General features: G+C 32.6%; 2 protein-coding genes across 2 annotated transcripts; one reads left to right on the forward strand and one right to left on the reverse strand.

Annotated features, from left to right (window-relative positions):
- Positions 1-1,526: 1,526 nt before the first annotated feature.
- Positions 1,527-22,970, reverse strand: LOC143059566 (uncharacterized). The gene is made up of 12 exons (XM_076233084.1): positions 22,810-22,970; positions 20,936-21,352; positions 16,659-16,894; positions 14,900-15,622; positions 13,833-14,147; positions 11,088-11,156; positions 9,944-10,039; positions 7,927-8,058; positions 7,544-7,642; positions 6,582-6,881; positions 4,746-4,947; positions 1,527-3,347 (listed from the first exon to the last, which is right to left on the reverse strand). Exons 2-12 carry the CDS (start codon positions 21,001-21,003, stop codon positions 3,215-3,217), a joined length of 2,373 nt encoding a protein of 790 aa, XP_076089199.1. The 5' UTR covers positions 21,004-21,352; positions 22,810-22,970; the 3' UTR covers positions 1,527-3,214.
- A 10,073-nt stretch (positions 22,971-33,043) lies between these two features.
- LOC143058366 (uncharacterized) lies at positions 33,044-78,680 on the forward strand. The gene is made up of 7 exons (XM_076231867.1): positions 33,044-33,224; positions 47,124-47,545; positions 63,442-63,610; positions 64,756-64,937; positions 67,434-67,461; positions 70,078-70,137; positions 74,365-78,680. The coding sequence occupies exons 1-7, from the start codon at positions 33,125-33,127 to the stop codon at positions 78,033-78,035; spliced, it is 4,632 nt and encodes a 1,543-aa protein (XP_076087982.1). The 5' UTR covers positions 33,044-33,124; the 3' UTR covers positions 78,036-78,680.
- The last annotated feature ends 65,499 nt before the right edge of the window (positions 78,681-144,179 follow it).

Consider the following 144,179-nt stretch of genomic DNA (forward strand, 5'->3'; position numbering starts at 1 on the left):
AAATTAACAGAGTTTTGCATAATTACATGGTTTGCGATTTCCCCGAAGTTGATCGATCTTATATTTTTAGAACGGGGAATTTCAACATTCTAAATTAATTAACCAATCGTTTATGGTCTAGAATGAGTAAGAATGATTTGTGGGGGAATTCTTTTCGTAGATTTCTATATATGTCTACAATAAAGTCTGTACACTTATGTGTATTTTGTAAATCGACAGTTACAAATCCAAATCGATTACGACTACTCAACGGACTTAAACAGAAGTAAATCAACAGCCTTAAAGTAGAGAAGAAATTAAAGGATCAACTGAGAATGTCCTTGTGTTTTGATGGGATCACGTGGTTCAATTTTTGGTTGTGGGTCTCGTTTATGTTTGTTTTACGTGTAGTATTATCTTTCTTTGATTTATAGTTGCTGGTTGTGTCCTTTTTTCTTCTTCCCTTTGTAGCGGTTTGTGTCCTGATGTGGCTTAACGATATGAAATAGAAGTTCTTAGTCTACCTAAAATAAAACCTGTTTGCAAACATATCTACAGCAGATCAACCATCCTCTCTCTAGATGAAAAGCAAACAAAATATGGGCATTCCAAGGGGTTATTGTATAACATGATAGGGAATTTTAATTAAAGCACCACACCCTTAACGATTTTGCGTGAAAATTGAAATTATTTCTCATCTTGGTTTCTGTGATTAAATAGAGAACATTTAAAGAATCAAAGTTCAAAACCATGTATCATTATCAGAAAAAAAATATTGTACACATACAAAACCATAAACTACCAGCACTAGTATACCAATTTAAACTGAAACGGTCATTCTGATCTGAATAGCCCTTATTAAATGAACAATAGATTATTTAGTCAATTGAAGTATTTCAGTCAATTTCAGACCTATTCACTGGCTTTTGTATTAACTCTGACTATTAGTTACAAATCGATAACTGTGTCACAAACCAAAGCGGATGGAAATAGATCAACTATATGAGGGAAATCAACTGAACACTAAACCGCTACAAAAACAAACAACAGCATACAAAGCTAAGAAACATACTGTATTATCTAAAAAGCTATGAAACATCAAAAGATTGACTGCCAGCCGCCAAATATCTATACAGTATTGAATTATCAACAAAAATATCTTGAAAAAAAACCTCAAAAAAAGACAACGTTCATAGGATCAGACTCTGCAGATGTTGTTGCGGTCGAGGTCAAAATGACAGTTTAAAGATAAAATGTGTTTACTAGTGCCCTTTGGTATAATATACACAGTTATATATATATACATACAGTGTAACCAGTCTAATCCGAGACCTGAGTATTTCAAACATCCTGCTCTAACCGACACATTTTCATAGTCCGAAAATATGTCTTTCATTGCAGACAAAACCTGAGTATACAACACCCTGCTCAATCCGACATTTTCATTTTTTTAGTGGTCCCCCTGTGTGTCAGATAAGACAGGTTGCACTGTACATAAAAGGGAGACAGCTCTGGAAAATTATGAAGTACAAATAATAAAGTAATAATCTTGTTCTTATAATATATTTTTAATTTTTCATCCATAAATCTAACTGAATTTGCAAAGATACAATTAGCACTGGTCAAAGCCGGTGTTTTAGACGTCAAACATGTGATAGATAACATAAATAATTATAGACTATCGTTGATCATCTCAAAGAAATTGATTTTCTCACTTGAGCTGGGCGACAAAAGCAAGAAAGGTAATCGAGTTGAGATTACCAATGATAATCTGTTTATCGCTATTTCACTTATCACGATATTGTCAATTTCATGTCAATTTCGTTAGAAATGCCACGTGCCTCTTGGTTCCTTGTGATCATTTTCCATCTTAAGCGAATAGCATGATATGAAAAATTATCACAAAAAAAGATCAAAGGAAAAATTAATAAAATAGCAATAATGAATATTATTTGCAAAATCAAATGCACGCTATCAAAAGGATGCTTTAAAAAGATAAATAAATATATGTAGTACAATGAGATAACGCAAACTTTTACATGATAAAAAGATGAACATAAATGTTTATAAAGCTTTAATAGACATGATTAATGAAATAATATTTTGATTATTCAATTTTTAAAAAGAAGAAAATTGATGAACAGAGTATTCATTCTTCATGTTCTTATGCAAAGAATTAAGAATAGGTAGAAACATGGTATAATGCAAGGCTGTTTCTGTTTTGAGTCAGTATCAAATGAAATTCATAATTTTCAGGCAATGAACAATTATTCTCTTACAACTATTCCAAATGAAATAGTTTGCTTAAATACCATCAATTATGAATTTAAAGTAAATAATGAAAATCTGTATTCTGTATTGACCATTAAAATAAAACTCTTTAGAAATGCATTGCCAATGTCATAAACATATAATAAGTATAAAAATAAGAAATTACTTCCTCATTAAATAATAAACTAGCTGCAATTGTTCAGTTTTTTAAAAGCTGAATTATCACAATCTACGTAGTTCATCATATAATTATTTATAAAAAAATATATTATTCAATAAGCTATGATAATTGAACAAGAATGTCTTGCTAGAGGAAAAGATGAACATTTTTTTGGGACATTGGGATTAGGCATTTATTTTTGTGGGAATTTAAGATATAAACTTGAAGGGACTCTGGAAATTATAAGTTTATCAGGATCCAGGAAAGAATAAATTATTCTTTCAATAACTCTAGATTACGTTTTTTTCTTTTCGGTAATGGAGAATAACCATGCCCCATCCCCTATCTCACTCTTGGTAATTCTTTCTCGTATAACATATCTCCCTAGGATTAGTTCCAAAGATTTAAAACTATGATAGAATCTTGATCAGACATTGATCAACCCCAACATTATCTCCGTCAATTTCTTTGAATCTACATCTAAATCAATTTTATAAAGTAATATATCTCAATATTTGCATTTTGAATATTCATTCGCCAGCTAGACAACTGAATTTACATATCTTTCAATCAAAAATCAATATAATGCAACAAATTATGAACAATATCTTCAACAAAATATTATTTAATGGAAAATGGTCCATTTCTTCAGTGTTAACAAAGGTGCCAGAATCTGTATTTGAAAACCCCATTTTCAATGTTTACAACAATTTGATTTATGGGAAGATGATTCTTTCATTAGAGCAAACATAGGTGCAAGAATCTGTTTGCATGCACTATTGTCAGTATTTGCAAAAATATAATTTATCGGAATATTATTCTTTTCCTCAGAGTAAACATAGGAGCAGGTATCTGTTTGTATGCTCCATTGTCAATGTTTGCTGTCGCTCTACCAACCTCCTCATTCACTTTAATTAGAATACTCAGCAAGTCGTGCCTACAAATAAGATAAGTTTTTAGGAATTTTGATAAGTTAAAGCTATATGAGAATTAAGGAATATGTGGGGAAAATTTCAATGAAATAATTCTAAAAAAATATCTGTAGAAGATACGACAACCTGTTGAATAAAATCTTTCATGTCTGCCTTAGAGCCTAAATTTCTCACCAGGGAAGACATATATGCTAATTTTATATCTATTTTCTTTATTGTCATTTTTGTAGTTTATGTTTATTGTCAATTTTGCACATTTTATTTATTATTATTTTTGTAGATTTTATTTATCGTCATTTTTTGTACATTTTATTTATTGTCATTTTTGAAGATTTTATCTATTGTCATTTTTTTAGACTTCATTTTCATTTTTGTAGATTATATTACTGTATAAACATTAATTTTCGTGGGGTTAAAATTTCGTGGTTTTGTGTCCAAAAGTAAGTTTGTGGGGATTAATTTTCGTGGATTTTAAGTTTAGAAAACAATTATATAAACATGATAAATGACACTTTATAATTGACAATACTTAATAAAACTGATCTGAACTTTCGCTGTTTGGAAAAATCAATAATTGCATTTCATAGTAACAGTGAGCACGATCAAGTGTTGTACCCTGGATAATTCTTATCTACGAAATAAACGAAATCAAATCCCCCACGAAAATTTCTGCTTTTACAATTGCAATTGTCATTTTTTGTAATTTTTGTATTCATCCTTTTCACTGGTTACAGTTACTACCTATCTATCATCAATTTCCAAAAGACAACAAAAATCCATAAATCTAAGTTAAATCAGGTTCAATCCACCATTTCCTACATTTGAAAATGCCTGTACCAAGTCAGGAATATGACAGTTATGTAGTCCATTCGCTTGATGTCATTTGATTTTGCCGTTTGATTAGGGACATTTCGATTGAATTTTCCTTGGAGTTCAGTATTTTTGTGATTTTACTTTTTACCTTCACCATGTTCATTGCAATCAGTTATGTTTACTAATTTGTAGATTTTGTTTATAGTCATTTTTCTTTGTAGATCTTGTATTGATCATTTTCAGTGGTTACCTATCTAGCATCAATTTCCCAAAAGCAACAAAGGTCCTTAAATTGAAGTTGAATCATATTTCTATTCTTACTGATAAGCATATTTATCCAGATTCTGTGATAACTTATTGATATACCAATGAAATTGTTTAGAGTGATAAAACCATAAATTTTCACCCCACTAATAGTAATGTTTCTACAGTATGTACTAGGAAATATTCCAATAATATAGTTCTAAAAAAATATCTAAAGACAAAAAGAAGACATGTTGAATAATATATATTTAAGTTGAATCAATACATCAATTGCCCAAGACAACAAAAGTTATTCATTTTAAGTTGAATCATATTCTTAAACTTACTGATAAGCATATTTATCCAGATTCTGTGATAACTTATTGATATACCAGCTCCCCTGTGATCTGCTTCTGTAGGAAACATAGCCGGGAACAGTAGCATATCCTAACAGGAAATCAGCTTCATCAGGGATTAACTCCCTTGGTCTGTCATCACTTAAATCCTGTTCTGGCATACTTCCTCCAGCATCAGTTTCAATAACATGCCCTAGAAAAAATATGAAAATATTTGTAATATAAAATTTAGTTTTCTAGTCCAGAATAGCCATGTTGACTGGACAGATAGAAAAGATAGGAAAAGACAAGGAAAATCTCATATCAATCTGCATGATCAAATTTAGGTATAGTTTTTTTACACATTATTTTTTCAAGCAAATACTTGAAATGAACTTGCAATGAGCTCATGATTCTTGGAATAAACAATCTAAAACTATGTTTTTTCATTATTCTGAAAGCTTCAAAAATGAACAAATAAATTTCACACCTGTGCACATGTTCAGTCATGTTTTTATGTCAATTAACGTAGACATGGTAGAAAATAGGCAAAGGTGCAAAACCAACTGGTGTTTTTATTTTTATGTCATATGATTCTAATCATAAGATTGAAACCAGTTAAATATGCATGAGAAACAATTTCAAATAGATTGTTCACAATCTGGTACTTTATTGTTTATCAGTAAAGCCAACAAGCAAATATTAGCTGTGGTGTAGCACCCATCAGAATTGAAACTGGTCGATATGAAAATATTGATATTGAAAATAGATTATGTTTTAACTGTACTGATGACGTTGAAGATGAAAAACATGTTATGTTAAACTGTCCTGTATATTCAGATATTTGTAATGTTATTTTTAACTATGCTAGTATTGTTGATGATAAAATTTTACATATATGATTTTAAATTTTAGTTTCTTGTGTATAATTCGGAGTTTAGTATGACGTCCATTATCACTGTACTATTATGCATATTTTAGGGGCCAGCTGAAGGACACCTACGGGTGCGGGAATTCTCGCTACATTGAAGACCCATTGGTTGCCTTCGGCTGTTGTTTGCTCTATGGTCGGGTGGTTGTCGCTTTGACATATTCACCATTTCCTTTCTCAATTTTACTGATAATGAGAAAAAAAAATCTTTTTACAAATGAAAATATGGTATTTTATACTGCCAAAATCTGCTATGAAATTTTAAAGAAGCAAAAATGTATTTTATAATCATGATAGTTTACTTAAGTTGTATTTGTATTATAATTTAAGAAAAATAGTTTTATAGTCTCTCATAACTTTTTATAGAGTGGCTCTTGTTGTTAATTTGTGTTTTAAAAAAGCTGTATATTTTATATGTAACAAGTGGTGAGACTTGAATAAAGTATTTGTCTTGACTTGTCTTGTCTTGTCAATGAGCCAATTAACCTTCATAGTGATAACAACTATTTTGCTAAAGAAATATTCAATTAGGGCTTGCCTTTATAGTAGTTACTCCTAAAAAAAATTGCCCTAACCCTTGAATTTTTTTTCTGAACTATATCAATGTCTACATTGAAAGTTGACTTGAGATGTGTACCAGTCAGTCAAAAATAAATGTCATATATTATAACTGGCAAAATGACTGTTTTGGAAGCAATTTGCATGGTGTACTTCATAATAAACATGATCAAATACATATGATGTCACAAAAGTCATATGTTTTAAAAGAAGAACCACTTTATTCCTTGTATAATAAATTCTTTTAAAAAATAAAAGAGCATGTAAGAATAGATATAACAGATCCACAGGTAACCTAGGTGATTAAAATTACAAATATTAAAATATACATGATATAGATGTACACTTTAATAAATTACCTTCTTGTTTTTCTCTTCCTTGACAAGCCTGAATGAAAAACAACTTTGGTTTTCCTGCCAATGATGGACATCTTCTACCAGAAAAACAGCTGGTTAACTGATTGATTCTTACTATACGTCCATCAGCTCCATAAACATGGCCGAGCACTCCATGTGTCAGTATTGACACTACAAGACAGTCATACTTTGAATGGTCTTCAAAGCCTGTTTCCACCATGATCTGAGTCATTCGTGTCGAGTCTACGTCATTGAACAAACGTACTTCAAAATCCAACTTCCTCCATATGTAATCAAGTTTTTCTAAAAAAAAGAAAATATTTATATAATTAATTATCACTTGATAAGACTTATTGACACAATGCGTGTCACATGTGGAGCAGGATCTGCTAACGCTTCAGTAGCACCTGTGATCAACTCAAATTTTATAGAGCTTGTGTTACTCAATCTTCAGTTATCTATGTTAAGTTTTGTGTGATATTGTTTGTTGTTTGGTAGTTTTTAGGTTTTCATAAACTACAAATACTGTCAATAAACTACTTCTGTGAAAAATTTATTGAAATGCATGCCTTTACTCATTACAGATAGATGAAGGGTGTAAAGGGGGTATCTGCACGGAAGAACGCACAATAAAGTTGCAGTTTCAAAAATTTCTTGCACGTTGACCTTTTTACCTATTTCATGAAACAGAGTGAATAATGAACCTTTTTCACAGCTGCACATAAAATATAAATGGCAAAACACGTTGCATGAAAATAAGCCTTTACCACCATCATAGATAGATAGATACTTTATCCCTAAAAACATGAAAAACAAAATACAAGTTTACAGAGTAACATACAATATAAATAAACATACAACAGTTGAGGTACAAATGCAGTACAAATTTGCCCTTTAGCATTCTGTTGACTCCAATAGAGTGTTCCATACGCAATGTACTTTATATATCACAAAATTATATTTACCTGCATCTTTTTCTGTACCAGTTCTTGCTGGCATCTCCTTACTAGATTGGTCATTTCTGATCTTATGGAAGTGCTGGTTGTTTATTATTATTGCTAAACCTAAAAATAGATATCTCTTGTGTAATATAAATTACAATACAGTGGATATATTTTTTAATTCATTTCAGTTATACTAATGTAAATGAAGAAATTATTGCACACATTTATTGCACACATTTATTGTACACATTTATTGCACACATTTATAATTGCAGTTTGTTGAAAATATATGATTTCAGGATGCACATTTTAATTCTTTCTTTACTAATAAGTAACATATGTTGCCTTAATAAAAACTTTTTTGGAATTTGAATCTTGTAAAATGAATCTGTAAATCTACCGACCTCTAGGTCTGGCATTCATCTTATAGAAAGGCATAGCAGAATCGTCAATGGTAACAGCTTCCATTTGCCTGACAATGACATCATCCTGTCGATTTGGTTGTCGTATGCTCTGGTTAATTAGAGGATTCAAACCTGAAAAAATAATTTAATAACATCATTCAACAAAGGAGAAGGTCTGGTAAGGACCGATTTTGGCCTCAAATTTGACGAAAGATTTTGACCACTTTTTTTAACACTAAGTGTCTGTTTTATTTGATTCAATTAGTCTATGTGAAAGATATTAACTGATTTTGTTATTAAATAAAGGCAACTGTTGTATACCGCTGTTCAAAACTCATAAATCTATGGACAAAAAACAAAATCGGGGTAACAAACTAAAACCGAGGGAAACGCATTAAATATAAGAGGAGAACAACGACACAACACCAAAACGCAACACACACAGAAACGGACCAAGTATAAAAACGCTCCCATTCAAGCTCTAATATGAAAAATCTACCAAATATGCTGGAAAATGTCACTTTTCAAATGGTTTTTGTCAAAAATGAATGTGGCCACATCCGTGTTCATTCTCAACCTTCAGATATGTTATGTTTTATCATCAAATACAACTAACATTTCAATATTAAGGATGAACACGAATGCGGCCACTTTTGTTTTACACAGAAACCGTCTAAATTTTTTACTAAAATGCTAGAATTGTGAATATTTCAGTAATTTAGCATGACTTAATGTCTCCAGTACCCCATATATGTGCATTGAATTGTAAAAAACACCCCATATTTATGTAGCAGAAGCATTCTACTTTCCAATTAATAACTAATAGTTTACATTTTAACAATTTTGTAAAACTGCTATATTTTGGGCCAAAAAGGGGTCTTACTGAACCTACTCCTTTCCCAAAAGTAGGAATAACATGAGTCAATGATTGATTGATTGTTTGTAGGTGCCCATGTTTTACTTTACTTACTTTCATAAGCAATTTATTTTTGTGACTTTCAAAACTTGAAAATAAACGGGAAAATAAATCATGGCATATGTGCATTTTTATGAAAAATATACATGTTATATGAAAACATTAAACTAGAAGCTTTCAAGAGCCTGTATCGCTCACCTGACTCTATTTGGGTTTTTGAAATCATATAAAAAAATCAAATTTGGCTACAAAGTAACAACACATGGCCAGCACCTCATAAAAGAAAGAACATTTATGCTATGTTTGGTTTCACTCAATTCAGTGGTTCTCTAAAAGAAGACTTTTGTATGCATTTCCCATACTAAGGGTCCTATGTTAAACTAAGTCCCCCGCTGGCAGCCATCTTGGATGATAGATCGGCTACAAAGTAACAACACTTGGTCAGCACCTCATCAGGAACATTCATGCAATGTTTGGTTTCATTCTATTCTGTGGTTCACTAAAAGAAGTCATTTGTATGCATTTCCTATAGGATTCTATGTTAAACTAAGTCCCCCGCTGGCAGCTATCTTGGATGATGGATCGGCTACAAAGTAACACTGGTCAGCACCTCATAAGGAACATTCATGTCATGTTTGGTGTCATTCCATTCAGTTGTTCTCTAAAAGAAGTCATTTGTATGCATTTCCCATAGGGTCCTATGTTAAACTAAGTCCCCCCCTAGCGGCCATCTTGGATGATGCATGGGCTACAAAGTAACAACACTGGTCAGCACCTCATAAGGAACATTCATGCTATGTTTGGTTTCATTCCATTCAGTTGTTCTCTAGAAGAAGTTCAAAATATAAAATGTTAAAGACGATGACGACGGACGACAAACACCAAGTGATGAGAAAAGCTAAAAAAGGAAAATCATGAAAATAAATTGCCACTTGAAGGCTAAAAAGGGCTAAACAAGAAAATAAATTTTCAACAAAAGTAAGCTGGTATAAGTTAATCTATAGTTATGTGTCTGAACAAAGTATGGAACCTTGTCAGACCTTGTATTCATAGACACCTATAATAAAGGACCCTTGATTAGTCTCTTAGCCCACTACTTACTTGGACCAACTTGTGCTCCTGAACTTGACTGATTGATAGGGGGTGTGGCTGCTCTGAAATCTGTGTCCTCATTTCCTTGAGACACTCTAGCTTCTCCTGTTATTATAGAAAATAACACATAAATACATTAAAGCTTCAGTAGTTTATGGATGTTCAAATTACATAAATCAAAGATACTAACCTAGGTTATGTAGGTGAGAAAAGCTGATGATAACTGAGAAATCCTATGAATACAAAAGGAGTGAGATTGAGGGTGTTGACAAGGGTAAGCCTCTCCTTCTTTTTAAGTATATATCTAAAGTGGGTTTTTTAATAGTAAATCACCCAAAGTCACAAAAATTCACTGCTTAGATTCACCACTTCTAATTTCAAATAATGTTATGTGTGCAACCTGTGCATTTCAATTTCTTTTTGATAAGGTGTTTTGTGGTCAGTGAAATTGGATTATTTCATCATTTACCATGTTTACTTCAACCATTGTCAACTAAGTCACTAAAATTTTGAAATTTCTTGTAGAATAAATAAATTTGTAGTATTTCCTATACCTACATTATCCACGAAAATGTGTATACCTAGCACAAACATTAATGAATCAACAGTACTAGTGTACCTAGTCAGGAAAAGGATAGCTTTTTTTGCTATTTTTAATAATTAAGCATGTGGTTTTCGGTATTGACTTTGCCCTGGCTTAGAAGGATGTACATGTACTTAGGTGATATTAAATAAATCAATAATTTAAAATTGATACTTTATGCTGGAATAGTATTAGTTAAGGATAAAAATAAGCTAAAAATATTGATAGGTCATGGAGCTCCCTTTCTAAATATTTGATTTATAAAATATTGCAGGGAAAAATGCTGTCTCAGACTTTTACCTTATATTTGCAATTGGTTCTATTTGGGTCTCAAATCAAAAGAAAGAAAATAAAAAATCTGTTTAAATTTTGTTAAATGACCTTTTATGAGCTTAATCTTCTATGAAAATATAAATGGGTGTTATGGGGCAAACATTTTTACTTTGTATCGAATGGAAAAACACTTAGGATTCCAAACTTTTGACACAAATTCCAAAACCTCACCTAAGTACATCCTCAAAGATCAGTATTTTTGTTATTTTACTTTATCATGTATACACCACAACATACCTGATGAGACATTAAAATTCTCCTCTTGATTCCCACTTCTGTCTGATCGTGCAGCAATATTCTCTGATCCTGTAATGAAATGCAAAAAATAATAATAATATTTGTTAGCAATTTCTTTAATCTTCCTTCATAAAACAAGAAGCTCTCAAGAGCCTGAATCACTCACCTTAATTTTTTTGGTTAAATCTCTCATCAATGATTATTTTGGCTTTTCAATTTATTTAAATGTTCTTTGAATCGCCCTATTTTCTTCAAAAGCTAAAAAAAAAAAATTATTTTCTCCTATGTTCTATTTTAGCCATAGGAGCTATGTTTCTTGACATACAAGGAAATAAAATATAAAATTTATACTAGATACTCTGAAACTCATTTAGCCTAAGTTTGGCTGAAATTGATACAGCAGTTTCAAAGGAGAAGATTTTTTAAAGTAAGTCAACATGATGAACAAATTGTGAAAAAAGTCTTTAAAGGGCAATAACTCCTTCAGGGGTCAATTGACAATTTTGGTCAAATTGACTTATTTGTAGATCTTCAACTTAGCTTAACATTTTTGCTATAAACAGTTTATCTGTATCTATAATAATATTCCAGATAATAACCAAAAACTGCAAAATTTCTTTAAAATCATCAATTCAGGGCCATTATACCTGAAAAACCAGTTAACCAATTCGGCTGAAAATTTCTGGACAGGTAGACCTTGACCTAATAAATACTTTAACTTCTTGTCTTATTTGCTCAAAATGCTGGAGTTTTTGAGATATAAGCCAAAAACTGCATTTTACCCTGTGTTCTATTTTTAGCCATAACGGCCATGTTTTTTGACGAAATAGAAAATAAAACACAAACTTTATTTTATACACCCTGCTGATCATTCAGTTGAAGTTTGGTTGAATTTGGTTGAGTAGTTTAAGAGGAGAAGATTTTTTAAAGTTAGCATATATGATGAATGAATTGTGAAAAATTGTCATTAAAGGACAATAACCCCATAAGGGGTCAATTGACAATTTTGGTCATATTAACTTATTTGTAGATCTTACTTTGCTGATCATTTTTGCTGTTTACAGTTTATCTTTATCTATAATAATATTCAAGATAATGACCAAAAACTGCAAAATTTCCTTAAAATTACCAATTAAGTGGCAGAAACCCAACAATGGGTTGTTTGATTCATCTGAAAATTTCAGGGCTGATAGATCTTACCCTATTGAACATTTTTACCCCATGTCAGATTTTCTCTAAATGCTTTCGTTTTTGAGATATAAGCCAAAAACTGCATTTGACCCCTATGTTCTATTTTTAGCAATGGCGACCATGTTTGTTGATAGATCAAAACTTCGGATACAATTTATAAAGTAGATACCCTAAGGAACATTCAAGTTAAAGTTTGGAAGTATTTGATCTAGTAGTTTCAGAGGAGAAGATTTTTTAAATAGTTTACAACGACAGACGACGACGACAGACGACAGACGACGACGGACGCCAAGTGATGGCATAAGCTCACTTGGCCCTTCGGGCCAGGTGAGCTAAAAAGTATAAAACTAAAAAGATATGATTAACACATGATTAAGATTGAGAAACTTTACTGTTACCATCAAAAAGCAATACAAAAAAATATTTAAATCTCTTACAGTTAGCTAGATAAATATTGAGACAAGCCTGCTAAATGTGCTCAAAGCAAAGAATTTATGAAATTGATAAGTTGAAAAATTCTGAACTTTGATAAAGGGGAGTAGCTTTAAATAATATTAATTAATTCAAATTTAGTGTCAAGACTTTTTTCCCTCTTTTTTGACGTCTTTTAGGCATATCATGGTATTCATAAGGGAGCTACCATTTAATGTTTATGGGAGGGGGGGGGGGGGAGGGGCTAGGATGAAATTTGAAAAAAAATAGGCAGGACAGGAGTTTTGAGTAAAAAAAAAGGCAGGATGGGACACTTGCAAAAAAAAAAGTCAGGACGACAATTTAGGTAAAAAAATAGACAGGATAAACTAAAAAAAAAAGAAGGCAGGATCGACCGAACAGAGTGAAAAATAAAAAGGCAGGACAGAGATTACAGCTAAAAAAAAAATGCAGGACAAAATTTTTCATCCTAGCCCCGCATAAAAATCAAGTGTTATAGCTCCCTAAATTATGTTTGTTTTTCTTGATTATTTAATAAATTTGTGATTAGGAGACAAAAGCAAAACCATGGGCAGCTGATTATGGATAAAATTTAAATCCAATTGTGTAGTGAAATTTTTAATTTTTGTGTACACTAGTCATGCTAGTAGAATTTGTGAATCTTACAATCTCAAAAAATCAAAAAACAAAGAAATATATGCATATATCCTTTAGGAGTATATACAATCTTAAAAAGATTCCCAAATTCAAATGAAAATCAGTTGCTTTGAATATAAAAATCTGTTGGTTTAAATATTCAGTTATGAAAAATACAATGTCTACATATAGATATAGGAAGATGTGGTATGAGTGCCAATGAGGCAACTGTCCATTAAAATAGAAATCTATAAAAGTAAACCATTATAGGTCAAGGTACGGCCTTCAACATGGAGCCTTGGCTCACACCAAAAAACAGCAAGCTATAAAGGGCCCAAAAATTAGTAATGTAAAATCATTCAAACGGGAAAATCAACGGTCTAATCTATATAAAATATATATATGCTAGTAGATGGTAGAAGACAGATGTGGATTGATATTCATTTTTATCTGACACAGACGATTTAAAGGGCAAAATTCTCATACCTTCCTCAAACTCAGATTCTGGTTCGTGACTGAGTCTAACATACTCTTCAATTGCATCTCTAAATCCTAATCTTTCAAAAGCTTTTAAGAGACCATCTGCACTTGGACTGGTACCAAATCGTTTTCTCTGTTCAATAAACCAGTGTCTAAGGAAGCCATGAACTCTCAGCACATTTGTTGGATTTGCCTGCATTATTTGTGCAATTCTGTCATAATCAATCATCAATGCTGTAGCAAGTTGCATCCAGTCCTCTCTTCTGGCTATGATTTCAGAAAGCCCAACCAGTTTGCTTTCCGTTATTGACAGTTGTATCTCTAACAAATATAAATTAAAAATCTAATTACAAGTAGTTTATTTGTGTAACTTTAATTAATTATGACTGCCTTAAGGCTTAGCTTATCTCTAGAATTAAATTCATACATTTTTCATTAACCTTGGTAAATCAATGCCCCCAAGGAACAATTTTTGAAGGCCTTGCACAAATACTTAAGATCTTTGTGCAATCAGTTTCTCTGTTGAATTAATGAGATGAAACATTGAACTCTAATAAAAAAAAAATGGGCAAACCTGGGAAAAATCATTAAAGGCATGAATTTACATCCCAAAACTTGAGGACTTTTGTAGGATTGTAAGAAAAAATTTACTTGATAACATACAAGTATATTTTCAGAAAATTAAGGGGAGATTATTCAAACATTATTTATTTATTTATGTGTATATATATTTATTTTTTTACTTCATCAAATAAATAAAAATAACTTGTACAAGTAGTAACCCTGACTGAAAGCTATACATTTAATATCCTTGACTGTACAGAAGGACAGACATACAGGGGTAAACCAATATGCCCCCAATTTTCTTAGGGGCCCAAAAAATCCTTAACCTTGAATTTAGAATGTCAGCAAAAATGACAGTATTTAAATCTCTATGCTCACTCAGTAGTGGGGAAATAATTATCTAACAGACATTAATTACCAAAATTACTCATTGTCAAGTTTGTAACAAGATGTTGCCTAACTTATATTTACACAAATTGCATTTATGCATTGATATTTATCTATTTTACCTCCAGAACTTATATCCTGTGAACTTCTGTCTGACAATGACACAGTTCCTGCTGTTAGCCCACTGTCTCCAGGGGATTGCTCCTCTGTAATGACATCATTATGATGTACCAGATGATTGACTGGAACCTCACTACTTGTTCCTGTTCTATGAAAAGGTAAACATGGTAAAGGTTCAGTTGGTGTCTGGTTCCCAAAACCTCTCACAGATGGGTGGATACCAGGTGATGGCTGTTCTTGCTGTGAACCCAATAATACTGGATTCTCATGGACACTTGGAACAACTTTCGATCTGTCATTTTCTTGGTCTTGCATTTTAATTTTTTTACGCATGTAATCATCCATATTAGGATCTGTTCTACTATGTTTGTTTTGACCTTGACCTTGAATGTCTACTGTTCCTGGCTGACTTGGATTAACACCTTGAATACCATTTACACTTCTATTAACACTGGCAGTGGAATTTTGGAATTCTTCTAAATGTATTGGTAACTGGTTGCCTGAAAATTGTACTGAACCCTCAGTAGCTTGTGTAGGTCTCAGTTGTTCCACTGTATTAGCAGGAGGTATTTGGGTAGGTCTCTGTCGTTCCGCTGTATTAGCAGGACAAATTTGACCTTCACCATGGTATTCTGGTTCCATTGCTATTTCAACTGTTCTGGGTACCTGTCCTTCATCTACTGGTCCATATCCTATCTCTGTATTCCATCCTGTTGGTTGAGCTCCTGGCAAAACAAATACAAGTTATAGGTATATGCTTAATAAAACATTCAGCATGTTAAGTTTGGGGTAAGGGAGCTACCATTTGATTTTTATGGGGGGGGGGGGGGGGGGGCTAGGATGAAATTTGAAAAAAATAGGCAGGACAGGAGTTTTAAGTAAAAGAAAAAGGCAGGATGAGACACTTGCTAAAAAAAAAAGTCAGGATGAAAATTTATTTAAAAAAAGTTAGGATAAACTAAAATAAAAAAGCAGGACCGGATAGAGTGAAAAATAAAAAAGCAGGACAGAGATTACAACGGAAAAAAAAATGCAGGACAAAATTTTTCATCCTAGCCCCCCATAAAAATCAAATGGTAGCTCCCTAAGATACTTTACATGTACTGCTAGTTTTGGATGTGTGATGCCATCTCCTAGGGAAACACATAAAACGGATCAAAACTGTCAATTCAAAATTTATAGCAAGTTAATGCAACTGGGTGAGCAGGCCAATAAAACTTCTCACATTCAAATATATAATTAACGTAATACAGTATTCAGAAATTAATTAAAACTGCAATTATCAAACTTACAAATTGGTCTATCCTTTAAAAATCGCAATAATAAATGCAGAAAATAATTTCTGAATTAACAGTATTCAAATTTTCTATATATATACAATAATCAGATAAATATATATATGTTGTTCGGTGTGATCCAATGCTCCATGTTGAAGGCTGACCTTGACCTATAATGGTTTACTTTTATAAATTGTTATTTGGATAGAGAGTTGTCTCATTGGCACTCATACCACATCTTCCTATATCTTATATATATTGTAAGATATCTTCTCACTGGTTAGGACTCTTCAATGTATAATAGCTTAGCTTTTATCAAAAACAATATGGTGGAAGTGACATGTTCAGCAGAATATGCAGATCAGATTGATCCCTCAAGAGTTTCAGACTTTCCCAAGTTTTTGGTTGGGTTAAAAATTAAAGCAAAACAAAACTGAGAGATAAATTTTCAGTCCCTCATATAGTTTTATAAGCTGTGGTGTACCTTGATAGGCTCTGACTTTGGTCACTAAATCTCCTCGATCCATCATCTTCAACAATTTGTACAGTACGTCTACATTAAGGGGAGATAAATCACCAGATCTCTCAAGCTGGATAAATACATCACAGATAGATTTAATTTTATCGTGTTTTGATCGAGGAATTACTGATGACAAGGTGAAAAGAGCTGTCTTCAAATCCACAGTCTCCATTTCTTCAGCGATTTCAAACAGCAATAATCTAAAACAGAATAAGCAAACATTAATATGTACAGTTAAGGATACAACTCTATCATGTCTATTGTGATGTATGAGATAATATCATACATGTACAGGTATGTGTTTTTACACATGTAACAAATACAGATACTTTCATGAGTTGTCTACTCTTTGGTTTTTTAAATCTGTGGTAACATATATGACATATACATTTGTAAAAAAATGTCCCATTGAAACATGTAACAGACATTTTTAGGTGTGTAGACATGTATAGAACACCTTTTTTACCCCTAAAAAGAAGTTGGCAGTGGCGTGCATATATAATCCATAGTTTGTTTTTTTAAATTATGTATATATATATATCACACTTTTGGGAATTATTTTTTGTTAACATGGTTAAATGACCCATTCATGCCATAACACCTTTCACATGTTACAAGTGGTTTTAGTACATGTAGTATAATCATGGTTATTGTTGGTTTTGTTACATATATGTAACTTACATGTTCCATGTAAAGAACATTGTTGGTCATGTTGGTACAGTAGTTGTTTATATGTCAAAATGTGTCATGATGTCTTAATGTTTTACTTTATTTAGATTTTGTTAAGTGGAAGGCTATGTTGCTTCTTTAATTTGACATAGATCTCTTTTCTCAAAAGATAACTCATCTTACCTCCTATGTATTTCTAGGAATATGATTGGTTAAAAGCGCCCCCATGGAGACAGTGTATATTTCATATAAGGTTAGTAGGGAGGCAGGGCTTTAATTTCATACACAGTTAGCAGTGGTGTTACTTCCCTATATATTCCATATTAGGTAAGAATGGAGGCAGGGCTTATATCATACACAGTTAGTTATGTTAGTAGTGGTGTTAAAAAATGTACGTCCCTTTATATTCCGTATTAGGTAAGAAGGGAGGCGTGTCTTATTTCATCCACGGTTAGTCATGTTAGTACGTAGTGGTGTTACGTCCCATTATAAAAACATTTAAACAGTACTGAGAAAAAATCTTCAAGGTTTCAACAGACAAAAAAAATTGATGATTAACATGATTAAGATGGAAACAAATTCATTAAACCTATTTAAACCTAACAAGTTGTTCATGTTGTTATTGTTAGCATCTTTTTTTGTAGGATCAATGGAAGTAGTTTCTCAGTTGCTAACAGTATTAAAGACTTGCTCATTTGGATAGGTCACTAGTCTATATTTCACACTATATTAGTCTGTAAAGATAAATTTGTTACATAGTGTGCTAGTGATGTTTAGATAGTCTGTAAAGATAAATTTGTTACATAGTGTGCTAGTGATGTTAAGATAGTCTGTAAAGATAAATTTGTTACATAGTGTGCTAGTGATGTTTAGATAGTCTGTAAAGATAAATTTGTTACATAGTGTGCTAGTGATGTTTAGATAGTCTGTAAAGATAAATTTGTTACATAGTGTGCTAGTGATGTTTAGATAGTCTGTAAAGATAAATTTGTTACATAGTGTGCTAGTGATGTTTAGATAGTCTGTAAAGATAAATTTGTTACATAGTGTGCTAGTGATGTTTAGATAGTCTGTAAAGATAAATTTGTTACATAGTGTGCTAGTGATGTTTAGATAGTCTGTAAAGATAAATTTGTTACATAGTGTGCTAGTGATGTTTAGATAGTCTGTAAAGATAAATTTGTTACATAGTGTGCTAGTGATGTTTAGATAGTCTGTAAAGATAAATTTGTTACATAGTGTGCTAGTGATGTTTAGATAGTCTGTAAAGATAAATTTGTTACATAGTGTGCTAGTGATGTTTAGATAGTCTGTAAAGATAAATTTGTTACATAGTGTGCTAGTGATGTTAAGATAGTCTGTAAAGATAAATTTGTTACATAGTGTGCTAGTGATGTTTAGATAGTCTGTAAAGATAAATTCGTTACATAGTGTGCTAGTGATGTTTAGATAGTCTGTAAAGATAAATTTGTTACATAGTGTGCTAATGATGTTAAGATAATCTGTAAAGATAACTTCGTTACATAGTGTGCTAGCTAGTGACGTAATACGGTTTATCGGTAATTTGTCCTTTTTTCCTTTGATGTGTACTCGCTGATAATGTCAGTATCAGTTGACTGTCCATGATATAAAAATTATTGGGTTAGTCCGCAAATGACATGCGCGAAGGCAACGCGTAGGGATCTACTTTCCCCTTTCATTCACAAAATTGCACGTATTTTTTTCCGCAGAAAGGCACGAGATTATTGGCGAATGAAACGCTTGACATTGTTTGAAACTTTCACAAAGTCAGTTTAGCCTTTTTGAACGATTGTTGTGAAAATGTGAACAGAAATGCATGAAATACACGATAGACTTATAGAAAAATGCGTTATATGAAGTACAACTAACATATCCTGAGTTTTTATTCATACAATATCAATACATAGCCTTGTGCTGTTCCAAGCAGTTTTCTTTTACTGTTTCTCGAGAAGTATTTGTTTTACCTGTTTAGTCACTATTAAGTGTTACAATTCATATTTAAACGCAACACATAAATAGTGACCAAAAAGGTACCGCTATCGCAGGAGAGAAGCTAGAAAATAAAAGATGAAATTTACGCATTTTCAACAATTTTGTAGGACCATCATATACAATTTTAAAAGACATGGTTTATGACATATTCATAGAACAAAGAACATAAAAGTGAACCGTGATATTCATGTGCGGATCTAGGATAAATTTTTAAAAGGGGGTAACGGCGGGGGCACCAAACTATAAAAGTCTGCTTTGACCAGAATTGTAGTTTTTATAAGGGGCGACTGTGATCCGGGTCGCCTACCCCTAAATTGGCTTCAAAAATTAAAGGTAACCACAGGGCCTATCATGCTATAAACTCCAAGTTTCATATTACTGGTCCGTGTTGAAAATAAATGAACATGACTTTGAAAAAGCAAGAATTATAAGCTAAAAATTTAGTGACGTCTATTAAAATGTTTGAAATAGTTATGAAGTCGACAGGAAATGAGCTTGTTCAGATAATTTAGTCAGTTTACATTGCCTCCTGTAGAAATGTCTCTTCACAGTGCTTTCTTAAAATTATTTGAAATCAATGTGATCGTTGTCATGATGAACACTGAGCAAATAATGACAAAATAAATGTAATTTTATCCACGAAACTAAGTAAAATATAATTATAACTTGTAGTTGAACTCGAAATGATGATCGATAAAAAATCTACTGATTCATATCGTATCATTCTTATTTCTGACTATCACGACTCACGTACTATGCTGATGCTTTGTGAAAAATAAAGAAATTTGACTTACCGGTATGCTTCCATTATATATGCCATTGTTAGTGTCATGTCCAAAGCAGAATCTTAATGAAACGCATGCAATAATTCCTTTTCAATACTTTGTGCAAGAGAACGCCATGTTAACTGTACTGTGTGACAAAATTTCAAATGTGACAAAATTTCAAATGACGTAATGCAGCCTGTGACGTCAAGTGTGATTCGCCGTGATTCGACGCGAAAAAGAAGTTCGTTTGTTATTTTCTCTATTAATGTAGTGATTTTTATTTATTTTTTAAATTACCGATAAACAGCCTTCGGGCTCACCTGATATTTTACTGTGATAAAGTCAGTATCAAAAACAAAAAGTCCTTTATTCTATATATATATATGGGGTCAGTATTAGGTCACTAGCACACTATGTATCTAACATGACTAATAATACATGAAATGGTACATTTATTGTCAAATCATTAAGATTAATATTCATGATATTTGTACACCAAAAATATCAGTTTTTAAATTCATAAATTGTCTGAATTTTTTCATGTGCTCAATCATGTCATAGAGGTATATCCTGTTTATATACACATATATTACTTGTACCAGTACCATACATTTTTACACCTCCATTTATTAATTTGACTTTTACTAAACAATGCTAAAAGTAACACACATTTTTTATTTCAGTACAAGGACAGATCATATGTACATGTCATATTGTCAAGAACATCTAATAAAAAGCTATAAACATCATGAACATGATATAATAAAAAAGAAATATATTTAATAATATTACCTAAAAGGTGAAAAATTAGAACGTCCACTTTCCACTCGATTCTTTACTTGGATTTGATTAAACCCCATTTTCTTGATTAAGTCGATACGATGACATCTACATAAACATTCCAACAGGTAATCTACCTCCCCTCGTGAAGTGTCAAATTTTCCGAGTCTTTCAAGTTCGTTAAAAATTTGAATTCCATCTTTAATTTTTTCTTACGTTTTCTGTGCTATGTGATCTTGACAGAGGAATTTTAAGGATTTGATATCATCTGATTCAAGTTCACCGTCGATCGTAATTAATCCTCTGGTTAAGTCTGTCTGATTAATATTGTTATGATTTTGTAAAGATTCAAACTCAATCATTGTAAGTTTTTTGTTTTTTTAAGTTTTCACTTTAATTTTCACATTGTCTAGTTTCTCTCATATAATTCTGAAAAATAAAAATACAAATATATCAAAATAGGAAAAGTTGAAAATCAATCAACATGATCAACATGATCAAATGTATCATGTATTTTCTGAAACTAATAAATGTTATTAACAGATAATGATGGACATTCAAATAAGTTTCAGGAGGCCTTGGTTGTCTAAAAACAATGAATAGGTCTAACTTATGTTTCATTATTATCACTAGCCTGTCAAACCTGAGGTTGTAAGTTCAGATCCTACACTAGGCAGGTGCACTTGACTCCAAACCTAATTGACTAGGATTGTTTTCCTACATTGGTACATAAGGACAGTGGTTTTCTCCTTGGACATGGTAGACTGCGACTTCCTCCACTAATAAAAACTGACCGTCTAGAAATAGCACAAAAGTGTTGAAAGAACACCATTCAGTCAATCAATCATATAGAGCGTAACATTGTACAATAAATAGGTTCCAAAATATACCATGTATGTACATGATATACATACAATTTCTAAGTTTATATAATATGACGTCTCTGTAGTGCCTCTTGTCGATCCTTTTAGTTGCAAATTGCACAGTCTGGTTTTACAGTATGTTCTTATGTTGTGCCATATCACTGCTGAATATTGTGCGATATCACCGCTGTCCCAGGTTCATTTAAGGCTGAGCGCTCACAAACATTCTTTATGTCGCTGTCTCAAGACAGGATCCAGTAGTACAGTCACAGGTTGTCACTGGTATAGGTCTGTCATACATGTATTTTTTTCCTCATAAAATATTTTTTTTATACATTAGGCCATCTTCATCATGTTCATGTTCATGATCTTGTTTGAATTGTTAAACATTTTTCATGTGGTGTGTATGACCAAAACGACATACCACAGAAGGGATAAATGGCAAATCCTCTCTTACTCATATTATTGTACACACGTAATGAGAAATTGATGAACAAAGACAGCAAATTTGTTGAATTTCTACAGATTTCATTTCTTGGACAAATTGTCAAAAGAAGGGGAAGTAACCACAGAAAACAGGAATGGGATTGATATTTATGTGTTATATGTAATAAATTAAATGTGATCTGAAATCCTGATCCATGTAGAAACATTCACGTAGCTACCAGAAAGAAACTAGTCGTTCATTTATAAGTTTCAACTTATTCAAGAAAATATAATGAGGGGATAGGACCTTTATCGGGACTCCGGGATCGGGCCTTTTTAAGCTCGGGATTTCAGGATTGACCCTTTCGTGATCCGGGAATCCTTTTTTTCCGATTTCGGGACGTCGGGATTACCTTTATTTAAATTCGGGACCTCGGGATTTCGTTTTTTTAAGTCCGGGATTTCGGGATCAGGACCCCTCCTATCCCCCCTCTATAATGGTTGGCTGTAAGTGAAACAAGTTCAGGGACTGATTAATTATCAGTTATTGTTTCTCTCCATAAGTTTAAAATTGAGTTTCGTGTAAAATTATCATACCAATCTTCCTGGTGTTTAGAAGTAAAAATGTTCAAGTTCCAACACTGATAATCCTCTTATTCATACTTTCACAAGTTCAAGTTCAACTGGAAATCCTCCGCATTTAATTCGGAAATCCCCTTATTCTAAAAATAGATTAATGAAAAAATCTTTGTGGTATCATGTATCAATTTATCGTTCCTTTTCTCTACTGAAGCATACCATACTTGTAAATTATTTTACCCGACAATAAAAAAGTTAATTCAGCATAATTTTGTACATCTAACTACTATATTGTACTGTAGATCATGTGAATTTCTATTCTGAAAGTTTTATGTGAGAAAGTTTTCGACGGAAGTTGGACCCTGTTACAAACTCGCACTGTTTTCATCTCGTCCCTTTTTCCGCACACTCGCCCTACATTGATTCAGAATGCAGGACAGAACGTCATATGAAAAAGTCATGGACAAAAAAAATAAAAGTTTTAAGACACAGGACAGCTATAATTGAAGTGACCAAAGTCAGCTATAATTAAAAGTCCCCGAGATGACAGTATATTTAGTAATGTATATGTTATGTTATGATCAAATAACATGAATGGTCAGTTCGTACTGGACCGTAAACGTATACTCATACGGTCCGACCGTACGCCGTATGGTTGGACCGTACTAGTATACGTATACGGCCGGACCGTACACGTACGGTCCAAATACTCATATGGTGTGAAACATATATACAAATGTGTTGTCAGTTAACTGCTAGTAGCTAGTCTGCTGTTATTTATGTATTATTGTCATTTTATTTATTTTCTTTTGTTACATCTTTTGACATCGGACTCGGACTTCTCTTGAACTGAATTTTAATGTGCATATTGTTATTCTTTTACTTTTCTACATTGGCTAGAGGTATAGGGGGAGGGTTGAGATCTCATAAACATGTTTAACCCCGCCGCAATTTTGCGCCTGTCCCAAGTCAGGAGCCTCTGGCCTTTGTTAGTCTTGTATGATTTTAAATTTCAGTTTCTTGTGTATAATTCGGAGTTTAGTATGGCGTCCATTATCACTGTACTATTATGCATATTTTAGGGGCCAGCTGAAGGACACCTACGGGTGCGGGAATTCTCGCTACATTGAAGACCCATTGGTTGCCTTCGGCTGTTGTTTGCTCTATGGTCGGGTGGTTGTCGCTTTGACATATTCACCATTTCCTTTCTCAATTTTATTTCATGCTTTTAATTAACAAATTATTTATTTATGAACATCTTCACTGATATTCTATTTTTGATTGTACTGTATTTTTACTGAGGAGGGATAGGACCTTTATCGGGACTCCGGGATCGGGATTTCGGGATTGACCTTTTCGGGATCCGGGGATTATTTTATTTTTTTTGGATTTCGGGATGTCGGGATTAAATTAACTAATTTAAGTTCGGGACCTCGGGATTTCGTGTTTTCAAGCCCGGGATTTCGGGATCAGGACGCCTCCTATAGCCCCCGCTCTTTCTTCTTCTTCTTTCGTTAATCAGCAACGGAAAAATACCATAATGGTCGGTGCATGATAAAGGATGATCTTTACAGCATCACTGTGACTCTGGTCTCAGAATGGAAGTGTGACCAGAGGTTTTCCTTGAAAGAGTCCGAGTCGGTGTCAGTTGCAATGTTTCCTGGTAGATGGTTCCAGTCTCGGATTGTTCTTGGGTAGTAGCTGTACTCGTATTCGGAGGTGTTGCATTGTGGCTGCATGATGCTGACTGTGTGACTATGACGTGTTTTCCTGTTGTTGACGAGGTAGTATTTGGGAATTTCAGTGGCTACTTGGTGGTACGGTATTTTCTGAAATAATATTAATCGATTTGCTGTTCTTCTCGTTTCAAGGGTAGGCCAATTTAAAGATTGTAGAATTGCGGTCATAGAGCCGGGTTGGTAGTTGAAGTTCTTGGTTACAAATCTTGCCGCCCTGTGTTGTACCATTTCTATACGCTTTATGTCCTTCTTCTAATGGGGGTCCCCAGTGGCGGATTTACCGGGGGCACAGGGGGCACGTGCCCCCCCCCCCCCCCCCCAGTTCAGGTCACCAAATTTTGTTTATTGCTACTGAAACTTTTTATCTAGTGCGGAAATTGTCTCAGCTTGATTAGACTTCTTAAACTGGCCGTTAATTAATACCAGCGTCCCCATGCGGGGTTTATGACAACTTATCGGTGGGTGTGTAAATATTGACACCTGTGTGTAATGTCTCTATGGAAAAGCTTTTATGTAAAATACATTTACATGTTGATTGGAATAGTACAAATTTGTATTGGTTTATAATACAATACCGATTAAGATCGATTACCAGGTGAAACTTCTGATCTGTGTATTTGAAGAATAGGTACAAACATTTCCTGTAAATGTACGTTTTTTTCAAACCTTTCTTTTTGTGAATTTATTTAGCAACAAATTAAACTATTTATTTTTTGATAACTTAGAAGATATGTTTTTAAACGGAATGTCATATTTCATTCCCCTCTTATTTTCAAGGGAAATCAACAATTTGCCTTTCTCCCCCTCCCTTTTTCCCTAATGCTTCCCCCCTGTCCAGGAAAAATAAATTGACATTTCCTATTGAATAATCATTGATAAAATGCTATTTGATTTTCGTAGTTTGTAACAGAATCTGGGACTTATACATTTCTCTAAAAGACGAAGTATGCAGTTATATTCGTTTTTATTGTCATTGTCTCAATTACCACGTACACGTATGAGGCTATGCAAAAGGTCACCATTTATGAAGATATGAAGGTGTTTTGCAGTTACTAGAATAATGTGCAAAAAAGTAAGTCTGGAAGCGAGGCCAAAAAATATGATAGATATAAAAGAATATAAAGGCGATGAAATATGTTAAAAGAAGATATTGTTTGATTGTTGCATGGTTGTTAAATGTCCAGTGGCAAGTATCTGATCTGTTTAGGTCGAATTTAATAAAGATCAATTGACAGTAATGTAAAAAGTAAAAAAAACGTAAAACATATCGAAATATAGAAACGATTATATCTGACCCCCACCCCACGCGAGACCCCCCCCCCAAAAAACAAACAAACCTAGCAACCACTCACACTCGCATGTATATATAGGTGTGGTCTTACCAGAGCAATATAAGCGTTTTGTTTAATTTCTTGAGGGCATCTATATAAATTTCTTCTTACAAAATTTTGTTAACTTTTGAGGTTATGTGATGGTTCCAATTGAGCTTGCTGTCCAGCTCCACTCCTAGGTATGGGTTATTTTCTTTTAGTTCCAATTTAGTAGAATATAAGAAGTATGGTCTTATAATTCTATTACGGATGTTATGCGTTGTCTGTAGAACGTAGCATTTCTTTGGATTGAATGACATTTTCCAATCGATAGACCATTTTTCTAGTTCAGTTAAGTCTTTCTGTAATATTTCTGTATCATTGTGAGTTTTGATGTCTCTGTAAAGTAGGCAATCATCTGCAAAGAGTCTTAGGCTGGTGCCAGTTGTTAAATTATCCCCTGAATGTCATTGATGTATAGGAGAAATAGAAGTGGGCCAAGTACGGTTCCTTGAGGGACTCCGGATCTTACGGTAGCTGGTTGTGATTTAAAGCCATCTAGGCGGACTGTCTGTTTTCTATTCAGTTTACTGTGTACTTATCAATACCCTTTGTCCTAAGTTTGTGTACAAGATGGCGATGTGGCACGGTATCGAAGGCCTTACTGAAGTCCTGTATCAGTATATATCTGCCTGGCTTTTCAAGTGTTATCTCTTATTCTAGCTAGATCTTCTGTGGTGTTTATGAGTTGTTGTTCACACGAGTGGTTTTTCCTGAATCCATACTGGTATGGTGACAGGAGATTATTGTTGTCCAGGTAGTTCATAATACTACTAAAGATTATGTGTTCCATAATTTTGCAAGGGACAGATGTAAGGGAGACAGGGCGGTAATTTGCTGGATCTGTTTTATCGCCTTTTTTAAAGATCGGGATGACATTACCGATGAGCCAGTCTGATGGTACTGTTCCTAATTTGATGGATTTATTAAATATTACCTCCAAGTACGGTGCTATTTGTTCTGCTGTCTCTTTCGGGACTCTGCAAGGTATCCGAGATCTTGTCCTGTTGCTTTGTTAGGATTTATATTTTTCAGCTGTTTGATATTAGGGACGACATCAAAAGTTCAATGAAGGATAAAAAACTTGATTCACATATTTTTTTCACTGACCCCCACACCCCCCTCTTAACTTAATTTGGGAAAAATTGATTGACCAATAGGACTTTCAAAATTGATTTTCCTCTGAGTTCAGTATTTTTTGTGATTTTACTTTTTCCTATATTTTAAGAGAGTGAAACATAATTTAATTTCAATAGTAACAATTTAATAAATTTTCGTTAAAACTATTTTTATTTAGAGTTGGTAAAATTAAAATTAACGGGATTCAACCCTTTTCACAAGAGGGACGATTTTTTTTTAAAGTGTCCAGAGCGAGTTGATGAAAAAGTGGGGCGATTTGGTGTGGGGGCGATTTGTCCTACTTCCCAAAGTATCCGGAGAGTTCCGAACAAAATATTGTAAAAACTTCTTACCAAAACGAAAGTACACAAAAATAAAAAATTGGCATCAATATGTTAATGGAAAAGTTGGGTAATTCAGTGATGTAAATCCTTGGTTTATTGTTTGATTGTTTGACCAGACACATGACATTTTGGCGAGAAACATTGCATCTTTCATGATATACCAGGTAAGCCCAGGTACTATTTGCAACCAATGTTAGAGTTGATTGCAGATATAACACATACTATCATGACTATTATATCTTCATAATTGCTGTGATGTGTGGTCAGTCTACCACCAGTCTGTCAGTCAGGGATACTACTTGTACAAATTATTTTTATTTACTTGAAGAAGTAAAAAAAATTATACACATATAAGCATGATAAGTTAATTAATTATGGTTAAATAATCTCCCTTTAATTTTCTCAAAAATTTACTTGTATAACAGTATAAGTTTTTTGTATAAATTTTTCTTACAATCCTACAAAAAAAGGTTTTGAGCTGTAAACATGATAAATCAGGGCATTAATGAGTTTTCCCAGGTTAGCTCATATTTTTTAATTAGAGTTCAATGTTTCATCTCATTATTCCAACAAAGAAACTGATGGGGCAAAGATCTTAAAAGTATTTGCACAAGGCCTTCAAAAATTGCTCCTTGGGGGCTTGTGAATGAGCAGTGTTCTGAAGATAACAGACGGATGGGATTTTTATTTTAAAATAGTTACATGACACACCAAGTCCGAGTGGGATAACTATTTTACATCCCAGCTGTTTAAGATTAGACGAAAAAACATTTACAATTCATAAAATCTAGTTTAGAACGCCACACAACCATTATAATATACTTTATACGTTACCAGACCTGCCAACTTTTGAAATTCTCCATGGGGGATTTAGCGCGCGACAAGATTTTTAAGGGTTACAATTATAGCGACTTTTCTGTGAGCATTGTTTTTTACTCCTAATATAGTCTAAGTGTTCTTCTTCTTTTTTTTGGTATACAAATGATGAGCTTATAGGCCTTGATTTCTTTTATTTGCATGATTCTTGTACAATAAATTATAAAATAACTGAAGAATAGAGAAAATGGCATTAAAGATAAAGGATTCAAAGTAGAGATCACCCCCCCCCCCCCCACTTTTTACCCCTCCAAAGACCTTTTCACCTATGAACCTTGACTCAAAACACCTAAAACTACATGTCCTAAAGTAAGAAGGATGAAGACAGATTTTGATGAAGTCTTACTTATGGTCTTACAATGTATCAGTATCAATGAGAAAATGGATAACATTTGAGTTATCTTTCTTTGTATTCAGAAGTGCTCTTACCGGTGGAGGCTTATACAGTAGAAGTGTATACAAAATGCATATTAGACGTAATACACTTTTATTAGTTGGCTTTAGATGAATTTGGCTATTTATTTTAGGTATTTTTGACATACAGCTCTTCAACGGTTTCGGTACTTATACATCTTCGGATTTCAAATGTTTGGCTTTGAGCGTTCCTGATGAAGGTAAATCCAGAAAAGCGCTTCGGACGCAAGAAATTAATAACGTGTTGTTTTCAATATTTTACATCACTGGGTCGATACCTCTGCTGGTGGACTATCAGTCCCCGAGGGTATCATCAGCTCAGTAGTCAGTATTTCGGTACTGACATGATTTAACAAACTTTACTAAAATTTGTCCGTTTATAAATTTATAAATTATTAAGAAACTAAGGTTTCAACTCCCTCAGGCAAAGTTGGCTTTAGATGAATTTGGCTATTTATTTTAGGTATTTTTGACATACAGCTCTTCAACGGTTTCGGTACTTATACATCTTCGGATTTCAAATGTTTGGCTTTGAGCGTTCCTGATGAAGGTAAATCCAGAAAAGCGCTTCGGACGCAAGAAATTAATAACGTGTTGTTTTCAATATTTTACATCACTGGGTCGATACCTCTGCTGGTGGACTATCAGTCCCCAAGGGTATTATCAGCTCAGTAGTCAGTATTTCGGTACTGACATGATTTAACAAACTTTACTAAAATTTGTCCGTTTATAAATTTATAAATTATTAAGAAACTATAAGGTTTCAACTCCCTCAGGCAAAGTTGGCTTTAGATGAATTTGGCTATTTATTTTAGGTATTTTTGACATACAGCTCTTCAACGGTTTCGGTACTAATATACATCTTCCGATTTCAAATGTTTGGCTTTGAGTGTTCCTGATGAAGGTATATCCAGAAAAGCGCTTCGGACGCAAGAAATTAATAACGTGTTGTTTTCAATATTTTATTAACATTACCGACGAATAAAAAGAAAGGGTTACTTGCAACCACTCAGTCAAAGGTGTGATTATTTAAAGTCTAAATTATTTTTGTTTTAGATTTTAAAAAGTGTGAGAAGCATTTGTGGGTGTTTTATACACCAATTTATTCTACTCTGAAACCAGAGGTGTGCCTTTCAAAGGCAGGATATTCATTCAAGACAAGACAAGACAAGACAATGGCGTCGATTTTAAAACAACAGACACACGATGTCTGGTTTCAAAAATTAAACAGATTTCGATAAACGATGTTTTCTTGAGAGTTCATTACAGTTCTCATCTTTCAATTATTTATGATTTTGCTGTGGAACTACGGCAAATGTTGCAAATTGTGCTTGAATGATGAATTGATTAAAATTGAAAGGCTGTTTGACCAAATTTGTGTATACAAATTAATTTTGAGATCTGTGACAACCCATTAGGTAATCTGATTACCTACAACCACTAATTATGACACCTGTTGTGACTGTTGATTAGCGTAGGGTCATTAACTTGTCATAATATGTCCCCAGGTAAAATGATTGATTTTTTAAATTGATCAGAAAAACTTCAAAATCGGTAAACAATATTTTTTTCGGGTATATTGTGCGAAAAATCGGGATTTTGACTAATTTTACGATCCCGTTATCGGGATTCTGATTGAGGGGTAAAAATAGGGATGATACCGCGAAAATCGGGATAGTTGGCAGGTCTGCGTTACTATATGATGTATACCCTTTTTGACCCCCAAACACGGTGAGTAGATATCAAACAATGTCAACACGCCCCACTGGCCAATCGCCCCAAACTATATCGCCACCCTATGAAAAAATCGCCCCACTGTTGTTTACCGACTTGCCCCATTTTTGAATAAGTGTAAAATCAAACTGAACAATCACTGACAACTCACTTTTTAACGAAAAGGGTTTAAACCCCCCTGAATAAAGGTCTGCCAACTCGCCCCTCTGATAAAAATATCTTGCTTCCTTTAAGTATGTTAAACTATTGATTAGTACGTTACAATCCAGTCTTCCTGGTGTATACGTAGTGGTAGTGAATCCCAGCACATACACTGGATTTTTTCTAGGTGAATTTTGATAGATTCTGTAGAATTGTATATTTAATTATAAGTTTTATAGTGGATTTGACATTCCCGCCAAAATGTTACAGAACAAAGGAAAGCATGCATAACAAAGAAACTGAAACTGGGGTGATCTGTTAGGGGTGATCCGGCTTAGATCACCCCTGTTAGAACAAAGGAGCGGGGATGTAATTGCCCATGAAATTACACTATTAATAAATAATAAGTAAAGACATCTGCAAAGGGCAGATAACTTTAAATTATATTAGAGCAAAGAAATCCTAAGAATTCAATAAAAGAAGATAGGATTTTGTACTTATACCAGTAAAAAAAATCTCAGTAACTAAGTAAGGTCTAGATCACTCACCTGCTGATTGAGCACCTGCTGATATAGCACCATCAGCTGGCGATACGTCACCTTTTTGGGAAAATTTGATTTGCCTCCCTTTGCACAGTGTCTCAAGTTTTCAGAGAAAAACTATTATTGATAGAATGTCTAAGGGACATGACTCAGCCAATATATTTTTTACCTATACAAGTAAATAAAATTCACTTGTATAAGTAGCCTACAAATTTACTTATATAAGTATATTAATTACTTCTTCAAGTAATTAAAAATAACTTGTACAAGTGTGAGAACCAACAATGATGTTGAAGGTAATTTAAAATACTTAAATATAATAATTTGTATTACGGTACATTCACAAAAAATTGATAAGAAGAATCATTACTAATCAAAAACATATATAACATGACTAATTTAAATATTATTAGAAGACAGAAAAAATCATTAATTTATGTAACGGCTAGTTTATTAGATGTCATTTATTTATATGATCCATATTAATTGTGTATTTACATTCTGCTATGTGTATATACTGCAACTTTTTAACATTTCTTTTCTTATCCTGCAAGATGACAATAGACGCTTCAATGGCAAAGCTGGAAGGGCTAACCTTCACTTCTATAGGATAGTTCCTGCCTTCTCTGAAGAACCTGGAGACAGTAAAGCTATAACCCACAGACACGTTAGTGAGCAGCAAGTGACCGGTATAACCTATCGCCAGGTGCAGGGTAAACTGGTTGACTTATTGGACCCACTACTAGACGCCAACACTGAAGACCTCAGAGTTCCTCAAACAGATTGGGTATATGTATATATGTACGCACCACCTGTTCCTGGTCCAGCAGACATTCCAGACTCTGACTCTGAGTGAATGATAAATTATCTTGTGTTTGTGTACTTTGTGTTTGACAATCAATATTGTCAACTGATTTCATTGGTTCATGGGACAATCAATATACTATATCAATTACTGATTTCATTGGTTCATGGGACAATCAATATACTATGTCAACTGATTTTATTGGTTCATGGCCGAAACTTCTTGAAATCCATTGGGTTTTATGGGTAGTTGAATGAACTACTTTTTTTAGACAATCAATTTTTGGTTACAACTCGTACATCGGTTAGGTACAAACATAAACACACATTTTTAACATGGTTAACTTCATTTGAGATAAATTGGATATATTTTGTTGATGATTATTTTGGGTTATGCATATATATATATATATATATATATGATTTTTGTCTCGCCTTGACGGAGTCAAAAAGCGAGACATAGGTATGCTGTTTCCGGCGTCGGCGACGGCGATGGCGTCAACAATGGATTAGTTTGTGATTAGCTCAGTTTTATGGGGAACCACTAGTGGTATGTCAATGATAATTGGTATGCAGATGTATTACCATTGCCACATCTCATTGCCATGGAGATTATTTGGCTCCGCCCCCTCAGTCATGGTCTATTGACTTTGAATGGTTTGCTTACTTTACATGTATTAGTTTGTGATTAGGTCAGTTTATGGAGATCCACTTGTGGTACGTCAATGATAATTGGTATGCAGATGTATTACCATTGCCACATCTCATTGTAATGGAGATTTTTTGGCTCCGCCCCCTCAGTCATGGTCTATTGACTTTGAATGGTTTGCTTACTTTACATGTATTACTTTGTGATTAGGTCAGTTTATGGAGATCCACTTGTGGTACATCAATGATAATTGGTATGCAGATGTATTAGCATTGTCACATCTCATTGCCATGGAGATTATTTGGCTCCGCCCCCTCAGTCATGGTCTATTGACTTTGATTGGTTTGCTTACATTACATGTATTAGTTTGTGATTAGGTCAATTTATGGGGATCCACTTGTGGTAGGTCATTGATATTTGGTTTGCAATTGTATTAGCATTAATTGGCACAATTCATTGCCAAAATTACAAAAAGGCGAGACATATCTCTGTGATAACAGTTTATTACTTATATTTTCACAGTAATTGTCCAATTGAAAGCTCTATAAAGATTGACTGTTTAAATAACGAGAAGTGAGGAGTAAATTTCACACATGACAGAATGACTGAACCAGCAGAAGATAGACCACTAAAAAGGACTATACCACCTGATTTACAGACACAAGTAGAAGACATACAGATAAAAGTACCAAGAACTACAGGTATAGATGAAAATTTACATGATTTATCTTACATTTTATTTTATTCTGACTTTCATAATTGTTCAGTCTAAGTCAGCAATGTTTTTTATCATCATGTTTACCATGTTTCTGAAATAGCTCTGATTAACATTCTTACAAAAATGTCAGATTTATTGTTTTTATAAGTTAAATGCATATATAGTAAGTTGTTGTGTGACAATGAAACAACTCTCCATCCAAATAACAATTTAAAAAAGTAAATCATTATAGGTCAATGTACGGCCTTCAACACTTGGCCTTGGCTCACACCTAACAACAAGCTATAAACATGATAAAGGGCCCCAAAATTACTAGTGTAAAACCATTCAAACGGGAAAACCAACGGTCTTATGTTCGCTACTGACCCGCTACGGATCTATAGAGGGTTAGTAAAATCCATAGGGGGTGAGGCCAGAGGACGAATTCCCTATGGATTTTATTTATCCTCTATGGTCCGTAGGGGTCAGTAATAAACTGGATAATAAATTTATTGCATGCTTGAGCTTTTGTCTTTTCTGCTGCATTTTGTGGGAAAATAAACAATGAAACACAATAACATTATTAGATGACGTCACCATTATAAGTTATATGGTTCGCTACTGACCCCCTACTGTCAGGGATATAACTCTATAGTGTTATTACAGGTCATGTTTTGATGGTCAATCAAAAATGTATTAATTAAATGGAAAAATTAGTAGCCAAGGCTATGCATTTAGTTTCTGCACAAAGTCTCAAGAGCTCCCTAGAGCCCACTATAAATGAAATAATTTTACAAATAACAAGCATATGTTATTACAGATTTAGAAAATTTAAGGAATAAAGAGTAGACAACTCATGAAAGTATCTGTAATAACACATGCAATTTATTTTCTAGAATAACCCTATAGAGTTATATCTCTGACTGCCCTATGGATCCATAGAGGGTTAGTAAAATCCATAGGGGGTAAGGCTGTAGGCCGAATCCCCTATGGATTTTATTCACCTATATGGATGCGTAGGGGGTTAGTAGTTAACCATATAAAGAATTTATTGCATGCTGGACTTTTTCTGCTGCATTTTGTTGAAATATAAACAATGAAACACAACAACACTAAGATGACATCACCATTAAAGCATCATGAACCCCCTATGAAATTACTGACCCCCTACAAATCCATAGGGTATCACAACGTGACAGCTTTAAACCAATCAAAACCGGATGATTTAACCTCAGTGCTTTTAATAAATATAGGCAGTGTCTATGGGTACTGACATGCAGGGATGCATAGCCAATTTGTCCTTTGTAGGCTACACAAACATGAAAGATAAATGAAAATTATCAGTTATATTATATATATGCACATTAAAAGAATAAAATTATACAGTATTACTGAATTTGAATCAATATATGTTAAAAAATTCAGTGAAGGTCATTTTCGAATAAAATCGAAACAGAAACATAAATTTTATTTTATATCTAAAAAGACTAAAAATAAAGTTTGAGTGTATGTCATACCTCTAAAATAGTCCAGTCAATCTAGCTTAAATTTTACCCTAACCTGAAAGTAACAACAGAAGATTTTTAAGTTTTAATCTTTAGCATTATACCCCAAATATACAAAGATAAAGTCCCATAAAAACTAACTTCAGGTAGACTAAAAGAATTGCCATTTAAATTTATGGAGATTTGCATTGAAAAGGGAGATAACTATTGCAAAAAATGCAGAAATATCAATAAAAATTGATAAACAAAATTATAACTTTACCGCTTCTATTCATCAGAATGTATTGATTCTTGATTTTTTAGCGGTCTTTGGAGTATAATTAACAACTCTAAAGGTGTTTTCATACCTTTTATCAAGCTATAATCTAGATTTCGTAATTCATTAGTTGACCATTTATTCAATTTTTCAACATGTCAAGGTAAAGAATCACAATTTAATAAAATATACTTAAGCATGTATTCTTCTTTTTGTGGTTTAAAGTTTCTTTAGGTAAGTAAAATGCTGAAAAATATAATATACAGATATAAACAAAACCAAATTTTCACATTATTTTTTCAAAATGGTCTCAAAGCCTCAAATTTGCAATTTCTTAATTGAAAAATGCACAAAAAAAATTAAACTACCCATAACACTTCAGTTTTGTACATTTCATGAGCAGAAGATTGTATAATTTAGTCAAATATAAACTTATAACCCCATCGAAGTGTCATACTTTACATAAATTTCAAGATAATCAACCAAAAACTAACCAAAAAAGGCTCATTTTTGCAGAGTTATCTCCTCTTCCAATTACTTCTTGTTTTATACTTATGATTATTTATTTTATTTTAACTTAAACTGTACATGTCCTAATTTTGTATTGTTTTTCTCGCTTGTTTATGTAATGACTTTTTATACGACAGCAATTTTGTTTTAAATAACTTTAGATTTAGTGAATGGATCTCTATAAATTTTTTCCCAGAAGGTTTGATATCAATTAAGAAAGGTTTGGATTGATTTTGGGGGTTATGGTCCCAATAGTTAGGAATTAGGGGTCAAGAAGGGGGCCCAAAATAAGCATTTTTGTAGTTTTCAAACAATATCGTGTATTTAGGTGTATGAATCTCTGAAAGTTTCCATACTTTGAAGGGATTGTTATTACTGACTTTGGGGGGTTATGGCTCAAAATGTTATAGAATTAGGATGAAAAAAGGGAAAAACTAGGTTTTTCTGGTCAATGAACAATTAAGGATGTATTCTTTTGACATTTCAGTCTTGTTCAGTCTCATTGATATCTCGTTCTAGAATTATTTCCAAAACATATGTGATATAAGTGGAAAATAGCAATGAATTTTATAATTTTCATAATCAAACTTAACTCTGTGAAAGAATTCTATATTTCCAATAAGTATATATATAGTTTTTGAGTAATGAAATTTCAGTCTTTTTTATTGAAATTTTGAGAAAAATGGATAAGGGGTACAAAATGATTTTACCATAAACATAAACATCCCACATAACTTTTTCTTTTCAAATTTCATTGATATGCATTTTTTGGCCCCTCAACGAAGTTGACGGTGCCATTTAGTTTTACTCTTGTATGAAATTCCGAAATTCCGTTATTCCGTACGTAATTCAGAAATTCTGTAATTCCGTAATTCAGAAATTCTGTCATTCCGTCATTCCACAACAAACCATTAGACAGAGTTTTTTTTCTAAACTCCTTCAGATATTGGGCTGATTTTTGGTTTGTGAGTTAACATGATCAAGTTTAAGTTTCTTTCCGATCTGCTAATTTTTCCTGAAATTACGGGCTTTCGACTTTGTTAAATTGTTGAAAATCACAGTTATACAGACTTTTTTTCTAAACTCTTTCAGATATTGGGCTGATTTTTGGTATGTGAGTTACTCATGATGAGTTACATATTTAGTTAAAGTTTAATTCCACACCGCTAATTTTTGCCGAAATTACGGGCTATAGACTTAGTTAAATTGTTGAAAATCACAGTTATACGGACTTTTTTTCTAAACTCTTTCAGATATTGGCTTGATTTTTGGTATGTGAGTTACTCATGATGAGTTACATATTAAGTTCAAGTTTCATTTCACTACGCTAATTTTTGCCGAAATTATGGGCTTTGGACATTGTTTAATGTTTGAAAATCACAGTTATACAGACTTTTTTCTATACACTTCACGATTTTGAGCTGATTTTTATACGACCGCAAAAATCGAAAATTTTTTCGTCGTATATTGCTATCACGTTGGCGTCATTGTCTGCATCGTCGTCGTCGTTTGCGTTGTCTTCGTCCAAATACTTTTAGTTTTCGCACCCTACATTGCCCTAGCTTTAGTAAAAGTGAATAGAAATCTATGAAATTTTAACACAAGGTTTATGACCACAAAAGGAAGGTTGGGATTGATTTTTGGAGTTTTGATCCCATTACATTTTAGGAATTAGGGGCCAAAAAGGGCCCAAATAAACATTTTCTTGGTTTTCGCACAATAACTTTAGAGTTTAAGTAAATAGAAATCTATGAAATTTTGACAAAAGGTTTATGACCACAAAAGGAAGGTTGGGAATGATTTTGGGTGTTTTGGTTCCAACAGTTTAGGAATTATGGGCCAAAAAAGGGCCCAAATAAGCATTATTCTTGGTTTTTGCACAATAACTCTAGTTTAAGTTAATAGAAATCAATGACATTTAAACACAAGGTTTATGACCACAAAAGGAAGGTTGGTATTGATTTTGGGAGTTTTGGTCCCAATAGTTTAGGAATTAGGGGCCAAAAAGGGCCCCAAATAAGCATTTTTCTTGGTTTTCACACCATAACTTAAGTATAAGTAAGTAGAAATCTATGAAATTTAAACACAAGGTTTATGACCACAAAAGTAAGGTTGGTTTTGATTTTCAGAGTTTTGGTCCCAACAGTTTAGGAATTAGGGGCCAAAAAGGGGCCCAAATAAGCATTTTTCTTGGTTTTCACACCATAATTTTAGTATAAGTAAAAAGAAATCTATGAATTTAAACACAAGGTTTATGACCATAAAAGGAAGGTTTGTTTTGATTTTCGGAGTTTTGGTCCCAACAGTTTAGGAAAAAGGGGCCCAAAGGGTCCAAAATTAAACTTTGTTTGATTTCATCAAAAATTGAATAATTGGGGTTCTTTGATATATTCCAAAATCTAACTTTGTATGTAGATTCTTAATTTTTGGTCCTGTTTTCAAATTGGTCTACATTAAGGTCCAAAGGGTACAAAATTAAATTTAGTTTGATTTTAACAAAAATTAAATACTTGGGGTTCTTTGATTATGCTGAATACAAACATGTACTTAGATTTTTGATCATGGGCCCAGTTTTCAAGTTGGTCCAAATCAGGATACAAAATTATTATATTAAGTAGTGTGCAATAGCAAGAAATTTTCAATTGCACAGTACTCAGCAATAACAAGAAATCTTCAATTGCACAGTATTGTGCAATAGCAAGAAATTTTCAATTGCACAGTATTGCGCAATAGCAAGTAATTTTCAATTGCACAGTATTGTGCAATAGCAAGTATTTTCAATTGCACAGTATTGCCCAATAGCAAGAAATATCTAATTGCACAATATTGTGCAATAGCAACCATGGCTGTATGTCATTTTATATTTAATATTGTGTCCATACTTGCCCTAACTGTTCAGGGTTCAACCTCTGCAGTAGTATAAAGCTGCGCCCTGCAGAGAACCTGGTTAATGTGATTATCATCTATAAAAAATATTGTATATTCCATTATATGGTCCGAGTGCACAGTTTTTGTCCCTAGTGTGGACAGTGTGTTACTTGCCAATCTTTTTTTATACCCCATCCAAATTTATTTCTTCATGTTTTATGCATCAAATAGCAAGAATGGGGATAAAATTACACTGTGAAAAAAATTGATTCATGAATTTTAAAGTATTTTAGAAGTGATTTAGACCAGCTGAAAAAGGTTAAAAATAAGTATTTCGGAAGGTGTCAAAAGATTTCAAGACCCCCTCAACATAAAATTGTCCATATTTTGAGTTAGAGCGGATGAAGTTTTCTATAATTTTGATATAATTTGTCCCAAAAGTTACAAGTACATAACACTGTAAAAATAATAATGAGAAAGCGCAGGTGGGAATTTTTTACTTTTCATTTATTGTCCAAAAGAAATGCACTACGAAATAACTGTGTACTCGGACCATATTAATAATTATAATTAATATTTAAAAAACATATTACAAAACTAACCAGGGTCTTTTCTAATAACTAAGGGACGTATTAAAAATTAAATAAGCATTGAACTTTTTTTTCACAGTCGAAATATTGACATTTCAAATCTTAAAATCTCTTTGAGTAATCGATTGCAATAATTTCAAGGTTCATTACATGTTTAATTCCTGATCCAATGACATGAAATTATAACTCTGGATGGGGTAACAAATAGCCTACGAAGAAAAATTTTGCTACGCTTCCCTGCATGCGGGTATTGGCACTGTCTAATATATATTTAACACTATGATCTAAACAAAAGGGACTGACCCTGCTTTTTTCTGTGTGTTTCTCTCTTTGTATGTTATTGCTTCCTTGCATTAGACTTCTCATAAACATGTTTAATCCCTCTGCATTTTTGCGCCTGTCTCAAGTAAGGAGCCTCAGAGTGAGTGAGTGGCCTTTGTTAGTCTTGTATTATTTTAACTTTTAGTTTCTTTTGTACAATTTGGAGTTTAGTATGGCGTTCATATCGGCGCACTGTTTACAGGGGAGGTAATATTTTGTCACCGGTTCACACACTGTGTATATCTGGTTTACAACAAGAAATCTGTGAGGTTATTCTAACTTAACATATTAGAACAAACGAGAATTTTCAATGTCTATTTTTTACTGACAAGTCCCACATGTAATATAGCAGTACATAGCTTTGAATTCATAGAATCATTATATGCTTTTTTTTTAAACTTGCGGTTGATGGCGGCGCCATGCTTTTGAAAATTTAAGAGAAATTTATCAAATTTAGGAATGAATCAGTAATTGTCAGTGACCAGGAACAGTGCAGACAAGTATAAAATCATCAAAATGAGTTCATCTGACTTTATTATCAAAAAAGAATCAGACAATATCGATTTAGAATTGAGCAATATAAAATCATTGTACCCAATTAAAGGCAAATTTAAGAAACGTCAAAAAGGTAGTTCAGGAGCATTAATCCCTTTTGAGTCAATTGACAAACTATTGTATAATGACAATGCTAATTGCACATGTTTCACAACATCAGAAAACAGAATACACTTTTGGATAAAAGCCCTTGCCAAAATTATATGGGTCCAAGCAAGTGACGTGTACGAAACTATTTGGAGGGATAGGAAAGAAAATAACAATTACCATATTATTCAAACGGCATTCATTATTAGTGAAAAACAATCAAACGTAAAAGACAATGAAGATGATTTTCTGTACAAAGTGATTGTTTATTTCTCCACCGGTAAAGTGATGATCCAAGGCAAGGAATGGCAACATTTTGGTGATCATATTTTTGAAAAATGTCTTCAACATATTGAAAGAGTTATAGACAATCAAGATCAAACATCCTTAAAGGAAGGACTTTCATCACCATTAGCTTGTTCAAAGATCAGTTCAGGTCCAGATAAAAATGTCCAAAATATCAATAACAGTGCTACAACCACCAAAACTGCTACAGATACTAACGTTCAAAAGAAATCCTCAATTCCCAAACAAACAACAGATGATGTCCCAAAGCAACAATCAGTGGAATTTATTATAAATAAACTCTTAAATCCAATTGTAAATAGTATGTCAGTCATAGAGGGAGCTGTTGTTGACATAAAAACATCAGTCTCAAATTTATTGGTAAATAATCAGGATTACAAAGATGTAATAACTAAAGAACTAAAAAATCTGGATAAAACATTCAATCAATCTCCTACTAACTTAACGAACAACATGCTTGAAAAACAACTAAAAGAAAAAAATGATGAAGTGAAAAAACTGACTCAAAAAGTTGAAGACATGTCCAAAATGTACGAAAAACAGTGCATTAAGTTACAAACAGAATTCGTAAAAAAAGAAGAAAGAATATTTGAAAAAGTAGAAGAAGTAAACAAACTGAGAGATATTGCAATCAGGGATAATGAAAAACTAGCAATTATTGTAAATTTAAAACAGGAAAAGCAAACAGACTTAAACCATGAATTCCAGAACAAATTAGATGAAAAAGACAAAATGATAACTGATCTACAAGATCTGATTCAAAATTATTTATATGATGTAAATGGAGATCCATGGGGTAAGAAGGTTGATAATTTAAATAAAAGGGAGGAAAAGGAGAGCATCACTGGCACTGACAAGATCAGTATGAATGAAATCCAAACAATCAATACTCAATCTGTACCTAATGATGAAGCTTATAACCAAAAAAGAGATGAAAAAGAAGAAGGTGTAAGTAGCAGAAATGAATATGACATTTTATTTCTACATGATTCAATTTGTAATGATATAGACATGAGGAGATTGCTCGCAGGTTGCAAGAGAAATGGTGAAAAACAGGCTACTTACACTATTGAAGAGACAGAGACCTCTTCATTCATATCACAAATCAGCTACGTCCAATCTTTAATTTTACATATTGGAATTAACAACTTAAAATCTCAGCCTGCCGAAGAAGTGTTTACCCAATTTGTAGATCTAGTTAATCAGGCACTTGAAAAGTGTGATAAGTTAGTTATTTCACTTCCTACTCCGACACGAACAAGATATCTAAACAGCAGAGTCAATAGTCTGAATAATCTAATAAAAACTAAACTGGAAAGATCTGAAAGAATATCTTTTTGCTTCAACAGCAATTTCTGTCTCAACGGTGAAGTAATTGATCAACTATTCTATAATAACACAAAGTTATCAAGAGAACATGGTATAAAATTACTGGCAGGGAACTTACGAAGAGCATTATTTCCCGAACTTAGATCAAGACAGTATGACAATATACACAAACCAACTTCTCGTCCATATCACGAGAGACCATACTCTTACAGTTCCAATGAACAACCCTTGCGACAAGAAAGGAACTACCCAAATGAATATCAAAGAAATATGAGTTACAATCGGCCTAACCCAGAGGACAATCAATTACACCTACCTTATAATAGAAAACATTCACAAGTATTTGAACCAGACAATTTGGCTGGTAAAATTGCATCTGCCATAGAAGAAGCTTTTAGACTTTAGTATATATATACATGTTGCACATGTAGTTATATATATCTCACTAGTCAAAGAACTGTAGCTACTGAAATTCATTTATTGTTGATCATGTACAATATTATATACAAGTGAAGATACATTTTTCTTTTTAATTGTGATTTTATTATCTACTTTTATTCATATAAAAGACCTCAATTGTGTGCATGCAGGTGTTTATTTTGACAAGGATAGTATTCATCTTCTGCATTGTATATACCTTTTTCCTTTGAATTTTATAATGAAGAATCAATTCATGACATAACTTCATAAGTTAATAAGTAACTAATTTTATTACTCCATAAAAAAAAAAAAAAAAGAAAAATAGAAAGAATACATGTATTCTGTTTAATCTCAATTAAAAGTCAATTTTTTATGGAACAAGAAAGATAACTCTTTGCTAATTTAAGATACTAGATATTATGCTGAAGTCTGTACTGTTGAAATGGTCATTTTCATTTATAATAATGTGCATTAAAGTGTCAAAATGCATTTCTATAAGTTCCTGGAATGTAAATGGTTTATTTAGGAATATAAAGAAACAAAGATCAAGTAAACTGAGTAATGGAGATATAAGTAAATACATGCAATCTGATATAGTATGCCTCAAAACTCAAAAGATGTTTTACAATATGAAGGTTATAAATGTTTTATGAACTGTCGTATAAATGAATCAAAGAAACCAAGTGGTGGTCTCGCAACTTTTATTAAAAGAAGTATTATACATGGTATTCAATTGGTTGACAAGTCAGAAAAAGATATGCTTTGGTTCAAATTAGACAAAGGGTTTTTCAAATTTTCTAAAGATTTATATATGTGTTTTGTGTACATTTCTCCAAAGAATTCCTCTTACACATTAAAGACAAATTGTGATAGAATAATTTTTGAAAAATTAGAGATGGGTATTTCAAAATTTAGTCTGTTGGGAGATATTATGGTAATGGGGGATTTAAATGCTCACATTAACAAAGGGGAACAAAATTTTATATTTATAAATGACTCAGATCATGTTCTTGACAATTTTTTACCACTTAATTATGTGGCAGATAATATACAAAAATTTCGTAATACTGAAATACATCAAAACACAAATGAATATGGAAAGAATATTGTTGATTTATGCATTGATGCACAACTTAGAATTTTAAATGGTAGAACCATTGGTGATTCAATAGGGAAAACAACATATCATAATTATATTGGAGCCTCAATTGATGATTATTGCATTTGTAACTCAAATTTTTTACAAAACATTGTGAGTTTTAAGGTAGATGAGTTCAATCCTATACTATCTGATCACTGTCCTATACATGTAACAATTTTATCTCAAGTTACTGATAGAAATTTACAAGACTGTCTAAAGAAAAGTATGAGAAACATTAGATGGAATGATAGGAAGGAAATTACTTTCAAATCAACCTTATTAAATTTTGATTTTGAAAAATTATGTAAAGACCTAGAAAATATTAATAATTCACTTGATATGCAAGGTTCTGGTATAAAATTAAATGAAAAAGTTTCTGAATTTTCTTCTTTTTTGATAAGTGCTACAACAAAAAGTAAAAATGATATAAAAAATATGTGAAATAAATCAGATTTTCAGAAAAGGAGAAAAAAGAAAAAAATATGGTATGTCGATGATGAATGTGAAGTTAAGTACAGACATGTGAAACAATTGGCAAGGAATTTAAGTAATAATCCTTGGGACAAAAATTTAAGACAAAAAGTTGCCTTAAATAAAAAGGAATTTAACAAATTAACCAGAAAAAAACATAGACTTTTTAAAAATAAATTATTAAAAAATATTTTAGAATCTGAAGACAAGAATCCTTCACAATTTTGGAAGTCAGTAAATCAATTAAAAGAAAAAGCGAGTAATGACCCCAGTTGTTATATATCCCCAAAGGAATGGTTTAATTATTTTAATAAATTAATGAATATAGATCATATAAATAGTTATGAAAATGAAGATACTCACACATCTTCTTATAAAAATCAAAACATTGAGGAAATTTTAAATTCTGAGGTTACAACTGAGGAGGTACAGAAGGCAGCAAAGAAGCTGAAGTTTGGAAAGGCAAGTGGGCCTGATGGTATATTGAATGAAATGTTAAAAATTACATGTACTATTAATCCTAAGGTGTTTGTCTGTTTTTTCAATGCTATATTAAAATGTGAAACCTACCCTGATTTATGGAGAGAAAATTTTATAAAACCAATCTTCAAAGGAGGTTGTTTCAATGACCCCTCTAATTATAGAGGAGTTGCATTATCTAGTTGTTTTGGAAATTTTTTTACTAAAATATTGTCAAACAGGTTGGATGATTTTCTCTAGGAAAATAATATTGTTTGTAGTGAACAAATTGGATTTAAAAAACACTGTAAAACTAGTGATCATATTTTAACCTTAAAATGTCTTATTGATAAGGCCTTCAAGCTATCTAAATCATTGTATGTCTGTTTTATTGATTTTAAGAAGGCTTTTGATACAGTTAATAGAGAAGCATTATTGTCTAAATTGTCCGGTTATAATTTATCAGGCTGTTTTTTCAATATTTTGAAAAATATGTATGTTGAAGTTAAATACTCAATTAAGTTTACAGAAGGCGAAACAACGTCATTTTCATCAAAAGTGGGAGTAAAACAAGACTGTATTTTAAGCCCAACTCTTTTTTCCTTACATGTAAATGACATGGTTAATATATTTGACAACACATGTGACCCTACTGTAATAAATAATGTAAATGTATCTTGTCTTATGTATGCAGATGATATTGTTTTGATATCAGAATCTGCAAATGGTTTGCAAAATTGTTTAAGTAAGTTATCAAATTATTGTGATCCATGGAATTTATCAGTAAATATAGACAAATCAAAGGTTATTATTTTCAATAAATCTGGGAGAGTAATTAAAAAACACAATTTTAAGTACAAAGGTTATGTATTAGAAATTACACCAGAATACAAATATCTTGGAGTATTATTTAAACCTTCAGGTAGCTTTACCAAGGCAAATGAATACTTATGTAAAACAGCAAGGAAAGCATCATTTTGCATTTATAAAACTTTGCATTCAGACAAATTAAATATATTACCAAATCTTAAATTATTCGATTCATGTGTTAAACCTATACTTCTTTATTGTAGTGAAGTTTTATGTTTAGATACTTTGTTGAAAAATAATGTTTCCATGGAGTCTAGATATTTTTTATATCAACCTGTTAAAGTACAAATTAAATTTGCTAAATATGTCTTAGGAGTTAACAAAACTGCTTCAAATTTAGCAGTTTTGGGAGAACTGGGTATGATCCCATGCTCTGTTGATGCTACTAAACTTTGTGTAGGTTACTGACATCATATAGTCAATTCAAATCCAGATAGCTTAATAAATAAAATTTATTCATCAAACCTTAATAATAAGTCAGACTGGTATAGAATTAAAATGAAATTGTTATTTGAAAAAGTTGGATTTCACCATGTCTGGGAAAATCAAAATTCATTTAGTAAAAATCGTTTGACTGTTTCTATATATAAAAAATTGAAAAATGATTTCATAAAATTTTGGGACCATTCTATTTCAAAAAATATTATTGATAAAAGAGGAAATAAATTAAGAACTTACAAGGATTTGAAAAAGAAATTTGAGATGGAAGACTTTTTAAAATTAGATATTGACAGAGCTGATATTTCAAACTTTGTGAGAATTAGAATAAGTAATAGTATTCTTATGATTGAAAAGGGCAGACACAGAAAGATTGATTTAGAAAACAGAATATGCCCTCTATGTAAATTTGAAGTTGAGGATGAATTACACTTCACCATAAAATGTACCAAACTCAATGAGTTCAGAATATTTCAGATATTTTACCATCTTTCAATAATCTTTCAGACATAGACAAATTTCACCTCATATTTCGAAGTAATGATTATGATGTCAGTAAATGTTGCATAAAAGGTATTAGTGAGATGTACAAGTTCAGACGTTCACTAACTTAATTTTACGTTATTTAGTATATAAATTGTATAACTATGATGTAAAACTGTACCTCCTCAGTCAAATAGATAGATAAGAAAGAAATTATATATTACCATTTTATGTACATATAATTGATTGTAATGATTACTGTTTGTTTGTTCTTTGTGTATGTGTTGATGACAATCCAGATTTTGGATTTTTATATCAATAAAATCTTATATCTTATATCTTATCACTGAACTAGCATATACATGTATAATTGTTTAGGGGCCAGCTGAAGGATGCTTCCGGGTGCGGGATTTTCTCGCTGCACTGAAGACCTGTTGGTGACCTTCTGCTGTTGTCTGCTCTATGGTTGGGTTGTTGTCTCTTTGAAAGTAATTCCCCATTCCCATTCTCAATTTTATAATAAAATGATATGTGTATTCAGCCATCCCACATCAGGTTAAAGTTGTGTTTTAAGGTTATTAGGAAATTCAGAACAGGCACAGGCAAAACATGCAAAATGTTGAATTTAAACATGTTTGCAGGCAGCCAACCAACCACTAACCTTGAATAGTGGTGTAACAGCTCATTATTATAAGAACAAACTATAGAAATCAGTTGAAAAAGGTTTGTTTCACAAAATATCTTGAGATAGAAATTAATTGATAGTTGAACAATTGAGTATTCTCAAAAATAATTTTATAGTCATTAGATTTGTATGTGAAACACAGACCTAGTCCTGTACATGGTATAGGGAGATAATTAAACTTACTTAGATTTTTATATGAAACACATACCTAGTCCTGTACATGGTCATATAAAAAAGAAGATGTGGTATGATTGCCAATGAGACAGCTATCCACAAAATGACACAGACATTAACAACTATAGGTAACCATCAGCCTTATTTATGTAAAAAAATGAATGAAAACAAATATATAACACATAAACAAATGACAACCACTGAATTACAGGCTCCTGACTTGGGACACTGGCAAATACATAAATAATGTGGCGGGGTTAAACATGTTAGCGGGATCCCAACCTGCCCCTAACCTGGGACAGTGGTATATCAGTACAACATAAGAACGAACTATAAAGATCAGTAGAAAAAGGCTGAACTCATCAGATGGACAAAAATAAGTTGATGGTATAGGGAGAAAATCAATTTACTTACTTTTTTATTTTATATATATAGGCCCACCAGATGATTTAGATGACAGAAGAAAAAGATGGTTAATAGTTGGTATTTGTCTCCATACAATCATATCTCCAATACTGAGGACATATGTTGTGAATGTTGTCACAAAGCTTTGTTATTCATTAACAAGTCGGAACAAAATTCATAAACAAACATATGGAAGTTTTCTGAAAAGATACTCACCTACCAATACAAAACTAAATTATGAAGCAATTAATAATAACAAAACTTTGTATGGACAGAATAGAGCAAGATATGATTACCGAGTCAAAAATCCCGTGGATTTATCCAGGTTGTTCCTTCAGACACACATGGCACATTTCACAGCATTTGATGACTCATGTGACTCATCAGCTCTACTTGGTATCATTGTTAACATTGACAGATTCCCACCAGTTGTACGGGCTGATGCTAGACAGGTATTTTAAAAAATAATTTAAACAATGTATTATATTAAACGAATGAAAGGAGTAGGTGGTTTAAAGCTAAGGCCATAACATTGCCCCCATGTTAAGACAAAATTTAAATGAAAGATTTATCTACTAATTTGAAATATGGCTTATTTTACATATTAGCTGTATTTTCATCACTTCATATTAATAGCACACATTTTGATTTTTTCCACAAAATTTCAATGAAAACAAGTCAGGCAATTCTCCATGCTCAACATTGTTTATGTTTGTCATAACATTTAACAAATATCTCTGGAATATTTAGTTTGTTGAAGCCTGTCTCTTTGTTTCCTTAGACATAAATATTGTTGAAATCCAGACGTTTCTTTCAAAATTTCACCAAAATGTCTACTTACAACCTCTCTCGGTAAAGTTTAATGTTTTATAAGAAAAGCTGTACAAAAATACAGTTAACTGTCGTTGTCTCGATCTCGGTTGACTCGAAATTTTGGATGAGTCAAAGTTTCACATGGTCCCGAATTTTTTTCCATACAAAAGTATGTAATTCGACTCTTGAAGAGTTGAAATTGGATGAGTCGAAATTTCGGCTAAGTCGAACTAAATTTACAGTCCCAAGGTACTTACATCTAGAAATTGACAATGAGGGTCGGTTGAAAACAAAACTTTACGACAAAAGAGATGATTTCAGCTTTCCAATTGTGAACTTTCCATTTCTAAGTAGCAACATTCCAGCAGCACCTGCATACGGGGTATATATTTCCCAATTGATACGATATTCCCGTGCTTGCATTTCCTATCATGATTTTCTTGATAGAGGTTTGCTGCTCACAAGGAAGCTATTAAACCAAGAGTTCCAAATAGTGAAGTTGAAATCATCCCTTCGTAAGTTTTACGGACGCCATCACGAGTTGGTTGACCGTTATGGAATAACCGTTTCACAAATGATATCGGATATGTTCCTTACGTCGTAACTACAATCCCCTTCCCTTTCACGAATATGACCTACCGAATTAGACTATTTACCGGATTTGTAATCACATAAGCAACACGACGGGTGCCACATGTGGAGCAGGATCTGCTTACCCTTCCGGAGCACCTGAGATCACCCCTAGTTTTTGGTGGGGTTCGTGTTGTTTATTCTTTAGTTTTCTATGTTGTGTCGTGTGTACTATTGTTTTTCTGTTTGTCTTTTTCATTTTTAGCCATGGAGTTGTCAGTTTGTTTTAGATTTATGAGTTTGACTGTCCCTTTGGTATCTTTCGTCCCTCTTTTTTTAACAAAAGCATTCAAAATTCATTTTTTATCTCGAACTAATACACATATGTTAAAACATGACCTCTGGGATTCAAATGGATTAAAGAGTTAATCTGACAATACACGTGTAATTAAATTTCTGGTCACTGACCACTGTATTGATTTATGACATGCTATTTCCATGAGTGTTTACCTAAGATTATCTTTGATAGAATTTTTATAAATAATTAGTGATACATTGTTAACGTTCATGAAAAAGTATTTAAAATGTTTACAAAACAATCAATCTGTGATTAACACTAATGAGCTAGGGTGTGTATAATGTGAGGATTATGGCTTCCGTTGATGATCACCTAAAACCTACTCAAACGGCGTCTTTAATCTTGTTGTATTTTCTTTTTTAAGCAAGAGTTGTGTCCCTTAGATTGTCGAACTTCCGGTGTTCGTTTGAGTTGAACTACGTGTATGTCGAAATATTTCTCTGGTCCGACTGACTTCGACATACCGGGAGTCGACTGTAGTTCTATTTCCCTTTTTACGTGCCTTTTATAAACTTCAATAATAAGGCCACACCAATTTGATTCCTTGTATGACGGACCCGCCCGCACCTATTTTTTTCAAAACAGAATTTTTTTAGTTTTTTTTATATTCCCGCATCCGGAAATGTAATTATTTCCCGCACCGTTGTTTTTGTAAATATTATAAAAAGATATCAACATTTGTTTTAAAATCACAGTCTAACCTGTATATAACGACTTTAAACATAAAATCACCCCACCACAAGGTGTAAATATCTGTGAGAATATTTGCTTCAGCATGAAACCTATTTATCAAAAGAGGGAGTGTTCCGATATAAACTTATAACAGCGCGGAAATACATGTAAAGAACAAACAATTGGTTTCTTTCCCCATTACTTATATTCCCTATCAGAACATGTTCGCTGTTAGAATAAAGTACGAAAAACTTCTGAAGGATTTGCCTTGAACTGCAATTTAACTATTGTATGCTGGCGAAACAAAACTATCTATAGCCACTGCATGTTTATGCACCTGTCCTGATTGATTCAGGGGCATGTCGTTCAGCAGTTATCGTTTGTTGATGTTGTTCATAATTTAGTATTTTCCTGTTTGGATATATATAAATTAGACCGTTGGTTTTCTGTTGGAATTGTGTATGCTAATAATTTTGGGGTCCTTTATAGCTTGCTGTTTGGTCTGTATCAAAGCCCTGTTTAAAAGGCCGTACTTTGACCTTTGTTTGTTATTATCAGGTTGAGAACAACCCTCCCTCAGATAAGGGGTCATTTTATTGATGTAGAAAATAAAATAGAAATACCAAGGATTTGTATAGTTCTTCTATACAAAACCTTTAAAAACTTAGAATTTTGTACTCAAAAAGATGAGAGTTGCATCATATTTTAAACAATTTTTTCTAAAAGAGGTGTCCACTTATTTTGAATAATATTCAACTGTTAAAGTAAATGTGTTATTATGGTTAAAGTCCAGGAATATTACAAAATTCTTGGATATGTTTTGACCATTTAATACCAGATAGATATATAGTTCTTTGAGAAAATATGAACTCTTTTATACAAACAAATATATTATAACTTATATTGATCCCTCATAAAACATGTAAAAGGGATATTTATAACATTAAGGGGTTGCCCCCAAACTGATTATGACTTGAATGTAGAATTGTCTCATTGTCAGTCACACACACATAGACCAGATTTAACTATTTCTTGGTAAACAGGGAAAAAATACATCAGAAATTAAAGAAATGTCAACGTACAAGTGATAAATCAAGTTTTAATATTGTCAAAATCTACAGATGGGTGCGGTCCTAACCTTGACAAAAGTTAACTTAGAGTTAACTTGTTGACTGCTTTCTAAGTTAACTTGAGAATTTTTAAGCAGTTAAGGAAGTTAACTTCGTTGTTGGTGGACCAGACCTACGGTCTGCTTCTTAGCTCACCTGGCCTAAAAGGCCAAGTGAGCTTTTCTCATCACTTGGCGTCCGTCGTCGTCGTCGTTAACTTTTACAAAAATCTTCTCCTGGGCTAAGTTGAACCAAACTAAACTTGGCCACAATCATCATTGATGTATCTAGTTTAAAATTTGTGTTTTTTTACCCGGCCAACCATCCAAGATGGCCGCCATGGCTAAAAATAGAACATAGGGGTAAAATGCAGTTTTTGGCTTATAACTCAAAAACCAAAGCATTTAGAGCAAATCTGACATGGGATAAAATTGTTTATAAGGTCAAGATCTATCTGCCCTGAAATCTTCAGATGAATCAGACAACCCATTGTTGGGTTGCTGCCCCTAAATTGGTAATTTTAAGGAAATTTTGATGTTTTTGGTTATTATCTTGCATATTATTATAGATGGAGATAAACTGTAAACAGCAATAATGTTTTAATAAGATTTACAAATAAGTCAACATTACCAAAATGGTCAGTTGACCCCTTAAGGAGTTATTGCTCAAATAATGAGGAAAGCACCAATTTTTGCATGATGGTACATTTTTGTGTACTGAGCAATATTAGCTATGGACCCACCCTCAAAATTCAATATGGCGGCTTAATTCAAGATGTCTTACCCGTACGAAAAACATGACACGTACTCCAGCTGGACAGTAGCCGTACTGAGAACCGTACTTATAATAATCATTTGGACTTTTCTTTGAATGTCTTATAATGGATAACCCGGCTGGACTTTCAGCGAAAGTAGCCGTAAACCGGCTCGAAATATTTAAATTAGCAGGAGTCCGGTTCAGAAAGTCCAGCTGGACTTTCATAAAAGTACGTCTGAAAAAATCCAGCCGGCATTTCTGGCAAAAATATGGCCTCGATAAAGTTCAGCTGGACTTTACAAAGTCCGGCTGAACTTTAAGAAGTCCAGCTGAACTCATAAAAGTTCAGCTGGACTTCAAAAAGTTCTGTTTGACCTTTAAAGATGATCTCAGCAGGGGTTGATCCACAAAAAATTAGGGGGGGGATTCCACCCCCTCAGAACCCTCCCTCTTGATTACTACTGCTTAGTTTTTCTTCAGATGGTGGATTCTTCTGATTTGATATGCATCCCTTGTTATAATCTGAAAAAAAAAAAAAAACAGATGGCATTATGCATATACGTCGTACTGCTTATTTCTTTTTTTTTCTACTGTCTTGCTGACAAAATCAAGAAACAGGGAATTGTGATGCTAAATGCTTACTCCTAAAAGTGTGTGGTTATAATTATCATGATTATATATTAAGACTAAATAAATTTAAAGTGCATCAAATAAAGTAAAGCTTTGAAAATCACTCAAACTGAAATATTTTGCATAATTAAGTATTTAATGTAGTTTTTTTTAATTCTTTTTACTCTGACTTCAAAAATAAAAATTAAGCTATATATTTATAATGTTGTAATCATTTCATTAATATGTTGAAGAAAAAGGAGCATATCAGATTGTACTTACCAGAATATGCAATCCAAAATACATGCAAACAGCAATCTTCCTAAATTGAAATTGATGCCAGTCAGAAGGATCCATCTTCTCTAATATAATGTGAAAAGAACAAACATTTGCTTTACATCCAATGTAATATTTCTCATTTTGTTTAAGAAAGAAGACACATCTTCCTGTTTATTCCAAATTAAAATTTTGTTGTATTGCAATACATGAGGTTGTTTGAGGAGCTGTGAAAAAATTTCTTCTTATGACTTCTTGCTTATGTCTTAATTTTGAATATGTGATATATTAAAAAAAAAGAAAATCAATTATTAATTGGTTCAATTATGAAATGTTTAATAAAAGTGATAGTTATTGCAGATATATGTATTTAGAAATGTGTTATCCTTCAAATGGCCCCATGATCAACCTCTGTGTAGATGCTACTTCCTGTGACCTGTCCAGACTGAGGTTAATTGAAAACAGATGGCACTCTCTACAAGACTATAATACTGCTATTAAATCACTGTTATGGCTCAAGTTTCTACTTGATATTAATTTAAAGAATGATGATAATTATTTATTTTATGCATTCATCTAATTAAATATAAATATACTAGAAAATGTATAAATTTAACCTATTAATAGATGTAATTTTGCTAGGGGTTTTATTTCATGAAAAGTAAAAATGTTAAATAATTGTTGAAAACATATTAACTGGATATAATTCAATCAAAATTATATCACCTATATTAAATTTCAATTTTCCATTTACAGTCTATCTAAATATTTTATAATGGAATTGAAAATTTTAGGGGAAAATATCACATCTGATAGTTTGATCTTAAAGTATATTGTAAAAAAATATGATATCATTATTATAACTTGCAAATTTTCATTTATAACTCTTTTCCATTTTGAAAGAAATTGTTCCTTTCAAAGAACAGAATCCTAGTGACAAACTTTTTATTTCTGTAAGGGCAGATTTGGCTGATGAAAATTTTCTAAGTCTTAATTCCTGCTCATAAATGACTGTAAAATTTTCTAAGACAAAAATCCTGCTGATCATTGTACAGAAAGAATAATTTCCCTCAAAAGTCCAGCCGTATTTATTTTCTTGTCAGAATTACAAAAAGTGCGGTTGGACTTTTAAGAAAATACCGGCTGGCAAATAACCGAAGTATAAGAAAAAGTACGTGTACGGCTCAAGTCAGACTGGATTTTTCAAAGTCAGACTGGAATACGTCTCAAGTCCAGCTGAAGTCCAGTTGAACTCCTGTTGTAATTTTCGTACGGGTGCCGTACGTTCTAAAATATTTTCGAGAATTGCACAAACCACAGTTGATTTGATGAAGGAAAAACAAAAATCAACATATTTGAATACCTTGGTGTACTTAGCAAGATTTTGTTTTGATCTATCTTTGAAATACAAAATGGCGGCTATTTTCAAAATGGCCGCCTTGAAAAAAAAGCAAATATTCTTTATTGAAAATTGTCCTGTATATAAGCATTTTATTGATGTATAGTCATTTAGAATCTGTCCCAGTTGTGTTCTTTTTGATTTTGCCCTGCTAAACATTTCTTACACAAAGTAGTAGCTTTCATAAAAAGCTGCAGTAGTATCTAATTAAAAGCTGCACTATTTGTTGTCTTGGGTCACACATAAAAGCTGTGATTTGGGATTTATCTGCCTTAAGTTATTATTCAGTTCCTATCTTAATTCTTGGGTCGCAATATTTTGCAATTTGAGATATTAAACTGTGAATTGAGAATCATTTAAATATGTTCCTTACGTCGCAACTACAATCCCCTTCCCTTTCCTGAATGTGACCTACCGAAATAGACTATTTACCGGATTTGTTATCAAATAAGCAACACGACGGGTGCCGCATGTGGAGCAGGATCTACTTACCCTTCCGGAGCACCTGAGATCACCCCTAGTTTTTGGTGGGGTTCGTGTTGTTTATTCTTTAGTTTTCTATGTTGTGTCATGTGTACTATTGTTTTTCTGTTTGTCTTCTTCATTTTTAGCCATGGCGTTGTCAGTTTGTTTTAGATTTATGAGTTTGACTGTCCCTTTGGTATCTTTCGTCCCTCTTTTAAACACATATCAGTGAAATGGCAGGAATTGGGGACATCAAGGACAAGAACATTGAAATGGCAGAAACTGAATCACTTGGGGATATGGAGAAACCCGAAGCTGAAGACGCTTTAACAGAGGACAGCTCAGACATGACTATTAAACAATTGTACCAAGAATTTTTAGCAGATAGAAAATCTAATGCTGAAAGAACAGCTGAGATTAACCGCAATATAAAACATAACTAAGCGCGAATTGATGAAATATTAGTTGGTCTCATTACGTTTCAATCTGAACAGAAATAGGCAATGAATATTAATAACGATCAGATGAGAGCAATATCTCAGCAACTTCAGTAGTCTGAAGACAGGATAGACCACAAGGCTAGTATTAATTGCTTGGCAGAATTGGTGATCAGACCAATAAGATATTCAATATTGTGGTGAGACGAATGGACAAGCTAACAACAACTGAGGAAGGAGACACAGTTTAATTTAAAAGTGCATTTGAACAGCAGGGTACCTTCCAACAACTGGAAGCTGTTCTAAATGAATAAGTGGACAATCGAAATAAAGAAGTTAAAATTCCTATAATGGACACATCATCTAAGCCAAAATGTGACCTTAGCCAGTACAACGTAAGTTTACCAAAAGTGCACAACACAATCCATGCCTTGGGTCTTTCTCCAATTGTAGTTTGCATGAACCATCAACCACGCAAACTCTGTCGGAGGTGTCTTCACCTTAGGGAAAAGTCCTATGTCAGTGCCCTTGGCCCTGCATGAGACAGTTCAAATTATTCAACAACAATCTCCATTTAAGAACATACTATAAACCTCTAGTACTAATCAAGGATACCAGCAAAATGCTTATGTGTCTTCTTACGCACACTTACCATCTATTATGTGTCAATAATATTTGGTCCAGAGCAGCACCCCATTACAGAAACAATTGGCTGCAAGTGGATTCTATCATTTTTTCCAATGCTGAATGCAGTGCCTACTTACGGTATCATCCCCGTCGAGTCAATGGCAAATCCCACATTTATCACTCCAATTATGACAACCTCATCAGCTCCTGGAGCTCTAACAGGCTTCCCATAACATCAAGCTGACTCCACTGACCGATCCAGGAAAGGGCAGAGGAATCCAAAAGAGTGTGACAACACCTCTTCTTCAGACTCCTCATTGGAGAGAGATATACCCGATGACAAGAAAATCTTGGTGCAAGGGATCGGAGCCGAAGCCCAAAAATGCAAAAACTCAATTGAAGAGGATCCATGACTTGGGAGGCGTTCGTTTACCAATTTGAATGGGAAAACAGGAAAAATATGTATAAGCCCCAGATTGCCAGGCCGATGTTGGCTTTGTGTACGCTCGTAAGGTAAACACAGATGATGATTCCAAGGCCTTAAAAAAAACATTCGGTTGGAGCTGCGCTTCAGCAAGAAAGACGATCAAACCAGATTGGAACCGATGCATTCCGTCGAGGATGTTAAGACAAAGATTCTTCAAGGCATGTTATAGAGAGGAACCCAGAAACATTCAACAAGGCGTTTAAAAAATTGAAAACCAGATCGCGATATATGTATCAAAAAGTGCCAATTATGACCATCGACAAATCTACTTTGCTGATGGCGCAATATCACCAAACATATGCGCAGTCCTTTGGATGATGAGGTGCATAACTTCACACAAATTGTACTTTCAACTAATGAGCATAATCGTGGATTGGGCGATCGATATAACCTCAGTTCTTCTGATCAAATAACCATGGAAGATCACCAGTTCAATGGAAGATAACCTGTATTATATACATGTTGAAGATCTCCTGAGCAATACAATCGCGGTAGATCGCCAGATAGAAATACACCCAAGGTTAATATCTATCGATCAGCAACACCCCAACTAAGCGAGAGATCATATAGTCCCTAAAGACAACGGTAAGCATCTCCACTGACACACTCTAGAAATTCCGGTTATTTCAGACAACGGTCACCTTTACCAGGATACGGAGCAAATCAAAGTGCAACCCCAACAATGGAGTCTTTAAACAGCAAAGGTCGGACCAGTAGGCTAACGCACGATTTCAAAGTATATTGTCCATGAAACATCACCTCATCACAAAATCGAACGAACCATCCGAAAGAGCTTAGCAGTACGAGGTACTATGAATGACCAGAGTGTGAGCATGATTGTGGACACTGCTGCAATGATAATATTAGTAAATGAGAAATTAATTCCGGCAGAAAATGGAGATTGATATAACGTAATGCTACGTGGTTTGGGTTAACAGCTTGTTATTGGGAAGATTATAAAGAACTAATTTCGTCATTAATAGAGTAAACATCGATTATACTTAGGCTATATATTTTGGACCCACTCAGCGCAGTGATAAACCTGAGTACTCCCTAAATTAACATAAACAATATAGTGATAAATATGGCATTTGTTAACAGTGGAAACGAGATTTCAACTCAGCAAGTTTGCATAAAATGAACCATCACAGTTCCGCCTAACTCAAAAATGGCTGTTACCATTAAAACTAATAAAAGTGCTGACCAGGAGTGCATTTTAGGACCATGCTCGCTGAATAGTTGCGAATTGGTTTCGCACGTAGTTGGAAAATGAAATAGTTGCCCCTTAACCATTTAAATGATGGCAATCGTGTTATCCGCCTGAAGAAAGGTACACCTATTGATTACATAGAATAATTTGACGATGTAACGGGTACGGCAGATGAAAACGTAAGACGTGGCATTGAAGAGACACGAGACAATGTGCCCTCGACACTGCCTCAAAGTTCAGATGAGTTACTTATTATTCCACCACATTTAATCGACCTATATTAACGTTTAATCGACTCGTTTCAACCTATTGCATTCCAACCATTAAAACTAAAGCGTTTAAAGAACAATTCCAAAAACATGTAACATATTGATTAACATTTTTAATTTCACTATTTGTTTTTGTATATGCAGCTATATTTGCAAATGTATGTGTTCTAGAAAGAACCAAATTATTTTTTTTATATTTTGAAATTAATTGATATTAAATTCAAGAACATGAAGTCCATTGTTATAGAATAATTTCTTTAATTTCCGAAATTATTTAGAATACCTTAAGGACAATCTTGATATTTATACCGTTTTTCCGCCATCTTGAAAATGGCTGCCATATTGGATTTTTCAGAGTGGGTCCATAGCTGAAATCAAAGGGTATATAACCAAGAACTACTTTGCAAAGTTTCATGCTTTCCTCATCAAGTGAGCAATTCTGCTCTATATCTGCACCAATCGGCCGGACTATTTATAGTCAATTGTTAACCATTTTTCCTTAATCTCCATGATCTTTTACAAAAATCTTCTCCTCTGAAACTACTGGGCCAAATTTAACCAAACTTGGCCACAATCATTATTAATGTATTTAGTTTAAAATATGTGTTTTTTTACCCGCCCAACCAACCAAGATGGCCTCCACGGCTCAAAATAGAACATGGAGGTTAAATGCAGTTTTTGGTTATTACTCAAAAACCAAAGCATTTAGAGCAAATCTGACAAGGGGTAAAATTGTTTATCTGGTCAAGATCTATCTGCCCTGAAATTTTAAGATGAATCAGACAACTGGTTGTTAGGTTGCTGCCCCTAAGTTGGTAATTTTAAGGAAATTTTGCTGTTTTGGGTTATTATCTTGAATATTTTTATAGATAGAGATAAACTGTAAACAGCAGTATTGTACAGCACTTTAAGACTCAAAAATAAGTCAAATGACCAAAATGGTCAGTTGACCCCTTTAGGAGTTATTGCCCTTTATAGTCAATTTTTAACCATTTTTCATAAATCTCCATGATCTTTTACAAAAATCTTCTCCTCTGAAACTACCAGTCTATGAAGTTATTGTCCTTTATAATCAATTTTTAACAATTTTCAAAAAATTTGTAAATTTTAACTAACATTTTCCACTGAAACTACACAGCAAGTTCATTATAGAAAGAGATAATTGTAAGCAGCAAGAATGTTCAGTAAAGTAAGATGTACAAACACATCACAATCACCTAAACAGAATTTAGTCATCAGAACTGTCTTCTTCCTTTGTTTAATTCACATATACCAAGGTGAGCGACACAGGCTCTTTAGAGCCTCTAGTTTAGGACTGCTGCAGACCTATCAACAGGTCTGCTCCAGACCAGACCTGTGGACAAGTCTGCTTTTTACCAGTGCTGAGGACAGGTCTGTCCCAGACCAGACCTGTGGACAAGTCTGCTTTTGACCATTCCTGAGGACAGGTCTGCCTCAGACCAGACCTGTGGACAGGACTGCTCCTGAACAGACTTGAGGACAGGTCTGCTTATGACCAGACCTGTGGACAAGTCTGCTATTGACCAGACCTGAGGACAGGTCTGCTTATGACAGTATATCGTTATGAGAGTTTTCATATCAGACTTGAACTTTAATTAAAATAAGTAAACAACATTCGCATTGTCAGCTTGAGGTATGAAAACTACTGAAAGTTTGTTACGTATCAATATTTTAAATAAAAGGACGACATGCTGGTTTCCTAAATTCATTCAAACAAAACTTTGTTCTTATAATATTGTTATATTGCTGTCCATTGTATTATACATTGAATCCTTACATAAAAAATATGGCTGATTTACTACGCGGGTATATAGATTTACAAATTAAAGTGCACATATGGTCAGTTTTGGTCAATGCGGTCAAATGATTTTGTTGTACAAGTCAGCTTGAGGTATGAAAACTACTGAAATTTTATGAGGTATCAATATTTTAAATAAAAGGAAGACATGCTGGCACCCTAAATTTATGCAAACAAAAATTTGTTCTTATTATATTGGAATATTGATGTCCATTGTCCATTGTATTAAACATTGAATCCTGACATAATAAATATGGCTGATTTACTATGCGGGTATATAGATTTACAATTTAAAGTTCACATATAGTCAGTTTTGGTCAATGCGGTCAAATGATTTTGTTATACAAGTCAGCTTGAGGTATGAAAACTACTGAAATTTTGTTACGTATCAATATTTTAAATAAAAGGACGACCTGCTGGTATCCTAAATCTATTCGAAAAAAAATTTGTTCTTATTATATTGTTATATTGCTGTCCATTGTATTATACATTGAATCCTGACATAAAAAATATGACTGATTTACTATGCGGGTATTTAGATTTACAAATTAAAGTGCACATATGGTCAGTTTAGGTCAATGCGGTCTATTAATTTTGTTGTACAAGTCAGCATGAGGTATCAAAACTACTGAAAATTTGTTACGTATCAGTATTTTTGGTAAAAAGAGGACATGCTGGCACCCTACATTTATGCAAACAAAAATTTGTTCTTATTATATTGCGATGTTGCTGTCCATTGTATTATACATTGAATCCTGACATAAAAAATATGGCTGATTTACTATGGGGGTATATAGATTTACAAATTAAAGTGCACAAATGGTCAGTTTTGGTCAATGCAGTCTAATAATTTTGCTGTACAAGTCAGCATGAGGTATCAAAATTACTGAAATTTTGTTACATATCATCATTTTGAGTAAAAGAGGACATGCTGGCACCCTAAATTTATGCGAACCAAAATTTGTTCTTATTATATTGGAATATTGCTGTCCATTGTATTATTCATTGAATCCTGACATAAAAAATATGACTTTTTACTATGGGGGTATTATATAGATTTACAAATTAAAGTGCACATATTGTCAGTTTTGGTCAATGCGGTCAAATAATTTTGATGTACAAGTCAGCATGAGGTATCAAAACTACTGAAATTTTGTTACGTATCAATATTTTAAATAAAAGGACGACATGCTGGCACCCTAAATTTATGCAAACAAAAATTTGTTCTTATTATATTGGAATATTGATGTCCATTGTCCATTGTATTAAACATTGAATCCTGACATAATAAATATGGCTGATTTACTATGCGGGTATATAGATTTACAATTTAAAGTTCACATATAGTCAGTTTTGGTCAATGCGGTCAAATGATTTTGTTGTACAAGTCTGCTTGAGGTATGAACACTACTGAAATTTTGTTACGTATCAATATTTTAAATAAAAGGACGACTTGCTGGTATCCTAAATCTATTCGAACAAAAATTTGTTCTTATTATATTGTTATATTGCTGTCCATTGTATTATACATTGAATCCTGACATAAAAAATATGACTGATTTACTATGCGGGTATTTAGATTTACAAATTAAAGTGCACATATGGTCAGTTTAGGTCAATGCAGTCTATTAATTTTGTTGTACAAGTCAGCATGAGGTATCAAAACTACTGAAAATTTGTTACGTATCAGTATTTTGGGTAAAAAGAGGACATGCTGGCACCCTAAATTTATGCAAACAAAAATTTGTTCTTATTATATTGCGATGTTGCTGTCCATTGTATTATACATTGAATCCTGACATAAAAAATATGGCTTTTTACTATGCGGGTATATAGATTTACAAATTAAAGTGCACATATTGTCAGTTTTAGTCAATGCGGTCAAATAATTTTGATGTACAAGTCAGCATGAGGTATCAAAACTACTGAAATTTTGTTACGTATCAGTATTTTGTGTAAAAAGAGGACATGCTGGCACCCTAAATTTATGCGAACAAAAATTTGTTCTTATTATATTGCAATATTGCTACCCATTGTATCATACATTGAATCCTGACATAAAAAATATGCCTGATTTACTATGCGGGTATATAGATTTACAAATTAATGTGCACATATGGTCAGTTTTGGTCAATGCGGTCAAATAATTTTGTTGTACAAGTCAGCATGAGGTATAAAAACTACTGAAATTTTGTTACGTATCAGTATTTTGTGTAAAAAGAGGACATGCTGGCACCCTAAATTTATGCGAACAAAAATTTGTTCTTTTTGTATTGCAATATTGTTGTCCATTGTATTATACATTGAATCCTGACATAAAAAATATGGATGATTTACTATGCAGGTATATAGATTTACAATTTAAAGTGCACATATGGTCAGTTTTGGTTGATGCGGTCAAATGATTTTGATGTACAAATCAGCATGAAGTATCAAAACTACTGAAATTTTGTTAGGTATCAATATTTTGAATAATAGGAGGACATGCTGGCACCCGAAATTTATGCAAACAAAAATGTGTGGTCATGTGTGTAAATGAATTAAACTATTGCAGATTGTGACTGCATAGTTCAAGGATGTATTACTAAAAATACGTGGGCCCCAGCTTGTCTGGCAAAAAAGCCGTCGGACGTCAGAGTAATCTAAGACTATACTAACAAGGACGTATACAACTAACATCAAATATACTTCTTTTCAAAGATATACATAATAAAGTGCAAATATGGTTGAATTTGATAGGTAATGGAATATATATATTTAGTGCCCTTTATCATTGTAACCAAGATCGTGTTTATAATTGATAGATAGTCAGATCACAGATAAATTTGTGGTACAAGCAAGTTTTATGCGTACTTAATTTTCAAATAATTCATTTTGTATTTAATACTGATATAACACGTATTAATTTTACTTTATTTTCGATGTTTACACTACGAAACAAAGATATTAAAAATATTTTTAAAAAATCGTATAGAGCGGTCCTGGTTACAAGTTAACTTAGTGTTGAGCAGACCAGTCAAAAGTTAACTTGGGAACAGGTCTGGTTTTGATCGGATTTGTCAAAGCAAAAGTTAACTTATGTTAACTTTGTTGCAGGACTGGTTTCGAAGTTAACTTATGTGAACTTGATGACAGGACTGGTTCCGAAGTTAACTTTTGACAGGACTGGTTCGAAGTTAACTTATATCAATAGCGGACCTGTTTCCAAGTTAACTTTTTGCCAGACATAAAAACAGTCCTAGGACCAAGTCCACTTTTCAAGTTAACTAGATTTTGGTCCTTAGCGACTCACTGGACTCAGGTCAGAGCAGTTCTTAGTTTGGTCACAGGATTTTGACCAGTCCAAATGACTGGTTATCAAGTTAACTTGCTGTACATGTTAGGACTGCACCCATCTGTACTTTTTAATGTTTACAAAAAAAAATTATAATCGCTCGCCTTCACTATTCAAGCCTCGCCTCAAAAATTTGCAAATTCAATATTTTTTTATTAAAATTTTCAAATTGCTCGCTCGCCCCATATTTTTGAGTCCAAAAATCAGTAGAACAAGAAATTAAATTGGTGTGGCCTAAACTTAATATGTAGAGACAAATACAGCTCTAACTGAAATTTTTCCTTAAATTACAAATATGAATATATACAAGTCATATATAACATTTCTACACCTCTGAACAGAATTGACATTCTCAACAAAATACCATGTTCTGTAATATGAATCTTGGATTTGTCAAAACAGCTAAACAATATATGGCAGTTTATGTTTTATTTTTGTAAACACATATGCACAGCTAGTATTTCACCACTATATTAATGTCCTAGCTGTCTTTTTGATTTACTCATGGAATGAAGGTGTAATACCACCAAATCATGGCACGTCACATCCGGTTCTATACGAAAGTAGGTCGAAAAAAATATTCCCTTGAATTTGACAATGGTAATTAATCCTACATTTTATTGCAGTAAAACATTTCTGTGTCATAAACATATGTCTTGGGTATTTGAAAACGATTACATGGTGACTAATTATATATATAACCTTGTAGACAGATAAAATAAGAGGAGCACCTGAGATCACCCCTAGTTTTTGGTGGGGTTCGTGTTGTTTATTCTTTAGTTTTCTATGTTGTGTCATGTGTACTATTTTTTTTCTGTTTGTCTTTTTCATTTTTAGCCATGGCGATGTCAGTTTGTTTTAGATTTACGAGTTTGACTGTCCCTTTGGTATCTTTCGTCCCTCTTTTAATTGGTTAACTTCCAATGATGGTTATTTTCTTTATGCAATGAAATGTTACATTGTATGTGCATTTTTTTCTATAGTACAGGATAAAACTTTACTCATGCCAACCATTTCTTTATTTGAAACAAAGATAAATTCTGCACATTTTTTTGAAAAGTGCAAATTTAACAAAGACTAATTGGGGAAAATCAATGGTGGTATTAAACCTGAAAGTAATATACATTTCTTTTTTTAGATACAATCAGACATACGGAACTCTTGGGCACATTGTGACTTTACAAAATGGACTGCTATAAAATATACAGATTCCTTCCAGTTGATGGGACTACTTATAACCAACCTCAAGCTGAGTAACAGGGAGGAAAACAGAATCTTAGGAGAGCTACACAGATGGGCAATGAATGGTAAAAGTATTGTTTAATATAAATTGCTTTGCTGCTGTCTCATTTATGTATACTGATTAACCTGTCTTATCCGACACCTGAGTATTCCAACAGCCTGCTTTAACCGACACATTTTATTTTCTGTCCAAAAAATATGCCCATCATTGCTGAAAAAAACTGCAGTCCAATGACTTATTTTTTCCCCTCATTTCATTGCATGGTCGTCCTCATGAACTGATTGTCCAATTTAATTCCCTGTGTTCCGAAAAAACAACAGACGTTGTCCTTTATATTGTAGAGCTATTCCCCTGTTCTCGAAAATGACCTCTTGAGTTTTTTGCAAATCTAATTAGATAAGTAAAACCCCCTCGCATGTTTTGTGCACCTGAACCAAGTTCTGGAAATGTTTATACTGTGTACAGACACGGTGGAAAGTATGCTTCACCTTCATATTTGATTCCTTTTTAGTCAATCAGAGATCACTGTTTTATGGGGTTTTTTTTATTTGTTTTTCTTCTGTTTTTTTTTCACTATATAAAAATCTAAAAATCCATGCCATTTTACTCTGTTGGAAAGTTATATCATTGTCAATCAAATAAATTTCAAGCATTAAATCTCTTAGTGGTGTATAATATAATTTTCAAATTTATTTTTGAGACGACACGACCCCTTCACATCTTACCTGTACTCAACTGTAGGCGTAGACAATAGTTGAAAAGGTCTATTACAAAGGTTCCTGGTTTGATCTCCATCCCAGGGGAAAAGTTTCAACTCTCCATTGGCACCATTTGTGAGTATGGTCTTGAGGAAACGATGATAGTCTGTTTGAAAAATACAACAAATGACTGACCCGTGTTAAGAGAGAGCCATATCTCTTGCACATAAAAGACACACTTGTAGATTTGGAAATGTGGCTTCAAAGCAACACACACAAGCAACAATGAGCAAAGTGGAAAAGAATTAATATAAGTTGCAATAACTTGTTACCCAATCCACTATAAATAAATATGTTTAAACTACAACACAAATTATGCAACATGATCCAAATTGAAGACAACATAAAATATATTCCTCTTATAAGAAACACAGAAAACAGAAAATATGTTTCTGATACATTGATCAGCAATCCATACATGATTATGCAAACAAATGGTCTTGTTTTACAGGTCAACATTGTGGAACAACACTTGGTTTAGACATAGTGGGGGACATTCGTCAACAGACACACATTCTTAGTGAATATGTACAGACTTTATGTACAGAAACAGACAGTCAGTTTATCAAAGTGCAAAAAGAATTATCAAGAATAGAAAACGATTTACAGGAAAGGATAAAGAATTTAGAAAGTGTATGTAAAACAAATATATATCCAACTATTGTACCTAAGTTACAATTTAGAAAGATGATATTTGCCGGATTTGTTATCTCTTAAGCAAAACGACAGGTACCACATGTGGAGCAGGAACTGCTTACCCTTCTGAAGCACCTGATATTACCCCTAGGTTTTGGTGGGGTTCCTGTTGTTTATTCTATAGATTTTTATGTTGTGTCATGTGTACTATTGTTTGTCTTTTTCATTTTTATACGCCCGTCTTTTAGACAGGACGTATTATGGTATACCTTTGTCCGTCTGTCCCTCCGTCCGTCCGTCTGTCCATCGTCCACACTTCGGACAATAACGCAAAAACACTTTCACCAATTTCCATGAAACTTAAGTGAATTGTTTATATCTATTGATGTAAGCTCCCTTTCAATTTTATAAATTTCAGATTTTAAGTTACGGATTTATGGGGCTTTATTCAAACAAAAAGGGGGATTTTTAACACTTCAGACAATAACTCAAAAAGGCTTTCACCAATGTCCTTGAAACTTTGGTGAATTGTTTATATCTATTGATGTAAGCTCCCTTTCAATTTTTATAAATTTCAGATTTAACATTTCCGTGTAATGAATTTTTATGCTTAAAAAAGGGGGGATTTTCCAATTTTGGGACAATAACTTATATGCCAGTCTTTTAGAGCAACGGGCGTATAATGCGCTAAAGCGCAGCCCTTTATTTACCATGTCGTTGTCAGTTTATTTTCGATTTATGAGTTTGACTGTCCCTCTGGTATCTTTCTTTCCTCTTCTATGAACAGCACATGACTAGTAATTATCAGAATTAAATGCATCATTTTTGTCGAGCCTGCAACTTTTGTTGCAGAAAGCTCGACATAGGGATAGTGATCCGGCTACGGCGGCGGCGGCGGTGTTAGCTAACTTCTTAAAAGCTTTATATTTTAGAGGGTGGAAGACCTGGATGCTTCATACTTTGTATATAGATGTCCCATGTTACCAAGTTTCCGTCAGTCACATGTCCAATGTCCTTGACCTCATTTTCATGGTTCAGTGACCACTTGAAAAAAAAGTTCAGATTTTTTGTAATGTTGAATTCTCTCTTATTATAAGTAATAGGATAACTATATTTGATATGTGCGTACCTTGCAAGGTCCTCATGTCTGTCAGACAGTTTTCACTTGACCTCGACCTCATTTCATGGATCAGTGAACAAGGTTAAGTTTTGGTGGTCAAGTCCGTATCTCAGATACTATAAGCAATAGGGCTTGTATATTCGGTGTATGGAAGGACTGTAAGGTGTACATGTCCAACTGGCAGGTGTCATCTGACCTTGACCTCATTTTCATGGTTCAGTGGTTATAGTTAAATTTTTGTGTTTTGGTCTGTTTTTTTCATACTATATGCAATAGGTCTACTATATTTGTTGTATGGAATGATTGTAAGGTGTACATGTCTAGCGGGCAGATGTCATGTGACCTTAACCTCATTTTCATGGTTCAGTGGTCAAAGTTAAGTTTTTGAGTTTTGGTCTATTTATCTAATACTATATGCCATAGGTTAACTATATTTGGTGTATGGAAATATTTTATGATCTTTATGTCAGTAGCCCAGGTTTCTTTTGACCATGACCTCATTTTCACGGTTCATTGCACAGTGTTAATTTTTTGTGTTTTGGTCAATTTTTCTTAAACTATAAGTAATAGGTCAACTATATATGTTGCATAGAAACATTGTTAGCTGTACATGTCTGCCTGGCATGGTTCATCTGACCTTGACCTCATTTTCATGGTTCATTGGTCTTTGTTTAGTTATTTTGGTTAATGTTAAGTAAATGAGACAGTTGTAATAAAGCTTTATACTTAGGACTATCAACATAATATCAATGATAAGTATAGAAGGCGAGACATTTCAGCGTGTGCACTCTTGTGTAATTTTATTTGGTGTAAAAGTGCTTAATTCTAGGAATGTGCACAGGATCAACTCTTTTACAACCCTATAAAATTACTTAAAGAAACATTCAATTCTTATAATTTCACTTTTATGCTAGGGTCTTGAAAAATCGATTTCCATCATTTATTTCTTTAACCTGTGCACTTTATTGTGATGGCACATGTCATCATGAGTTTATACTTCATTGGAATATGAAGGTTAATTTTAGTATGATGCACAAGCATTGTTACCCAGTCAAAATAACAGGTTCTTATGAAACAAACATATAAAAAAGAAGACATAAACATTTTCAATTCAACACACAGATTCTTATTGATGACATGTGAACTAGATACAAGGGCTTTCTGACATATTGTATCTAAACATACAGTTTATTTTGTCATGTTGTTGTCTTTCATGTAAGATTTATTATTTATTTTCATTGCCATCCATTTTCACAAACACCAAACTTTACATCAACACTAATTCACTTAGGTGCTTCTTTACTATACAGTTACATTTGAGATGTGTATAATTTTGAATTAAATGTCCTTAAAGGTACACAATTATTTTTCAGAAATCTATGGAGCATGATGAAACATTAAGTGAGTATATTTATTGTTTCAGTCATATACCTTTTATAGAAACAACAAGGGTATGGAGTATTCATCTATGACACATAGTCAGTACAGGCACAGCCAAAAAAAAAACACACAGACAAATAGCAAAGGAATATAGTTCTTAAATTGCTGTTCTTTATCTATACATTTTATGTTATGATGGTATGAAACTAAACCCCTCACTGGAAGGATTGTTCCTGATATTCATATGATGAAGACATAATCCTTCAATCAGTTTAATTGAAGTCTGGAGCTGGCATGTCAGTTAACTGCTAGTAATCTGATGCTATTTATGTATTATTGTCATTTTTGTCGAGCCTGCAACTTTTGTTGCAGAAAGCTCGACATAGGGATAGTGATCCGGCGGCAGCGGCGGCGGTGTTAGCTAGCTTCTTAAAAGCTTTATATTTTAGAAGGTAGAAGACCTGGATGCTTCATACTTTGTATATAGATGCCTCATGTTACGAAGTTTCCGTCAGTCACATGTCAAATGTCCTTGACCTCATTTTCATGGTTCAGTGAACACTTGAAAAAAAAGTTCAGATTTTTTGTAGTGTTGAATTTTCTCTTATTATAAGTAATAGGATAATTATATTTGGTATGTGTGTACCTTGCAAGGTCCTCATGCCTGTCAGACAGTTTTCACTTGACCTCGACCTCATTTCATGGATCAGTGAACAAGGTTAAGTTTTGGTGATCAAGTCCATATCTCAGATGCTATAAGCAATAGGGCTAGTATATTTGGTGTATGGAAGGACTGTCTGGTGTACATGTCCAACTGGCAGGTGTCATCTGACCTTGACCTCATTTTCATGGTTCAGTGGTTATAGTTAAGTTTTTGTGTTTTGGTCTGTTTTTCTCATACTTTATGCAATATGTTTACTATATTTGTTGTGTGGAATGATTGTAAGGTGTACATGTCTAGCGGGTATATGTCATCTGACCTTGACCTCATTTTCATGGTTGAGTGGTCAAAGTTAAGTTTTTGAGTTTTAGTCTTTTTATCTAATACTATATGCCATAGGTCAACTATATTTGGTGTACAGAAATATTTTATGATCTATATGTCAGTCGCACAGGTTAACCTCGACCTCATTTTCACGGTTCATTGCTCGGTGTTAAGTTTTTGTGTTTTGGTCTGTTTTTCTTAAACTATAAGTAAAACGTGAACTTTATTTGTTTTTTGGAAGCATTGCTAGCTGTACATGTCTGCCTGGCATGGTTCATCTGACCTTGACCTCATTTTTATGGTCCATTGGTCTTTGTTTAGTTATCTTGGTTAATGTTAAGTTTATGTGACAGTTTTTAATAAAGCTTTATACTTAGGACTTTCAACATAATATCAATGATTAGTAAAGAAGGCGAGACATTTCAGCTTGTGCACTCTTGTGTTTATTTTCTTTGGTTACATCTTCTGACATCAGACGCGAACTTCTCTTGAACTGAATTTTTAAATGTGCGTATTGTTATGTGTTAACTTTTCTACATTGGCTAGAGGTACAGGGGAAGGGTTGAGATCTCATAAACATGTTTAACCCCGCCGCATTTTTGCGCCTGTCCCAAGTCAGGAGCCTCTGTCCTATGTTAGTCTTTTATTATTTTAATTTTAGCTTCTTGTGTACAATTTGGAAATTTGTATGGCATTCATTATCACTAAACTAGTATATATTTGTTTAGGCCCCAGCTGAAAGACGCCTCCTGGTGTGGGAATTTCTAACTACATTGAAGACCTGTTGATGACCTTCTGATGGTTTTTTTTTCTATGGTCCAGTTGTTGTCTCTTTGACACATTCCCCATTGTCCGCTTGTTGTCTCTTTGACACATTCCCCATTTCCATCCTCAATTTTATTTTAACAATAGAAATATTCATGCTATGGTCTAAAAGAATTCACAAGCATCATAACTGTTGAAATCAACTAATTTGATTAAATTAATGACCAGGAATATATTTTTACTGTTGGCATACTAAGTGTGAATCAATGTATTAACAATTCCCCCAGGAATATATTTTTACTGTTGGCATACTAAGTGTGAATCAATGTATTAACAATTCCCCAAAACAATAAGAAAAAAATAATCAAAATTTGGATAGCAGAAGGATAACCGTTGAATTTGTTACCTTGCTTATAAGGTTAGGAGATGCCAAGTGTTAGTTTAACTTAACGGGAAACCAATTGGTTTATATTTTGTTTTTGTATATCAATAATAAGGAGATGAGGTATGATTGCAGCCAACAACTATCTAAATCAATCAAAATTTTGCTAATTTAAGCAACTTTAGTCTCTGTATGGCATTCCACATCAGAAAATCCACACTCTATAGTCTGCTATAAAAGATTGGAAGACAAATTCAACCAAAAACTAACGACCTCATCTTTGACAAAACATTTTAAACAATAGATATAAAACATAACAAACAAAGACAAAACGAAAACACTGAAGAACAGGGAGAGCAATATAGTACATTGAAAGAACTTCTTATCTATACAACAAAGAAAATCTTATTTAAAACTGGTGCTTAATTAGGACTGAAGACAGAAAAGATGGAATAAACATAAAACATGTAATTATTGCAACTTGAATAACTGAAATAATTTTCAGATACCTTGAAAGAAGAAATAAAAAAGCAAGTTGAAGATCATATTCCACCACATATTCGAGGTATGCATAATTGTAACTTTATACTTAGTTATAGATTATCGGTGATCATCTCAACGAGATTAATTTTCTCGCTTGAGCCGGGACCGGCGAAAGCGAGAAAGGCAATTGAGTTGAGATGAACAATGATAATCTTTTTATCGCTATTTTACCTATGACGACGTTGTCAATTTCATGTCAATTTCGTTAGCAACGCCACGTGCATGCTTAGTTTCTAGCAATAATTTTCCATCTCAAGCGAGTAGAATGATATAAAAATTATCACAAAAAAAGATAAAAGAAAAAATGCACAAAATAGCGATAATCTCAATTATCAATTATTGCGCCAGCACACCAGTTGTTATATATTTATGTATTTATAACAGATAGACAGTGCACTACATTTATATAAACTGGTACATAGTTGATGGGGTAAAAAAATATTGAAAACAACATGTTTAATAATTTGATGCATCATTAGCTCCTTCCTGGATTTACCTTTGTCAAAGTCAAATATTTGAAAGCCAAAGATGTATTACATGTAAAAGGACTGAAAGAGTTGAAGAAAACAGTAGCCTTATCTGGCCCGAGACCACAATTAATTCGTAGTGCATTTCTTTTAGAACATAAATGAAAATTAAAAAAATCCCACCTGCGCTTTCTCAATGAAATTTTTACAGTGTGTTGTACTACGTTTGGGACAAATTATATCAAAATTATTGAAAACTTCATCGGCTCTAACTCAAAATATGGACAATTTTGTGTTTAGGGTGTCTTGAAATCTTTTGACAGCTTCCGAAGTGCTAATTTTTAACCTTTTCAGCTGGACCAAATCACTACTAACTTTCCTGAAAAATTTTGGACCCAAAATTTTTTACAGTGTTATTTCACCCCCCCTACTTACAATTTCATGCAACTTATATATTATTGATGAAGGTTTTGTGCTGTATCCAGTTTCAATTTTCAGAAGGAACCTACCAGATATGCAATAATATACAATTTCATATTTAGAAAAAAAATACATAATCCAGCTTATTTTCTTTAGAAATATTAAGATTAAGATTATCAGCTTTTTAGCTCACCTTTTTTCATCACTCAGTGTCCCTCGTCCGTCGTCCATCGTCCTCGTTAACATTTAACATTTTGAATTTTTCTAGAGAACCACTGAATAGAATGAAACCAAACATGGCATCAATGTTCCTTATGACTCATATGGAACATTGATGCCATGTTTGGTTTCATATGAGGTGCTGACCAAGTGTTATCACTTTGTAGCCGATCCATCATCCAAGATGGCCGCCAGCGGGGGACTTAGTTTAACATAGGACCCTATGGGAAATGCATACACAAGACTTCTGTTAGAGAACTGCTGAATGGAATGAAACCAAACATGACATGAATGGTCCTCATGGGGTACCAACCAAGTGTTATTACTTTGTAGCCGATCCATTATCCAAGCTGGCCGGCAGCTGGGGACTTAGTTTAACATAGGACCCTATGGTAAATGCATACAAAAGTCTTTGTTTAGAGAACCACTAAATGGAATGAAACCCAACAAAGCATGAATGTTCCTTATGAGGTGCTGACCAAGTTTTGTAATTTTGTAGCCAAATTTTATCTTTTTTTATATGATTTCAAATCCAAGGTAGAGTCAGGTGAGTGATACAGGCTCTTGAGAGCCTCTAGTTTAGCTCACCTGGCCCAAAGTGGTTATTATCTTGAATACTATTATAGATAGAGATAAACTGCAACCAGCAATAATACTCAGCAAAGAAAGATCTTCAAATAAATCAACATGACCAAAATGGCCCTTTAAAGAGTTATTGCCCTTTTTAGTCAAGTTTTAACAATTTTCATTAATTTGGTAAATTGCTGAAATTTTTACAAAATAATTACTAATGGGCAAAGTTCATTATAGTTCATGTTCTGTGATCAGTAGTTCCAACTATATTTGGTGTATGTTTGTATGGTTTACATGTCTGTCTAGCTAATGTCATCTGACCTTGACCTCATTTGTATGGTTCTTTTTAATCCGATAATTATATGAATTTTGTCCGAAGAAACCCAGAAATTTTTGAGGTGTAAGGAGTATTCATGTTCCTTTAACAGGATGTTTTGGGTTTTATATTAGTGCAAATTGCTCCTGAACTGTTTGTTTTTTTTCAGCAGAAATAAGTTATCACATTGGCACACAAGGACAGGATAGCGTGTGTCCATGAACCATGAAGATGTTGACATTCCAACATTCTGAAAACATTATCTTATCTTATCTTATCTACTATATATAAGTACACACTTGTATGTCATTTCAAAATATTTTATGATTTAAATAATGAATTTTAGGTTTTGTTTTCTGTCGGCAATAATTTTAGGTGTTGCTTGTTATTCTGTGGTTTACATGTTGAATTGGACTATTACATGTTTTTTTATTTATTTATGTATTTTTGTGTCCTGAAGGTTCTTGTATTTATTTGTACTTTATTCCTGTCACATTATGGTGTCATTTTATCGGCATTTTTAACATTGCTACATAAGCAATATGTTTGGAAACGCATGAGAATTTGGTTCAACCCACCATTTTTGTCGAGCCTGCAACTTTTGTTGCAGAAAGCTCGACATAGGGATAGTGATCCGGCGGCGGCGGCTACGGCGGCGGCGGTGTTAGCTAACTTCTTAAAAGCTTTATATTTTAGAAGGTGGAAGACCTGGATGCTTCATACTTTGTATATAGATGCCTCATGTTACGAAGTTTCCGTCAGTCACATGTCCAATGTCCTTGACCTCATTTTCATGGTTCAGTGACCACTTGAAAAAAAAGTTCAAATTTTTTGTAATGTTGAATTCTCTCTTATTATAAGTAATAGGATAACTATATTTGATATGTGCGTACCTTGCAAGGTCCTCATGTCTGTCAGACAGTTTTCACTTGACCTCGACCTCATTTCATGGATCAGTGAACAAGGTTAAGTTTTGGTGGTCAAGTCCATATCTCAGATACTATAAGCAATAGGGCTAGTATATTCGGTGTATGGAAGGACTGTAAGGTGTACATGTCCAACTGGCAGGTGTCATCTGACCTTGACCTCATTTTCATGGTTCAGTGGTTATAGTTAAATTTTTGTGTTTTGGTCTGTTTTTTTCATACTATATGCAATAGGTCTATTATATTTGTTATATGGAATGATTGTAAGGTGTACATGTCTAGTGGGCAGATGTCATGTGACCTTGACCTCATTTTCATGGTTCAGTGGTTATAGTTAAATTTTTGTGTTTTGGTCTTTTTTTTTCATACTATATGCAATAGGTCTACTATATTTGTTGTATGGAATGATTGTAAGGTGTACATGTCTAGCGGGCAGATGTCATGTGACCTTGACCTCATTTTCATGGTTCAGTGGTCAAAGTTAAGTTTTTGAGTTTTGGTCTTTTTATCTAATACTATATGCCATAGGTCAACTATATTTGGTGTATGGAAATATTTTATGATCTTTATGTCAGTCGCGCAGGTTTTATTTGACCTCGACCTCATTTTCACGGTTCATTGCTCAGTGTTAAGTTTTTGTGTTTTGGTCTATTTTTCTTAAACTATAAGTAATAGGTCAACTATATATGTTGTATAGAAGCATTGTTAGCTGTACATGTCTGCCTGGCATGGTTCATCTGACCTTGACCTCATTTTCATGGTTCATTTGTCTTTGTTTAGTTATCTTGGTTAATGTTAGGTTTATGTGACAGTTTTTAATAAAGCTTTATACTTAGGACTATCAACATAATATCAATGATTAGTAAAGAAGGCGAGACATTTCAGCGTGTGCACTCTTGTTCTTAAAATGTCCTGTTCCAAATCAGGAATATGCAATTGTTCTTGCACAGTCAGTTTGTATACGACCTCATACTTTTTTCTGTCGTATAATGCTATAATGTTGCTGTTGTTGTTGCTAGCCACTGCGGCATCGTCCCAAGACATTTGGTTTCCAGACAATCACTTTAGTTAAACATCTTAAGGTAAATGGATCTCATTGAAATTTTACCAGAAGGTTCAATACCACAAGAGAATAGATTATATTGATCTGATCTGATACTTACCAGGTTGGTTTTAGTAACAGGTAATCAGGGACGATCATTTAAGATTTGGACTGAGACAGGGGCATGGAGATTTGTAAATGAATATCTAGGCCTATATTTTCAGTTCATGGTCAAAATTAAATTTACAAATCATACATCAGCTTTTACAATTTCTTTTCTTTGCAGCTCACCATGGACAAGAAATAAGAGAATGGGAGCAAGACCAATATACCTTTTTTGAAACCAGAGCAATGCGTCACATACTGGAGTCTCTATCCTCCCATAACTGTATTGTTGTGACAGGAAGCTCGGGCTGTGGTAAATCTTCAAACATACATCAAGCTGCCTTACACTTACGTGACAGTTTGGAATATGAGATAATACCAGTGTTAACAGGACCAACAGACATTATGAATTATTATAATGAAAATAAAAAACAAGTATTTATTGTAGATGACATCTGTGGAAAGGAAACAATCAACATGCAGACATTACAGACGTGGAGAGATTATTCAGAAAAAATGGAGAAAATATTTAAAGTTGCAGAAAAAGATGTTGCAAGTAAAAATGATAAAACGGTTTTAAAGGTATCAAGTCCAAAATTACTGATTTCTTGTAGACTGCATATATATAAAGAAGCACAGTTTCAATGTATTTCATTATTCACAAAAAAAGAATGCAATTTATTAGTACCCGAGTTGTGTCTACTGGAAGTTGAAAGAATGCATATGCTGCACAAGTATCTTCCGGATGACATCATTGACAATATAAAACAAGTCACAGAGAACGTTGATTACTTTCCCTTGCTTTGTAAATTGTCAAAAAACAAAACATCTGAGGAAGTGAAGAAACTGTTTACAGCTCCTTTAATCAGTATTAAACAGAGCATAAACAACATTATTAATGAAAACAAACAACAATTTTGTGCTCTTGTTCTGTGTATTGTTTTTGATGATGGATTCGATACAGATGGGCTGAAATTAGGATCAGTTTCAGAAAGGAAGAACATAGAAACGGACAAACATGAGAACATTGTTAAAGAATTTGACATAAACTTAAGCAAACAGAAACATAGAAATTCTTTAAAAGCTGACTTTTCAACATTAAATGGCACATACTTAAAACTGAGAGGAACAGAGTATAGAATGATACATGACAAAATATATAAAATGGCAGCTGTAATCTGTGGACAACACCTTACAGAATGTTTTATCAAATATGCTCCAGCTGTATTTATACGGGATAATTTTATCTTTGAATCTGTAACGGAAGTCCATGAAAATGATAATTTAATTGTATTATCGAAAGATGAAGAAGAATATTATTTTGAACGACTGTTATGTGACTTAACAAAGCATGTCCTTATAAGTACATTCAATAATTACCAGTTAATTTATCAGACATTTAGAGATAAGTTAATAAGCTTTTTAAGAATGAATGAGGATGCAAAAATAGTACTAGAGAAGCTTGATACACAAGGTTGCAAAACAATCAAAGATGGTAATCTAGAATATCTGTTTAAAAGAAACTATTATACAACTCCTTTAATAGAATCAGCAACTACGGGATACTTTGATATAGTTGAATTTCTGATTGTTAATGTTAAATGTGATGTGAATAAAACAGACGAAAGAGGCAATGCCCCTATACATAAGGCATCTAAAAGAGGACATACAGCTGTAGCTAAACTATTATTAGAGAACAATGCTGATGTCAATCAGTGTAACATTGATAAACAGTCTCCATTGTATGTAGCCTGTAAAGGAGGATATAAAGATACAGTAGAACTGTTACTTCAGAACAATGCGGATGTCAATCAGTGTGAGGTGTGTGGAGAGTCTCCATTGTATGTGCCTTATGAAGGAGGACATAAAGATACAGTAGAACTGTTACTACAGAGCAATGCTGATGTGAATCAGTATAATCAGTTTGGACAGTCTCCATTGTATGTGGCTTGTGAAGGAGGACATAAAGATACAGTAGAACTGTTACTACAGAACAATGCTGATGTGAATCAGTATAATCAGTTTGGAAGGTCTCCATTGTATGCAGCCTGTGAAGGAGGATATAAACATACAGTAGAACTGTTACTTCAGAACAATGCTGATGTCAATCATTATGATATTAATGAACAGTCTCCATTGTACGTGGCCTGTGCAAGAGGACATAAAGATACAGTAGAACTGTTACTTCAGAACAAGGCTGATGTCAATCAGTGTACCCTTTTTGGACAGTCTCCGTTGTATGTGGCCTGTAAAGGAGGACATAAAGATACAGTAGAACTGTTACTTCAGAACAAGGCTGATGTCTCTAAGTGTGATATGTTTGGAGAGTCTCCATTGTATGTGGCCTGTGAAGGAGGATATAAACATACAGTAGAACTGTTAATTCAGAAAAATGCTGATGTCAATCAGTGTACATTAATTGGACAGTCTCCATTGTATGTTGCCTGTGTAGGAGGACATAAAGATACAGTGAAACTGTTACTTCAGAACAATGCTGGTGTCGATCAGTGTAATCAGTTTGGACAGTCTCCATTGTATGCGGCCTGTAAAGGAGGACATAAAGATACAGTAGAACTGTTACTACAGAACAATGCTGATGTCAATCAGTGTACCCTTATTGGAGAGTCTCCGTTGTATGTGGCCTGTAAAGGAGGATATAAAGATACAGTAGAACTGTTAATTCAGAAAAATGCTGATGTCAATCAGTGTACATTAATTGGACAGTCTCCATTGTATGGGGCCTGTAAAGGAGGATATAAAGATACTGTAGAACTGTTAATTCAGAACAATGCTGATGTCAATCATTGTGGAAAGGATGGAATATCTCCATTGTATGTAGCCTGTGCAGGAGGACATAAAGATATAGTAGAACTGCTACTTCAGAACAAAGCTTATGTAAATCCGTGTGGACAGTCTCCATTGAATGTGGCCTGTCAAGAAGGATATAAAGATATAGTAGAACTGTTACTTCAGAACAATGCTGATGTCAATCAGTGTGACAGCTATAGAAAAAATCCTTTGTATGCGGCCTGTAAAGAAGGACATAAAGATACAGTAGAACTGTTACTTCAGAAGAATGCTGATGTAAATCAGTGTGCCATTAATGGAAAGTCTCCATTGTATGTGGCCTGTAAGGGAGGACATACAGATATAGTAGAACTGTTACTACAAAACAATGCTGATGTCAATCAGCGTGATAGGTATGGACAGTCTCCATTGTATGTGGCCTGTAAAAGAGGACATACAGATACAGTAGAACTGTTACTGCAGAACAATGCTGATGTCAATCAGTGTAATTGGTATGGACAGTCTCCATTGTATATAGCTTGCAAAGGAGGACATACATATATTATAGAACTGCTACTGCAGAATAAGGCTGATGTCTCACAGTGTAATAAGGATGAAGAGTCTCCATTGTATGTGGCCTGTAAAGGAGGACATACAGATACAGTAGAACTGTTAGTGCAGAACAATGCTGATGTCAATCAGTGTGAGGGGTATGGAGAGTCTCCATTGTATACGGCCTGTAAAGGAGGACATACAGATACAGTAGAACTGCTACTGCAGAATAAGGCTGATGTCTCGCAGTGTAATACAAAGGGAGAATCTCCTTTACATGCGGTTTTTTCATTTGATTTCATTTCGGATTCATTTTTAAATAAATATTTTATAGCACAATTTTCGAAGAGAATCATTGAAACTGTAAAACCATTACTTGCATGGAAAGCAGATGTCACATTGCGTAATAAGAATGGTCAGACACCACTTGATATTGTCCATGCATCACAATGTGAGGAACTTGTAAATATTTTTGAGGAACATCTTCAACTAAAAGAATCACAATTAAAGTAAACATTTCATGAATTTGAGTTTATATTTTACAACGAAAACATATAGTAACATTATAATAATGGTATCACTAGAAAGGAAGTCAATGTATGTATACATAATCAAGGTTTTACTTAAACCTAACATTATTTTTAATTAGTTATTCAGGTAATTAAAAGGAATAAACAACCAAAATAACTAACACGATTTATCTGAGATTACAATATGTATAATAAATGCCTTGACAATATTTAATAATTTCTACATTCTCTTATGACATTGATTTTTTTGAATTTTGCAAATTATAAAATAACATGACTCAAATAATTAAGTGATATATAAAAGAGCATTATTATTTCAACACAACTTGTAAAGTTTATTTTTAACTTTGAACTTTATTTTATTTGATCACTACATACTTTCAATAAGAGGAATACAATATTATGATCTTTACACAAACAATACACAACAATAGTATGCATAATAAAGGAAAATGTATTCGTTATTATATAATCAATTCACAAAGAAGTTAACACAGGCCATTATATTATTGCATGGTGTGTATTTAATTGGTCAATATATGTATAGAGTTTATGTTTATTTTTTTAGTGTATTTATTTGATTTATATATGCACAAAAAATATCATATCATGTTAGTTTATGTATGGAGTGTGTAAATTGTCCGTGTATGTATGAAGTGTTTGAAATTTGTCAGTACATGATTTGAGTGCGTGTAATGAGGCAATGCATGTAAGGAGTGCATATTTTTAGTCTGCATGTTATTGGACAGTTTAGGTAATTGAACAGTATATGTATAGGTCTATGAACTTGGTATGTGTGTGTATGTAGTGTATGTAATTGTTCAGTATATCTATGAAATACAATAATAGTTGGTTTATCATAAAGTTTATTTCATTGGTCATTACATGTCTGTTATGTATATTTTCATGGAGTGTATTTAAATAGTCATTATATCCATCGTATGTATCTCAATGGAAGGTATGTGATTATTTGGTTAATTTATGTGTTAATGTCATCGGTCAATGTGTACATGGTATATGCAATAGAAAACTTTTGAGTTCGATCGATTTCCGTGAGAAACAATTGTTTAAATGAACATCATTTGTGCATTTAGGGGCATCGTTACTTCTGTTCCCATGTTGAGCGAGATGTTGGAAAACTATGGTGCTTATACTATTGCAAGAACTATTGGCAAATTGATTTCTTAAAATTGACAATCAGCACTGCTGTGTTTAAGGAATTGTGATTAAGTACATACAGAACAAACATTATTTCTAGTTCATCCTTCACAATGATGGTCACGGAGACATTTCATGAACGTTTATAGTGAAGGGATACAGGCTATTCCCTCTATACAGTTAATGTTTTTTTTCTTATTTTACTTTTACATGTTTTAATAACAATTATTTTGTTTGCATAGTATTTTTTTCTTAAAGACCCTCTGTAGGTTTATTTTGATAGACTATCTTATCATGTTGTTTTTTAATGCACGCTTACTGTTATTATGGAATACACTGTGATTTGTATTATGTACATGTTTAATTTTGCAACAAACACTCATATCTTGGTATTGTTATAAACACTCATATCGTTGTATTGTAATACATACTGTTATCTGTGTGTTGTTATATACACTTTAATTACATTGTATGAAATACTATGACGTTTCAGTTAAGTAAAAACCATTATTTTTGCATTTGACGTAAATCCTGTAAAATCACTTATAGTCTGAAATAATTGCATTTTGAGCAGTTAATGGTTTGTTAGGAACAGGTTTTATTGTAATTGAGTTCTTCAACTTGCTCTACGATATAAAATTTTGTTTGAATTCAATTTCATGTTGAAGAATATAAGAAATAACATGAACAAATGTAATTTTCTTTATTCAGAAAACAAGAACCTCTTGCATGTCTTTTTCTCGGTATATTTTACTTTTTTTTCCATGTATTTTCTAGTAAATAATTCACATTATAAAAAGAAATATGTTGTATGCACTCTTGTGATGTATTTGTTTGCTTCGTATGTATATAGAAATCAATTTCATAAGCCATTTTTCTATTCATAAATGCTTCCTTTCTATTTATACAAGTATCATGTATTTAATCAATATTTCTTTGAATCATTATTCAATTATGTAAATTTGACTTAAAATAACTTCATCATGTTGATATATTGTTGAATATAGTCATTGTCACACGTGCAGGAGGCCATGAAAAGAATTTCTGCTTTTGGCAACACCTAAACATAAGATTTGCTCGATCCTTCTCTGCCAAGACGGTGAGTGAAAAATAACTTGTTAACTACAAACATCTTAATGATGGTTTAACAGCAGAGAACTGCACAGACATATGAAGAGGTGTTAAATAGATTTCCTGTCAAACAAGAAGTACACCTTATGACATTGAGTATGTTGTTGGTGTTAAGTAATAATATATTGACTTAACGGATGACTATTGTATTAGTTTAGTTAATATTAACCTCAATAAGTTTAACAAATATAGTATGTTAAATTTATTTATGATTGTATCATGAAATTTATTTTTTGTTTTAAAAGTTATTGATATCAATAGTTATCTGATAACATTTTTGTTTCATAGTGCTCTGGTTTTTTTTGTTTTATTTGTTTTCATATGTTTTTGCTTATATCCTCAGCAACACAGATAACGAAACACTTCTTTTAATGTATTATATATGTTATAGTTTCCAGATTTCAGCTTTTGCTATAAAAATTATAAAAAATTAAACTTTAGAATTATTAATTATAACACTTTCAAAGTAATGCACGTTTCGAACATACTTAACTAGCGACAATTTGGGTTTCATTAAAAAAAGAGTGATGAGTCATATATTTAACATTTATGAGGTTAAAAGTTTAAATGTTGGTATTCCGATAGAGGAAGGGAAAATATGTATTTTGCTCTATGCTGATGATTTTGTTTTACTTGCTGAAAACGAATCAGACTTTACAAATGCTCTTAGATGTTTAACGTATGTGGTGGCATACAAATGATATTAGTGTTAATTGGACTAAATCTAAAATTATTCATTTTAGACCACCTTCATTTCCAAAGTCTATTTATACATTTATGCTGGGTAATGATAATATTGAAATTGTAATACAATATACTTACCTTGGATTAAATCTTTCGGAATTTGTATGCCCCACCTACGATAGTAAAGGGGCATTATGTTTTCTGGTCTGTTCGTCCTTCCGTCTGTTCGTCCATCTGTCTTTCCGTTCATCTGTCTGTCCGTTCGTCCCACTTCAGGTTAAAGTTTTTGGTCAAGGTAGTTATTGATGGAACTGAAGTCCAATCAACTTGAAACGTAGTACGCATGTTCCTTATGATATGATCTTTCTTATTTTAAAACAAAATTAGATTTTTGACTCCATTTTCATGGTCCACTGAACATAGAAATTAAAAGTGTGAGTTTCAGGTTGAAGTGTTTGGTCAAGTTAGTTTTTGATGAAGTTAATGTCCAATCAACATGAAACTTAGTACACATGTTCCCTATCTTTTTACTTGTCATATAAGTATGGAAATAAGCCAATTAAAAACCGGTGCTTCAGAGTAAAGACTAAGTTTAAAGAGTATAATCTTGAACCATATTGTAATTGTGATATAGTGTTACTTTAAAATATAATTAAGGATATAGAATGCTTAGCTATTGCATTATATAAAACTAAATGGCATAATAAGTTGGTTTCGAATGAAAATGCCACACTACGTACTCATAAATTATTTAAAACAGAATTTTAAGGTAGAAAATTACATTTGTAAAACTATTGCAGGGAAATATAGAAGTGCTATTGCAAAATTTTGCTGTGGTTTCTCGCTTCTAAAATTTGAAACGGGCCGGTTTCAGAACTTACCCATTATTGAAAGAAAATGTTTTAGTTGTAATGATATCATTGCAGATGAGAAACATGTAATTTTGAAATGTCCACTATATGCAGATTTTCGTGCTGTATTGTTAAGTTATGTTAATTCTTTTTGTCATGATTTTAATAGTATGTCATATGACGATAAATTTGTATTTTTTTTTAGTGTTGAAAATGTTTACTTTTGTACTGCCAAAATCTGCTATGATATTTTACATAAAAGGACAATGTTTTTATATTCCTAAAATTTGTATACTTATAATTTGTTTTGTGTTTTATATTTTATGTGTGTATATATATATGTAAGTATATGTAAATGTATATACCATTTTTTATAGTCACTAATAACTCTTTTTAGATTGGCTCTTGTTTTATATTGGAAATTGTAATATGAATTTTTTATGAGACTAAACAAATATAATGTGTCTTGTCTTGTCTTGTCTAAAAGCTTAATTAAAAAAAAATCTTATTCGATTTAGAAACTAAACATATTGATTTGTTTTCTCAGGGGAAAAGATGAAATTAAAAAAAGGAAGTTTCAGGAGTTATTTTTATAAAGTCAATTATTAATGGACGATTTTTATGGGAGGCAACAATCTACAATACTTCTGTATTACTGACTAAGATTTATATAGTTTCTTCTAGGTAGAAATCCTGGTAAGTTCAGTACATGGCATTTTAGCGGACGTTTTTAATTGTTTGTGTTTTTCTTGTTATACCCACGCTTTAAAAAGGGGGGAATACTGTTTTACCTCTGTCTGTCCTTCCGTCAGTCCGTCCGTCCAATGAATATTTTTCATCGCATTTTTCTCAGGAACTACAATACAAGGATTTCTGAAATTTGGTTTCAGGGTTTATCTAAGTCAGCTATACCGTGTGATGCGTTTTCAGATTGATCACTTGACAACTTCCTGTTTACCGAACACTTGTATGATTTTACACATGATAGCCAAGTTGAAAATTTTCGTCACATTTTTCTCAGGAACTACAATACAGGGATTTCTGAAATTTGGTTTCAGGATTTATATAAGTCAGCTATACCGTGTTTTCAGATTCATCACTCGACAACTTCCTGTTTACCGAACACTTGCATATTTTTACACTGTTAATGTTATCCACTTGCGGCGGGGGTATCATCAGTGAGCATGCAGTAGCTCGCAGTTTCACTTGTTTTTTCTGTATTTGGATTGATAGTTTTTGTCGAGCCTGCAACTTTTGTTGCAGAAAGCTCGACATAGGGATAGTGATCCGGCGGCGGTGGCGTTAGCTAACTTGTTAACAGGTTTATATTTTAGAAGGTGGAAGACCTGGATGCTTCATACTTGTATATAGATGCCTTATGTTACGAACTTTCCATCAGTCACATGTCCAATGTCCTTGACCTCATTTTCATGGTTCAGTGACCACTTGAAAAAAAAGTTCAGAATTTTTGTAATGTTGAATTCTCTCTTATCATAAGTAATAGGATAACTATATTTGGTATGTGCGTACCTTGCAAGGTCATCATGCCCGTCAGACAGTTTTCACTTGACCTCGACCTCATTTCATGGATCAGTGAACAAGGTTAAGTTTTGGTGGTCAAGTCCATATCTCAGATACTATAAGCAATAGGGCTAGTATATTTGGTGTATGGAAGGACTGTAAGGTGTACATGTCCAACTGGCAGGTGTCATCTGACCTTGACCTCATTTTCATGGTTCAGTGGTTATAGTTAAGTTTTTGTGTTTTGGTCTGTTTTTCTCATACTTTATGCAATAGGTCTACTATATTTGTTGTATGGAATGATTGTAAGGTGTATATGTCTAGCGGGCAGATGTCTTCTGACCTTGACCTCATTTTCATGGGTCAGTGGTCAAAGTTAAGTTTTTAAGTTTTGGTCTTTTTATCCAATATTATATGCCAAAGGTCAACTATATTTGGTGTATGGAAATATATTATGATCTTTATGTCAGTCCCGCAGATTTAATTTGACCATGACCTCAATTTCACGGTTCATTGCACAATGTTAAGTTTTTGTGTTTTGGTCTTTTTTTCTTAAACTATAAGTAATATGTCAACTATATTTATTGTATGGAAGCATTGTTGGCTTTAAATGTCTGCCTGGCATGGTTCATCTGACATTGACCTCATTTTCATGGTTCATTGGTCTTTGTTTAGCTATCTTGATTAATGTTAAGTTTTTGTGACAAATTGTAATAAAGCTTTATACTTAGTACATGTACTATCAACATAATATCAATGATTAGTAAAGAAGGCGAAACTTTTCAGTGTGTGCACTCTTGTTTTTATCTCCATACAAAGTTATTATATATAATTATATAATATTTTCTTGTGTGACCCTTCTCTTCTCGTAACTCCCACTTTTTGTGGGGTTCATGTAGCGTAGTCTTTCTCTTTTAAACTGTGGCATATGTACTACCATGTGTCTAATAGTCTTTTCTATTTTAGCTATAAGTGAGGTCAGTTTATTTTCGGACTATGAGTTTGACTGTACCTCTGGTATTTTTCGCCCCTCTTTTCTAATATTTCTATATACACACACATACATGTAGGTCTTTTAATTTAGATTTTGCATAACTGTTCTTTTTCAATCTCATGTATTCGTGAAGGTAATGCAATAATTATTGTTTTATTACACATTATATCATATTCATATGATAAAATTAGTGGTGAAATGTGTGGATATGCACATGGTTGAATTTCAAATTATATTAAGACAAGTACTTATATTCATGTTTAATGAAAAGTATCCAATTTTAGTGTAGATCCGTCATCGATTTGGCATTCATACTAACACAGATTATGAAATAGAATAATGAATAAATACATTTGAGTATTATTTAACTTTCTTTGTATTGTTATTATTAGAACATGATGAAAAGTTTATAAGCAAAACTGAAGGTAGATTACATCAATAAGACAGCAAGCCGACTATTTCCCCCAGACACGTTTCACGTTTTTAAATGATATTTTGCAGTTTCCATTAATATTCGACCATCATATGGATAGACTAGTTGAAATCGCCAACATCGAGAAAGAAACATTGGTTAAATGCACATTACAGGCTTCTGGAGTATTCTACATTATTATGGGCCATGCAAAAGGCCTATAGTGATCAGTCAGCATCAAAAGAACCAATATAATGTCAAACTTTATATTTGACATGCATACTTACCACCACTAGAGGGTGTGTCATCATGTTTGTAAAACTTCCTAGGTCAAAGTTCAAGGTCTTCAGGCTTCAATTGTTGACTCCATGATCTATGGAACAGATCGTGTCCGCTCGATATCTTGAGAACCATTATGATTTCAAAGTTTATACTTGATATATATATATATTAAATCGGATCTTAACAAAAAATATTATATTATAATATCTCAAAAATGTAAATGTGTATCGTATGGTTCTATTTTTATGGATAAAGGCATGGTAGATTATTGTTAAGACGATGAATTTTTATTTTGCTTGTGATATGGTGGTGTAAAGAATTGGTAAATCGTTGGTCTTGATTAAATGTATTTCAGAAAAGCAAAGATTTCAAATTTTCCACTAATTCTTTACGAAGTCCTGTAGAGTTTATGTATCCAACACAAACAAGGTTAGTCTTCAGATGTGTTGTTTATTGAAATAGTCAATGAGGCAATAGAGGACTTGTGGTACAATGTATGACACTATTCCATCTGTTTCGAAGTTTACGGGGTTTTTTTTACGTAGAATTACCAGAGTTTTCATTTATGCCAAATTGTTTGATAACACGTGTCTAGTAGTAATACGAATTACCTACACATATGATATTGTTTGAGGCTTTGTCTGCAGAGGAACAACAACATATAATTTTAAAGACTTTCCACACCTACTTTGACTCATTATATGGATTTAGGTAGCACATTAATAAACACATTATGTTTTTCAATTTAAGTATTCTTCGTTTCATCAACGATGCGGAGAGGGTGTCGGGCTCGCATATTTTAAATGATTGTATATTAGATACTTGAATTTAATGAGGACATTTGCGTACGTTAATTTTTTTTATAATGTGTTATTATTATAAATCAAAGTGTCTGCCTCTTTTAGTTTAGTATGATTATTATCACGTGCTGTGAATTCTTAATATTGTAAAGCGCAACTTTCTTACTCGTGATACCTGAATTTGATTGCAGAATCGATCAAACTATAATACAAAAATTGATTGAAAAGCTTTTAAATGTTTAACTCATGAAGAATAATGTAAGATACAGTCACAGAAAATAATTATATTTATAAATACGTCTCTCCATGCCTTATATATCGTGTACTGTAGTACGACGCTAGATTAAAAGGTGAAAAGGTAAAACCCGGCCACCGAAAGCTTCATTTTTTATGAAGCCCAGGTGGTCATGTGGTCTAGCGGGACGGCTGCAGTGCAGGCGATTTGGTGTCACGATATCTCAGAAGCATGGGTTCGAATCCCGGCGAGGAAAGTTTCGCAAATTTACAGATCTAACATTGTTGGGTTGATGTTTAGACGAGTTGTATATATATCAATGTCCTAAGTTCAGAAAAACCAACATATTTATTGGAGTCATGCTTTCAATAATTATTAATCCTATTGAGGACTACTCAAAAGCATGGGCTAAATGAAAAGAAGCTGAACCGGACACTGTCAGAATGGGTTAAAGAAATATATGAAAAAAAGTTGAAAACACTATATCATGTATATATAAATGATTGAACGAAGTCCATATTCAGAAATGTAGAAGCTGTTAAAATGTCTATTGTCTCTTTACGATAAATATGATATAGCTCCAACAGCCTATATAAACAATATTGTGTTTATATCTGACATGTATGATTAGCAATACTGTGAATGTCTTGTAAATTGATTGATTGATTGTTGGTTGCTAAACGTCCAGTGGCAAGTATTTCATGCACATTCAGGACGAGAATAAGTTCACAATAAATACAATAGGTAGGTCGTGTCATAATAAAGGCCATTCAGGATGATGGTCGGTGAAATTTGGACTGCCACTGGAAAATAATGGTATATTGGATAGGGACAGAAATTTTGCCTTGCAACAGGCCACCCACGGGCCCTCAAAGAGTTGTTGCAAGGGTTCTTAACGTGCAAAGATCGTGGCACTCTCTTTACACGAGACATCGGATTTTACGTCCCCAATCTGACCGGACGTGACTGCGAACTTAATACATTCCGCACAGCCAAACGAACGCCCCACTTCGGCAAGCGTTTTACTGCCAGTCGGGAGAAGACTTAGTGACCATAATTCTATTTCCAAGTCACCCTTGGGGCGAATGTCTTGTAAAAGATTAGGAAATAAATAGTCGATTGATATATATCATTCAGAAATTGAAAACAAAGAAGCAACACAAATGGCTTCCGCTGCCTCGTTTTGAATTTTATACCTGAAATTGATACACGCAGTCTACTCAGTACCAAAATATATGGCAAACTATACGTTATTTATTTTAAATTAAAGATTTCCGCCGCTTTACGAGCAAAATACAAACTTCTCATGCATATGGGATACACATATCGGTATTCAAGACTCAGATTTATACAAGGAAACACCTTTACATGTACTAAGTCAAGAATATAAGTTTTGCATTGTAGCCTAAATAGTACGTCACATTACCAAATTTTAATAAATATCTGAAAGAAGAAGTCTTGTAAAGCATTGTAGCCTAGAAAGTAGGTCACATTACCAAACTTTAATAAATATCTGAAAGAAAGAAGTCTTGTAATGCATTGTATCCTAAATAGTACGTCACATTACCAAACTTTAATAAATATCTGAAAGAAGAAGTCTTGTAAAGCATTGTAGCCTAGATAGTAAGTCACATTACCAAACTTTAAAAAATATCTGAAAGAAGAAATCTTGTAAAGCATTGTAGCCTAAATAGTACGTCACATTACCAAACTTTAATAAATATCTGAAAGGAAGAAGTCTTGTTAAGCATTGTAGCCTAAATAGTGCGTCATATTACCAAACTTTAATAAATATCTGAAAGAAGTCTTGTAAAGCATTGCAGCCTAAGTAGTACGTCACATTACCAAACTTTAATAAATATCTGAAAGGAAGAAGTCTTGTTAAGCATTGTAGCCTAAATAGTGCGTCATATTACCAAACTTTAATAAATATCTGAAAGAAGTCTCGTAAAGCATTGCAGCCTAAGTAGTACGTCACATTACCAGACTTTAATAAACATCTGAAAGGAGAAGTCTTGTAAAGCATTGTAGCCTAAATAGTACGTCACATTACCAAACTTTAATAAATATCTGAAATAAAGTAGTCTTGTAATGCATTGTAGCCTAAATAGTACGTCACATTACCAAACTAAAATAAATATCTGAAAGGAAGAAATCTTGTAATGCATTGTATCCTTAATAATACGTCACATTACCAAACTTTAATAAATATGTGAAAGTAGAAGTCTTGTAAAGCATTGTATCCTAGTTAGTAGGTCACATTACCAAACTCTAATAACTATCTGAAAGGAGAAATTTCATTATTTGAAAAAAACATGCAATATATATATGTTTATTCTTACTGTAAAAAAATATTTTGTGCAGATCTATAACATATTTATATTTCACCACTGCATCATGTGTGTTGTGATATTTTTTACACAAGTGGAGACAATTAAATATTAAAATTTAAAACATTAGGTTTAAATATTTGAAATTTGACTATTGAAAGAAGACAAATATGGTAATATGCATATAATTTTAATAGTACTGAACCTTCACCCTTATCTGAAACAATGATGTAACATCACAACACAGAAAGACACACTATAGTTGCTCTAATATTCTATTTCCGTGGAGCATAACCCTTGATGAGAAATTGATTCAGATTTTACCCACTGTTTGTAATTTCTTGTTGACAAAGCAGTTGAAGTGATAAGATGTGTTTCTGCAAGTTTCATCTCATTAAGGATAAATAATGATTTAAACTAATTTTTAAAAATATGAATTTAACATCAACATTCTTTAAAAACATTACATCTTTTCTTGGAGACTTTTCTGGATTTAAAAGTGTTTCAGAGGCTTTTGACTTTCTTCAATCAAGTGAGTTATATAACATTGATGACTGTACAGACAGAACTCTGTCCTATGTAATTAACTTTAAAAATAATTAATATACAACATATTTAAAAATATATTGTTTGGAAACTACTCTGAAGAACAATTTGTGGACAGAGGTAAAAACGGACTTGTGCATTCTTTTGATGATAGGGAAGGGAAAGTTGTTCTTCACATATATGAGTCCACTAACACTCTACACATTCAAGGAAAAGGGTGTATATTTTGGTTCAAATTACTTTTAAGATTTTTAAGAACTATATTATTTTTATAACACACAGAGACTGGATGATTAAAAAATTTAAAATTTAAAAATGTACATAATGAACTCGAGGATAATGAAAACATCAGTATTATAAACCAGATTAGATCTACACAAAAATCCAATGTATCAGAAACCAATCCTAATGTTGTGCAGTACATGACATCTGTCTGTGTAGAGATAGAAACAAAATTAGTACACAGCATGACATCAATCAACACAAATACTGTCATCACTTCCACTCCCAGCAGGAAGTCACCTGATACCAATGAACTGTTGTTAGATTTTAATACTTTATCTCCAATTAACATCAATCATCATGAAAGTATTAATCTACAGGAAGAAATATTTGAACTGAAGAAAACAGTTTGCCATCTTATGAATTTGATAAACAATAAACCCATTGTAACTGACAAAGGGACACAAGTTACTTCTTGTGATGCTTATACACAAACTGATGATTTCCACATACTGGTAACTACAAAACCTGAAACTAATAGCATTGGAACTCAAATTCATCCTGATTTAATGGACAGTTCCATGCAAACATCCCCTCCTGAGGTGCATTAAAAAAATGTTGAAAGGTGCATACAACCAACTCCTGATGTTAAAAACATCTCTAAATCCTGCTCTCAGGAAAACAAGGGAAAACGACTTGGGAATGGATCCCAACAACAGAAAATTAGTAGAAATTTTAATAACAACATCATTCTTGTGATAGGAAGTTCCCTTCTGAAAAGCATAAATACAAAAGACCTGATTAACACCCGTGTATCAACAAACAGAGGTGCAAGAATTATTGATATTATCAATATTGTTAAAGATACAGACATAAGGCAATATCAATCAAGCATTGTCAATATTGGTGGGAATGATATAAGCATTGGTGCCAACCTGAATTTGATCCAAGAGATTTATGAAAGTTTGCTGTACTTGCTCAGATCTAAAGCAGATATGAACACCAACATTATTGTGTCAAGTGTACCCCTAAGAAAGGATACAGATGTTGAACCGGTTCATAAAATTCTATTTGATCTGTGTGACTATTACAATTTACAATATATAGATCATAGCAAATGTTTCTATGATGACTATGGTTATTTCAAAAAGACTTTATATCAAAGAGATGGCATTCATCTTACAAAAATGGGAGCAATGGTATTTTTACAAAACATTGATCAATATGTAAAAAATCTTAAACTTTCATCAGACAATGATTACTGTCAATACTGTGGTGAAAAAGGTCATGACCTTAATACATGTAGGCATGGTAAACCTGTGTTTTGTTTCTCCTGTCAATCATTTTGTCATAAGGAGAAATTTTGTGATCTGTATTGGAGTTAAACAAAAATGGCAAAGAAGATATAGTCATTTCATCTTTAAAATTTTTTTCTAAAAATGAAAAAAAACTTCCACAAACTACTTTGATGTTTTAAATCAAATTTGTCAAGAATGTAATAAAATAAAATAAAATAAATACAAATAAATACAAATGTATCTGCCCTACAGACAGGAGTCTAAATTATCTTTTTAAGAAAAGTGAAAAAAAAACACCAAACTTAAACATTCTTCAAATAGAATGGACAGATCTAATGTCAATTTTTCTAAAATTAATAAAGGTGATTTATACAAAAAAATGCAATCACCAGTATGACTAATGCTGGAAATTTTACAGTGAATGACAATCTTTCTGTAGCTGTTACAGAATCTGATAATGATACTTATGAATCTAATGCCGAGGTAATTGATTTGCAATGAATGTAGTGATACAAATGTTTTATGCAATCCCTCTGAAGCCTTATCGCCTGTTGATTTTAAGCTTTGTTTTTCAATTGGATAAAGTGTATTAGTGACAGCATGTTAATTTGCTTTACTAAATAATAATTGTTATGAATTACATAATTTACAAGAAACATCTGAAGGAAAGGATAATTTATGACTTTTCTTTAACAAACGGTATAAAAATATGTTCACATAATGTCAACAGACTTGAACACAAGCTGGATGAAATCAAATACAATTTAATGTTCTCTGAAAATCCTCCAGATACATACTGTTGTTGTGACACATTTTTAAACAGTAACACCCAGGATAATTTTATACAACTTCCTGGGTTCATTTTAAACAGAAAAGATAGACTATCACGAGGATGAGGTGGTTTGGTTGCTTATTTTTCAGAAAAAGTAACATTTAATAGAAAAGGGAATCTGAAATAAGTGACATTGAAACAATGTGGTTTGAAATTAAACCAGTTCACAAAAAATCATTTTTATTATGTTCAGTATACAGACCTCCTAGTTCACTAATTAATTGGATTGATGAATTTGAAAAAGAAATTACAACTGCCATCAATCATAATTCAGATATTATTTTAGTTGGTGATTTTAATATAGATTTTTTGAATTCTAATAAACAACCTCAAAAATGGCTAGGTTTATTAGAAACCTAAAATCTCAACCAGATTATTCAAGAAGAGTTACACCTGATTCTAGTTCACTAATTGATCATGTTTATGTCACCAATAAAGATTTGATACTAGAATCACATGTTGCTAAATTTTCAATAAGTGATCATTATCCAGTTTGATTAACTAGAAAAGAAAAAAAAATCCACTTATATCAAAATAGATATTCATACTACCATTTCTTACAGAAATTTTAAAAAATTCAATGAGACAAATTTTCTAAGTGACTTAGCTATTGCACCTTTTGATAAAATTGAACATGAAAGTCACCCAAATACATGTATTCAGGTGTGGTATGATATATTTCATGCAGTTCTAGATAAACATGCACCAATTGTTACTAAAAGAGTAAAACGAGACAGACAACCTGCATGGTTCAATAATGAAATTGCATATGCCAGAAAAATGAGAGAGAAATACCATAAATTAGGAATGTGGTCCGATTTCAAATTTTGGCGAAACAGGACAAAACACATAATCGATGAATCAAAAAGAAATTTTTATTCAGAGATGGTAAAAAATTCAAAAGCGTCTAAAGATTTGTGGAAATGTATTCACAGTCTTAAAAGAGGGACGAAAGATACCAAAGGGACAGTCAAACCTCGAATTTAAACCCTTATCAATGCTGCATATTTAGGTTTTTATCAATAAAAAGACATCATATTAGGTGTAATACCACCATTGATTTTCCCCTATTAGTCTTTGTTAAATTTGCACTTTTCAAAAAATTGTGTAGAATTTATCTTTGTTTCAAATAAAGAAATACTTGGCATGAGTAAAGTTTTATCCTGTCCAGTTCTATAGAAAAAGTTTCACATAACATTTCATTGCATATAAGAAAATAACCATCATTGGAAGTTAACCAATCAAATTTCTCCCCTTATTCTATCTGTGTACAAGGTTTAGTCACCATGTAACCTCAAGATTACAAAATTTTCTATAGAAATCACAAATAAAAAATAATGGTGTTTTGAAATACCCAAGACATATGATTATGACTCAGAAATAGTTTTACTGCAATAAAATGTAGGATTAATTACCTACAACGGTCAAATTCAAGGGAATATTTTTTTAGACCTACTTTCGTATGCAACCGGATGTGACGTACCATGATTTGGTGGTATTACACCTCAAAAATGCTATTTTTTATCGAATAATTCTCAAAACAAAAACAAAAACCGATGACTCTAGAATTTAGAAATAGAAAAAGAAATAAATATGGAAAGCCCAAAAACAGATATATATAGTGTAAACCTAACTGAGACCGCTTTAATGACGGTCAGAACCCCCTGTTATTTCAATGTTCATAAAAGTGGATGATTTATAGAGTCAGTGTATATAAATATTGTATCAAAAGGATATCCGAGAATAATGTCATCTAGGGTATCTACGGATGGCTTAGATTGTCACTTTTCAGCTAAAAATTGTAAACATTTCAGAACAAAGGGCAGAGGGCAATGGTTAGAGAGTCCTGATCTCTTAAGCAGCCTAATATTAAGCAGACAGTAAGTTATTAGGTAGACGCAAACGAGACTTAAAGAAATTTGTTAACGTATACTTCCTGTTTTCTATGTTTACGGAGGGCCATAAGTGCCAGTGAGACCGATTGAATGACGGTCATACCCCGACGTATTAAGTTGATTTTATGGACATTGAAAGACCCGGGGGTCTCACCTCATTTAAGCGGTCTCATGTAGGTTTTCACTATATATTTTGAATATCCAACTGGCACTTTTTTTAGTCACGTTTGCATCTACCTATTAACTAAATGTCTACATAATATAAGAAAGATTGAAAGACCAGGGGGCTCTCACCATTGCCCTTTGCCCTTTGTCCTAAAATTGTGACATTTTATAGCTGAAAAGTGACCATCTTAGCACTCCGTAGATATCGGAGATGACATTACTCTAAGAAATCCTTCTAAATAAACTCATCATAGATACCAGGACTAAATTTTGTATATACGCCAGACGCGCGTTTTTTTTTAGTTAGGTCTTTTCATGACTGCTATGATAGTATTCGTAAAATAAATTGTTACCTTAATCATTTCTGAGCACCAATGTTCATGAAGAAACCCTGCTATATACTGTATATCTTCAGATAACAATGTGTTTACTATGCAATATATCGTATTTAGCAAGAATCAATCTAAAGTTATATCTTAAAAAATAGTTGTCTGTTTTCATTTTTAACAATTATACACATAACATGCAAATAAATTTGTACAGTATCAATATTTGACATGCCGAAATAACACTTGGGATATATTAAATGCATGTATTATGGTCGCTTGAATGGTTGATTGGAGTGTACATGGTGTAGTGGAGGTCTTTAATTCGTACAAATTTATAAGTGTTTTGACAGGGTTTTAAAAATAGACATTGTTCTTTACCAAAAAAAGGATTAAAATGAAAAACAGTTTGATGATAAGTACATGATGTTTATGCATAAGTAATTGTTGTCACTTTGACAGAGGTGTACGATAGAAACGAAGTAGTGATTGCAGTATTTAAAAAGACTTCTCTCTCTGGAATTAAACGTTAATATACATGATATATAAACACAATCAGGTATTTTAAGATGATTATATCAAGGGGTGAGTTCTTTTTTATTATGTCATTATCATGATTATGCATACATTTAGACAGATATTAACTTTCGCTTAAAACAAATGATATCATGCAAGACATTTGATTTTGCAATTTTTCATAGAATTTTCCACTTTGAAATTAAAAAAAAATTGTCTTTTACTTTTACGTGTGAATCCTCTTCAAAAACCGCAAAAGATCAATATAAATATAAATAAAAAAATGTATATAAACATATATATGTAAGACGATTTCCACGAAGGTACTCCAAACCACAGTGGTCAGGCTGACGGTTTACGAGAAACTGGTGAAGGGAACAAAATAAAGATAGAAAATTATGTTTACATGTAGAAAATCAAAACGTATAATATCCCATTCAGTATGTTACTGCAACTAAGGCCATATACTTTTTCACTGTAAAAATGTCCGAACACAAGATAAAACATATTCTCTTTTCATAAAGTTAAAATATGAAGATAGTAAAAAACTGACTTTTATTTTTTATTTACACTAAAACATTTCATTTTTTCAATGCTTCACGTAAATTCAGTACCATTTTATAATAACTGGTCTGAATTTCATGAATCTGACGACCTGAAATAATTTACTGTAGTCTTAATTGAATCCTTATGAAACATTTTCTGCAGGGAAAGCATTAGTTATCTTCGAATGTACTTTTTATTCTTCTTTCAGGTCTACCGCGAATTTCAAAATGCTTTTGTTATCGAAGCAACTTTATTTCTGTTTCTTTTTTATGTTTTTAAATGGTTAAGGAACACTTTATATATCTATAAATACATCTACAATTTAATCCTCTGCATAGTTATTTGTATCGGATGTCTCTAATTCTTAAGAATTAATGAAGTGGCTAGACCAGGCGAAAAAAGACATTGTTCGAAACCAAAAAAAGTTTTATTCAAAGTAAAAAAGATTTTATCATATGTGTACATACTAGTTAAATGTTTTCTATTTAGTTGAAAACAAGCAAAATAATATGACATATAAATAAAATATTTATATATTGAGTAATTATTCTTTACAGTGTACGTTAGTCTGAAAGTAGTGAATACTTCATTTGTGTGTTTTATATCTGAAAATGTAACTTTTATGGGGAATATGAGCGTTTTGTTCTGTGTTCTCCTTACATTGTTTTATGTGTAGATGTACGGTAATAATTAAACGATATGCACATAATTATTGACAAGAAATATACATAAAAGACCTACCGAGCTTGGAGTGAAATAAAAAGATAGAATTGCAGAGTTTAAGAAGCAACACACATCAGAATCGATACAGTTTTTAACCCTAAAACGTTTCAATAGTGTTGTGAGAATTTATAATTTGCAACATCATTTTAAAAACAATATTTTGCTTGAAATAAACATAAATATACTAAAAATCGGATATTTCCAGGGGATTAAATCAGGTTGGTGAGTTTTGTATACGTTATATTATAGTTTAATAGGCAGATATAAACGTACTCTAGGGTAATAAAATGAACTTTTTTTGAAGACTTAATTTGCCTTGTACCTTCATACTTTAAGAGATCGAATCGTCAGAAAAAATGTGAATTACAAACAAAATGAGCAAAACTGTTTTCATACATCGGCTGTTTACCCATACACATTCGTAAATACCCGTTCAGCTCAATCATGTAGTAGGTTATACCAGTACTTTAATTATTCAGTAATGAAAAAATATTGTTCAAAACAAACCTGATAAAAAATGAATAAAGAAAATAGAAAAAAAAACGGCGTTAATATACAAAAACATAGTGTATTAGAAAAAAATCGTCGACACTATTGTTAACTAGACAAACCTTCCACCATCTACCATGTGAATAAAGTGTGATTATTGTATACAAAAACATAGGTTTTCTATGCTGTGTTTCAAATATAATATTACATACAAGTATATATATGTAATTTTTGTATTTAATTGGTCGCTTATTGTTTTTCTCGTTTTCGCCATGGCATTGTAAATAGATTTAAGAAGATGTTGTATGTGTGCCATGTTCGTTTTCGACTAATATATATGATATTCCTTTTGGTGTTATTCGCCCTCTTCTATATTCTCATCTTCTCATTTAAACCGTTGTATAAAAATAATAAACTCCGGCGATGAAATCAACTGTACTATATCGTTACTTCGTGTATTTCTCTTTCCTGAATGTTCTATTATTTATTTGTATTGTAGTCCTGTCATGTAATATTGTCTTTTTGATGGTTTATTGAACATTGTCATTAAAGCGGATGGTTGACCAGCGACAAAAATGGCCTGTGCCAAGTCAGAAACAAGACAATTGTTATTTTATAGTTCTATCTGTGTGTGTGTTGCATGGTTGTTTGTTTTGTTGTTGAGCATAATTTCTGTTGTTTCTTTGTTTTCCTCTTATATTTGATGTGTTTCTCTCAGTTTCAGTTTGTTACCCGGATTTGTTTTGTTTTTTCTCAATCGATAAATGACTTTCGAATAACGGTATAATACGGTTGCATTTATTCATAAACTGTATAGTAAATTCACCTCGCGTAACCCATTTATGTAAAAAAAAAACGTCAGTGTTTGCTTGCTGTTTACATGTTTTTGTTGGTATGGTTTATGATGTAACGTGTTCGGTTTTATAATTTGGTTAGTCGCCACTTCGATGTTGACATGAACATCAATTATATTATCATTAGTATAAATGTACATGTACTGTTTGCAAAAGTAAGAATTAATATAAATAATAAGTACTTTCTTATCCCAAGCATATACATCTTATTCGTATTTGGCACAACTTTTTAGAATATTTTGTTATCAATGCTTTTCAACTTTATACTTGTTTGGCTGTCTTTACTATTTTGATCTGAGCGTAACTGGTGACTCTAATGTAGATTAAACGCACGTATGGTATATTAAATTAACGAATGTCAAAATGTCTAGTTGTAAAGTTTATTTGCGTATTTTTCTGTCCTGAAATGTTTTTGCAATTATTTGTACTGTATTTCTGTCATGTAATGTTTATATTTAACATTGCCATTAAAGCACGGGGTTTGGGTAGCTTCAACCCACCATTTTCTCTTAAAATGTCTTGTACCCAGCCAGGAAAATGGCAGTTGGTATCTTATAGTTTGTTTGTGTGTGTGATTCATTTAAGTGTTTCTCTTGTGTCGTAGTTCTCCTCTTATATTTGATGTGGTTCCGACAGTTTTAGTTTGTAACTCAGATTTGTTTTTTATTAATCAATTTATGAATTTCTAACAGCGGTATACTACTGTGCCTTTATTTATGATATTTAGGGGTTTTAAGCATTACATTGACAAGGGAGCTAAAACTTTTTTAAACTTTTTAAAACATACATAGTAATGTTATTTGTGTCTATTTCGTTATTTAATAGAAAGTGATTGCTGACATGAGTAACTCAGTCTGTTTTATATTTAGAGTACATATACACAATCTAGCAATTATAGTTATACTTCCTAAATAATTCAAAAATCAGTATTGAAAACTAATATTGTAGATGTTAGCCTATAAATCCAATTAATAAGCATCAAAAATATACATTATAGGGGGTGAGATCTCATAAACATGTTTAACCTCGCCGCATGTTTGCGCCTGTCTCAAGTCAGGATCCTCTGGCCTTTGTTAGTCTTGTATTATTCTTAATTTTACCGTATAGTCAGCTATAAAAGGCCCTTAAAATACAATGTAAAACAATTCAAACGGAAACTAACGGCCTTATTTATAAAAGAGAAATGAACGAAAAACAAATATGTAACACATAAACAAACGACAACCATTGAATTACAGGCTCCTGACTTGGGACAGGCACATCCATACATAATGCGGCGAGGTTAAACATGTTAGTGGGATTGAAACCCTCCTCCTAACTTGGGACAATGCATCATACTTTTCGACAATGGATAATTGAGATTATATTTTCAGATTGAAATTTTAAAACCGATGTTATTATAACAAATGGATAATCGGGATAATGTGCAATTCTTGTCTGACACATTGTATCATTACCTTTCGGATTGTATCGTCGGGTCTGAACGAACTGTAAAATACAGACGATACTTCTATAAATGCTTTGATGAATGCCTGAAACAAGAAAATTTTAACTATATGAGTAGCGGTAGTAAAGCAGAAGGATTATACCTCCCTGGCAGTGACCTAGATTTGATGACATGTACTAATGACGTCGTTGATGAAATGTCTGAGAATGAAAAACATATTAATTTAGTTTTTGACACCGAAAATGCTGTGCCTGGATTTGCCTTGATACATGTTCCTTTTGAAACACATTTGTCTGGAACTTATATAATAAATACTCGGAATGGATTATTATTAGCAAACGATTTTGTAAAGAAAAGTGTATTTCAATATCTGGCAGAAGTGACGTCTGTCATAAATCATTTATCCGAATGTGATTTTTCAGACGATATTAAAATGCAAGGTCCAGCCATATCAATGTCATTTAATGGTGTTTGTGATATTGATTTTGTGTTGTGCTTTTCATGTCGTAACTGGCCTTCCGTAGCAAAAACTTGGTTACACAGAAACAGATCTTCGAAATGGCCTTCTTCCGAATTGATAAAAGAGGCAATGTATGCAGACGTGTTATTAGTACCTGTTGGCATTAAGTCAACATCTGATACAAAATACATTTTTGAATGGAGACTTTCGTTTTCTCTTGCTGAAAAACTCTTAGTCCATTCATTCAATCATTGTCAACTGATGTGCTACGCTTTGTTAAAAATTTTACTGAAAGAAATATTTGAACAAGAAATCATTTTCAAAAAAGTCTTATGTTCATATTATATGAAAACAGTTATTTTTTGGGTCTTAGAAGATGTCGGTCACTCTTATTGGACACCTGAAAACTTGCTAAGTTGTTTCTTGTTATGCATTAAGCGGCTGCATTATTTCATATTATGTAATAGCATTCCAAATTATTTCATACCCGAACACAATATGATTGAAGGAAGATTTTCAGAAGAACTTCGAAACCAACTTGCAGTTTTTATGGACAAAATTATAAACGGTAATATATTCAAAGTGCTTTTGTTATCTACTTCACTAACTGGTTTACGACATATCAAGTGCTATGTTCCGAAAAAATTTCAAGTCCTCCCCGAATTCGATAGAACCGTAATGAATCTCCCAAGTTATCGTTTATTAGGATTGAATGAAAACAGATCATTGAATTTCTTTATTTACAGGATTCTGAATAAGAACTTTCCGAAATCTCTAAAAAATATATATGCAATTGCGTTTCTAGACGCTTGTAGAAGCAAAGCAACGTCTGTAAAAATGAATTCAGTGGCTTCAATTTCAAACTACAGCACTAATAAGCCGTATTATTGTCTATATAAACAATCGTTATTTCATCTACTGTTGAATTTAAATGGCGATGCTATATCCGGTTGGTTACTACTCGCAGCATTTTTCTACTCATGTCAGGAATATCGAAAGATGACGGAGGTACTTCTTCTCTCGGAGGAAATTTTGTCTCGAGATTTAAATGTAGTTCCCTGCTTTTGGAACGGTCCAAGATTCAAAGTTGTCAAATATAAGGCACTAGTACAAAGTAGATCATTCCTCAAAAGGCTGAGACATTCATTCGTTAAAACGATCTCTGTTATAAAGGATAGCGAAAATGAAGATGGATTCATATTTCGAAGAGAATTGACTGCAAATTTGGCAGATATGGTTTTTTGTATTGGATCGTCAACAGTATATTTACGCTACCTTTCATTTTTAAATTTGTATAAACAAAACAATACAGAAGGAATGATCAAAGCCCTTGAACGATTAAAGAAAGAATTTGAAAGGGGTCTTCCTGAATTAGATATTAAACCCATAGTATTGAATTATATATTATTGTTAAAAGCACAACTATTGTCTGGTGTCAGCTTAAAGAAATGGCAATATGATATACTAAGTTTGTGAATAATTCAAAAGTCTAGATGTTTGAATTCTTTTTTCAATTTAGTTTCTAAACAAAAATAATCGCGAAGACGTATGCTAGAAAGTTGAATGTCGGGCCTTAGCATTTTCGACCATTTTAAATCAAAAACCAAGGCAGAGGAAATGGTGAAAACTGTGGCAGTGCTACTTTAATTGTTTATCATAGATTGTTATATCGTATGTATCAGATTTTATTTGTAAATGTGTTGTACTGATTTTCATTATCCTATATAGAAGAAAGTAGATGTGATATGATTGCCAATGAGACAACTATTCTCAAAAGACCAAAATGACACAAACATTAACAAATATAGGTCTCGTACGGCCTTCGACAATGATCAAAGACCATACCGCATAGTCAGTTATAAAAGGCCCAGATAAGACAATTCTTTACCTAACAAAATAACATTTGTTTTCAAACTTTTATCATTTATTTTCAAATTAGTTTAAGATATGTATCCTTTCGATGATTGAATGTCTGAGAAGATGTAAAAAGACTATTCCTGGTTAGGAGAACGTTGGTTGCCCAACATGTGTAACCCTACCAGATTGTGTGTGTTCATATCCAAAGTCATTCAGTGGTTGTAATTTGTTGCTGCATTTCATATTTGTTTTTCATTATTGATTAGTTCATAAATCGGTCCGCTGTTTTTCTGGTTGGCATTTTTCTACATCTCGTCATTCCGAGGCCTCTTATAGCTCTATATGCGATATGGGTTAAGCTTATTGTTGCTGGCCGTACGGTTATATACATACGCTTAATTCTATCAACACATTTTCGTGTACCTCTACAATACACTAAGGAATATATATTTAACTTATCAAGCAACAAATTGAATGTAATCAGAGTAACGGTGTTCCACAGTGGTGTATAATAATTCCACTATTTACCAAGAGTTTTCAAACAGAACATTATCATATTTAATTAGATCAGCATGTGACCCTAAGTACACAAACTGATTTTATAATGATGGGAGCAATCTGAGGTTAATTGTGTAATTTTATTGTTTATTATATTACAAGAAAAGGCTGATGTCGTTTTCCTAGCAATGATGCAGCATATTTATCTTTTTTATTTTATTTTGATTTACATTACTGTACCTCTATGCGTCTCATCTTTCATCAACATCAAGTTTTATACAAATATTTTGTCTGTCTTTTTTTAATTATTTTGTTTCTTTATTTCTTACATACTTAACCCATGTAACCATGTTCCTATATAATGTATCATCCTTATGAATCAAACTGTCTTATATAACTGAACACTGGGTGTTTAAATAGTATGCGATTATAAAATAAACTCAGCATATATATACCATGGTCAAATTTTGTATTTACGCCAGACGCGTGTTTCGTCTACAAAAGACTCATCAGTGTCGCTTTAAAATACGGAGTTGAAGAGCATTGAGGACCAAAATTCCTAAACGATTTGCCACATGAACTTAGGTAATCTATTCCTTAGGTAGAAAAGCCTTACAATGTATCTCTTTCTGTGTAGTAACAGATACACAGATATGTCATAATTCTGAAAGTCTCGTTAGATAGCCTCTAAAAATAGCTAATAATATGCATGTGTTTTAGTCACTAGTAACGGTGTAATTATTCCTGTCAGGTATGAAAAATATGATTTGTTTGACTTGTCGTCATATGATGAGACCTGGTGCAAATCGTAATAGTACTTATACATGTACTTTGATCGTATCTGTAATATGAATGCATAAGTGTATTTAAAACATCATAATGGTCGAGAGTTTCATAGCTGCAATGCAATTATTGTGATTGCTGAACTATAAAGAAGAAGATGTTGGTTTACTGATAAATGGTCAACGACTTAATACTTTTGATGACAGAAACCAATCTTACGCTGGAAAGTCTACATTGTTGTCTATGTAAATACCAGCGTCATTATTGATTGGGATGCGATATGCCCACTGACTTCCGAGGGTCTGTATTCTAGGTGTTGACAATTGACCTCCATTTCACCGCTTTGGACACAACCCATCAAATGGGAAACTATTCCTAAAACTTAGTAACAATCCCTAAAATGAGTAATCGTTTGATAGTATTATTTTGTTAATGAGTCTTTTAACTTAATTGGCATTGATATAAATAAAATGGAACAACTTCTTCCAAAGAATTTTCTTTTTACTATAGGGTTTTTAAAACGTAAGTAGCCTTGACAATTGAAAATTGTCAATTTGTGGAAGTTGTCTTAGGCTTGTTACTTCAAGATACGGGTATAGATCTTTTGTAAGTAAAATTGGCTGCATTTCTAGTGAATACATGCAATTTAAAGTAAAAGAATCAGTAGAGAAATTGTTTTTAAGCTCTACCAAATATTACAATTACGACATTGGTCCAGTCGTCGTTAATTCGTCCACGACTCATCTACCACTTCTTCATCATCGTGGTTAGTGAGTTGCACATCTGACTAACTTAGACATGAAAGCGGCCATTGTGAAGACAGTTAACAACATCAAAATAGTCAACATATCAAAAAGATATTACCAAAATCAAAAATGGCGGCCGTCCATTCCAAACTTTCATCGTTACGCAACAAAATATTAAATCACTTACCAAACGCCTTCTAACACCGAACCGACTGTGCGAGGGCAAACCAGCCAGTCATTGCAATAAAACACCACCAGTGAGTTGAATAATTTAAGTTATGTGATGAAAGGAATTGTACAAAAAGAGCTGACGAAGTTTATAATCGCTTAACTTAAGTGCAGCTCAATTGAATTGTTCTTTGACACTGTTGCCAAACTTCGTTATATTGTTCTTGTTAACTAATGTGTGTAATGAAGGAACAGACCCATTTTTTATGATTGCCACTATTTAGAATATCTAGATGAATCCTAATTTAAGCTTGAGTACAATAAAACCTTCGTAATATAAATATGATATTTCTGGATTTTCCGTAACGCCAGTATAGAATCATTAAAATATTGTATTATATGTTTCCAAGAATGGTTATCATCAGAAATTATTGGGCATATTTCGTTGCTAATTGTATGCGTTAGTAAAAATCTGACATTGCTTTGTATTTTTATGTTGAATTCACAATGTTTGTTTATCTTTTATAACCTTAATATTATCATACCCTATTATCAATTTGTATTTGAAAAAAAATCATTAATAAAACCTACATATATATAAACTGCATGTTTAAGGTCATTACACTAAATCAAACGCGCGATTCTTCGACAAAATTATTCAAGTCAGTCAGGATACGGATTCCTTCTTTATAGATTGAACACATATAAATATAACGTATTATAAACAAGCAAAATGATGTTATTACATTTGTGGCATGACTTTTTATGTCCCATTTTTGGGCAGCATTTTTTTCTAGTCTGTACGTCCGTTCGTCTGCTCGACTATTTATTCGTCCATTATTTCGTCCGTCTGTTCCGCTTCAGGTTAACGCTTTTGGTCGAGGTAGTTTTCGGTGAATTGAAGTCCAGTCAACTTGAAACTTAGTACACATGTCCCCTATGATACGATCGTTCTAATGATAATACCAAAAAAGAGTTTTGACCCCATTTTCCCGGTCCACTGAACAAGGAAAATGACAGCTTGGATGGGACATCCGTGTACTAGGGACACATTCTTGTTGTGTTTCTATATTACATTTGTTTGTTTTGAAAGTGGTTAGGATGATAACACAATCTTGACTGCTGTACCCTTTTTTTACATGGTTTCCTATTGTGTCTATTTGTTTTGTCCTCGCATCATTGTCAATAAATAGAATTTGATGGGATTGTCATACAAGAGAGAGGTTTAGCTAGCTGTAAAACCAGGTTCAATCCACCATTTTCTACATAATAAAATGACTGTACCAATTCAGGAATATGATAGCTGTTGTCTATTCGTTTGATGTGTTTGAGCTTTTGATTTTGCCATTTGATAAGGAACTTTCCTTTTTGAATTTACCTTGGAGTTCAGTATTTTTTGTGATTTTATTTTCCATTAAATATTAGATGCATAATGTAAGATTGCTTAGTTTTAATTTATTAAATAGTTGTGTATGAACTATCTTCTAGTATATACTTGTCCTCTCAAATCAGTATTTCGTTTCTTTTTTCTTGTATGTATTGCGGGGCTGATCCGGTTCGTGTTTTTCTTTTCTTTGTTTGTTTGTCTCTGCATTGTAACGATATTAGGTGTTAATCCCTTATCAACTGATTCTTTTAATTTTTTTGTACAAAAATCAAGCTGTATGCATGGTAAGTTTTTACATTTGTTATGTTTGTGCTTTTACAACTGACTATGTGGAATGCGTTTTGTTTATTGTTGAAGGCTGTTCGGTGATCTGTAATTTTAATTTCGATGTAATTTTGTTTCTTGTTGATATTTTTTTCATTGGCAATCATACCACATCGTCTTATTTCTTCACTTGTTGGATCATTTAATTTCCATATGTTCACATTCGTTGTCAAGAATTAACCTTCAAACTTTCGACATGTATGCATATAACCATTACTTCAAATGTATTTCTATTGTCTATTGAACGTTTATACCAACTTCATTTATTTGCATCTGTCCTAAGTAAGGAACCTGGTGTTCAGTGGTTGTCGTTTGTTGATGTGGTTCATAAGTATATCTCGTTACTCGTGGTCCTTTTGTGATTAGATATAGAAAAAAGAAAATGTGGTATAATTGCAAATAACTACTCTACACAAGATACCAAATAATACAAAACTTAACAACTAAAAGTCACCTTCCGGTCTTCAACAATGCAAAAAATCCCATACCGTAAACTTTGATATACAAAGACCCGAAATGACAATGAAAACAATTCAAACGAAAAAAAAGTAATAGCCTAATTTATGTGCAAAACATGAACGAAAGTTCCCTATTACGGATGAAAAATCAATAGAAAAAAGAAATAGGAAAAAATCTGGAAAATTTCCAAAAAATTTCTTTCTACTACTAAACTCAATTATGGTAACTTTTTTGTTTTTATAATTTTTTAAATCCCAGATTTTCGCAAAATCTACGTCCTTGTCCCGGTCTTGTTGTCAGAGACTTTGAGTAAAATATACATTTTATCAGTCTAGTAAAATATAAGATGAAACACAATACCAATTTTTTTTTTGATAATTATTTGATATGAAAAAACATTACTTGATGATAGCGTTTTTTTCTTAACATAAAAAATGACGCAGAACATAAATAAAGTCACAACTAAAATCCCTGACAACCGAACCTAAATCTGAAACATTACCGTATTTCCTTGTCTTTTGTGACCATTTTGAAGTGAAAATATGTTTGAATTAAAAAAAAAAAATTAAGAATTGAATGCTTCTTTTTGTAAATTTATTGGGGTGTAAAAGCGTTGACCGAAGTACATTTTGTATGAAGCGCGGAAGCGCTTCATTCTAAAAATGTGCGCACGGTCAACGCTTTTACAACCCTATAAAGTTACAAAAAAGAAGCATTCAATACTTATAATTACATTTTTTATCAAGGATCATGAAAACACGATTTTTATCCAGTTTGGTTTAATTCACCTGTGCACTTTATTGTGGGCCCTCGTGTCATCATGCATGATAAACGTTATTGTCTCATGCAACTGTTTACGGAATAACATGTGTTGTGCTGTTAGCCAATCAGAGTAACGTATTATCATGAAACATACATCTAATGTAATTATATATATATATATATATATATATATACAACTCGTCTAAACATCAACCCAACAATGTTAGATCTGTAAATTTGCTTTCGCAATTTTTTGGTTCTTCCCTCGCCGGGATTCGAACCCATGCTACTGTGATATCGTGACACCAAATCGCCTGCACTGCAGCCGTCCCGCTTAACCACACGACCACCTGGGCTCTACTAAAATAGAGCGTTCGCTGGCCGTATGTTACCTTTCCTCGTCAGTTTTAATCTAGCGGCGTACTACAGTACATGATATATAAGGCATGAAGATGTTATTGTTACAAATCAGCTAAATTATCTTTAGTAAAGGATCCTACAAATTAATGTAAGATACAGTCACAGAAAATAATTATATTCAAAAGTACGTCTGAGTCAGTGACAACTCTACAACAGATGTATCCATCGGATCGCCATCAATGATGGTGATACATGACTTTGTACATAATGTATATACAACTCGTCTAAACATCAACCCAACAATGTTAGATCTGTAAATTTGCTTTCGCCAATTTTGGGTTCTTCCCTCGCCGGAATTCATATATACAGACTTCGTCCCTGTTCACAAATAATGCCTGCCTCATATTAACTTCCAAAATCCTATTTCCTAGAAGGATGCAGATATACAATTTAGTTTCTCATCGGATTTTCTTGTGTCGTGGTCTCGTAAATACTATCTATTTCAAATAAAATAAGTGCGATAAAACTGTAACGCATAAAGCTAGGTTATACAAATTCGCTGTTTAACAATAGGGTTTATTTTGATGAACAATATTAGTTTGTCAAAACATGTATTACTTTTAATCGATATTGGAAAATGTGGTGTGAGTGCCAATAAGACAACTCTCCATCCAAATAACAATTTAAAAAGTAAACCACTATAGTATTGAATAAGATTTCCCTTTGCAGGTGAATGTACGTTATTTAACCAATACAAGGAGTTTAAAAGAGTTTAAATCTGATATCCGACTTGAGTAGATCTTAACATAATTTTTCAAAAAATCTCTCAAAAGACTGACAGAATATATAGTTATATACACTTGTTGTTTGATTAATTAATCGGTTCTTGCTAAATACCCAGTGGCAAATATTTCTATTAATGTGCATGCTAAGCACATTTACTACGAAACGAATCGGAATTTCCGAAAGGTGCAAACACGTTTCAATTTAACACTATCGGGCTGCTGACCAAATAGTAAGCCATTCTGTTCAGTCGTGTTTTAAGTGCAAGGAAGATAGGTATCAATTTTATGACACCATTTTACTCCAGATACCGAAGTTGTATGCCTACCAAGTGTTTGTTGACAAAATAAATACTTACAATTTACTCGTTTTCCATGGACAACAGGGTAGTCCCCAATAGTTTAATTCTCAATTACTGCCTTTAATTGGCAGTTTACATTCACAGAAGATTTTAATGCAGGTAAACTAAAAATACCGCTTGTCATTTTCCGTTCGTTGACTTGTCTTCTGAAGGCGCCATACACTTAGAGTTACGTGTAAAACAAGAGCAAACAGAATTAAAAACCACTTGTTCAGAGAACCATTGATGGTCTTTCCACCAGTTAAGACCTTTTTGTATATGAAAATATTAAAATTTGGTTTTAAATGTCAATTTTAGCGTCAAATGACAGCTTATTGAACGCTTATTCCAAAAATATATGGTTTCTATACAAAAAGATATAAATAAGGGAGATCATTGTTTACTTCCGGTTTAAAATTTGCTCCTTCCGTTATTTTTTTATTGTTTACTTGACACTGATTACAAAAATATATGGTTCTATATACTTTTTCATTAATTAAGTTCAAAATATAGCTTCTTCCGGTTTACAAAAGGTCACTTCCGGTTGTCTTTTTCTAGATCACATTGCTTGCAACCTAATTTAAAAAGTCCCATGTCTTGATCATGTATACATATGAGGTAAAAGCAAAGGTCAAACTCTATAACGTTACATTTACCTATGACCTTGAGCTCAATTTCGAGGTCATCAACCACGACCTCAAATCAAAAGACTCTAGGCCTCTACTATATATTGTTAATGAGTTGTATCACCTTACAACTAATATTAGATATACAAGGGGGCAAAACTTGCTCAAATGTCTACGTACTCTTTCGACTAAAATTTACGTGTTATGACATGTCGCAAATAACAATTAAGTAAAAATAATTTGTTGATAAGTTATAAGCCTTTCGAAAATAAGTGAAAATAAACCAAACTCAAAATTTATAATATGACCTTGACCTTTGACTTTGACCTTATTTTCATTTTTTTGGACCAAGGATCTCAAATCAAAAGACCCTAGGTCTCTATCACTTATGGTTTACCAGTTATAAATGCATATTCTTATATCAAACATAAAAGGGGGGATAACTCTCATATGGAATCTACATACGGCTTCGGTCAAAATAAAACAGAACATCCTGAGGATATAATGAGCAATTTGGAAAAATAAATTTGTCGGTTTCTTATACGGTTGGGAAGCCTTAGAGATAACAAGAAAAACAGTGTTCGGGAAGATAACTCTTATTTGGGAAAGTATTCGGTTAGGCAGAGTTGGTTTCAAAAGTGTAAAAACTGTTCGATATCATATTCCAAAAATCTAAACGACATTTTGTTAAACAAAAAAACAGCAAGGAAAAAAATTAGGCGGAAGAAAAACACAAAAAATTAAAAGCAATTGTTCAAAGAACCATTGATGGTCTTTCCACCAGTAAGGATTTTTTTGTATGAAAATATTTAAATTTAGTTTCAAATGTCAGTTGTAGCGTCAAATGACAGCTTGTTGAACGCTTATTCCAAAAATATATGGTTTCTATGGAAAAAAATTAAGATAAGGAAGATAATTGTTTACTTCCGGTACAAATGATGTTATTTCCGGTATAGTTTGATAGTTTAAGTGACATTGATTCGAAAAATATATGGTTATAAAATTGAGAATGGAAATGGGGAATGTGTCAAAACAACCCGACTAAATAAAAAAAACAACAGCAGAAGGTCACTAACAGGTCTTCAATGTAGTGAGAAATTCCCGCACCCGGAGGCGTCCTTCAGCTGGCCCCTAAACAAATATATACTAGTTCAGTGATAATGAACGCCATACTTATTTCCAAATTGTACAACAGAAACTACAATTAAAATAATACAAGACTAACAAAGGCCAGAGGCTTCTGACTTGGGACAGGCGCAAAAATGCGGCGGGGTTAAACATGTTTGTGAGATCTCAACCCTCCCCCTATACCTCTAACCAATGTATAAAAGTAAACGCATAACAATACGCACATTAAAATTCAGTTCAAGAGAAGTCCGAGTCTGATGTCAGAAGATGTAACCAAAGAAAATAAACAAAATGACAATAATACATAAATAACAACAGACTACTAGCAGTTAACTGACATGCCAGCTCCAGACTTCAATTAAACTGACTGAAAGATTATGATTTCATCATATGAACATCAGGCACAATCCTTCCCATTAGGGGTTTAGTATCATACCATCATAACATATATGAGAAGAACATAACCCGTGTCATGCCAACAACTGTTTTTAGAATAAATGTGCTTAGTTCCGACGCAAAGACCTTATCAGTGACTCAATATTAACGCCAAAATATGCAATCTTTAATGACTTGACAACAGTATCGTAATTATATCCCTTCTTAATAAGTATATTCAAAGGTTTTGTAAGTTTCTGAGGTGAATACTGACACCTTAGCTTTGTGCTTTATAAAGAATATTTCCATAAAAAATTGGATGTGAAATACTTGAACGTATAAGAAGTCTGCATGTTGAGCTATATTTACGAATGATGTCTTTATACCGATGATAAAATTTAGTAAATGTTTTGACTACATACTTTAACATTAATTTAGAACAAAAAATAGCTACTTCCGGTTAACAAATGTCACTTCCGGTTGGCTTTTACAAGTTCACATTGCTTGCAACCTATTGCAAAAAGTCCCATGTCTTTATCATGTATACATATGAGATAAAGGCAAATGTCAAAATCTAGAACGTGAATTTTGTCTATGACCTTGAGCTCAATTTCAAGGCCAACAACCAAGGACCTTAAATCAAAAGACCCCAGGCCTCTACTTTATATTGTTAATGAGTTATATTACCATACAACTAATATAAGATATAAAAGGGGGGAAAAGTCGCGTCAAATGTTTACGTACCCTTTTAACTAAAATTTACGTGTTACGCAATATCGCAATACACATCTTGTGAAAATATTTTGTGGATATCTTATATGATTTCTGAAAATCAGAGATAACAAGCCAAAATCATATTTTTGAAAATGACCTTGACCTTTGACCTTGACCTCATTTTCATTTTTTTGGACCAAGGACCCCCAATCAAAAGACCCTAGGCCTCTATCACTTATGGTTTTCCAGTAACAAATTTATTTCATTCATTTCAATACAAAAGGGGAAATAACTCTTATATGGAGTCTTCGTAAAGCTGCGGTAAAAATTAAACGTAACATCCTGAGGATATAACGAGCAATTTGTTAAAATAAATTTGTCTCTTTCTTTTACCGTTGCGGAGGAGATCTGATAACAAAAAAAACCAGTGTTTGGGGAAATAACTCTTACAAAGAAACGTGTTCGGTTGAACAGGGTCATTTTCAAAAGCGTATAGACTGTATAATATCATATACAAAAAAATTAAGCGACATCTTTTGAAACATTTTTACACCGCAAAAAAAAAATTAGGCGGAAGAAAAAAAAATTAATCAGAACAAATTCAATAGGTCTTTCCACAAGAAAGGTGGAAAGACCTAATAATCAGAAGAAATCCAATAGGTCTTTCCACGGAAAAGTGGAAAGACCTTATAAAACGGTAAAATTTAAGTAGTTTAATCTTTTAAAATCAGTGCATGCAATGGATATATCTTTTAAAAAATAAGACTAAAGAGCTTTGTGCGATTTTTATCCAGATATTGATTGATAGTTGTTTGTTTTTTTGTACAGTGACAAATAGTTCATGCATTTTCAGGACGCTGTCCAGTAGATATCATAACAAATAATAAAAAATCAAACTGGCTGATAATTTTATCTTTTTAAGATATAGGGCATACTATTATCACAAGCAATGGCATCAGAAAATTATTTTAAGACAGACAGCTAGATACCATAAACATATACTACGTATACACAAGTCAGAGTCTGAGCTTGATTTGCTATATGATATAAAAACTAAACTGACGAAAAAAGGTCATTTATTCAAAATCATAAAATGCAAAAAATACATTTTGCAAATAAAACATTTGACATAAAAATTCATATTTAATATGAAATAATAATACATAATTACTACGAAATTACATCAACTAATATCATGTCAATTGAATAAATGACAAAGAATAGCAAAGGTGGGGAGAAAAACCTGCCCAAAAAAATAAACATATATACATATCTACTTCAAAAGATAAAATAAAGGGCGGTATGTGGGTGGGAATTTTGAACAAATTGTTTGATAAGAATCACAAGTTAACACATCAAATACTGATGATAAAAGGAAGTGACCACAATGCACTTACACGTGAACTCGTGCTGACCCGCAATGCCATTGACCAATAAGAAAGATGATATCCGGTCATGCATTGGACATTAAAGAAATTTCTCTGCACGTGAAAACAAGTTATCTAATTTCAACAATTTATCGTTTAATTAAGTAGGACACTCTGACCCTTTGACCAGACTAGAGACATTATACATTTACAGTAATAATAGCTCACTCTTTTATTTAAGTCGGTTAGTAATAACCAATTAAACAGAATTATCTTCTCTGCTGTCTTAAATTATTTTATTCCGCTTAATTTTCAATTAGCAAATAAAACTGGTTATTATAACTTTGTATATGTAGTTCAACTCCAGTGAAGTTAACATTTAGTCCATGTTCTCCTTTGTATTTGAATTTATCAATACATTGTAACCTATTCTGACATCGCGATCGGACTCGGACATCTTTTACATTTTGATATACGGCACGTCTTGCTGTGTGGTTACTTGTTTCTACATTGGCTAGAGGTATGGAGAGGGTTGAGATCTAAAAAAATATGTTTAATCGCGCCACATTTTTGCGCCTTTGCCAAGTCTGGAGTGTCTGGCATTTGTTAGTCTTGTATGATTTTTAATTTTGGTTAATTTATAAATTTCGGAGATAAGTATGACGTCTATTATCACTGAATAGTACACATTTTTGTTCCGGGGCCAGCTCAGTCACGTCTCTCGTTGAATGATTTTCTCGTTGTATTGAAAACCCATTGGTGGCCTTCGGCTGTTTTTTGTTCCTTGGTCGGGCTGTTGTCTCTTTGACACATGCCCTTTTGGTGACAGTTAATTAATTATTTTCTCCAAAAAATGTACCAATTAAAAGCTAAACTTTACTTCTTTACCTTGCTCTTGGTTGACCAACTACCAGGATATCCAACGACAGACAAGATTATCATTTTGAAAAAAATAAAAACTCCGGAGTCAAAAGAAATTAATATAAAAATAGTCTATTGTTGACATAATACATGTTATGTCTTAAGATGTAATAAATAAAAAAAAGTCGCTATGACTTTTGTCTAGTAAACACCTTTTAAAGTCTTTACATCCACTTGTTTGAAAGTCAGATCATTACACAACCCAATTGACGGTTAGACATATACAGTGTTGTTCGGTATCTATATAGCTCTGACAGACAAAATGGTGTAAAAAACAAAAATATTTATGTTGCAATTCAGCGAACCAGCCTACTTGTAGACTTAGACATACAGAGATTATATCATAATTATCATTGATATACAATAAGGAAACAAAAGATAAATAGGAAGATGCAACTTGGTTGCCATTGAGACTACTGATTACCAAAATGACGTAGGAGATCCCTGAAAGTAGATCGGCACATGCATTCAGCAATAAACAAATAGGCGAGTGACATTCAGACCTAAAAAATATTTTTAATGTACCTATCTAACACACAGCTATATTATGTATCATTCGAAAGGAAAAAATGTGTAGATTCCATTTTTCCCGGTCGTAAAAATGAAATATGGTGCAATTTTTTTTTAAATTGGGGTCAAAGGTCATTCATAAAAAAATGAAAAAAACACTTTTGTAGTAATGTTGTTTTATTTGAAGCAGCTGGTAATATAGCTAATTCAAATTTTACTTTACACGATCTTATGATAACGTCTCTCTGATTCTTAGTTGCATATCGTTCATGGTTTGGCGATATTGACGTCATTTTGACGTTTTCCCTCTGCTATAGGTAAACCGGTACTTTCTTCAAAAACGACGTATAATAACAAATATTTGACCTTACATGTGTTAATATTTGCTATAATTGATGGTGTGCCATGTAAAATAAAAGAATATGATGAAATATTTGTAAGTTGGACGAGTAAAAGGGAGAGAAAACAACACAATAAAGAGAGTAACAAGTGGACGTCTTTGTCACATCAATAGTGACAATAGTCTCCTGTGTTAACAGCCTTCAAACCGTGTCAAGATCGTAAATCACTATCTTACATGTTTAATACAACCACAAGCAAAGTTTAAAAGGATATATGAAACACAGTTTAAGTCTATCCGTCCGTCAGTCCCCACTTGTTTGCGGCCCGTGTCGAATTATATCAGGTAACTTGAACATGTATACAGATATATACAGTTGATCCAAAAACCAATGATTTCAAACATAAAATGCATTGCCTTGCACTATAGAACTGATGCTAAACACACTTAGTTGTTCAGAGATGTATCATGGGGTGGCACGTGGTTCTTCATGAATTAAATCAGTTCATTTTAACAGTGGCATTGACATTTGATTCGTCAAGTTTTCAAACATTATTTGATTCGTTCTTGTCTGGTTTGTGTCCGGTCCATATATTTTGAACCTTTGGACCAGGGTTTTCTAAACTAAGTATGCATATACATCATATAATAGGGGATGGTCATAAACTAAAATCAGGTCACTATGATATGGATTCAATCATAATAGAGTCCTGTCCGCGACATATATAGCTGCAAAACTAAGGTTTTTATATTTTCAAGGGCCTATAATAGCCGACTATGCGATATGGGTTTTGCTCATTGTTTAAGGCCATACGGTGACCTACAGTTGATAATGTCTGTGTCATTTTGGTCTCTTATGGACAGCTGTCTCATTGGCAATCATACCACATCTTCTTTTTTATATTTACCAAACTTTAGATACAGAAGTCGGTCTTACAAAAAAAATGAAGAAATGATTTATCGCAAATAAACTGAACTATTCATGACTTGCGACCAGCTTAAGTCGTAAGCTTTGTTGTGAAACTGACCCCAGATGCAAAATTAAAATGCGATGATTTACAAACTAAACTTAGGTACCACGGTGACCCTTGCTTTGACACTTAGGATTATATACTTTACAAACACTTTAATTTCTTAACGTGTTTTTTTTTTATAACGACTGCATTTTTTTTTACTGACGTTTGTGCAATCAAAAGTTTTGCAGTTAAATATGCAAGCATTAATGTCTTAACAGTATTCAAAACTTAGAAGTATATAGATTTTTATCAACTTATATGAATTTGCGGGATATAGTTCGGCTAAATCTATAATTAGTTTTTTTGGTAATTCTGGAGGATTTTCTGTGAATAATCTATTTCTTTAAAAGAAACGAAATAAATCTAATTTATTACAAATAATGCAATTTTCTATTTTGCGATTTGTAACCGATATAAGACAATCGAAATTCATATTTTAAAACTGAGCCTGTGAAGCTTTTGTTTTACTGGAACAATTTTTGATACTTTGCTGTTACTGACATAATTCTGTGTAACAGATGTTTACAAAGATTTCAGTACATGTACCAGTTCCCTAATGCATATGTTTTTCCTTCACAAGAACATATTTATTAAATCTTGAAGAAATTATGACGTATTAAGACCACTATTGTCATCCGTACTCATATTTAGGTAAACTTACTGCCGTATTAGTTTGTTATGACGCCATGTATTTGTTTTCAAGCTTTCAGAACATGTAGTTTGAATGATGATGCACTTGGTGGTAAGCATGACACGATGGAAATCTTTTTGGTTTGAAGTCTGATATTATGTAGCTTGTTCAAATCGTCTTGATTAGACTTAAACATACGTATTTTTGATTTCGGACACTTTAGAGTTGTCTTTCAGTACCGATCTACATGTCAATATGAATTTTGTTTAACTTGTGATAGACCCGCTATCTTTTGTTGATTTCAAAAGCGTTAAAAGGGATTTTTCTTTGAAACACAGATAGATGATGAGCTATATAACTTGTAAGAGCATGAAATACTGGTAAAGGTACATATATTTAATAAAAGAAACTATACATGCACAATAAACATGGTGCATCGCCAACCATGATTCACACTGGTTATATAACTCGTAAACAGCACACAATTGTTCCATGTCTACAATACAACGAAGTGCCAGATCATCGTCGACCCACTGACATTACTCCCCTCAAATTGTAAATCCGTATTCAGAATAAGAAGCCTGATGATATCATATTAAAAGCCAAGTGCCTTTGATAAGTATGATTAAAAGGACTATGATCTCTGTATACCAGAGACTAAATGATTTGAAGTAGACAACTATAGCTTATCGTATGGCCTAAAACAAGAAGCACTAGCCAACACCGTATAAGCTTTAAAGGTTCTGAAACAATTTTCATTATATACCAAAAAGCTTGATTCATGCTCAAAACTACAAACAAAAGCAAAAATCATAAATAGCAACTAACGACAACCATAATGAATAACAAATCAATTTGAAAGATATTAGGCATATGATTGCTTGTTTACGTTATACACGTGTTTCGTCGACATAAGACTCATTGATAATGCTCGAACCAAGTAAAAGAATATTTAAAACACGTAATCCTATTTAAAATACAACTTAAGTAATATATACCCCCTGAGGTAGAACATTTATTGTATTTCAAATATCTACGAAGAATTCAAAATTTTCAACTGAATAAATAGATATCCCCAAATATTAAAGTATTTATAGCATGTCAACATACAGGTTCTTGACGTGGCCCTAGCACATACGCTATGCTTCCTCTAAAATACTGACCAAATTTGCACCATCGATAAGTCTAACGTATGCAATAGTTAAAACGGTAGGATATTTAAAAGGTGGACATATCTCACGTTCACGTTCATGTTAAAAATATTAGATTTGACACATTTTTGCGTACTTTAAGTTTGAAAACTAAAATGTGCATTGATCTAATTGAGAAAAGTTATTCATAATCTCTGCTTTTTGTAAGTGCAAATTGACTAAGAACAGTAAGATTTTGGTTTTCTAACCAAAAAAAAAACGTTGATATTTCAGCTTTTTCGGTCCTTTTAATTTATTTTTTTATACTTTGCGTAATATTAGTACCAAAAAAATTGCCTTCGTGGTTATTCATATTCTTTTTCGAAGCGTTTAGGTCTATTAACTTGAGGGAAATTTGATTGAAAAGGGGGAGTGTGTAAAAAATGTATAAAATTCAGAATAATACGGTGATAATGATATGTTTAAAACAAGTAATGAACTCTTGAATAAAACGAACATCATTAATTTTGGTTTTGAGTCGAAAATATCTAAGAAATGAAAAAAAAGACGAAAATTGGCACCATTTTTATAAAAAAAAATCCAAAATTGTTACAAAAATCTTTTTTTTTTTCGCAAAGATTACTTCTTTTATTTTTGAAAAGTATTTTTTATACACTGACATGTTAAACGTACATAATTTGCATCGTGACAACAGAAAATAAAGTTACATGTTAATTTGTTCACACTTCAACACTGTTGGTCATTTTTCAATTTGGAATTTTTACAGAAATTGCACCTTACGATTTTTTTACGACCGACCAAAAAAGGAAGTTCAGATATTATACTATAACATATAAAAAATTCAGCTGTGTGTTAGGTGGGTGCATTAAAGTCACTAACTAAGCGTCATTTCTGGAAATGTCACTCGCCTAAAAAGTAAAAACACAAAAATACTGAACTCCGAGGAAAATTCAAAAAGGAAAATCCAAAATCAAAAGGCAAAATCAAAAGTCCAAACACATCAAACGAATGGATAACAACTGTATTATTCCTGACTTGGTACAGGCATTTTCTAATGTAGAAAATGGTGGATTGATCCTGGTGTTATAGCTAGCTAAACCTCTCACTTGTATGACAGTCGCATCAAATTCCATTACATTGTCAACGATGTATGAACAAAACAAACATACTCATAGAGTAAAAATGTCAAAAATAGGGGTACAGCAGTCAATATTGTGTTATCATTTTAATATCACTATAAAAACAACAAATGTAACGAAGAATCACAAAAAGGCATACATCAAATTTAACATACTCATTTTGGTTTTCTTGTACCACTTAATTTATGTATATAAAGTCTACCCGTAAAGGAAAGAAGTTTGTCATTGCTGGTGTAAAAATGCGCGTTTGAAATTCGTACAGGTAGACATAAAAATAATTTTGTCGTTCAAATTATGAAGGCATACATACTTGCATCACTATAAAAACAACAAATGTAACGAAGAAGCACAAAAAGGCATACATCAAATTTAATATACTCGTTTTGTTTTTCTTATACCACTTAATTTATCTATATAAAGTCTACCCGTAAAGGATAGAAGGTTTTCATTGCTGGTGTAAAAAAGCCACTACGAATGTAAGAAATAAAGATGGTGTTTCAATGATTTAAAATGGGTCGATTGTTAAACATACAGTTGCAAATATGTAGGTTATCGGTAATTCGTATAGTTTCCCTTTGATCTTACTGCCTAATATTTTCGAGTATCAACGTACTGGCTGTATCACTGAAAATATTAGCCTATATATTGTTTGATTTGATAATTACCGATAAACAACATAATAGGTAGTTTCGTTTTTGATACTGACTATAATATGTGGGATATCTTAACTCGCCCTAACGGGCTCGTCTAGATATTGCACATGATATAGTCAGTATCAGAAACGAAACTACCTATTATTCAAAATTTATCAGAACAGCATAGTGCGATATGTTCGAATATGAATATGAATCTTGCTTTGTATTCGAAAGTCAAAGTTATTTGAATGTTTTATCATGTTGGTTCTTAAAGCAACAACCAATGAAAATATATGTTTTTATATATCCAACTCTCCATATGAACAAGTCGTTATACAAAATATGGAGATGAGGTATGATTGCCAATGAGACATCTATCCATCAAAGTTCATACAAGTTGCTTTCTTTAAAAAAAAGAAATGCAATCGTAAACCCAAATGCTTGTTTGTCATTAAATATTAGATAATTGTTTAATAAAAATTATTGTTTTATATCATTTTTGTGGTATAAGAATTAAAAACTGACATTGACTGTTTAATTAATGAAACGACAGTTCAATGTGGCTAGTTATATTCTTGCTAAAGCAATCATTGCCCGCGACCAAGGAATATTTTTCTCTCCTCTCTTCTTAAAGACAACATGCTAAGTCACCCACTGGATGTTCCATTCTAAGGTGGTTTTTTTTATAAGAGTTAGTTTTTAGGCTAAAGTTCAAATACAAATGAGAAGAAATGTAATCAATGAATGATTATTTGTGTTCAAGAGATGCAATATGTAAACCTGTAAGATGGCTGTTTTTTTTAATTGAAATTTAATATATGTTCATGGTTAGTTGAACAATGGCTTGCTATTGATCATTTATAATATCATTACACCTGCTCTGCAAGATTTTTGTGATGCTTAGGATAGTTTTAAGTTGTGTGCTTTGTGCTCGTAAAAGTTTTTGATGGCAAACCTCTTTTGGTAAAAACAAAAGCTTATTGAAAACTTAAACTCGCTTTGAAGATATTTTCCGAATGTCCCTTTTTACTTTGATGATTTCTATTATCCCAAATTATGGGTCATTAAAAATTGCACTACATCCTCTTCACCTTGATGACCGCATCCACTGAATTCATTAATAAAGTTAGTGTGTGCTTAGACAAAACAGCTTAAACCTTGTACTTATATACATAAACAAAAAAAATTGAAAACAACAAAAAAACTAACATGATCAAACCTGAAATTACCATTGAATACTCATCACCTAAATATTAGTTCGTTTAAAGACCACATTTATGAACCGTTGTACCCTTTTGTTTTTTGTTTTTTTTTTTATCTGAACACGATTTGTTCATTATCTTTTAAAGGGTGTATTTGACATGGTAAAGTTACACTACTGTCTAATGGTATGTATGTAAATTCTTTTTAACCAGGTGTATTCAGAAGCATGTTGTTAAGTGGTTGTCTTTTTTTGGTGCAGTTCATATTTGCTTTTTGTTTCTGGTTAGAAGTTAAATAATAATTGATTGTTTTTTTAATAACAGTGCTTTGGTGCCCTTGGTAGGATGCTGTTCAATGTGACCCAAGCCTTTGTTATGCAGGCTGCATTGTAACATATAACTTCTAATTTTGACTACACTGTGTCTAACACTTCAAGGAGAGTTGTCTCATTGTTATTCCTACCACATTTAAAAAGATATTCCCTCTGACATTTGGCAAATACATTAGAATAAGCTACATGTATATATTGAAATTGAGCTGAATCGCCTTGTTTATAGTTTCCTGTATTGATCTTTTTTTTCTCTTGCTGGATAGTTTTATACTGATCATTTTGGGGCACTTTGTATTATACAGATCAATGAGAGGGTTCAAAATCTCCTTACACTATTTTACATTTTCGTACTTTTAAAATATATATTTAAACCGATAAGTCAGCACCTGATCGTCTTCAAGAAATAATAATTATTTATTTTTATTTTGGCGAACATTATGAAGAGCCTTAACTACAACAGGAACATAAAGTTAGATAAAATGTTCCCTGACCATAACTATATAATAAAAAATATATTTTCTTATCTCTGTCTGCATCTATCATCACTCGGTGTCTATAAAGAAATAATCTTTAATTCGTTATGTCATGATTGAAGTATTATTTCTTACATCAGCATAGTCAAATGTATTCAGATGCATCTATAACAATCTCATTTTGTTATTTTAATCAAAGATGTTATAATATGACCTCCTTGTTTTAATAAAAAGAAAATAATGTTTAGTTGCAATATTTAAATAAAGAAAATACCTGTATTTCAACATGTTCAATGTGCAATTTTAAGAGAATAATAACGGAAATGTACTTTTATAATTTTCTTAACGTTATTTTCAATTAACAATATTTTTTTCTGAAAAATCCAAGTTTTTTTCATCTATTTAGTGACGTATATTATATAATATACGTCCTTGTACTATCCTAGATGCTAAATCTAAAAAAAAATTGCAAGAAAGACTTCCTCTTAATTTCAGTATGAAAAAAAAATATAGATAGCCTGCTTTGTTCATCATGTAGATATTCCCTAGACTCAGAATCTTAAATGAAATGCTGATAAAACTACTTTTACAGATTTTAGTTTTGACAAATCTCGTTTCCGAATATAAATCGCCTTGTTTACATGAAAGCTTATCTCATAAATTAACACAGCAGGTTTTAACGTTTGACTCTAATTAAAATAATTACGCATGCATAAAGGTAAATATTAGCATCTTGTAATTGCGTGCAAGGAAATATTCAAATTCTCATTAAAATAGCTTGCGTCCAGTGATAACGCATAGCATATCTATAATACTAAAATAACGAGGTCCAATTTGTCAGCCGTCATCGGGTAAAAACGACAAATCAAAGAATTCAACTATATATATAACTTAAATAGGACAATGGTGTAGATTAAAAATTACACCACTCCAGACCCTTTTGTTTTCCCATAATTAAAATTGCCAATAATTAACAAGTTCCGTGTCAAATCCGATACCGATACCAATAGTATATTCACCTGTTACCTATTACCTTATCTGTACACCACCAAACGGTGTATTTAGGATTTTTGCTATATATATACACGGGTCATAATCACAGGGTTGACACAAGTACATACTCGGAATTCACCTTGACCTCATTAAGATTTGGACAGAAAATCAATAATCAGCTGATTGCATTTTATAGCTATCGACAGCAAAGGACTAATTAATAAAGGTGTTGATTGAATTGTTTGACAAAATGATATGGTTAAATGGCTTCCACTAAATGTCACACTACAGAATTTATTTACCACTTTGCGACGCACGTGTTTGAAGCAAACTTTTGACGTCTCCTTTCCTTTTAGAGATATTTAGAAAATAAAGCTGTTGTTTTAACGAAAAATGTTTAAAAGCAAGAAAAATCTCCGATTGAAAACTTATTATCCTTTGACTTTAATATAGGTAATCGATTAGGGAGACTACTTTAAAGTCGTTTGAGTGACACACGTGTTTCAAGCATAGTTTTACGTCTCAACTTTTTCATTTACGATGGTCAAGAAAGGAAAACTGTCGTTATGAAGAAATCTATCCAAAAGGTTGGGAACAACCCCTTGAATGAGAGTAACCCTTCAATTTAATGACTACAAATGAAATGAGGGATCAATTTCATGTGATAAAAGCTTTTGTTTTGTTGTAAAAACAACTTCTTAGTACAAAAGGGCACATCAGTATTTTTCTTTCAAAAGAAACTTTCACTACGAACTATACTGATATTATATGATCAAAACATGTCCAATAATTTTGTTATATTCCAGGATTTATATATTCTTTATTAATAAAAGTTTAGTGGCCTCCTCATTTACAAAAGTTGTTTAAAATACAATGAATATTTTAAGTTAAAAACAAATCTGTTGTTTCAAAGTAAATGATTAAGTGTTTATTCATTAAAATGTAGACTCTAAAATAAGTTTGAGAGAATAATCATAGACACAATTGGGCAAACTCATCTTATTTAAGGGAGGGGGGGGGGGGTAGAAAAAAAGGTAAATTTTAAAACGAAAAATATATTCATGTTACTTGGCGAAAAAAATAATAAAGTGGCGAAACAAATAATAAAGTGGCGAAAAAGATATTGTTTTGGCGAGAAAGGTGGCGAAAAAAATAATTGACCCAGGGGGAACCCTGGACACAACTAAATTCAATTATTGTCAAATTGTTTCCTATTGTAGTATTTTAATCAGTAAGACTTTCTAAGATAACAATACAAATACTAAAAATACTTAAAATAAAGCGTAAAGGTACAGTTATCAATTTGTTAGCGGACATAACGTAAAACAGCGAATAAAAGAATTAAGCTCCATTCCAGGACCTTTTGTTTTCCAAATAATTAATATTATCAATAATTGATAAGTTCCAGGTCGACGGGTTCAAACAGAAAGCTTTTAGTTATATACTTTAATCAGTCACGGACCCGAGATATCACGGGTGTGTTATAGTGTAACATATCTCTACAACAACTAAAGATGCTAATGCTTATTCAATTAATAAGCTAAAGAACAGATTTATTCCGAATAGTATCCGGTGTTCCGAAAGACAACGGACATCGTCCAATATATACTGCGTAAACTGAATAAAGTGGCTATAAGCAATTTAACGGTTTCTATTTGAAATAGAGAAAAATCTATTTTATTCTCTTTTTTTTTTTTCCAATTTATACTTGAATGAAATGTGTATAAATTTTATATTGACAAGCTTGTATATTTTGAGGCACAAGCCCAAAAATGATAAAATAATATATTTTTGACAAGCAACATTCAATAACGAAGCATGCTATAAGCCTCTGGCCTCTTGTATTATTTCAATTTTAGTTTACATATGTGTGTACAATTTGGAAATTAGTATGGCGTTCATTATCACTGAACTAGTATATATATATGTTTAGGGGCCAGCTGAAGGACGCCTCCGTGTGCGGGAATTTCTCGCTACATTGAAGACCTGTTGGTGACCTTCTGCTGTTGCCTTTTCTATGGTTGGGTTGTTGTCTTTTATCATTTTCAGTTTGGGGCAAAATCCCCAAAATGAAATTACAACATACAATGTGTATGTATCATATGATTATGTAGCTGATTCAAATGAGATATAGTTTTGTAAGCGAACAATGAAAATCTTGTAGAATTGGAGCACATGCCCCAAAATATTTTTTGAAAGAAAAGATTTAAGTTTATCATACTTTCCGAAAAATCAAGAACACAGATCATATCAGTTTGCTTGAATAACAAGACAAAAGCAAATATCGTAAAATATATGATTTCTGTTATCTTTGATTAATTAGAACATTCTTTCTTCAGTCACAATGCCGTTTTGTCATAAATCAAACTTTTGTTTTTATTGTCGTGGCCTTGTAAACCCGACGGTATGGATTTTGCTAATTATTGACGGTTTAACATTTACCTAACGTCCCTTACCGCAACCATTTTACCATGCAAATGAAGGTTGCCTCAAGCCTACTGCAAACATAATTATACCAATTAGATTTGCCGCAAGCTTGCGGCAATTGTTTGCTGCAAGCTTGCGGCAATTGTGTGTGGCAAACTTGCGGCAAACTTGCAGGAACTACACAAAAAACTAATGTCATGTGTGAAGACACATTCAATTAATCTCTTTCAAAAATTACACAGCAACATTTTTAAAAAGTCAATTCCTGTCTTTATACAAACTGTCATTGGAAGAATTCTTGCAAACTCGTGAGATTCAAGGAAATACATACATGCATTTGAGTTTTGAAAAAGGGGCAGGAGTCATTCTCAAATGACTTAATATATAGTATACCTGTATTAAAAAAATGACAATGTAAAATCTCAAATGTGTATTGAGAATATAAAGCTAGGTAATAATTGCATTACAGAATTTAACGTAATCTTAATAAACATGATCATGATGGTGCAGTACATCAGTTACAAATTCAAACTTATAATGGCTTAAGTTTTTCAATTTTCTATGAATCATTTGTACTTACAAAATTACATACTGATTATCCCATATTACTGAACCAGAATGCCTTCTTGATCTCTTATATGTGAAATGCATTTTCAAACACAACAAACATGACCTAGCCACAATTTCAAATTATTAGCATCCAGGAAGTGCCAACTAGGCATGCCCAGTCAATAATGTGTAATTCCTGCAATGTTCTGGCAAACATATAGAATGGTCAAAGTTTTCTGCAATCTTGCGGCAAACATTCTTCATTATTTTAAACCTTCTGACAATCTTACGGCAAACATTGATGTTTCTGCAAACTTGCTGCAAGCTTGCAGCAATGTTTGCCGGAAGTTTGAAGTTAGCGGCAAACATCTGCAAACCCTATTTATTGTGTTACTGCACACTTTTTGTTTGCCGCAAGCTTGCAACAAGTCTTCTGCAAGTTTGCGGCAAACAATTCAGTATCATATAAGAGATGTAAATGATTTAATCCGATTCATATGGACTATGATAGATACTAGTAGCTGTCGCATTGGCAATCCTACTTTATCTCATGATGCACTTCCTTTCACACATTGTTTAAATCAGTTAATGCGTCTAAATATAACGTGCATGACAATATATGGTGCATGTACCATTGGGTCAAAATGTGCCAGTTACTGCTTTGTAATGGCTACAAGTAAAATATGGCAAATAACACACCTTGCCTGAGATTACTCAATATTTTTTCAAATACTTCTTACCATTAAGTTGTGGTTAAAACTTGAAAGCAGATACAAGTACATTACATCTGTATAAAAGTGTTGTATAATATATTTGAATGGTATTACAAACAATATTGTATGCTACACTTCGTTTTAACATAATGGTTTCGGTTGTTCCATATTTGGCTTGAGTTCAGGAGGTTGTTGGTTCGATATCCAGCAGAGTCAAACCACATGACTTAAAAACGAGTATTTGCTGTTTTTACCGCTTAAGACACAGTATTTAGTAATAAGAGAATGTGCACGGGTCTTCCTGTGGACTAGTTTCTTGTGAACTAGCGCTCTGTGTATCTAATGAATTAGCGCTCAGTGTGTAGGTCCAGTACAAAACAGTGATTATATTCATGTCACATTATCATGTTCTCGTCCTGAATTTGTATTATATTTGTTGCTGGACGTTAAACAATCATCAATCCTTCTTTTCTTCTGAACTTGCATTACATCTGAAACAAATGAACACACATATGTTATCTTACTTGAAAACGTAACAAAAATAATGGCCAACAAGAGATATTGATAAAATAGCAACAAGCTCATTGCTGATTTATTATATTTATCATATTACATTTAAATGCTAAAGACTAAATTGAATGAATTGCTTGTCTGAGCGCAGCCTGCTACGAAGGCAGAGGTCCGACCTTGGCAGTAAGTGCTTAGTACGGTGTGAATTTAGATTGTGATAACATTTTTGACAAAATATAAGTTTCTGACACAAAAAATAAATGTGATAAAATTTGTAAAATATTGAAGAAGAAAAAAATATGAACCCCTTAAAAAAAACTTGAAAAATAAACCCTAAACTTATTGCCCCCCCCCTTTTATACCCAAACTCAATCCCTGCCTTCCTTATATAGTATGGAAACTTGAAGTACAATTTTAGAGATCTTTCCACACAAGTTATAGCCCGGGAACTACACAAATGCTTGTTTTTTTGCGCTTTTTGGCCCCTTATTCTTAAACTGGTACTATAACCCCATAAGCAATCCTAGTATTTATTTTATGGGTTTGAACTTTCTTGTAAAATTTCATAAAGATAAGATCCATTCACTGAAACTAAAGTTATTTTCCGGAAACCAAATGTGGCTTCGGAAGAAGACGCCGACGACGACATTATAGCATATACGAACCCATAAGAATAAAAAAAAATATGGTATGATTGCCAATGAGACATCTCTTTCGTAGTTTAATTTGCTAGTTCTGTGAAATGTATATTTACCGATATATTTTGATGTTTTAATACATTCTTTCAGAAAAAGAAAGTACCGGCATATTTTTACATGTATATTGTATAAAATACTTGCTTGAGGACATTTGGAACGAAAACTTTTACGTTACATGCTATGGACAGACTGTCTATGACACGTTTTCCTCAAATATTTGTGAACCATACACACTTGTTGACTCACCCATTTGAGTTATATTTTATCTTTTAGCATAATCCATACATGGTAAAGATGTGCCTGCAGACACGGATTTGGGGGAGGGGGGTTGACCCGCCCCCTCTTGGGGAAACAATTTGGTTGCTTATATAGGGAACCACTGAAGCGTGACTTGAGAGGGCCCCCTCTTAGGCAGTCAGCGGGCCCCGACTTATGAAAATTTCTTGATCCGCCAGTGGCATGATTGCATGGTTCCTGAAATAATTGCTTCTTACTCGTATTGCCAAATTCTTACTATAAAAAGAAACGTATATTATTACAACACATTGATATTAATTATACATGTATAATTCGGCACTATGAAAGCTTCCTTAAACTTTAAATATGGTTACAGTTTCAATTTTTTTAAACGCATTTCCAATGTGTTGACGACAGACGGACGGACAAAGATTTTCCATAATACATCCGTAAACAGGAGTACAAATTACGAGTTTGAATTAGTTGTTACAGACTTAAGTTCGTTTTTTCTAGTAATTGTTGATTTAAGGTGGCACCCTACAGATATAGCAATTTTTTTTCCCCCATTGTTTTTTTTTTTAAATTTGCAAACATATACTATGCAATGGACTCTATAAAAATTTGAGTTAAAAATAGTATGTCACCAGACTCGTTTCCATGGTAACGGCCACCAAAGTTGGTACATTACGGGTATGCATAAATACATACCTGATGTTAAAAAACTGGATTTTTTTCAAGCTTTTGAAAGTATTTTGAAAGGTTTGTTCTTCATTTATTACAAAATTATTATTAAAAATGTAATTAAAACACAAATAATGGCAGTTTTATTCATATTCATTAATTTCGGCTCCAATTTCATTAGCAATGCTGCACACAAAAAACACAGATTTTGTTAAAAAAAAAATCTTGTTGAAAATTCCAAAAAAATGGTCTAATGATTTTCTTTTTAAATTTGACACATAATGGTCATAACAATGAGCTTAAAAAAGATAAAATATAAAATATGAGTCACTAGACTATTTTTTGACTGACAAACGATTTTGTGACCCCTAACGACACAGTGATCAATAGCTGATATTTATATATCTTTCAAAATCAGTGCAAAAAGTGTGTCACATGTTGTCATGTCCTTTGTTAAACTTACACAGAATATTAGAGTTTCAAAAGACAATGCAATGGAAGCATTTTTGTGTCTCTACGAGCAATGGTTACCATGGCAACAGGACAAGAAGTTGGAAAATTCAAGTTTTGCATTGTTCTGATGTGCAAAAGTTCCTACCTAACAGACAAAAAGAGATCAAATACCATGATATCAGAGCTTCAACACATGGCTTCTATATATATGCAAATGAAAACACATTTATATTATGTTACACTATAATGTAGCTTATGTAAGCGTTACTGTGGTAATAACTGAGCAAAATAGATAAGTCAGAAGTTTGCGAAAATCACCCTCCTTTTTTTCAATTATCAATTCATAGACAACAGTTATGCAAGTAAATGGGTTAAAAAAGTGTCAAGACTTTGTCACCCTGTCCTATATTAATGATTAAAGTTTGATGAAGCATAATGATAATACATTATATATTTTCAGTTGTCATTGTCACATAAGCAAAAAAATATAAAATTATAACTTTTTCAAAGGTTTCTTTATTTCCAATGCCTCAATAATTGAGCAAACACATAGACTGTTATATTTTGAAATATGTATATAGTTTACTCCTCTGATTCAGTCAAATACTAATTGATAGTCATAGCATAATAAGAATTCACGTTGTTCTCATTCAAAATTGTTAATCCTTCCTTAGTGAATACTACAGGTTGCTACCAGTCAGATTTATCATATTACTTTTAGTAGCATCAGTGAAAAATAAATGCCAGTTATATTGCTCGCTTCATTTACAATGTCACATCTTCACATATTATATCCCTAGAATAGGTTTGATCAACTAACAGCAGCTTCTCTTTTAAAATCTGTGTTTTCTGGTCATCTTCTTGCCTCTCCAATTTCTTCTTCACTTTCCCAAACTTTCAGCGTAAATTTTCCTGGGGAACGTTCTGATGCTGCATTTACCTGAAAGTTTAATTTATTTATCATTAATGAAAGGTGTTAAATACATGTATAATATAATAGTGCAAAATTAATCCAATTATGCATTAAAACATCAGTTTAAAAAGATTATATACCTGACTAACAAAGACACTCATTTAGTGTTTAACATCATAATGCGATATATATATAGCCAGGTTTTTTAAGTGATTGAAAATAATTAGGTCACCTGATGGGTATGAAATGGTATATTGCTTGAAATTTGCTTCTGTATATGATGTGTTTGTTTTTTTTTTATATATAATGACAATTTTGAATGAAATATAAGTGACAATATAGGGAGCATTATAGTGTCCAATACATAATCGAAATGCAAATTCAAGGCATATATTTTATAGATGTGACCTTAACCATTTACTTAAAATCAATACAGTTAAACTGTTATTTTTGGTATAAAGTTACATATACACCAAGTGACCAAGTTTGTGATAAACATAAGTACAACATCACATAGTTATCTTCATTGTGGCACATAGAAACCAATGGCAGTCATGATAATATACTTTATATTTAATAAATAATAAAAAAAGTACAATCTATAGTGTAAAATGCGGATCAATGTGACCTTCTTTTGCCTTGAAGCTGAGTTTCTAACTGAGACTCTGAGAGTCATATGTGTACATCAGTTTGCATGATCTGACAAGAGCATTACAAAATATGGCATCCTCTCACCATAGAAGACTGTTGCTTCTACAGATTTCACAAGGTTGTATAGTATCTACAATGTCCCCTTTGACCTTGATATTTGGGAAAATGCCCGGATGTAGCCGAACTGAAAGACAGTCACGAAAATTTTAGCTCCAACGAAAAATGTGGATTTCAATGTAAACTGAAGGTATATATTACGGAAAACATTACACAATAGCTGCTTTGATTACTTTCTCCATCTTACGGAATTTTAGCTCGTTAAAATCAAGGACACGTTTGATATCAATTATTATTTATTTGCTCTAAGTTTAGTCTTGTATGTATTCGGCAAACGTCGCCAAGGAACTTCAACGTCATAAATAGTATCTAATAGTTTTTCATTGTTCTCTTAAATGGCGGCTTAGTGACAATTCGTACATTACGAAATCTATAGATATAAGTAAAGATTTATTTATATATTTGTTACACGTGAGAAATAAAACATGTCTGAAACAAAAGTAACCTTCGGTCAAAGTGCGGATGAAGCACTAGCTCTCCTAAAAAACATTCAAAACATTGTTTCGAAACTTGAATCTCGTATTGAAAATATTGAAAAAGAAGTAAGCAAGATAGAAGATATAAAGACACAATTAATTTCCATGTCTTCCCAAATAAATGATATGGAAAAGCGTGTTCAGGAAGTCGAAGACCGAAACAGCAAAATAGAGGACAGCGTCGAGGAGATGAGTCAAATTGTTAACTAGGCATTAGATAAATATACTGACAACTCGGATCAAATTGAAATTTTAAATAAAGCTATAAAAGCTCTTCAAAATACCAAAGATAATCGGAAACTCGATGAAGTACATGTCTCCAAGTTGCGATCTCTTGAAGAAGATGTCGTTGAAATGAAATGGAGATCAATGAAAAATAATCTAATTTTTAGTGGACTAAGGTATCAACCAGACGAGGATACGGAAATAAAAATACGAGATTTCATCAATAAAGAGCTTGGCATATACAACACTATATCCTTTGGAAATGTCCATCGTTTCGGGAAAAAAGATCGAAACGGTATTAGACCTATAGTAGCTCGCTTCACATCCAGACGAGATCTTGAGTATGTCTTAAAATGCGCGTACAGATTGAAAGGTACCGATTACGGGATAAAGGAACAATTTCCCAAAGAAATAGAATTAAAACGCAAAGAACTTTATCCTATCCTAAAACAGGCCAAAAAGGACAATAAAAAAGCGGTCCTAGTAAGAGATCGATTATATGTTAACGGAGAACTTTACAAACCCCAACCAAATATTTCAAACACTCAAGGAAGGGAATTTAGAGATAGCCTTATTGATAGACCAACAAACTCTCAGATTCCAGTGAATAGTGGCCCTCCAGTTCCGCCAAGGCCCTTTAAACGCTCTAGAATAGATTCTGACGAGATAGAAAATACTCATTTATAGGACAGGTCAACAAGAGGTGAATTGAAATTTTCATTTTTAAACATATGTGGACTTAAATCAAAATCTTTAGCACCATAATTTTCAGAACTCGTTATTAACAACGATATCTCTATATTTGTAGAAACAACAACAGATAAATTAGACATTATATCACTCCCTAACGGATATAGTTGTTTTAGTAAACATCGATCAAAGCTTAAAAGAAAGTCAGGTGGCATAGTAATTATTTACAAATCTGAACTTGAAAAATTTCTTACATTTCCAAAAACAAACTCAGAATTTGTACAGTGGATACAATTTTCGAAAGATCTGTTAAATGACAATTTACTAATGGGATGTGTCTATATACCACCAGAAGGATCTAAATACTCATCGGTAGATGCTTTTACTGAAATTGAAAACGAATTTCTTCATTTATCTGAACCGACTTTAAAAAAGGTCTTAATAGGTGATTTTAACGCCAAAACATCAACATTACCGGATTATGTTATCCCAGATCAACATTTACTTGAAATTCTAAATACTGATGATGCACATACGATGCATTACTTTTCAGATTATAATGGGCTCTTAACAAACAATATTTCCTTGCAAAGATATAGCAAATGTGCATGTCGACCAAATACGTATGGTCACCGACTCCTAGAATTGTGTAAAAAAATGAATATATATATTGCAAATTCAAGAATAGGTAATGACAAAACAGTAAGAAAAATAACTTGTAATGACGTTAGTGTCGTTGATTATCTAATACTTAGTTCTGATCTTTTTCAAATGACAAAGAATTTTGAAGTAGAAGAATTTAATCCTATTCTATCAGATGTCCACTGTAACCTTAAGTTTACTCTGGAATCACAGCCATATACCAATATCAACAATGTGAAAACCGTGGAGAAGCAAGTTATAAAATGGAATAATAATAAACAAGATAAATTTGTCAAATTTGTAAGAGAAAAAAAGTCTGAAGGAATACGGGACATAGAAACTATTCTTGATAAATTAATCGATCGAAATGATACTGTACAACAAACCGATATTGATACGGCAATGAATAAAATTTGTCAAATATTTAACAGCTCTTCCATCTTAGTGTTTGGAACAAAATGTAAAAACCAGAAATACGCAAAGCACAATGAAAAACCATGGTATAAAAGAGGATGCAAAGGCAAAAGAAATTTATTTCATCAGGCTAGACAACGATATGGGAACTTAAAGAGTAAAGAAAATAAAAAAAGCTTTAAAAGAAGCAAGTAAATCTTATAAAAAAGAACTAAATCGGAGTTATAATGATTTCCAAATGAATACCGCAAAAGATCTTAGAAAACTGGCTAAATCTGACCCAAAACGGCTATGGCAAAAATTAAATAGTATAAATACCAACAAATCAAATAAAACTGATGCTGTAAAAATTGAAGACTTATATGAACATTTTAAACGTCTAAGCCAAGTTGAAGTCATTGAAGACAACTCAGACATAGATTTAATAAAGGTACCACCAGAGAACATAAACAGAATTTTAAATTCTCCAATCACAGAAGAAGAAATTTTGAATGTCGTCAAAAAACTAAAAAAACAACAAGGCTTCCGGATATGATGGTATTGTGAATGAACATATTAAACATACGGTTAAGGAAATGTTGACCATCTATCACAAGTTATTCAACATTGTTTTAAATACTGGGAAGGTACCAGATTCGTGGACAATGGGAATTATTCAACCTATCTTCAAGAATAACGGCAATATATATGATCCTAGCTCGTACAGACCAATAACATTAGTGTCATGTCTTGGGAAAACTTTCACATCCATCTTAAATGAAAGACTTGGGGAACTGTCAACTGAGATAAATCTGATTTCCGAGGCTCAAACAGGTTTCAGAAAAGGTTATAGTACATTGGATAACATATTTGTATTACATTCACTAATATCAATTTATCAAGCACTTGGAAAGAAACTCTTTTGCACTTTTGTTGATTTTTCGAGAGCCTTTGATACAATCTCTCATACATCTTTATGGATAAAATTACAAAAGGCGAATATTTCTGGGAAATTTTTTAAAGTTATATATAGTATGTATAGTGATGTTAAATCTTGCGTAAGGAATGGGAACGAAGTGTCAGCCGTTTTTAACTGTAACATCGGAGTGAGACAGGGAGAAAACTTATCCCCTTTTTATTTGCTGTTTATCTAAACGATCTGGAGTCTTTCTTTGCTGATAATGATGTTCAGAACTTGCAAGTTATCGAAAATATTTGCCACAATCATTTGCAAATATATATTAAACTTTTCGTTCTTTTGTACGCCAACGACACTATAATTATATCTGAAACGGCCGAATCAATGCAACACGCCTTAAATGTTTTTGAAAGATACTGTGTCCGATGGAAGTTAAACGTTAATTTATCGAAGACAAAAGGTTGTTGTGTTCTGCAAACGGAAATCAGGAACATTACCAAAGTTTCAAATATTTAACCAGCCTATTGACATTCAAGATTCTTATCCATATCTAGGACTAACCTTCAATTACAATGGTTCATTTGCAACAGCGAAGAAACGTCTAAGCGAACAAGCACAGAAAGCTCTTTTTAGTCTATATACAAAGATACGTAACCTCTCAATACCTGTCGACTTAGAATTACAACTGTTTGATGCACTTGTACTTCCAATTCTGACATATGGATGTGAAATATGGGGATTCGGAAACAATTACATGTTGGAAAAAATCCATCTACTGTTTTGCCGGAATGTGTTGAAAATTAGATCGTCGACACCAAATTTTATGACATATGGAGAACTTGGTCGTACACCAATAGATACCGTAATAAAATGTAGAATGGTTTGTTTTTGGAACAAACTTCTCACCAATGAAAATAAACTTAGCAGTATACTATATCAAATTATGTTCAACTTAAAGGATGATCACACTTTCAAATGGATGGATAATATTAAATCGATTCTAGACAATGCCCGACTAAGCTATGTTTGGACTCAACAATCACCATTAGACATAAATCAACTTAAAATCGTACTGAAAGAAAAATTAAAAGATGCATTCATTCAACAATGGCATAGTCAAATTGACAACTCATCCAGAGGAGAATTTTATGGACTTTTTAAAACAATCTTTGGCTTAGAAAACTATCTTTTAAAATTAACACCATTCGAATGTAAATATATTTCAAAATTAAGATGCTGCAATGTAAAGATTCCAGTAGAGTTGGGAAGATGGTATAACATTCCAAAAGAAGAGAGGACATGTAATTTGTGTTTAACTGCAATTGGCAATGGATACCATTATTTATTTGAATGCAACTCTTTATTAGTAAAAACTATCAGAAATCAACATATTCCAGAGTACTATGTGAAATATCCAAGTGAAGCAAAAATGAAAGGACTACTGTCATTGACTAATATTAACGTTCTTAAAAATGTGTCTTTATTCATTTCAAAGTTAACTAAAATATTATAATAATAAAATATTATAATATAAAGTAAGGTAATTTTCTAAATATTTCATTTCTAAGTTGTTTTATTTATTTCTTTAATTGTATGTGATTGTATTTTGTAATTTACCTCTTGTTTCACATGTCAATGTGACGGAGTGTTTTGAAATAAAAGCATATTGTATTGTATTGTATAATAAAGTTAAAGCCTAAATTCTTTAAATTTACCTGTATCAATTTCATAGGTCCAACCAGTACCAAAAATATGCCATTCTGCAACAAAACTGACCTCAACCTAATATAAAAAAGTAGTACCAAATGTAAAATGAAAGAACATGCAGTGTTCAAATACTATAACTAAGACATATCACATTTGAAATTAACTGGAAACTTGAAAATATATAACTAAAGATTTAATTACCTTCCAACTACTCATTATATTAACCATGTATAAAACTGTTCTTTCCAGTTTCATTCTCCTTTTCATTTAATTTATATATGGTTGATGAATTCACAGAAAGTACATTAAAACCATTTAGGAAATTGGTAAAATGTGTGGCACCAATTCCTGCATGTATCATTCCTGAAAAATATGAAATGAAATGTCAGTCTGCATATTGGTTAATTAGATAAACTATAAACTATTAATACTTGAGTTCATAATTCTATTTGGAATATATGCAATTGTTTGTTTAATTTATATTTTATAATATGATTGTAAATTCATGTTTGCCTTTATTCTTATAGATCACAGACTCATATAAATTTCAAATAATGTGGAGTGAGGGAATGGAGGGTGGTGCCCCTTCCTCATTTTTTTGTGTGCCTTCATGCATTATCCTGCATTCTGCAAATCATTCTAGGTTTGTTTTAAATGACTAAATCTGCAAGGCTTCAGACCACAAGTTTGGTCTATGGTCACATGCAATAGATGAATTAATATGAAAATTCTGATTATAAAATAAAGACCAACTAATATTTTGAGTTTGTAAAACTTTATTTCTATGAATGAATAATTGTCATGATTGTGACTGTATTTGTTTTCTTTTTTTCAATTCTAATTTACATTTATGATAAATTGCTACCAAATAATTATTGACAAAATAATCCTCCCCTTTTGGATGCAAAACTAATAAGCCCCATATGCATAGATGTCTTTCTGTTCATTGCAAAAATGATAAATAACTTTCAGGGGCAAAATTCAAGAAACATTACTAGGTCCAGCTTCATAAAAAATTTGGGCAGCACTTCCCCTAAAAATAATGCCTTTTACCCTCAAACAACATAAAGCCAGACCATAATAGAGTGGAATTGATACACCTTCTCCGCCCAGTAAAATGTGTAAAGAGATTATAAAAGAGAAAATTTAAATCTCTTACCATTTGCTGTTTTTGAATTGATAACCAATCCACCAGTTCCATTTCTTTTCCTGGTTTCTACGCTGTTACATGTGCATGACCTGATGTTATGCAGGTTACATGCACTGCAGCTATAACGATATGGTATGGACAAAATGCTCAACAGCCTCCAGCTCCTTGTCCAAGGTCGTATTTCCGTTCGCAGACAGCATCCGCATTGGAAATTCATACATCTTAACGAACAAATTCTGCGCAAGGTGGTGAGCCAGAGCTAGCCGTCGACTTTCTTTCCAGGTTAATTTCGTCAAACGAAAGGTCACTGTGATCGGACGCTGAATTTCTCCAACTTACAAAGATCTTATAAATTGAGAATCATTTAAGACTGTGTGAACTTTCAGGCTGAAGCTATTCATATTTTTCATTATAAAAGAACGCATGAATCCTTTTTGATAAACTTTAATCTTTTCCGTCCGATCAGCTGTAAGTTGTTTACACACGTTATCACCAGACGACAACAAAACTGTTACCTTGACTCAGATATATAGGCGATATATCCTAAGATTAAAACAGGGAATCAGTTTTACATCAGTAAAACGTTGTTATCTCCCTTAGTGTCGAGAGCTACCTTAATATAACCGTATTTTCGAATAAAAACAATTGACTTAATACTTTGAAATTCATTCAAAATTTTGTTTTATAAAGAATGTTCAATGAAAGAAATTCATAATACCGAAATTGATCGTATTAATTTGATAGATTCTATTTAACTTTAATTCTGTAATTCATATTTCAAAATGTGTATATACGAGATATGCGTGTATCGTTGAAAACAAATGCTTACTTGGAAAAATTTCTTGATTCTTTTGTGATAAGTCTGGCTGTGTTAATACCCTTTAAAATGATTTGAAATTAATAGCTTAACAAGTTCAACAGGTTTGTAAGTATTACTTTATGGGAGGTCAGAGTATTAACTTGATAAAAGCTGTTAGTTGTAACAGATAAATCAAGATTTATGATCTCTGTTTTAGCAACTATACACCAATGTCACATACTGTAGTGTTTATAATCAGTACATGGTTGCACTTTTCACTTCTACAAAATTTAGTTGAAAACCATTTTTGTTCAGAGTTGCTTTCGAATAATCAATTGTTACAGGGATCATCATACATAATTCTTACATCGAAACTGAAAACTGATATTTTAATTTGTCTTAGAATAAGAAACCAAAAGGAATATAAAATATATTCCAAAGTACAAGACTAAAGTAGTAAAAATGTTAAACAAGTTAACAATTCCAAGCATTTAGAAAAAAGAATGATTCTGATTGTGATCTAAGGATACTATGCATTATTTCCTTATATTGTATTCAAATATCTATCATAAAATAAGTTGGTTAAAATTTCGTTTGAAAAAAAAATGCTTTATGGTACAAAGTGTTCGGATTTTTCACAAACATGTAAAAATAAGATTTAGCAAGTAATTGTTCTATCATTCTTGCAAATACTTTCGGTAAGAATAGTTTTAAGCTATATTCTAAAACAATTATTGTCAGATGTCATCACATCCAATTGACCAAATGAAACAAGGGCACATTAGCAGTTCCGGTAATAAATTACTAAAGGTGTACACTTTCCTCATGGATTAGAAAATTGTAGCTTAATTAATGAGAAAACTTGTTGATTGCTTAGTGTCCAGTGGCAAATATTTCATGCACCACGTACATGTTTGTGTAAACACTGAATGTATCCATACCTCTTTATTCCTTGTTTTTGTCTTTTCTTTTTCCTCATCTTCCTTTGAATGTATTCAAGTGGTGACCTTCTTTTGCAACACGAAGTTTTAAACAGAAGACAAATACAAAGTTTAATACGATATCTTTATAATAGCATTTATCATGCTATATATGTTGAAAGTGGCATCAGTAAAACAAAAAATGTGTGTGTGTTAAATTCAGCAGAGAAAGTTACTACTCTGACCAACATAAGTATTACATTTTAAATATTGCCTTCACCTACAAATATCAAACTCTGTTATCATGTACTTGAACGACACGGATACGTAGGATGTATTTATTGAAGAAAATCAACATTTTCAAGATTCAGATATAAAAAAAAAAAACTGTCGATATTTTAAAAAGGTGGAAGCAATTGAAAATTGCAGGTAAATATTGTACTCTTTTTATTATATAGAAGAAGAAGAAAACAATGAAATGACTCCGTGTCATGCTTGTGAAGTTTATCTAACAAACCATACATGTCATATACATGTATTCAATATACCTTTATTATACTGGAGTGCATTCAGATACTAATCTAGCTTTGATTCCTAGTAAACTATGCTGCATGATAATAATAAACACGTAACATTTTAAAAATTTATAACAGTTTTTAATATGCTTCTTTGTCAAGTCTCTTTTCAATCTACACGTACGCATAGATCATATTAATGAAATATCGATGAATATGTTCGTTACAGCGATGCTTTTGTTATCGACCGAGCCGAAGGCTTGACCGACTATAAAATTGATTGATTGTTGGTTGCTTAACGTCCAGTGGCAAATATGTCATGCATATTCAGGATGAGAATAAGTTCACAATAAAAACTATAGGTGGGTCTTGAAATAATAGAGGCCATCTAGGATGATGGTTGTGGAAATTTGGACTGCCACTGGAAATGAGGGTATATTGGATAGGGAAAGAAATATTGCCTTGCAACAGGCCACCTACGGACCCCTCAAAGAGTTGTTGCAAGGGTTCTTAACATGCACAGAGCGTGACACTCTCCTAACACGAGGCATCGGATTTAGCGTTCCCAATCTGACCGGACGTGACTGCGAACTTGATACATCCCGCACAGCCAAACGGACGCCCCACTTCGGCAAGCGTTTTACTGCCGGTCGGAAGAAGACCAAGTGACCATATTTCTATTCCCCAGCCACCCTTGGGGGTCCGACTATAAAATGTTTGAAGGTTTGAAAAATGCGTTGCCATCCTCTCAGATATGACCGATTTCTTTCATGACTCCGTCTGTCTGTCCATCCGTCAGTCCGGAAAATCAGTTTTCCACACTTTTTTTCTTCATGCTTGAAGATATTGATTTGATATTTGGTGTTTGTTTTTAGCATGATAAGTAACACACCAAGATCGGGCTTTGTTTCGGACGGATGTCCTTGGACTTAGCAAATTCACTCAAATAATCAGTTTTCAGCACTTTTTTACGTCATGCTTAATAATGATATAAATTTGAAAATTGGTATATAGTTTCACCATGACAAGTTATACAGATTAAATTCGAATTTTGTTCTGGTTTAATAATTGTGTGCAGAGTTATCATGGTCCGTGGACTAAGAAAATTCACTTACCCAAAAATCCGTTTTCAACACTTTTTGTCGTCATGTTTGCAGATATTGACTTGATATTTGTCATATAGTTTACACCATGACAAGTTATAGATTATTATAATAAGTTACAATTTTGTTCCAACACAATGAATTTTTAACCAGTAGGGGACTATGTATTGCCATAATCAATACTAACAGAATTCTTGTTTAATTCTTCATACATGTAACTTTTTATTTTTTAATTTGTTGATTGTTTATCTTTAATTTCAAACCATACAAGAAGTTGAGTAAATTACCTTTTTCTCTGCTGAAAGATAACCTACATGTTATTCTGCACCTTATTGAATGAACTGCTATTCTCAGCCATGTGATTATAGTTTTTTTTTAAACATGTTTAAGCCCCCGCCGTAACCGAAGGTGCGTTATGTTTTACCCTTGTTTGTCTGTCTCTCCGTCCTTTAACTTTAGTTTGCCTCAACCAAATGACCAAAAGTGATGAAACTTATACACAATGCGGATAACCATAAAATACAGATCAAGTTTGACTTTTAGGGGTGTCACTTTTACTGTTCTAGAGTTATGCCCTTTACAAATGGAAAAATTGCTGAATTTTTCGTTTTTCATTCTCTAACTTAAGTTAGCCTCAACCAATTGTAATAACACTTATACATAATGGTAATGACCGCAAAATACAGATCAAGTTTAAACATTGGGGGTGTCACTTTTACTGGTCTAGTGTTGTGCCCCTTTATAAATGAAACAAATTGCTGAATTTTTCGTGTCCATTCTCTAACTTAAGGTAGCCTCAACCAATTGTAATGAAACTTATACACAATGCTTAAAACCACACAATTAATACAGATCAACTTTCTATTTTGGGGGTGTCACTTTTACTGTTCTAGAGTTCTATCCCTTTATAAAGTTATATGGTATGCAAGCGGGGACATCATATGTGTCCCATGAACTCATTCCCTTTTAACTTTCAGTATTGTTTAGTTGTCGTTTATCATGTTAGATTTGTAAATCTCTAAATAAGTTGTATCTTTGTACATTACAGATATGTGGGAAAATGAAAGACGCAAAGCTATCTCTATAGAGATGGTACAGGGCAATGCAGTTTTCCAGGACAACATTTAAAAAGCGTTGAAGACAATTAAGGGTAAATAAATTATTATTGAAATAAAGAATTAAGAGTGCGTATGATGTTTTTTTTTACTGAAGACACATCCAGGATATCTGTATTTAGAAAAAAATGATCCAAAAATAAGTTTCCCCATGCAGCATTTTAAAGAAGGGATGACATTGAAAAAAATAGAAGTTGAACTTGAATATTTTGTAAGTCTAACAGGTATGTGTATGGTATCTGTATATCATTTTATATAGACAGATGTCTAATACATGTAGGTGGCGGAGCCTGTATTACACAGTAATAATTTAAAGTAAAAGTAAAAGTTAATAATTTTCTCAGGCAGTAAATTGTAGAATGCATAACAAAAAAAAATGTTTAATCAAACTAAGCCTAGTTCCAATAATTAGACAAAGCTTTTTATAGTTTGAAAAAAAATAAAAAAATAAGATGATGTCTTGATCAATTGTTGTTTGCTTTACGTCCAGTGGCAAATATTTCAGGCATGTTCAGGTCAATCAAATTTAGAATGAATATATGAATAGTTTAGTCCTCAGCCCCTCTAATAAGGTTCGTCCGGGTTTAAAGATCAGAATATCTCACAGGAAATATATATATTTATTTAAAATGGACATGCCACCTACATGTACAGACCCATTGCTCAGTTGCTGCAATAGTTATTGAAATCATCATTCCAACCGGAGGTGGCTGCGTGCTTAAACACTGTCCCGCACAGCAAAACGGATGCACAACTTCAAAAAGGCTTTAAGGAAGCTGGCTTGTCATGGTTTAGATATTTTGTCAGATTTTCGGAATCCTTAGGTTTTATCCATTTGACTGCCTTGAATAAAATTGCCTGGTGACCCCCATTTTTCCTTTTGTAAATCTTTTACATGTATAATGATAAGCCATCTGTTAAAGTCTTATAAATTTTTAATTACTTTTTAACAGTTTTTGAGAACTTTAACTTGTCAATGATAAAGCTATGAAAAGTCAAGAGAGAATATTTCCCGCCAAAATTGCAATGGCTAATATCTCGAAAACAAGAACGGTGACCTATATATTTTTTTTGCTCTTTGGATTTCTTTATTAATTCCCTATCAATATAAACTAGTGTTTTGAAAAGTTAATTACTTTCAAACTGACAAGCGAACTCCCTTAACTGTGGGATAGAAGAATTTACATGGGGTGCTTGATCTTAGATTTCCCTCTGACAAAAGTATATTTGATATAACAAGACACCTTTTAGAAACTCCATCACGGCAAAGATCTAACATTTAAAATTAATTCACAAATTTTGAATGTTTGTCCATATTACAAGGACTTCAAGAAAGTACAGGACTAACCATTATATCTTTGTCGTTTGGTTATTATGTTATAGTTATTGGCCAAGCAACAGTTAGTTCATTAACACCAACTGACCTTTATCAGAAAGTTTAATTACATTTTCTCTAAAAAAAAAAAAAAAAAAAAGTCATCACTAATTTTATTACCCTACAGACCAAGGCATCGTTACTTGTCGTCATTAGATCTGACAGTTCAACTTTAACTGCAGAAAATAAAACTAGCCATTTGTCAAATTGAGGACCCTGTTAAATGATGATGGTACATGTATTCACCATTTAGATATTTACTTTTAAATTAATATTATATGTATATGTCACATTCCTCCTGAGCTCTAATTAATAATACTGATAATCTCTATGGCAAAATTACACCCATAAGGGTCAAGCAATACAAACAAACAAATATACAATTTATATACAATCAATGCAATACAATACAATCATGACAATAAAATAGAACACATTTCAAAAGTTCAATTATAAATGTATGTATAAAACACAATCATGAGCTTGTCTGACAATTAATGAAAGTGGTGAATTATGAAAAAAAACCTGTTAACTTTGTGTATATGTAATAGGAACCATTTATCAGGACAGTTACACAGGCAAATTTCACTCACATCAATTTCACGTGAATTTAAATTCATGTGAATCTCACGTGAAATTCACATCAATTTCACCTCAAACGAGCTTATACGTGAAACTCACGTGAAAACAATTTTTGTGAGTTTCACGTGATTCTCATGTGAAACTCATGTGAATTTCACATGAAAATCACGTAAAATTTTTCATGTGAAATTCACATGAATTTTTAAAATAGAGTAATTCAAATAACATATAAATTTTCAAATTTAATTAAAATCATGAAAAATATCAATTTTTTTTTTGGTAAATTTCACGTGAAATTCATGTGAAAAATTTCACATCAGGATCATGTGAATCTCAATTCACGTGAAATTCACATGAAAATTTTCACGTGAATTTCATGTATAAGCTCGATTGAGGTGAATCTCACGTGAAATTTTTCATGTGAATTTCACGTGAGATTGATGTGAAATTCATGTGAGCTAATTTTGCCTGTGTACATCAAATAAAGATAATTATTTCACTAAAAATTTAACTAATAACCTATGGATGTGAAGTACACGGCCTGTTCGTTATTTGAATTGTTATTTGGTTTGTTTAGGGAGGTCTCAAACTGCTTGTTTGATATTCATTAATATCATTTTAGTTTATAGTGAAACCCTAATGCTTAAATTTCATAAACATAGAAAAAAAAAGATTCCTTTTGATGTCATTAATATCTATTATATATTAACTAGCTTTATCCCTAATATTTTAAGATTGAGAGATCACGACGATCTAGCTAACACCCTGTGCCATATTTAACTTGAGTTGTCGACGATTTCTAATTGAACAGTGACACTGAAGCCCTCCGTAAATTTTGAAGATTTTTCTGGTAAGTCCCTTTGATAGCACAAATAAACATAGATATTATAAAATGTTAGTGAATTAAAGACCAAGGGGTATCACATTTTTTTTCAGCGTTCTCCGATAGGTTTTCACTATATATTTTGGATATCAAACTAGTACTTTGAGCACTCTATATATATACCAGACGAAAAGTTTACCAAGAAACCTTTTCATGTCAAGTAATATTTAACATTTAAATCTAATATGCTAAATATAATAAATCAGCAATGAGTCTGTTGCTATTTTATCGATATCTCTTGTTGGCCATTTATTACGTACATGGGGTGGGGGGGGGGGGTTAGGGGGGGGGGCTATAAATACTTGCCTCCCCATGCCACTAAAGTTATATTTGCTTAAGAGCAACAAAAACACATCTATTTCCATAGGACATTTATTTCAAAGAGACAGATAACAACACATGACAAATATGCATCGTCATCATACAAAGGGACACAACTCTCACGACTTAACAACAAAACACATACGACCATACAATACAGATACATAACACATTATTTTTTAACGTTTTAAAGTAAAAAATATCACATGAGTGTTCATTTGTCTCAGATGTAATGCATATTCAAAAGAAAAGAAGGAGTGATGGCTGTTTAACGTCCAGCAACAAATACAATACAATTTCAGGACGAGCACATTATAATGTGACATGAATGTAATCACTGTTTTGTACTGGACCTCCACACTGAGCGCTAGTTCACTAGATACACTAAGCGCTAGTTAACTAGATACACTGAGCGCTAGTTCACAAGAAAATAGTCCACAGGAAGACCAGTGCACATTCTCTTATTACTAAATACTGTGTGTTAAGCGGTAAAAACAGCAAATACTCGTTTTTAAGTCATGTGGTTTGACTCTGCTGGATATCGAATCAACAACCTCCTGAACTCAAGCCAAATATGGAACAACCGAAACCATTATGTAAAAACGAAGTATAGCATACAATATTGTTTGAAATACCATTAAAATATATTATAAAACACTTTAATACAGATATGTATTTGTACCTGCTGGCAAGTTTTTACATAACTTGATGGTAACAAGTATCCGAAAAAAATATTGATTAATCTCTGGCAAGGTGTGTTATTTACCATATTTTACTTGTAGCCATTTACTTATTTTGGCCTAATGTTACATGCACCATATATTGTCATGCATGCTATATTTAGACTGATTTCAACAAAAACTGATTAAAACAATGTGTGAAAAGAAGTGATCAGGAGATAAAGTAGGATTGCCAATGCGACAACTACTAGTATATAGCATAGTCCATATGAATCAGATTAAATCATTTACACGTTAGGTAAATGTAAAGCCTTCAAAAATGAGCAAAATCCATACCGCTTAGTCGGCTTTACAAGGCCACGACATCAACAAGATTGTGACTCACTACACACGAAAAGAAAAACTGTTTGATTTATGACATAACGGCGTTGTGACTGAAAGAAGAATGTTGTTATTCATTAAAGATAATAGAAAACATTTATTTTACGATACTTGCTTTTGTCTTGTTATTCGTGCAAACTGATATTTTCTTTGTTCTTGCACTTATCGGAAAGTATGATAAACTTAAATCTTTTCTTTCAAAAACTATTTTGGGGCATGTGTCCCAATTCTACAAGATTTTCATTGTTCGATTACCATGATTACATAACTATATCTCATTTGAATCACCTACATAATCATATGATACAGACACATTGTATGTTGTAATTTCATTTTTTTTAAATATACAAGCTTGCCAATATAAAATCTATACCAATTTCATTCAAGTATAAAGTAGGAAAAAGAGAAAAAAAAATAGATTTTCTCTTATAATGTGAATGTTTATTACATATCAATTATAATGATGAAGCAATAAATCTGGGAATAGAACATGTATATTGATATACAATGACCCAGAATAAAATGATTATTTCTGAACATTTATTTATCATTTGATATTTAGTAT

Source organism: Mytilus galloprovincialis, chromosome 14 (genome assembly GCF_965363235.1).
Source record: "Mytilus galloprovincialis chromosome 14, xbMytGall1.hap1.1, whole genome shotgun sequence".
NCBI classification, from domain to species: Eukaryota; Metazoa; Mollusca; class Bivalvia; order Mytilida; family Mytilidae; genus Mytilus; species Mytilus galloprovincialis.

Bases quoted from the DNA above. Each gene is read 5' to 3' on its own strand.
- LOC143059566 (XM_076233084.1), bottom strand. From the start codon at position 21,003: ATGGGGTTTAATCAAATCCAAGTAAAGAATCGAGTGGAAAGTGGACGT. The intron at 14,148-14,899 runs GTAAAATAGATA...TATATTTGTTAG, and splicing joins ACAGGATATAAGTTCTGGAG to AGATACAACTGTCAATAACG. The intron at 6,882-7,543 runs GTAAATATAATT...TCTTTTTTTTAG, and splicing joins TGGTACAGAAAAAGATGCAG to AAAAACTTGATTACATATGG.
- LOC143058366 (XM_076231867.1), top strand. From the start codon at position 33,125: ATGACTGAACCAGCAGAAGATAGACCACTAAAAAGGACTATACCACCT. The intron at 33,225-47,123 runs GTATAGATGAAA...TTATATATATAG, and splicing joins AAAAGTACCAAGAACTACAG to GCCCACCAGATGATTTAGAT. The intron at 70,138-74,364 runs GTATGCATAATT...TTTTCTTTGCAG, and splicing joins TATTCCACCACATATTCGAG to CTCACCATGGACAAGAAATA.